Here is a 121,729-nt window from a genome sequence, read left to right as displayed (position 1 = left end):
ACAATGTACAAATGTATGCAATTGTGGTTTTATATTTGTTTTGTGTGATCCAAAAACGTAAAAGAAATAAGTTTGACACAAATAATTCTTCTTTTGTTTCACTTTATTTTTTAATAATAAGTTTGCTGTTTTTACGACGAAAATATTTAACAAGACCGTTTAATTGTGGACGTAAACATCGTACAATCCAACTAAAACGTGTTGGGATTGGTGATATTTTGTTGTAATTCGGATGAGTCGACTTTTCGTTATCTCGACTTTTTTACTAGGTCCCGAAAAAGTCGACATAACGAGGTTCGACTGTATATTGCAATATTCTTTTGCAAAAGGCTCCGACTGTAACAATGTATATTTGTTAATTTAGGTTTTCCCTTTCGAGCTAGATTAACTCTCAATGGGTGTGGACATTATTAGCATATGTCAATTCAGTTAAAGTTTTCCTCCTACGTATTATTAAAGAAGGATGCTTATACTGAATGATTCTACTTTAGAGAACAAATCAATACAGGTTCTCAAAATTAGTCAACGGTATCTTGAAATACAATGTTAAATATGCAGAACAGAGCTGGAGGATAAAATAACGTACTTAAGAACGTGTAATAACAATTGGTACATCTGTATTTATTCTACTATAGGGATGTTCATCTGTTTTTTTTTTTAAATAGGAGTGGCTCTCAATATGAAGAGGAAACAGAGCATTATTATCGCTACTAAATAGAGATGTAAAATAACCCCATGTTCCGGTACGCGATATTTTAATGAAATACCTACGCTTCAACAGGACGGTACCCGCTACGCAAAATCGGTACGCGCACAGGCAAAATAGTATTCAGTCAGTTGTTAAACATAATATGAGAAAAAAATACCGAGTAGTTCCGTTTGTCAATGAACAACTTTTCAATTCATGTATAACGTTATTAAAGGATAACCCAATTTGAAACATTAAGGAGATACGCTATAGTTAGGTCCCTTGAAAGGAATTTATCCTACATATGTATGACCTTTAAGTATATCATGTTTGTATATCAGCAAGGCATAGTAACTACAGCTGTAGTTCATATCGATTAACGCACCCCTATCAGGCTAATACCTTAACTGACGTTTACGAAATTTGAAAACATTAACAAAAGAGAGTTATTGTGTGACCTTTCATGTGTGCCACTATTTGCTTGAGATAAATCAATCGAAACACATCAATATCAAAACAAAAACGAAAGTAGGGTTTTTCCATTCAGAATACATGAAATGCATAAACTTTAAGGACACGTAGTTTAAAAATGGCTGGAGTGGAAGGTTTGAAACACTTATTTTGTTCTTTTTTCATATCATTGACCATGTTTTTATACTAATCCAACAACATACTTGTATTCAATAATATTTAGTTTTATTGTTGATACATTCGACTTTTATTCAAAAAAACTTTTAAATACGTTTTATTGTCGAATATGAGATATTTTTAGAACACATTGCGTTTTGATTAAAACATACTATTGTTGAATTTGATTATGTTCAAACTAACTATGTAATGTACGATTGAGAAACACAAACGAATTTCTTTTGTTTTATATAGATATGTTTAATGCATTCATTTTATGTTTGTGCCTGCAGTTGTTCTTGTATTTTGTATTTGAAAACGAAAGCAGTGTTTTCCATTCACCTTATCTGAAATGTATAGTGGAGACGTAGTTTAAACATGGCTGCAGTGGAAGGTTTGCACTATGTACATGATACTTTTACGTAAACTTAGTCGTTCTGAGCATAATTTAGCCATTGTGTTATTATCAACAGTAGATAATCGGGTTAAGGGCCGACCACAGTGTAAAAGTGGGTGGGAAAGGTCAACACATAAAGCGTTACAAAAAAAATGTTTTAGTTAGTTTTTAAGAACGATCTTTTTTAGGAGTAAAACATTTATTCTTGGTGACATGTTTTGTGGGAGTAGCATTCACATTTATTTCGGAAAAATCGACATTATTACTTTGATTTTATGTCAAAATGACCGAGACTACCTAATCAACAATACCCTGAGAGTTGTTGATGACATATTTTATCAAGGACGAAAGTTATTCAAAAAAAGGAAAGACAGTCGAAAAAAATCAGTTCCTGGATTCAAAACTGCAAATATCTTTTTTTTTTAAATAGCCTCAATACGTTGTTGATTGTGTAGTTCCGATGAATTTGACTCATAAACATCTTCATTTTGTATTAAGACATTTCCGGTAAAACGTAAATGCTTTTTGATTGGAAATCTTATAAAATCTTTTTTCGTAAAAAAAGTTCAACTCTTAATTTCAGCCTTACATGTTGCAACGGATATATGAATTACGCCTGCTAAATAATGAACCTCAAAACTAAATAAAAAATATTTTTTTAAACATTTTAAATTTTGGTCGGCCCTTAACTGTCAGATGCATAACAGGGCGTATTTAAGACCTCTTGATTAAAATATTCTTATTAATCCTTATCTGAAGCTTATAGTGTAGTGTATGTCTAAACACCTAAACCAAATATAATGACATATAAAGAGAATCATGAGTATAATCTATGTTAACAATAGCATACTGTATGATTATAATACAGTGGAAATAACAGAACGCAAATCAAGGCGTTACTGACACGTAAATGAAAGACAAACAGAGTGTCAATTAAAGTGTTTTATCATTTTTTTGCTGAAAAAGTCCTCTTATGGTATTTAAAATGATCTATAAAAAGTTCTTGATTTTCTTACATTATCGCACTACAAAACCATAAACTTAAATCATAACTTTTTGCCATATTTTGGTCATAAAGCCCTTTTCTTTAAAATACCTTATCCAATTAAGATGACATCGACGCCCGTAAATCTTAGATAAAATGCAAGCTTAATTGCATTAAGTTCAAGCCGAGTCACAATGCAGGCTTAATGGCATAAAGTTCAAGCCGGGTCACAATAAGGCTTAATAGCACAAAGTTCAAGTCGGGTCACAATGCAGGCTGTATGGCATAAAGTTCAAGCCGGGTCACAATGCAGGCTGTATGGCATAAAGTTCAAGCCGGGTCACAATGCAGGTTGTATGGCATAACGTTCAAGCCGGGTCACAATGCAGACTTAACAGCACAAAGTTCAAGCCGGGTCAAAATGCAGGCTGTATGGCATAAAGTTCAAGCCGGGTCACAATGCAGGCTTAGCGGCACAAAGTTCAAGCCGAGTCACAATGCAGGCTGTATGGCATGAAGTTCAAGCCGTGTCCCATTGCATTCTTGATTACATTAAATTGAAACAATGTCAAAATGCAGGTTTAATGGCATAACGTTCAAGCCGGGTCAAAATGCAAACTGTATGGCATAAAGTTCAATACAGGTCACAATGCAGGCTGTATGGCATAAAGTTCAAGACGGGTCACAATGCAGGCTTAATGGCACATAGTTCAAGCCCAGTCAAAATACAGGTTTAAAGGCATAAAGTTCAAGCCGGGTCACAATGCAGACTATATGGCATACAGTTCAAGCCGGGTCACAATGCAGGCTTAATGGCATAAAGTTCAAGACGGGTCACAATGTAGGCAGTATGGCATAAAGTTCAAGGCGTGTCACAATGCAGGCTTAATGGCATACAGTTCAAGCCGTGTCGCAATGCAGGCCTAATAACATTAAGTTCAATCCGAGTCAAAATGCAGGCTTAATGACATAAATTTGAAGTTGAGTCACAATGCAGGCAGTATGGCACAAAGTTCAAGTCGAGTCACAATGCAGGCTTAATGACACAACGCTCAAGCCGGGTCACAATGCAGGCTTAATGGCACAAAGTTCAAGCCGGGTCACAATGCAGGCTTAATGGCATAAAGTTCAAGCCGGGTCACAATGCAGGCTTAATGACACAAAGTTCAAGCCGGGTCACAATGCAGGCTGAATGGCATAAAGTTCAAGCCGGGTCACAATGCAGGCTTAATGGCACAAAGTTCAAGCCGGGTCACAATGCAGGCTGTATGGCATAAAGTTCAAGCCGGGTCACAATGCAGGCTGTATGGCATAAAGTTCAAGCCGGGTCACAATGCAGGCTGTATGGCATAAAGTTCAAGCCGGGTCACAATGCAGGCTGTATGGCATAAAGTTCAAGTCGGGTCACAATGCAGGCTGTATGGCATAAAGTTCAAGCCGGGTCACAATGCAGGCTGTATGGCATAAAGTTCAAGTCGGGTCACAATGCAGGCTGTATGGCATAAAGTTCAAGCCGGGTCACAATGCAGGCTGTATGGCATAAAGTTCAAGCCGGGTCACAATGCAGGCTTAATGGCACAAAGTTCAAGCCGGGTCACAATGCAGGCTGTATGGCATAAAGTTCAAGTCGGGTCACAATGCAGGCTTAATTGCGTAAAGCCCAAGCCGTGTCACAATGCAGGCTGAATGGCATAAAGTTTAAGCCGGGTCACAATGCAGGCTTAATTGCGTAAAGCCCAAGCCGTGTCACAATGCAGGCTGAATGGCATAAAGTTTAAGCCGGGTCACAATGCAGGTGCCTTTCGAGTTAAATCACAAGTACAACATAATCCCGGGTATAGAATATAAAATTATTACACAATACAAGAAAATATATCCTTTAATAAAAATCATCTCAAAGGGATTACAGCGTTATTCTTTCAAACATATACGTATAACAGTACGAATAACTACAATTTGGACATATAATAAACGTCGTATCAAGATGTGTGTCCCGCTAGGAAATATAATAAAACAAATATTTAATTTGACCGTTTTCATTTATACATTTTAATTTGAACCAAAACATCAAACTTGCTCAAAAACTGTTTACTGTGATAACTTGTTTTAAAAGGGATCGTGGGCAACGCCGGCATTACGACTCTTCCAGCAGCGACATCGGCCGCTGATGTTGAAGGTCACTTCGAATGTGTACCCATTGTTTTTAGTGAAATGTTAAATTCATCTTGTTTATTTTAGATGTTGATATTGAGCCAAGGGAAAAAGAATTTGAGAAGGTTAAGGAAAGAAACACAGACTTGTTGATACAAATTGCACAGTTATGTAACAGGTAACATGATAGTTTTACTTTTATCAGTAAACAGTTATTGCAAGTGCAAAGTAACCACTAACATACTAGTAGTAGGAATAGTAAAAGCTAGTAAGGCACGTGCATGTTGACAAGAAAGGCGACATTCTTCTTGTACATATACACGCTTTCCTCGGGATTTTGTAGCAGTCATTATCGTCAACCATTCACTAGACTACTTATACCTAGATGACGGAGATCGAATGGAGATGGAAATCGAATACGCGCTTAAACATTATTCTTTCATATTCTATTACCTTGATGACGTAGTACTCAAAAACAAGTATTGTTTTCCGACCTCTTTATTGGCTCGTTAACGGTGCCTTGTAAATGCAGTTTAATTAGCTGGTTTAACATTTGTTATTTGAAATAAAATACAACGAAGAATAGTTGCAAAAGCATGGTTTCAGTAAGTAAATGTATAACCACATAAGTTCAACTGTTTAGTTTAATCGTATTTTATTGTAAATAATATACACACGTGATAAACATAGTTTCGAGAAACAACATTACCATACAATTGGGTTGGGCCACAATTATGACAACATAAGAAACTTCATTTGAAGGTATTTATCTTAGGATATCCAAATAATATGTAACTGATAATTTGAATCCATTTTCTATTGACACAGTTATGAAAGTCATTGGCGGGGTCCGATTTGTTGTATTAGCGAATGTCATGAGGTTTCATTGGCGGGGTCCGATTTGTTGTATTAGCGAATGTCATGAGGTTTCATTGGCGGGGTCCGATTTGTTGTATTAGCGAATGTCATGAGGTTTCATTGGCGGGGTCCGATTTGTTGTGTTAGCGAATGTCATGAGGTTTTATTGGCGGGGTCCGATTTGTTGTATTAGCGAATGTCATGAGGTTTCATTGGCGGGGTCCGATTTGTTGTGTTAGCGAATGTCATGAGGTTTCATTGGCGGGGTCCGATTTGTTGTATTAGCGAATGTCATGAGGTTTCATTGGCGGGGTCCGATTTGTTGTATTAGCGAATGTCATGAGGTTTTATTGGCGGGGTCCGATTTGTTGTATTAGCGAATGTCATGAGGTTTCATTGGCGGGGTCCGATTTGTTGTGTTAGCGAATGTCATGAGGTTTCATTGGCGGGGTCCGATTTGTTGTGTTAGCGAATGTCATGAGGTTTCATTGGCGGGGTCCGATTTGTTGTGTTAGCGAATGTCATGAGGTTTCATTGGCGGGGTCCGATTTGTTGTGTTAGCGAATGTCATGAGGTTTCATTGGCGGGGTCCGATTTGTTGTATTAGCGAATGTCATGAGGTTTCATTGGCGGGGTCCGATTTGTTGTATTAGCGAATGTCATGAGGTTTCATTGGCGGGGTCCGATTTGTTGTGTTAGCGAATGTCATGAGGTTTCATTGGCGGGGTCCGATTTGTTGTATTAGCGAATGTCATGAGGTTTCATTGGCGGGGTCCGATTTGTTGTATTAGCGAATGTCATGAGGTTTCATTGGCGGGGTCCGATTTGTTGTATTAGCGAATGTCATGAGGTTTCATTGGCGGGGTCCGATTTGTTGTGTTAGCGAATGTCATGAGGTTTCATTGGCGGGGTCCGATTTGTTGTGTTAGCGAATGTCATGAGGTTTCATTGGCGGGGTCCGATTTGTTGTATTAGCGAATGTCATGAGGTTTCATTGGCGGGGTCCGATTTGTTGTGTTAGCGAATGTCATGAGGTTTCATTGGCGGGGTCCGATTTGTTGTATTAGCGAATGTCATGAGGTTTCATTGGCGGGGTCCGATTTGTTGTATTAGCGAATGTCATGAGGTTTCATTGGCGGGGTCCGATTTGTTGTATTAGCGAATGTCATGAGGTTTTAGGTTTTAGACAAAACTTGTCGGGAGAGTAGGTAAATTAACATTTTGATATTTTCAATTTGATGCACAAGAACCTTGTCAAATATGAACAATACAAAATAAATGTTAAAAACGTTACAAATGTTTATTATTTATATACAGGCCAGACCGCACCTATCCAGAAGTGGTGTTTCTTCTTGGGACACCAGGGGCTGGAAAAAGCGCAATGGTAAACACCATGGTTAAGGCCCTCTGTGGAAAGTATTATTCAAAGGCGTTGACAGGAAAAGGACAAGCTCAAACCAAGACGCTTACTCTCCAAAGGTATACTTTCTGCATTCGTAAAACTTCGTTTTAATGGGAAAATTGTATAATTATAGTAGCACAACCTTAATTTCAATATAAAACAGCTTACTCCTATTGTAAACAAAATATATTTTTCTGAAAATACATATATCAGCTAATAATGCAAGTTAACATTTAACTATATGATAACTGCTTGGCATGACCACTTTTACGACTGCCTATGTAAGGTATCATAGATACTTTTTTTCTCTCACCTCAGATAAGTAGATCCAATAATTTAACCATGCTAGAAATTCTTATCTTGCCCGCGGGCGAAGATAAAATGCCCGTATGGAACTCCTTTTCAATAGTCACCACATTTTAATTACCCTTTGCTGAAGACTGTCGTCTGTAGCATCATGGAAATCTTGTCTTGTGGCAATATTTAGAACGCTAATTAATTATTTCTCGCTTCAAATATCACCATAAAACAGTTTTCACGCACCATTCAAGAAAAACTGCTTCACTCTCCTTAGAACTATTTAAAGACCGAATTGACTATAAACATAACCTGATTTACTGCGCGGGTATCCATGACATCCACGAATTATCGCATATCCATACGCAATTATTTTCACTATGTACAAAAGAGTTCCAGCAAAAATACATTTTTACTTAATTTTGTGTAACTGAGGTGGGAGAAAAAGCATCTACCATAGCCGCTTGTGTAAGATAGGTTCATCCCGACCCTCGCGCAGGGTGTTTCGCGGAATGAACCTATCTTACACTCTCGGCCATGAAAGATACGTATATGCTAATAATCCAAACAAAACGTTGACAATACGATTTATGAAGAGAAATATGTTCACTATTGTTTGATTTGATGACGTTCTAAGGACTGCTCACTATATGTAAATCAAATTGAATGCCTCTGAAATATATTTTATTTTTGAGTATTTTGTTTTCGCCCTTCCCTCTTAATATATATTTATAAATGTAAATTAACCATTGATGTAGAGATATGCTTTCTATTTGAATATTCTTGTATTGTTGTTTTGAATCTTGATATTGCCTCGTAACCAAGTCTTTTTAGCTAATGTGGTTGTGTCTGTTGTTTAAAATATGTTATTGAAAGTTAGTTTTTGTCCTTGCAGCTTTGTTCAGTGCGGGATAAAAAAGTACGATATGGAGCCGCTCGAAAAAGATATACTTAAAAAAGGTCTGAGTAAACTGCCAACTATTATAGACGCAGCAGGGAAAGGAGATGAAGATTCGGGCCGTTTAAAGGAGATTCTTAGGGCATACTTTGGAGGTATCAATCATTTTTTCACACCGATGTATTTAAGTATTATTTGATTATAACTTATTCGTTGTTTATTGATATACGATTGGTCATGGCTTTGACATCACTGAAAGTACATTGGTGCATCGCGTCCGATTTTGAAACCTTCAGCTGTCAGCCTATAGACTATTATACTATAACATATGCATTAAATGCCGTATTTTGTAGGTCTTTTTATGTAGTTACTTCGCCGTACAACTGCTGTTGTCATTAAAGATGAATTTAGTAATGTTTCCATTGACTGTACATTGACCATGCCAATGTTTTTTTTGAACTGCTGAAAAACGTTTTTGACAATTCGACTTTTTATTTTGCCCATCGTTGACATATTATTTTATCAATGGATTAGTTAAGTTTATTCCAATTTGTTAGTCGTTTTGTCTCTCAATGAATCATATTACAAAATATATTCATGATTTGTGTTATACAGGCTCCAACTAAACAAATACATTTTATTCATTCTGTTTGTTTACACAGGCTATGTCTCGCCTGGAACCTCGATTCAGTTTTTAGACGATAAGCAAAGCGAACATGGTATTGGATCATTACAAGACCATTTAGAATGTTCCGACGAAAATAAAGTCACAAAGGTGATTTTTGTTGCCAGCTGCCAAGAATCCTTTCCGGGAAACTTGGTGGATTGCCTTCAATCAGTTTTGCGAGAGTATGATGATCGAAGTGGGAAGCCAAAATGTTAGTAAAACGCTTTATGTTATGTCGTGTTGATCAATATATAGTTGTACATCATTATTTATTTTTATTTTATTGCGTATAACAAACAAAAGTATGTGGACTAAAACATCCGTTTATTAAGATTTTCTTTAAAAGCATTTGTGATTTTATTTTATCTAGATCCAGTTGACGTCTTCGTTGTAATAACAAAGTACGATCTGGTTCATGACCAAAAGCTTTATGAGGCACAAACTACGGGAGAAAAGATTGTTACAGAAGAGGTCTTCAAAAAGTTTGAGGCAAAGGTTGCTAACCATTTCAGCATGGAAGGGTCAATGGAAAGCAACTGTTTTCGATGGGTCAGTTATGTTGATGGGCATGGCTCCGACAATCCTTATATTGACAACATTGCACTTAGGTTCATTGAAAAGATGATGCACCTCAGACGGGGTCATGATTATGGGAAACCAACCAAGAAAGCAGCAGCAAGCAAACTTAAATCAAAGAAAGAGTCTAGAGATATGGAAATAGATGGAAATTGGAACGGTGCGATCACATTTGGTGTTGTAGTGGTGATTCTGGCTATCATGATTTACTATTTGCTTACAAAGAGAGCATACTAGAGGATTGCCCTTTTGATTTCCTCGCCAAAAGATGCCAACCGACTATATTGTGGTCAGATTCCGGAAGCCAGATGTAACAAAAATACATTAAACTGACTTGCATGAAATGACAATAAATTGAAATTAGACAACGCATAAACGTTTGACCAAAACTCATAAAAGGTTCATTCATCCTTTATTTACATATGTATTGATCTGAGTTACCTGAATATTTTAAGGATAACACCAGGACAATATATGTGAATGGAATTTTGACAAAGATTCATGACAAAGTGCCATGTTGTTAATTAATCAATAAATACATATACTAATGACTATAAGTAAACATATATACTTTTTTACTATAAAAGTTTTGTTGGAATCTGGTGTCACACACTTAAGTCCCGTTTTACATCAATGCTGTAAGCTGTTTTGCCTTTTTATGTAGACAGGTTAACTTCACCAAAGCAATACGTTTTGTTATGTCACTTGTGCTGTCCATGTATTTGTAATTAGTTAAGTCCATGTAAACTTCATGTATGTACAATCCTTTGTATGAGGTCATGTTTTAAACTGGTTTCATATATTTAAGATACAATTTCATTTTTCGATATGTATATCTTCACCTCTCTAGACTAACTTTCTGTTTGTCCTCGAACCATTCATTACCTAAATAAACCCCAAAGTGTGAAGGTACAATTTGTTATAAAACATTCAGTTTAAAATATAACTGTCTGAGAAGTGTATCCTCGTTAGTTGTTTTATGTCACTACATAGTTTACTTTTAATTGTTTGTATTACATTACATCTAAGTGTTAATCCCATCGTGTTTTCTAATTTTGTTGTTCCATTATTGGGGAGCGGCTAGTGTATTGTACCTAATCCTCAAATTATTATGATGATGTTATTAATTTAAAATTTCTTTTAAATGATGATGTGTGTGTATTTATATATGCACCACCATTTACATATGATATAGTGTTAGGAATCTGTCATATTGTATGTTTTTGCAAATGAAAGAAACATTTGGGTTTGTCATATCGTTTGTTTTTGATATGATAATTATGTGTTAGGAAACTATATATAGCTACCTTATTGTGTTTTTTTTTAACCTGAAAAGAGCGTCTTTAACTCGCGCCTGCGCTTTACCAATACCAGTGCTGAGGGCGCCCTGTTGCCTCTTATCGTAAACAACGCCATATTGGTATATATTTTATTGTTAACATGCTGACGTCATTGCAAAGCACTTTATCTTAATATAATGTCCAATGAAATGTGAAACATTCCTATATCGTGTGATATTCTCGCATTTTCTTTGTTCAATTTTCCAAAAATAAAATGGCTAAAAAAATTATGTAGAATGCATGTTGATCCAGTTTTAGACCACTTATGAGGATAGTGATTTCAGTGACGGAAATAATATTGACATATATTTTATTATCTTTTTGACAACAAATATTACACAATTTTCTGTAAAACGTTTTGAACTTTACATAATTTAAATACATTTGTATGACAAATCTATCGCATGAAGTTTATGTATTTACAGTGTACATTTGAATAAAAAAAAACATATTGTGTATACAATTCACATCATTGTTTCTTTCGTTGAATCTATCTAAGAATATAAAGGCTGTCTAGGGATCAGATATCTAATAAGACCAAAGTTTTAGCACCAAAGAGGATCACTATAACAACAACAAACCAGTTCACCAGTAAATGGAAACAAAATTTAGTTTGGTGATGGATGAACATAAGCAAACACTCTGTTTTAATTATTAAATTATAATGGTTAACATCATATTAGATCATGTATTAACACTGGCAAGCAGCATCTTCATCATCTAATTTGATGTTGTTCCTAATGCGTTTGACATGACGGAAGAAGTGATGAAATTTCAAACTTATTTAGTTTCCGATGCACATATAATTCACACCTATTCTTACTTAACAATTTAAATAAGAAGGACAGATTATATGTCAAAACCATTGTCGAGACAACTTCGAAACACTTGATACTCATAAAGGGTAAACTAGTAACGTTGAAATTATCAAATACAAATATCAAACCCCGCAAAACTCACAAGCACAGTTTTGCAGCCCGGGCCGTGGCTATATGTGCCTACACAGTATTAACATGGCAACAAGCCGAACCATGTCTGCGGATCGGCAACGCCGATGCCCCAACACAGGTATATTTATCAATAACATGACTTTTAAGATCATCGTACGATAGGACAGTATGTACAGTTTACTTGCTGGACAGGATTTCATTCAAACCAGTGTGAAACCATATGTAACCGTTTTAACACATGGGTAGAACATATTATGATCTTGAAAGCAAAGTGCATGACACGAAGCGGAGCCGTGAGCTGACAGTAAAGGAAATAAAAGAGGTCAGCTGCATTTGCCTGAGCCTAAAGCAGTGTGTGTATACCACGTGATAAATTACATCATAAATGCTACGTCGGAAGGCAATATTTTGCTTCGAATGAAAACTTAAAACAAAAATGATTTCACTATTTCTTCACCATTTGCGAGGTAACATAGCGCAGTCTACGCCTCTTAAGGAGCCCCGCCTTCGGTCTTTTACCAGAGTTTGATTAAGAGTTGAGTTTCTTCAAACACATCGACAAACCTTTTCACAATACGGCCGTCTGACGGAGCACTGTCGAAACATTATTTTGGAAACAGGTTTGTCGAAGTGTTTGATTGAACTATTTACCTTATCAAACTTCGGTAATAAAACGAAGGCGGGGCTCTTTAAGCGGCATAAACTGCCCTTTGTTTTATTTAAAATGCTGTAATTAAAGCAAAGTTATCTTTGATTTAAGTCTTCATTTAAAGCAAAATATTGCCTTCCGACGTAGCATATATGACGTCATTTATCACGTGGTATACACACACTGTAAAGAGCGAAGGCCAATCCTGCTGACTGAGGGCAAATAACTCGGCAAATGTGAAATCAACTAAATAAGGAATACTTTGTTACTTAAATATTGCCTATAGTACGAAATGTTGCTTAAAATATTTTTTATACCTCACATTTTGATATTATTGAAACTTATATCAATTTGTAGTAATGACCTTAAGTTGTTTTATTAAAAATTATGATACAAATGTTGTTCAGTAAATACACACCTAAATTTATTGTATTATTTTGGTTAATCGTGATTTTTTTTCAAAAATAATGATAATTCATATATTTGTATTTAAAATTATTTGTTTTGTACAAATACACATGTTTAAGGTTCGGGAGAGGGACAAAGGCTTCTATTGAATCTATTTCCTTAATATCTAAATATTTATAAATTTGGTTTACATACATTGCCCGGGAATCGATTTCGGTCGGTACATAAAATGTATAATGTTAACATGTTTACCCAGGTAGAACATTGTCAAGATATTGTAGTGTTAAGTCAGCGTAGGATAAGAATTAATCATATGGCCCATTTAGAAAGAATGGTAGTGAAGCTGTTTTCATTCAAGTACTCGCATGATTGAATTTCAAATCATTTTGGTGAATGATTATTCAGCAAAACATGGTATTGTTAACAGCCGACCGTGGTAATTTTACCTGTGATCTTAAAAAGGCCAGCGCTGACTGATCCTGATAATTTGATATGCTTGCATAGCCCCAGTTGGTGATTTCATTACTTTCTAATATCATGCAATTTTGTTTTTGCTATTGTTCAAACTCAATTGAGTGTTTAGGGACCAAAGCCGTTAAATTCGAAAACAGAAACAGTCTAATTTTGATAGAGGCACAACGAGAGGGGTTTGTTAGAGATACAACCAATGATAAAGATAATTTGATGCAATGGATTATCATCCGAGATCAGTCGATATGTTCAAATTTTCAATACTTGAATTAATCATCTCAAAAAAAATCAAATATAATTATTTGTCCGGAATGGAAATAACAAACAGGAGTTGATTCTGTTTTATTTTAGCATTCATTAATCCAAAAGCAGTTAGAAAATATAAAGATGCGGTACTTTTGTTGTATTGATTACAAACAAACTGATGCTCATATTGATACAAGCAAGCTTTAGTACAAACGTATGCAATTAAAGTGACACGCATATTCAAAATCAATACAAACACATGTATAGCAAACATAATTTTTTAGTGATAAACCTTAAACTACTTACTAAATAATGCATTCATGGAAAATATTAATAAATTATAACAAAACTGTACCCTTGTATTTAATAGCTGAAAACACAAAAATATTAAATGATTGGTGAATGCTAAAAGATTTACTGTTATCTACTATAGTTTCATAAGGTAGAAATACCATATTTTTTGCACCTTTCTTTCAAATTAAACACGGTCTCCTTCATAAGAACCATTGTTTGTGATATTTATTCATCCTTTTTTGTATATCAAAACAATTGTATTAAATGTGGTAAATCTTCTTTGGGAATAAGAGTGCATCTTTAAGAATTGACGGTTACCTTTTGTCCCTTCTAACATCTATATATGTATTGGGGGTTTGTGTAAATCGCATTGGGAGATTGTCTGTTTTTAGCAGCAGCATCGTTAATCATATCTCCTTCACTTATCCTGAATGATATTGGGATGCGATGTTGAAAATATATCAATATTGGTATAGACATAAAATAAATTGAATTGAAAACCAATTCATACTTTTTGCATAATCCTACTGTATATTGAAACACATATTAGCATAGTAAAATATTTATTGAAACTTACTTCAGGTAAGCAGGACATTTGTATAACAAGTACATACTGATATCAAGAAACTTTTGACATTCATCTGGTCATAACTAAGTTTAGCTCTATCCTGGTTCTGTAAAACTAAAATCGTAAAATCGTACTACGAAGTAGACTTTGAAATATTGAATGTCTTACAGGTATTCCTAATAAGTTCAGTGTGGTCAATATATCAGTATACCTCATTACCTCAGCATACCGCATTTCCTCAGCATACTCCATTACCTCAGAATACCTCATTATCTCTGCATACCTCAAAACCTCAGCATTCCTCATTATCTCTACATACCTTATTACCTCAGCATACCTCATTATCTTAACATACCTCATTACCTCGACATACAGGTATTACCTCACAGCATAACATCAGCATACCTCATTACCTCAGCATAACCTCAGCCTACCTCATTACCTAAGCATACCTAATTACCTTAGCATATCTCATTACCTCGACATACCTCATTACCTCAGCATAACATCAGAATTACCTCAGCATACCTCATTACCTCAACATTCTACAAAATTCAACATAAAGAAACCTTTAAGCCAACTTGTCTTCACAGAAAGTAATACTTGAACCCGGTTGATATAAAGTTTGGAAAAAGGAAAGGAAATTTACATTACGTATATTGAGAAGCAATCCCATCCTATTTTATGCATATCATAGACGTCGACCTATTCCGAGGTCTAATTACACCCCAAGGAGTTTATTAAAATAAATTATGTTGATGCAAAATAGTAATGCAATACTTCTCAATAAATCAGCTATGCACTGTGATATATATATGACTTCCTTCAAGTTAAGACTATGTAAGTTAAAGTTTGTATATGCTATTAAGGTCCCATATAACAATGGTCCATTTTAGTTTATTGTTACCCGTAGCTCAACAATTCGATCATTTACTGCGTTCATATAATACGTAATATACGTTATAGCCACTGTATTGGTTTTGTGTTGTGAGAATATTAAAAGCCCCATGATCGTGTCCGAATTCTGACTCATTACAAGAAGTTCACTATAAGTCCATTTTTATGAAAACAAACAGTGAAGACAGTTTCGTTGTTGACATTTGATGTGTAAGATTGTTTAACGGTGGAGTATCCCAGTTTTTAATTGGTATGTGAAGTTTCAGCTCGGTCATTCAGATAAAGGATATAATCTGAATGAATAAACATCGAATCTTTGCTCAAGAATTTTCTTTTGCGCCTATTATTGTTTTGTAAGGAATACAATTTTATCAATATGTTACCAGTTCCCTCATTGACGGTAAGTTATGTTAATTTCAAAATCAGAACCGCTTAATTAACATATGCAGTATTTCATTAGTTTCAAGTTATTGTTTATGACACATTTTTGTTGTTTATTTTTCAGTTAGGTAACTTCAACTGAGGTTTAATGCAGTTCTTAGTGATGTTCATCTCTTAGTTTGCGGTGAAAATATCCCTTTTTTACTTTTAGTGTTGTTTTTTTCACAGAAAGAAATCGATAAGTGTGAAGAGAATACTTATCTTTTATTGTGTTCTTGTCATGATTGAAATATTCATTATAAATTTAGTCGGTATTTTATGTGTTTCAATAATATGTTTGGAAAACAAAATAATTTGTATTTCATTGGTGTAAGAGAAAGGTGTTGTGTTTTTTGTACAACTTAAATAAATATCCGAGTATTTTTTTTATTTTTGAAATATTGTTTTATATGATTGCTTGATATATTAAGCGTCGATGTTGCCAAACACTCGCCTGAGGGTGCCACATGCAGGTTGCTAAACAACTAAGTGGTGACTAATTTATGATGCGGTAAAGCCCCTCGCCGATTTAAGATCTCATATTTGAAGCATGTGAAAGTATTGGGGTTATGACCCGTTTTTAACAACAAGCATACAGATCAACGCTGGCATCCACTTTAAGTATTTAAATTAGAGATGACGGAACCGTGATCAGTTTATTTAATATATAATTGAAGACAGTGCTGTATCCATCGGTTAACCGGAAACGTGGTATATAAACGCCCGACGGTATAAAAATCGCGTTTTTTGGCAAATCGATCGTGATGTGAATTCAAAATACAGCGAAATGTTGATTCACCAATGATTGCCGATGTCATGTTATATGTATTCATGTATTCCATGACCGTCTCCGTGGCCTAGTGGTTAAGGCGTCCGGCTACGGAGCGGGAGGTTTGGGTTCTAACTCTGGCTGCGTCATACCGAAAGACGTTAAAAGTTGGTACAAGTAGCTCCCTATCCTGGCGCTCGGCATTTAAAGGTAGGTGTTGTACTCAGTACTGGTTTAACTCAGGAAAGTTGAACACCGTGTATCGGTGCTTTACACCGAGCACGTTAACGAACCAAGGGGTCTCTTTGAAAAAAGGGCTGGGGTATCGCATCCGGACTTCCTTGTAACCCAGCATGTGGACCATAATGGTGGAGCTCATCACGGTCTGTCGTAACCTGAATTGCTGGTCATCTGAGCGCCATGCTAAGCCACATTGTCGTGACGAGCCTTCTCTTATGTTGTACATGTGTTGAAGAATTTCAAATTTCAAACGATCTTTATTTTCTTACAATATTTTGGATTGGACACAATGTAGCCATCTAATGGTATTGACAATACTGATATATCCGGGAAAGTGACACTCGTTGGATCATAATTAATGATTTAGTATTATATGACTTACCTACATTTTCATAAGTTGATATTCAGGATGTGGTTGCTAAACTTTTTAAAACTGCATTTTTGAGCTATACGAAATAACAAACATCCGCAACTTCATTCTCGTTATTTACATTTTTACCCATATTAATCCTTCACCTCACTATAATATAATGCGAAGAAATGTTAATATAACTTATAACCATGGTTTCACATTCTAAGTCGGAAACCACTTGAATAATGTGCATTTTTGTAACATAAATGTATCGTCATAGTCTTTAAGATAACGCACTGTCACTTTGATTTGCGGCAATCCTTGTTTTCACCTGGTAATCACAAGATTTGCGTTTCTGCAGGGCTATGACGTCATTTTTACTATTGACTACTAATTGAGTAGCTGCTTTTAAACCGCGAAAAATGTCTTTAAAAAAGATAAATCCACCACAAACAATCTTGAACACAGCAAACAACGCAGTTTTACTATTCCAAAATTAATTTCTATAGAAACCCACCATATTTGACACAAAACATCCTTAAAAACCCGACGGCCACCCCATCTGTAATGCACACACGTGATCTGAATTCTTGAAGTAAGACAAAGCTTAATAAAGTATGGGTACATGACCCATAGTCTTAGTGCCAAAATAAAGCAATAAATGAAAGTTAGTTTCTGCTTAAAGCACTTCCACAGGGACTGATAACTGGTAAGAGTACAAACTTTTATTTTATATGCTTATGTACAAAATGATCAGAGAGGAAGGCACCTTTGCTCTCAAGTCATCTGGAACGTTCAATGACCTTGAAAACATACACAAAAAGGCAATTTCGTCTTGGATATAAATTATACTATCACTCATTACGAGTAATTTAAATGATGAAATTATAGAATTATAGCTGGCCTACTTAAAAAAAGGGCCGACACAGACCGAGCCACCTCCCTTTCCCTCAAGGCCACCAGAGCCGCGAAATTTAAATTATAAGGTGCTTTTTAACAAAAACTATCTGCTATAGTCGAAATAATTAATATGATAGTAATCGTTATATTCGTTAATATACCGAAGAAGTTCCACGTTCTCAGAAATTCTAGTTGCACCAAAGCCGTCTCTAAGTGCTAAGTAAATATTTGATAGAAACACCGCAATCGCAGACCGCTATAACTCATATAAGTGAAACTATTTATAAAGGGAACATTTCCGCCATTAAAGCGAATAAAGCAGATCCTTCATAAGCAAAATATACCAGTATCCCAACCGTTTTATTAATGTGGAAGGCGGCTGAACGTCTTACGACTCCCACACTAAAGAAAAGGAAACATATATACACATCCACAACACATGACTTTGCCGTGTTTTTCCGAGGTTTTTCGTTGATTTTGTTTAGAATTATCACGTATTTGTTTAACAAATAGCTACATAACAGTGCAAAACATGTAAAAACAGTTGTGAATTAACATTGAACAAACGCAGCCTACAGCCTAAACGTCCCATGTAGTGTTTTAACTTACTGCTTTGAACCTAAATAGTAATAAAAAAGTGCTGTTCTGGATACAGTACGATGCGCAACCTGTGCACCTGTAATTCAATTACATTGCCACTTTAAAAAAATGGCCAAATCTGTATATACCCCTCATGATTTGCTGTTTCGTTTGTGTTGGTACATGTATTGACAAATCATTCGCCAAACTATACGCACCATCACTTAAGTGTGCACCCATGAGGATGGTTCCAGCTTGGCCAGACCCCGCCAAGCCACACCAAGCATCCATATCCTCTGTGGGAACATCATTTTCAGAAGATAGAGGGGGTAACATCGGGACCGAGCAATTATATCTTTAAAATCAATAACATTACCCTCAATGCCGTTTCCATCTAGGTTTGTCAGCGGTATCTGTGGTGCCAGAGGTATCTGCGGTACCAGGGGTATCTGCCCTGACTGCCTTTGCCGCCGTGCACGTGGTTGCTCCTTTTCTCGCACATTTCCTTCATAGCTGACTCAGACGTATTAAATCGTGTATTTTTTTATTAATTTTTAATTTAATTAAATAACACAAGTAAAATTTCAAAGAGCATTTTCATTTCGGTCCGCACACCACGAGTTTTGCAATGAAAATGAGATTCACGATTCATTGACCGGTTTAGTTTTGGTCAAAATTGTACCTTAAACTACTGTAAAATATCGCGAACCAGTCCGTAATAACTTTATCGATAGCGACCGTATATTCCAATTGCTTAGTAACGTGAACAACAACCATTAAATTTAATTTCGCGAAAAAAAATAAAATTTATTTCTAATCAAAATAAATTAACATATTTTTATGAATTAAATAGATGCTTATACTTTTATTCATTTGATTGTGCGTATGAATGTGATGCTAACCATGGAAAACCGTATTGAGTCAATACGAATGGAAAAACCCACCTGTTACTATATCTGTCTACATCAGGCAAAACGGTATTACTAGAATGGAGTAAAGGTTAGTTATTTTTTAATATTTATCTGTCGTTATTTAATAAAATCTAAACATATTTGAAATTAAAACAATATTATTAGAACACCTGACCGGTAAAAAACGCATTAATTATTTTAAATGTCACAAATGATTAAAAACATGTCACTTTTCATTGTTTTATAGAATTTGCTTTTTTATTAAGAATCCTCCTTCAATGGTAAAAAATGAATGTTAATAGTAGGAAAAATGAGGTATATTCAACTCAGCACTTGCTTTATTAACAATGTTTTCTTCAAGTTAAACTTGACAAAACATGGAGAGAAAAATACATCATACCTTTTTTGTTATTAGTAAGAAAGAACTTGGAAGGTTTACCTTATCAATGATACTTTTACAGGATTAAAGTGACAATTGTGTGGTCTCTTATTTCGTAATAACGTATAACCTTGCAAAAATATCCTGTCATAAATTTTCAATATCTTCGGTAAGAGTCGTGTTGGTATTGTGAATGAAGAATATTTATGAACGTTAATAGGTTTCATCCCTTTAATGATTGAACATATCATTCGCGTTTGGGCAGACAAATAATGAGCTTAAATATCCTGCTTTATTTGTTAAGAGGACACATTAAACATATATACACATGAGGTTTAAAGCTGTACTCTCACAGATTGAACGTTTTGACAACTTTTTTATTTTCTGTCGAAGAACGAGCCATTTTTTTGTGAAAATCCATGGAAACCAGTTATATAAGACTACTGACCAAACTTTAGATTGCAGATATTTATATTTAAGTTCAAAAATTGATGTTTTATGCGTTTTTCTTCAACTTTGGTCACGGTTTAAGCCATAAAACATTACTTTTCGAACGGAAATATGAAAATCTACGATCTGATTTTCTGTCAGCAATCTTTTATCATTGGTTTGCTGATATTTTCGCAAAATTTTGCTCTTTCCAAGACATAAAATTAAAAAGTTGTAAAAATCTGTGAGAGTGCAGCTTTAAACCTTATAAAAAACCTTGGGAACTGATGTTGAATGTGTGCGTAGGGGATTTTACTAGCGTAGCCGTTTACAAAACTCGATAATACACCACAGTAACGTGATATTTTAACACAGATAAAGCCTATGTTTGAAAAAAAAACATGATGCGAAAATTTCCATATAGCTGGCTCTATTTATACTATTTTTGGGATTCCTGAAAGGATACAACAATGTACGATCCTTTGCCCATCGTCATTATGTGAAAACAAGGACGTGAAGATGTGTTGTGAATAGATAATGTCTCGAATACTATTGAAATATGTTCCTGAGGTGCGTACTCGTTATTTGTCTATAATTTTCAAATTATTATGTATCACTTAATGAAGTTAAAGGAAGGTTTCTGTTACGATTCAATTATTATATTCTAGAAGTTTGAACATTTTTTTAAATGGAAAAAACAAACTTTCCAAAATAAATGTACAGTAGCAAACAAAGGAATCAAAGATTTTGAAGCGTACTTTTATTGCTTTTTGGGGAACTTGAAAGGGACAGTACACCAGATTGCCACCAAAAAATGTTTTCTCTGTAACGAATCTCCGGACAATTATTTAACAGAATTTGTTTGATATCATAATAGTAAAAAAAAGTACCAAAATGTAAAAAAAAAATGTGTCGGAGACCAGGTTCGAACCCGGTTCGCCAAAAGTGCAGTCACGCGTCGTATCCACTGAGCTAAGACGGCTTACTCTATTCGTGGTGGTGTTAGTAGTTTATACTCCTGGTCCCGGCGTGAGCACATTGAAGGGTCCCAGAGTGAAATAACTCTATTCGGGTGTCATAATTAAGCTATATACCTAACTCGGTAATATCACGTGATAACACCGACTAGCCAATCACGCATAAGGAATGAATATTACTAGGTAGACATACCCAGTAATCTTTTTTTAATGGAAAAGTACGAAATAACTGCTAAACTTAGAAAAATTGTATTCAATGTGGTACTTAAGTTAATAAGGTTCAATGCATTGTACACATTAATACCAAGTTTATGACAGTTTTTGACAATTTTCTTTTTTTTCTTGCAAATTGATCATCTGGCTCCGATTTCTCGAAACTTCTTAAGCTTAACAGGCTTAAGTCGCTTATTTCAAGTAGCCATAATACATACTGAAAATGGATTTTGATAAACGAAAATTGGTTTATTCTGATAATCATACAGATTATTCCTACATAATTTCCTAAAATTCTTGAAGAATTAAATATAACACATTTTATAGAACAACACAAATAGTGAGATTAGCTTAATCCTGTTACTGTGAAATCATTAATGTTCGTGGGGCATTAATCTTCGTGATTTTCGTGGGTTGGGTGATCCACGAATTCAAGATCCCACGAAATATAAACCTTTTATTCACTTTTTCAATTGACTTGTTACGAACATACTCTAGTATATTATTTACAGAGGTCGCAGTATACAGTGTTAAAACCTGTCTCACTGTATAACTTACGATCATTATTCTGTTAATATATTATAACTGCCTTTAACAAATAATGAACCAAATCAATTTTATGCAGCAAATGACAGTTATAAGCACGTGTTTAAACGTGTGCTGTTAATGAAAATCTTCAAGTTTACAAGATGTGCGTGATGAGTGTCCATACTCGATTTTTTTTATTTAATAAAATAATTAATCGATTACTAGTACATTGAAGGTTACTAAGCACCGAAGGTGACAATATACGCACCTTTTCGGTGTTTTCACAGTTTGCAAACTTCTTAATTGACATTCAATGGCTTCCCTTATCTGTATTTATGATCAGAGTACATCTTCTTTTATTACCTTTATTCCCAATTAAATCGATAAGTGACATGGGTATATGCACTAATTGGCATGTCGTACCACATAAGCGAGTGTCATAAACCGAGTGACATAGAAGACGAAAATCACGGGCCAGCGCGTGGATATTATGCAGACGATCTAGGACGATCGCATCTTCGATTTTTTTTCAAAAATGAAAATCCACGAATTCAAGTACCCACGAAATTGTTTTGTTCGGCCATCCACGAAATTTCATGCCCACGAACATTAATTATTTCACAGTATATGGGACTTAAGAAGTTTCGAGAAATTGGGGCCATTTGCACAGTTGCTTTAAAGAAACAATAATGTTTGTAATACACATGTTGTTGTAGGTTAATTATTTATGAAGGTCGGCTACTGACTCAATTGTTAAGAAAGCAAAACATCAGCAATTATGAAAACAAATTATAACACATATTTCATAAGTTATAAGGCTTATTGCTATTCCGAATAATTAAGAGTTTTAAATCACATATAGAACGCTTTGTTCGTTAAGAAATTTGATTAAAGCAGATGATTGGGAACGTTCATTTTGAAAAAATATAATGGACAAATTCGTATAGATGAACTCAGAGCGCCTGGCAAAACTATTAAATAAATAAATACTGGGTTAATCGCCTCATAACGGTCACTTAAAACGATTTAGGAAACCACTTAGGTTGGATCGGACTAGAAATATGTGCCATTTCCGTTGCCTCTTAGAAGGAATCAACAGTTCGCAACTTTTCAAAAGGACTTTATATTGCGATATATTTTTTTAATATTAATTTGCCTCTGTCTGCATAATTTGCGCATACAGCATACAATATACATTTTTTTGTGTTGATGCAATATCTTTTCAAGTAGAGTTAAGCGATGGAATTTGGTTAAAAAATAATGGGTATTCAATCTGAATCGTCCAGATTTTGCCTGCTTGCATAAATCAATAATCTTAACTCCATATGAAATTGTGAAGGGCCTGTATTTTAAAATTGCTTATACGATGTCAGCCGACATATTTGTCATTTACCATTACTATTTTACTGAAGTTTAAATTTGAACATTTTCGGCTCCTAAATTGCACATTTTGTTAACAGCACACAATGACGTGAATGTTTCAAATATTAATAATGATTAATAGTTTAATAACTATTTTGTGGTTATCTACATTTTACGGAGTAACACAACACCTTGTTATTACATTCTAACATAAATCCTATAAATCTTCGGTAAGAGACGCAAGGGTATTGTAAATGAAAAGTGTTTATAAACATTATTAAGTTTCAGCTGGTTCTTTCATTGTGAATTGCATCAATACATCGTTCAACGCTTGGGCAGACAAATATTGAGCTTAAACATTCCGCTCTAGTGTTAAAGAAGTTAACATTCCGCTTTATTGTTAAGAGGTTAACCATTTCAAACTCTTCCGAATATTCATGTTATCCTGTACAAAATAAGATTTACGGAATGAAGAACGTAGAAAAGTGCAGGGTGCTTGGACAGAAACGGGTTATCGTGCTGATAAAATTATTAAACCTTTCGTTTATCAAAGTAGTTTTATGTTTCTACATTCTCATATGTTATGTTGATATAATGATACAAGTTTTTGTCACAAAGCTAATGAAAACAATCACAATAATTAATTGTCAGGACAAAGGGTGCAAGGTCGATCTCATGAGGGTTCGGAGGGGGGTCAAAATGGACAGTAGAGGACAATTAACAGCACAATTATAAAAAGTGTCCATATAATTCCTCTTTATTAAAGAGTCTTTAGCCAATCTGTTTGCTTTCTAATGAGTACTCGGACTTCTGCATGTGATGCGCAGTGCTCTGACAATAATAAATAACATTAATCGATCTTTTGTTGTAATGGGTGTAACACTAACCCCCTTAGAATTAAATTGATATACGGATATTTTATAATAATATGTTTGAAATATAATCTTCATTTGCCAATATTTAAAGGTAAGATACACACACTAATATGTGTTTGCACAATTTAAGTTGTACATTTATTAGGTTTTGTTTTTGAAACGTGGGAGATCATGTATTATAATATTATATTTAAGACTTCACTATGTTTTGTCTCATTATGTGAATTAATAAGTGGAACCAGCCCTGAAAACAGAAATAGGTTTATAAATACTGGCGATTTATCGTTACTTATTTACATAGATTTAAGTCAGACACACCCTGAGAGAGGACACCTTTAAAAGAAGCCCCATCGTAACCTAGGCTGCCTGCGTACCGGATAGGCATTTCAGGTAAAGATAGGCGTTCAGGCACCTGCCATCCCCTCACTAACACAGCCATTAAGATAAACGGATATGAACATTGGAATGAAATTTCAAATGTCTTTTTTCTTTCGTCTTTAAACACTCTTGATATATCCATGTATTTTTTAATTCTTGTACAGGCGCCATGGCAGACAATTTTTACAGACTTGTTACATTTTTGATTGACACAACAACGCCTATCCTGCAGGATTTGTTTGAGGACTGTGCTATAAAAGATACAACGACCAATCAAAATTTTACAACTTTACAGCAATATCTTTTCAACAAAGAGCAAGATGTAAGAACGCTTTTGAGCAAAGAGAAATGGAAGTACAAGCAGATTTATCCAAAGGGCAAACCTTCCTCTTCGTTAGATGTCACGGACAGTGCCAACTTGGACGTGTCGGTTTTATCTTCATTGCTTTTAGGATTATACGGAGGATTAAATCCACCCCTTTTAGCACCCACGACATCTATGGACATTAAACAGATAACGGCTATTAGAAATAGCAAGTTCTTGGCTCATGGATGTTCAACAACTATACAGTCAGTTGACTTTGAAACCTTGTGGAACCAGTTGAAGAAGGCGACAATCTCAATCGCTAGACTACGAAGTAACAACAGCTATACAACTGCAACCGAAGAAAAAATTAAAAAGACCCTTATTAGCAATATGCCTGGAATGTGGAATTCCTGTGCGAAATGGTTTACAAGTGTTGTTGAAGAGCAGGCAGATACTATACAATCGATGCGGACGTTTTTGGAAACAGGAACAGAAGTGCTTTCATCTCCATCAGGTATTTTAAGTTCATTTACACACTATTTAAATACAATTTATTGGTAATGTTCGTATAACCACACAATGCATGCCAAAATAAGTATTGCACATGTATATATGTGATGTCGATTTCCAAAACTTTTTTTCTTTTATTCTTTTTCAAGGTACAGAACAACAACGAGTGAGAATTGTAAACGAAAAACATAAGAAACTGCAATGTAAGTAAATAAATACATGGGCAGTCTGTTAATAGATTTCTAGGAATCCCCATCAATCAGAAAATAATATGTATCATTATAAATCACCGCGTAAAATCCGGTGGTTTATAGATATGATTCAGCAAAACAAAAATTGATAGTTTACAGTTGAAAATATCAAATTGAGTCCCGTTCTCAGTTCTAAGACACAATTTCGACGACGTCCATTTCTGAAATGTCGTTGCGTGCGCATACAGATTGGCGCTACGCAACTCGTGAAATACAATCGTTTGCTCCTTACTCGGTAACATATACTACGATCTCACACTGACACAAACAATTATTCCCTATGTACCCGTATAATTTCAAAACGTTTATCTACATACACGATTCAGCAGTTGTAATTTATCCATTTGCTTTTGAACGAGACTTTCATATGAGTCATACAATTTGTTGTTACAGCCAACTTCAAGACTTTACTTTACAACAACCGGCCCGTGCATTCGGATCAGTTGTCAACAATGACGGAACTGATAAGAAGTAAACTTATCAACAACATACCTGTTGTTATTACTGGTGTTGAACGCGCCCTGTATGAAGAAGTAGCGTTGACTGCTATAAGACAAATGCCAAACTTTAATGAAGAATTTTGTGTCACAATTAACGACCCACACGAATGGAGGGAACTTGAAGAACACTTTGTTAACGTTGTTGTCTTTAAGGATCCCTTTGGATTAGACACGCTTGATAAGTCTAATACAAAAGCAATGAATACAATATTTCAATCAATTGCAATCAGAAGCCAGAACGGTTTTAGTACTGTGATTTTGACAAAGAAATCTGTTCTCAAAGAAGCTTTACTGATTGTTTCGCAAGAAGGAAGTGAGATGTTCTCCGATGAAAACATATTTGAACCGGCTGGGACGGAGTGGTATCCAATAGATATGGAAGGTGACACTTTGATTTTATATAAAAATAAAAATACAAATATTTTATAACGTTTAAAGAAACTTTATATTTTCTGTTCAACCGGAGTTCTACTTCAACCAACTTTTAAATGCTTTGCATTGTTGCGTAAAAAAATGCACTTTTTCAAAAAATATTTTCTTCATTTTTGAACTACAAAAGAGATTTACGTCCCGCATCTCTTTATTTGTTAAATTGTCAATAAATTGTGATATCCCTGCGGTCATCATCTTCGGTGACACAGTCATTACATTCGTAAAAATCTTTTTTGTTTGTGATTGTCAAAGGTACTAATATCAAACATGTTTTTTTTGTTTACCTTTGCAATTCCCATATCTCTCCAAATAGCATATGTTGAATCATTCTTCCCGATTGACGGAATTGGAATCTGCATGCAATGGTCATATTTTATCAGTTTAGCATAATATTGATGATATATTTGAAATAAGTTCTGTTTTCTTTTAGCACCCATTCGAGGGACTCATAAACGAGTCCAACCTTTGGGCCAGACGCTGAAAAACATGCTTGGTAATAATTTTACTATACTATGATAAAAATGCTGATCATATAAGCGATGCTCCTATCAAATACCGACCTTGAAATCGGACGTGAAATGGCGATTTCTGTAATCTTTCAAGGCTACGAAATAATACTAATAAAATCCTGTTCGTTATTTTTAAATATCATTTTACTACACATAAAACTCTTTTAAATGATAACAAATAAGACGAAGTCATCAGCTAAATACATGCAAATGCGTGTATAATCTGTTACCTAGCAACTGCAAATCTGGGTTTCCTTTGACTAAAAACAAAATGACGACTTCCCTGGTGTTGCATAACACATGAGTGCAATGCGTTCTAATTAAAAATATAGCACAAACTTGTTTTTCGAATTATTTGAAAAGATCCAAAGTCTACAACTTTTAACACGAGACCTATTTAAGCTTCATGCTGTTTCATAATATTGTGGATGTTTTGTTAATTTTGAATCTTGTATTTAATATAAAATGTTTGAAATATACCACATCTTTTAAGCATTAGGGGTTTCAATTATTTACAAGCCTTACAATTCATGTAAATGATCCGACATTTGTCGTAAAGATTATTTTATTAATTTTCAAGATTATTTTAAATAGGAATTCTACTTATCTAGCTTACTATTAAACTCATGGAATTATTAATAATACGTGAAAAACTACAAAATGATTTAAACACATATTGCATAATTGTATTCATTATTTTGTCAAGATATAAGACCGTATTTTTCAATCCTCTTTTTCTTATATAAAACCTATTTTTCTGTTATAATTTTATGTTAACGAACGAACAGTACGTGCGAAACACAAAAATATTTTTTGTTGAATTATGGATATTAAATAACGTATCAATTCATTTTCGAAGTAGGACCAGTCTTGTCGGCAAAGGAGATATAATATGTTCTTATGTGTGGTATCTCTTAAAATATATATTAAAACAATATGAACATGCATGCTTTGCTACACATATGTAAAACATTAAACATCGTTAGAATAAATAATCAATTGGCAGTGGGCCCATGGCTCAGGATCTTAGAGTTAGAGTTCAAAACGGTATTTTATTCTTCTTTTAAAACAAGGCCTGACTGCTAAGGAACATGCATGGCTCAACTTGTGATTTGCAGTATAACTCACAATTTTTGAGACACCTGCTTCATCTGTAATTGGTCATTTAGATTTATTAGCACATCATTAAATACTTCACGTTTAAAATCTAACAAAATACACCGTTAAACACACTCTGTTTAATTTACAGTATTAAGAGACATTTTACATGAGATTTTATTTTCAGGCATTTCGTCTGTATACTTAAGGAGCAAAGAAAATAAGGACTTTAAACAGGACAACGATGTGTTGACAGGCCTTGAAACACATGGCAGTTTAGTTATAACAGGCGACGAACCGAAGGTCGTTTCTTCCTATGTTGCAAGTTTGGCAACAAGAGATGAAGGAAAGAATGCACTTGTACTGAAACGTACAGCTGACCTGCGATACGTCGAGGTAGGTGTCGTGAATGTACTGATAGTAGAGCACTTTGCCGGAAAACATGCCCTGAACAAGGTCAAAGCCAGACAGTGGCTTGAGGAACTAGATATGCTTAAGGCTCTTTCACAGCAGCGGAACACGTGCGTGATCCTCTCTTCAACAAATGCCGTTTTCAAAGAAGCAATGAAAACAAAGATTGGGAAAACCCTGACTCGCCATCCGCTGCTTGCAAACGTAGTGGACATTTCGAAGTCAATAATCCATCAAATTGTAAAAGAGGAGATTTCTTCAGACAATGGAGGTAAGCTACGCCCACTAAATAGGAATCTAATTATCTTGTACATGTTTATACTATTACAAACAAAGGGCTCATGATAATAACTATTCTTTAAGAGATAGATGCAAATCTTTTTCAATATCTGTAACAAAATCCTTTTAAAAATATAAAAAAATATCTTGTGGGAGGGGGAGCCATAGGATTTGGAACCATTTTTACATTTTTTGCGTTGTTTTTTTCCCAAGGGATAAAACATGATATGTCTTCAATACTCTCTGTTATGAACGTCAATAACGAACTATCATAACTTCGTTCAAAATTAAGCTTGAAAAATGGACATTCGATAACAGACGAACTATCAGTCGTCGAATTCGGAATCAAAACTGAATCATCAGAACATATGAATCAATATGTTAACGACGTATATAAGTTAATGGTAATAATAATATATAAAGTATAAGTTAATATGCTAATTGGTAGCCTGTCTCTTGATAGTCATCAGTAGCAGTACCGTTATTTTGAGTTGAATCTTTTATATATATTTTTGTTTATGAAACACTAGACTCGATTATCGCCAATTTTGTATTATAAGATAAAACACACTGATGTCTATATCGTTGTGACTAAAGTGTATTCGTCTATATCAAAGTATATCATTTAAATTACATGAGTCATTTTGACTTGCATAGTTTCATAGAGTTCTGATACACATGAACATCAAATTTGCTAGTTTATTTTTACCCACTACGTAATTGTTTACACTATTTTTTCAGAGGCTGATCCTCTCCCTCTCGAAGAATCTTCTGACAGCATGGCGATTGAAGAAAACCAACCGACTCCAAAGAAAAGGTAATTGTATAAAATCTTCAATCAAAAATATACACACATATGTATATGTGAAGTAACTACAGTTATTAAGCACCATAATCTCACCATTTTCAAGCAGTTGTTTCATAAGAATACTACTTCAAATAGCGTAAAATGTCAAAACATTGTAAGCGACATGTTATATATTTCAGTTTGCTCAATTTACAATTACAAGAAATAAAGGATTATTTGTTTTGTTTAAATGTCAGTGTTGGTAATTCAAATTCGAAGATCTGGACGAGTTTGAATATAACATAAATATTGCTACATTTGCGTGCAAGTGCTCGTATAGGAGTCCGCCTCTCACCCTATTGTTTGTTGATTTGAGCCTCTGCAATGGAACTTTTTTATGCCATCTCAAAATGGACACAAGTGCTGGCTTTACCCAACGGACTCGAGAAATGATTCTATGAACTATAGGCTTTACTTACAATCGGGCACATATATACTTACTACCCTTTTTAAGGCAATTTCGATTTTCTGATTATACTGACATCATATAAAACGTTGAAGCTTTCAATTTCTTTTACAGACATGGCATTAGAAAGTCCTTTAAAGAAAGTGCAATACGACAAGTAAACCCGAATAACATTGAAATCAATCCAACATCAGATACAGACAAAAGGCGGGGTTTAATAAAAAGAATGTGTCTCATTGAAAATGACCTGCTTCTGATCGATCCTGGCAACACAAACTTAAAAATCATTACTCATTCGCATGAGGCAGCAATTGTAAAAGAACTAGTTATCTTTGACGATGAACCTAGCTGGCTCGCGACATTGCCGCTTAAAGATGAATGTGATTCATATACTGTAGCTGTTGGATTTATCTCTTTTATAAAGTTATTTAAACTGACGAAATCGGAAGAATACAAGGTTGAGTACACTGGAGATATTAAAACCGATTCAAAGATATTGGATATGGTTGATTTCAATGGGCAGCTCGTTGTTGGTTTATCTAAAAACTTTTCTAGGACAGACGACTATTCAAAACTAGAGGTGATTGCTTTGTCAGGAGAGGTTGTTAAGAAATTTCCACCAAGTATTTCCGGTACGCCGGTCTTTGAGTATCCGAAATTTGTAACTAGGGACTCGCAGCATTCAAAATTGATTGTATTTGACGTCAGAAAGAGGCAAATGATTACGCTATCGTATGTAAACGGTGCTGTGTTGACGATTATACCGTATCAAGAACTTTTCAGTAAGATACATGACATTGGAAGACCTGTTTCGACAGAAAATGAGGTTTGGGTGTTTTGCCAAAGAAAAAAACAATCCAACTACAAAGTATTAGTGATAAACCAAAAAGGCGATGTTTTTTGTCAGATTTACGAACACATGTTACAACCTGATATCCAAATGGGTTGTATGTGTTTACATGAATCAAAGATATATGTATCTAATAATTATGTTATTACGGTCTTTGACGATAAGAACTAAATAGTCCTAACACCTTGATGCGGAATTCTAGGTTCTTCACTCTGTATATTTGTCAAATGTAAACAAAACATTGATTCAAATTCAGATTAACTAACGTTTGACGTGATAAAAGTTAAATGTCATGTATTGGATTGGAAGATGAATTTGTCTTTAAATCCCGAACCTGTCATTCCGCTCATTAGCCCTATATAGATACACTTTTATTTTCCTTGAGGAAACTAAAACACCCATACTGAACAGAACAGAACATTAATTCCACTTAAGCATAAAAGGTCATTGTCACAATGCAAGTGTTGGGAAAGGTATTAAAGTATTTCCCATCTACAAAACAGAATAGCCAGAAATGCGGAATCTCAGGTTTTAACTGTATTTACTTTGTAAACTAATGGTTGCAAATGTGAACACTGCGTGTATTCAAATGGAGACTAAGTTACGTTCCATGCGATTATATATATGATTTGTTTTCTGACGTAATTATTTCTTCACTCAATGATACTAGTTATGACGTAACGTCAGCAGAATGGAATACATTCATATCATACCCGAGTAGAATATATTTTTCTGTTGTTGTTTTCTTGTAATATGTATTGTGTGCGGATCTTTGATATGCAAAGCATAACTATATTTGTTCTATCTCAAACGTGCAATTCTGCTAATCGTTTCCTTAGGTGACTTAAAGCTGCACTCTCACAGACTGAACGTATTGGCAACTTATTTCTTATTTTTTGTCTTGGAACGAGCCAAGTTTTTGCGAAAGTCCATGAAAACCAGTTATATAAGACTCATGACAAAAGATCAGATCGCAGATTTTTTGTGAGCACTATTTAAGAGTTTGTAGCCTGATAATAATTACCTACATACCTCTAGAATAAAGTAAATAAATGTATAAGTGTGTTGTACAATGTATCATTTGTCATTTTTACACATTTTTAAAGATGAACTCTTGAACAAAAAACTTTCTAAAAATAAATAAAGATTAAGAGCTCCCTCCCAATTTTACAAAACATAAATGTGCCTTAAAAGTTAACGGTCAATTCAACCTAGTCATTGTTATAATTCTAGCGTAACCTGAATTTAGTACTCTTGTCAGATTTACCTGACCAACATGGAAACTTTATAAAACCTCAAATATCATTTTTTTATGTAATTTCATAAGATCCTTTTGGTGATGTTTTGTTCTTTAAGCACAACATATTCGGCCTCTTAAATAGTTCTACATCTGGAGTTTCATCGCACAAAACAATTCCACAAACATATTGTATAATGTATCAACTTTTGTCATTTGTTTGATATTGATGTATTTGCACATATGTTCACCAATGATCACAGTGTGTGTGTACCAGGTGATAAATTACGTCATAAAGCTACGTCGACAGGCAACGTTTTGCTTTGAATGATGACTTTAAGCAAAGATGTATTTTCCTTTTTCATTAAAATTGTAAATGAAACAAAAGGCAATCTATGCCCCACAAAGAGCCAAGACGTTTTAAAATCGAGTTTGGTAAGGTGATTAGTTTCCTCAAAAAACTAAAAAAAATGTTTCGACAGTGCTAGGTCAGGCGGCGGGTTTGTGAAAAGATCTATCGGAGTGTTTGAAGACTATAAATAGATTACTTACTCACTTAAGTAAAGGACCGACGGCTGGGCTATGTAAGCAACGTAGACTGCGCTTTGTTTTTTTATAAATAGTGAATGTATGGTGAAGTTATTTTTTTGTTTAAAGTTTTCACTTTAAGCAAACTATTGACTTCCAAGGTAGTATTTATGACGTAATTTAACACGTGGTATACACCCCCTGGACTTTATGTCTTTGAACTTCTCATTCCCTATCAATACGCCGTCTGTGGTAATACCCTATTGTTTTCAACTCTAGTTTGTCGACCTTATAATGTATGATGATCTGTGTTGTTGTGTCGTTTCAAATAAATAGCTCAAAAATTAGGCGTGTAATTCAGCACGAGTGATACTAACGGCAATATAATTGAACGTAACATTAGTATGTTCTATTACAAATCTATATATACACACATTGTCATATTCATGTAATTTTAAACAACCGATTCAAATGTGTTGTATCTCTACTTTCCCTATGTAATACATATATTGTAAATAAATGATGTTTAAATATGATTGATGTCGTTGTTTCCACGTTTTTGGAAGAGGTACTATGTGAACAAAACAAAACAGAACAGATATTATAGAAGAGTTGTACAATGTACATCGTCTACATATACATGCATTTGTATATGTCATGTCAACGTGTATGTACAAAGTGCAATAAGCGAACCGAGTCCATTCTACTCAAAATAGCTGATAGTCTGCCTCTAAATTCATTCCAAATATTTTACACTCAATATTGTCAACGTTATTAAAGATTGGAGAGAAAGCTTGGTTATCATATTTGTTTAACACGCAATTGTGTGTACCGCTATAACAGAGAGGACAATTGTTTTAGTGTAAGATCGTAATATATTTCACTGATCGAGCTAAAAATGACAAGTTCACGGGATATATTTCAACAAACTATTTCTTTGAATTTAATGCCTATCATTGGAGTTAACATTTATTTCATTAAACTTATAGCAAAACGCGTCATAATGGAATTGACGGGTTTCAATTTTTGTCCTAACCTTGAGCGCGCTGGTGTTTGATTTGGAATTTAGAGCGGGCTTAAACTTCAAAAGAGTGAAAAATATAAATTTGATATTTTCTTCTGTATAAAACAAAGAAGTCACAATTCGTTTCACTGATATAGAGGATATTTGTTGAATTCAGTGTATGGTCGTATTTTATTTCACGAGTTGTCTGCAAAGAAATGATCAAGTGTTATCATATCTACCGAGCCGGAGTGAAATGATCAAGTTATCATTCACCAATATTTTCCATTGATATGCATGTACATAAGTGTACAAAACTGTACACTTCAATATTTAAAAAGGCTTTGATCATTTCAAAGACTTTTGTCAGAGCGGTTGAATGATTAAGACAACATTGAAATAAGTAAGAGGTTGAAGTGCTCATTTTTGGCTGTGCGTGAATTTGCTTTAACTTAAACATTGATTTCGTAATCTCCACTATAAGTTACAAATAACAAGTGAAACTGCAAAATGCACATGTTTCATAAAAACATATTATATGAATATTTATAAATATGGCTGATATTCCTGAGTCGAATCCTAACTTAAGCCGAGACGTCGTTAAATAACAAATGTTTATGTTGGACTTATATTTGATTTATTCCTACATTTGTATAATATGTTAAAAATGATATGTGTTACATTTCATTTGATTGTTTTCTGGATGTTTGTTTTGCATATGGCAATATAAAACATTTATTTAAATTTTACTTTACTAGCCAGATTATAAACGTACTAACTTCAACAACTTGCCATTGTAATTTTTTTGGTATTTATTTGAATAAAAGTTTACAAAAAACCGTAAGTTTATAATGTATACTAAGTACTCTTGAGTACGTTTTGTTGTGTAGAAACCATTACTGGTGTTTATTTTGAGAGACCGTGAAATATACCCCTGGTGGGGACGGGGACCAAGGCCTCTTGGGTGGGAGGCGGACACCTATACTACCCGACCATTCTCACCCTGGTGGAGATCGAATAACAACTGTATCTTAACAACTCTCTGACTATTTACTTACATTTTTTAATCGTATCATGAAAAAATACATACATTGTCGTTTTTACTCAATATCTAATGTATTCAATTTAAGTGAAGTATTAAATTGTAAGAACTCTGAGACCTTAAGGAAAACAGCATTTTTTGTAAACGAATCTAATCATGTGTTCAGTAGTATTTCTTTATATCATTACTGTACCGATTATAGTGTATTTTAATTCAAATATATTTGGATTTGTTTTGTTTCAGAAATATAATAATTAAACTAGCCACATTTCCCTAACTAACTTATTATAATTGTTGTATAATGATTAATTCCAAACCTGTTTTGAAGCCGAAATTAATCCACCTCTATATACTTCTATCCACATGTAGTAATATTGAGTTTTCCCATTCTTTTACTTAAATGTAAACTGTGATATAATAAAAGAACATTGAGTTGAGTTGAGACTAAAAAGAACAAGGGGGAAACATTACAGCCACATCACATAACGTATGAGTCATGTCAATCTTGGTTCTTTTTTAACATTTATGTAAAAAGATTGCCTCTGAATGCAACAATATTGTGTTACAGTAGTGGACTGTTGACTGTACTGTGAAATATAGGGTAATGGCGCCTCCAGCTATAATATCTCCGCGGGGCAAATTATGAAATATTTTTCCAATAAGAAGTCAAGGTCTTTCATATATATATAGTGACCGAGGTATTTCAGATATTTAGTGACCGAGGTATTTCAGATAAAGTGACTGATGTATATCAGATAGATAGTGACCGAGGTCTTTCAGATAGATAGTGACCGTGGTATTTCAGATGTAATGTGACTGATGTATTTCAGAAAGATAGTGATCGAGGTCCTTAAGATAGATAGTGACCGAGGTCTTTAAGATAGATAGTGACCGTGTATTTCAGATGTAATGTGACTGATGTATTTCAGATAGATAGTGATCGAGGTATTTTAGATAGATAGTGAACAATGTCCTTCAGATCGATAGTGACCGAACTCCTTCAGATAACAAGTGACAGAGGTCCTACAGTCAGAAAGTAACCGAAATCCTTCAGATAGAAAGTGACCGAGATCCTTTAGATAAAAATTGACCTTACTCCTTCACATAGAAGGTGACCGATGTCCTTCTGATAGAAGGTGACCGTACTCCTTATGACTAAAAGTGACGGAGTTACTTCATATTAAATGTGACCGTATTCCTTCAGATAGAAAGTGATCGAGGTCCTTTAAATATTTAGCGACCGAACAACTTCAGATAAAAGGTGGTCGAGGTCCTTCAATTAGAAAGTATCCGAGGTCCTTTAGATATATAGTGACCGGGGTCCTTTATATAGTTATTGACAGAGGTCCTTCAGAAAGATAGTGACTTAGCTCCTTCAGATATAAAGTGATCGAGGTCCTTAAGATAGATAGAGATCGAGGTCCTTTATATACATTCTGACTGATGTCTTTCAGAAAGATAGTAGATAGTGATCGCTGTATTTTAGAATGAAAATAACCGACGTACCACAGATAGAAAGTGACCGAGGTAGACAGTGATAGTGATTTGTAAGTGTGTTTTTAATTAATATGTAGTTTAAAATATTTAAAGCTTCATGCTGAAGTATACATTAACACATTTCTCCAATGATTATATGAAGACTCTAAAACAAACCTACGTATCCTACCTCTTTGAAAATGATGTAGTCCCAACCAAACCATTCATTTGTTTAGCCTTATGCAAATATCGACTACCGATGTTTGTTAAAACGCAATTATTTACTTTTAAAGTTTAAAATATTTCAATTGATCATTGTAATTGCTTTATGAACAACGCATCTCTCCGTTTAATATATCGAGTCATTGCCAAAAAGAGTGAAATATACCAATTTAATAGTTTCACTCATTAGAAGAGTAAAATATCAATTTTATTGCATTGATATAGACAATTTGTTTTTTTTGTATTCAGTGTAAGATCGTAATTTATTCATAGAGTGGTCTAAGAAAACATATTTTCACAAGTGACGTTTTGTTTTAGTTCATGCAATTATCGTGTTTATTCAATATATTACGCAAAATTATTGCGGAAATAAAAAGTAATGTATCACGTAGAAATACAAGTGAATGAAACTGGAACGTTCGACATGTTTTAATATATTAACGAAGAATTTCAGCAGATTGAATCCGAAAAATGTAAAATCAACGGAAATCTATGTTCAGTGTTCAATAAGTCTTTTTTCTATAATTCACTTTCGCGCAGAATCTGGCTTCTACGGTTTTTTTCGGTGACGAATTCATGGCGCTCTGCAGCCGCAGGATGTTTTGCTGTTGAGATAGCGAATTTGTTTCATATTTATAAAAGTTGAATGTCACGTTTCCGTTAAATGTTTGATTTATGAAAGAATCTCAGAGGAAATGTCGAGAATGTGCCCCAAGGTGCTTTTGTGAAGGATGGAGCACAGATTCCGGAAGTTTTATTCGACGAAAATATGTCGGAAATTGCGATGGCCTGCTTGGTTTTCAATGTGCTATAATTGTCACGGTTTTTATTGCCGATGATCTAAATTGCTTCATTAGGCGGGACTCCTTTATCGTTCAGTTTTTTTGACAAGCCTTTTCCGAGTATGACAATATTTTTAAAAAGTAAACCGAATTGATGAACTGATGAAGGTAAACAGTTTAAAAAGGAAATTAGTCAAATTTAAATATGCGTGTGCAAACATGTAAGCGTTTAGAGTTTGTTGGAGAAAATGATTTACAACTCTATTACTAGCACACGCGGCAAAGTTAATACCGATACCGATATCTACCAAGCTGCCTAAATGTAACAATATGTTCCATGAAATAGTTCATACATAACATTGATAATTTATTCTTGTTTATATAATCAATCAAAACACATATTTGTTTTATTAAAAACAATGCATACTCTGATAAGGAAAATTCGATACGATTCGGCCTTTGTGTCTGTCGCTGCACTACAGCCGACAGCAAACTTGTTACATACATGTACTTTTTCAATTCAAAGGAAACAAATTTTACAAATATGGAAAAAAGTAGTCCCGAAGTGCAGTGAAATTTTATCATTTCACTCTAGCCAGAGTGAAATGATCAAGTTATCATTCACCAACATTTCTATTCTTTCATCGATATGCATTAAATAAAAATCTCTATTAAACACAGGTAACATATAATTAAATGAAACAAAGCGTGCTCATGTACAGTTTTCAAATTATCAGTTTTAACTACTTTGAGCCAATATTTAATAGTTGGTTAAAGTGATATTCTCCTAGTTCACCAAAGATGCATGAATTAAATGCGTATACGGCTTATCCCTGAACAATCTCTTTCATAAGCATAATTTTAAAAGAACAACACAAAAGCGTTTTTATTGTGCGGTTATTCTCCTGACATATACATAATAAGACATCCATAACCTTGAAGCTTTACTAATAGCGTGTTCGTTGTTATGGGCAAAGTTATATGTGTAGTTGAATATGTGAAATGAAATCATTGACAACGTCAGTGAGGTCGCCATTATTGGTCAAATGGTCTGTGACCAATAATCGACCACGCATAAGAAAGAACACTTTTAGAAGACTTTTAGTGTTAAAGTTAGACATTCATGTACTATTATATATGTATTTATTTATATATGTATGTATAAGTGTACAAGTAAATACATTCTATCTAAAGTGATAACCCACTTTGATATATCATCCATGTAAAATGAATCTTAACGCACAGCTATCTCTCACATTGTCAAACAGTTCATTATCAAGGACGAGCAAAATGGCTGAAACTAATTCAGGTACAATTTGGTTTGCAATTACAATTATATCAATGAATTATGTTTAAATAAAATAAACAAAATCGCATTGCAATGTTGTAAACACTTATACCTAACTGAAAACTTCAATATTCAAAAATAGCCTCGATCATTTCGACATTTGTATCTGATCCGGATCTTTAACGTTAAATGTATTAACTTTATTGACTTTGATCAGAGCAGCTGAATGATTGTGACTGCATTGAAATAAATTTGAGTTGAAGTGGTCATTTGTATAAAGGATATCTTCGGGTCTTGTTATAGTTTCTTCCTCTAGGTGACCCATTGATTTTCGTATTCAACTAATCATTTGGGAGTGTATGTCCGTAGCTTTTCATTTTCTTATTCAGTGTTTTGCTGTGAGAATGGAAACTTTACACTTACTGATGCCATGAAGGGGTCGTTCGATGACAATGGGTTCGTCCTTGTAAGGTAATAATGCATTGTTGTAATAACCCTGTATTATAAATGGTACATAGGATCTGCCATGAGTCGACATGTAATACACAATTGTATTTTTGTTAAAACGATATATTTGTAAGCGATCCTTTGGCGATCCTTTTGCATAATTCCTGGACGAGTTTGGCACCATTTTGTATAATATTATGACACATGCTTTTTCCTGATACAAAATGTGAAACAAAGGTTTATCTAATGAGGATTTCTAGTAATAATACAACATAAACATTAAACTTTTAACACAATTTGTTTTGTTTTTAAATTGTGACGTCACAATCGATAATATGACGGAAATTCGTGTTTATGGAGTCAATTCCTGTTTTGATAAAGAAATTGGAAAACGATTTTTTATTTAAAAGTACCCTTTTTTTCAAATGCATCATTCTGGAATAATGCGACACAAACTTACAAATGATCAAAAATCAATCTATACCACATTTCCTGTTTCAAGACCCAAGGTTTGAATATTTTGGGAACTTATGATCTTAACAAATAAAGGAGGGCGTTTTCCTTGCCAAAGAGGGTAGGTATAATAACAAAAAAGGACTCAAAAAAGGGTACGTTGAATGTATCCAAATTTTTGCTCAGAACCGTAACCTAATTATATATCATTTTGAATTTAAAGCTCTTTTTGCGTTGACCGCTCGTAAACTTACTGTACGTGAAATATAAAAACAAATCAGAGGATTTTGTTTAATTGCATCATACGATTTCTTCATTTGTATTTACATTACAGAAAACTCTTCTCAAACAAAGAAGTGAAGCACATCGAGAATGCATTGACAGATGGACCTTTCCAAGACTATACATACGGTGTAAGTACTAACATAACACTTATTAATCCTTACAATTGAACAGCCTAGTTGTCAACCAAATAATCAGTTGAAGTTAATTAGGATCATATTCGGTAAATAAATATTAGCATATTGTTGTTGTATCCATCTAATTAACTGATAAGTTTAGCAAAACTTGAGTTTGAGGAAATGTTACAGTCCCAAATCTCAGTTTACAGTAAGGCTAGTAGCGCACTTGGAATCAATAACTCTTGGTGTAGAGATTATGTTTAGACCAAACGGCATGTGTGCAACGACATATTTTATGAAGATATTGATAATTAGACTAAAAGGGTTTTACATAGTGGATATTAAACGAGTTTTCTCAAACTAATAACTGTTATCGATCTTCATTCAATCAACATGTTTTAGTAACCTACATCTAGAAAAGGCATCCATAGAAAGCACGAAATAAAAGTATGAAAAGCAGACATTTAAACATTTCGTTCAATACCAAGGTTGCTGATGGTGAAGGAGGTGAGGCTCATATGGTATTTTGGCAACATCCCGGCAGTGACGTCACTGGTATGGTGGGACGATGCGAAAAGGTTGCTGGAACTTGTGACAAGGTATAGATACTCTAAAATAAAGATACTTTGATGGTATAAAAATACATTTAAGGTATGACAAAAGATTTACAATATGAAAAGGAATGTTATGTGCTTGGTAAATTATATGATTTTACTGATCGAAACTGTGTCACGTGATAAACCACATACAGTGGTATACACCGGCAATAAGCGATTTTGTTGAAGGCAAATCCACGTGCGTTATATTACATGAAGTCAATTTTGTAGTATGCTATGATACAAATAAGCCACCGAAAATAAAACTTGCGTCGCTGACGTCATTTAAAAGTATAGTGTTTTTAGTTGAAACAAGTGAAATTGATGCTATTATAGGTGTATATATCATTGGATGGACCACAACCACGGTGTAAACTCCTCTTCATCAATCAATGACGGTATCTTACTTATGACCGTTTACGTATGTGGCGCAATACTTGGACAAACTTTGTATTATTACAACTGACGACAATTTATACCAAAACCCGCCAAATACGAACCAAAGTAGGTCAATAGGAGTTTAGTCGTTTTGAGTTAAACTCGGAAAATACGGCGTAATAGGAATGGAACATTTTTAGGATAGTTTATAATTAGAGCATATAACACATACACTTACAAACTAATGATATAAGTGCATAATATTACTGAATGGAGGACCATGACAACGGTGTATACACAACAAAAAATTAAATTTAATATTGGTTATGTAATTTACCTCAAACATGGATGATTAATCAGATTCTATGAATACAAAAAGGCATCCATAGCTCATTGCATAAATCGGACAGGCAACTCCATATCGAATTATTTAAATTTCGAATTCACAAATCATTTCCAGCTTTTGGAAGGCGAGGTTTACCACTACCATACAAAACTCATGAAAAAGCCAGCTAAGATTGGAGGCAAGCATATCTGGCATCAAGATTACGGGTAAATATACAGATGGTCGTACTACGTCTAGGTCCACACCTGCCAATACTTCATTTTCATGATTGATAAGTGTTCACACTCGCAATCGTAAAGCGTGTACAACAGCCTCCAAAGTTATCCATTACAAATTGCCTTTCAATTAATTGTATTTTGCTATAAATTCAATTTATAAACTTTCTTTGTGTTTAGGTAAATTTGAATCTAAATCACTTTTTTCAATACATTCAGATATTGGTATAACTAAGGCAACTTGTTTCCCAACATGATGACTGTGTTCATAGCTGTAGACAAATGCACGAAAGAAAACAGCTGCCTGCAGGTAAAGTACTCTTTGAAAAAAAACTGTTTGTATATATTCGATTTAGACAAATGTTCAATACAAATAATAAAAACTGCAATATTGACGTGTCGCTCATAACACAAGTTTCAGACATACATTACTCTTTCATGATGCTATGATGCAGTATATAATTTTTTTCGAAGGAGCAGATATTAAACATCGCAACAGCAATTCAGTAATAACAATATTTTAAAATAAAATAAATGTGTTTGTTTTGTTGAGACGCTGTCTGTCCTTCTTTGTCTGTTTGTCGGTTTGAAAGAAATAATGTACTTGTTTTATTATAACACATGAGCATAGGATCAAATATTTCACGTTTATAAGTTGACTACGGTGTCGTATATCACGTAATTCACATAAATAAAGTTTATTTTTATTATTGAGTCAATGTTCGGAACATTCGGCCAATTGTTTTGTTAAAAATATTTATATACAATGTAGTTAGGTATTCGACCATCTTAGTCGCTTGATACCAGGCCTTCCGATCAGCCAAAATGTTGAATTGTGATGTCTTGTGACAATATATAAATTTGTGAAATAAATTTGCGTTAAATAATTGCAGGTTACATTTTTGTTGACGTCAGGGATGAAATTAATAACCCTTATGTTTTAATGGCTAAAGGCTTTGTTTATACCAAATTGTTTACTAGAAATTATACTTCACACGAATAACAACGAAAATACCTTTCTACGTATCGTGTTTTAGGTGTTATCAGGATCACACAAGTGCGGCCGTATTGAGCACGTGAAAATTGCCGCGCAACAGGGAGCAGATATGGACAGGGTTGAGGAAATACGAAAACATTGTCCGCTGGAGTATATCGAAATGGAACCAGGTTTAATACTGCTAGAATCTAACAATACTAAGTAGCGGTATATGTCCCTTTTTAAAAACTTTTCACTTTTGATACACTCAAAGCTAGAACATGTTATTGTTTGGTAACAAAAACCACAACGAGCGATAATTGTAATAATCAGTATAACACTGTTTGATGGAATTGTCACTAGTCTTGTCGGGATTCCTGATACGTGAAATTGCATTTGTGTAACAGTGGAAGTATTGTACATTACATCCTAAAGCGCAGGCGACAATTAACATCATGACGGGTAACACTATATGTTAAATTGCACCGTCATATTGATACTAAACACCGTTAATTTTATGACCAAAATCACGTGACATTCAAAAAGTTAAAATGTTCCTGATTTGTTCAACACTGAAAACAAACGTATAACCAACTTAATTTTATTAAAACATTCATAAAAGTTTGTATTAAGTTTTGCCTTTTTTTCAAAAATAAAATTTTGCTAAATTAAGGCTATTAAAAAAGGGAGGTCACTGAGTAGGAGATTCGTTAATTGTGACTAAATAACTCTACCTATTCCGCTTATATGTTTTCATGAGAAACTTCCTTTTTTAATGAAAATATGCTTTACAATATATGTAAAAATGGACTTTTCTCTGCACAAACATAAACAATATGCAGCGCCAACACAAGTGACCAAAGGAGATTGGTATTTCTATGCGCTTTAAGGGTGTTGTTACAACAAAGTCAATCCTTTGTATTGTGTATTTTCATTTCAGGTGATGAAGTGTTCTTTCATTGCGAACTTTGCCAAAATAATTTTGGATAAGAAAATCGGCTTTCCTGAGCACTTAAATATGTGTGTTTTAAACTGACAAAGTCAAGCTTTAGAGTGTGTATTTATATTTCAGGAGACGCACTTTTCTTCCATTGCAACCTCCTTCACTGCAGTAGCGCCAACACAAGTGGAAAAAGGAGATGGGCTTTACGGTGTGCCTACAATAGAGCTGACAATGACCCGATATGGGATCACCATAATCCTCATTATACCAAACTTGAAAAGGTAGGGAAATTTCAGACAATGTAAGGTAGTTTGTAATATACGTATGGGAAAAGTTACGGTGAATTATAACAAATGTGACCAGCAAAAGACATGCGGTGACATGTGGTGATTACATGATGTTCATTGTAATCATGCAACAAGAAAAGAGAAATATCTGGTGCAGACTCTTACATTTTGTAATATCCTGACATTTTCTACGAACCATGGTTTTATTGAAGTCCCAGTTTCTGTATTATGCTTTCACTTATCTTATATTGGCCCACTCACTGATATACTGGCGTAATATACTTACACTTTTCATATTTAGCTGACTATAAACTCAAAACAAATAATGTTGAATTGCATTTCTTCTTTTTTCAATTTTACATGATCTATAAATAAACCGTCACTGATTCAATTGCGACCAAATTTAGAAGACAGATTAATACGACATACTTACCTGTTTAACTATAGACCGGAAACAGTTTTTCAAGTGATTTCATTAAATATCATGTGAATCCATGTTATGAAATAGTGATTTACATATTAGCTGTGAGCTATGTAGTTCATATTGACTGCACAGTAGTTATTGACCTTGTATTCCGCCTCGGTCACTATGTGTTTTTGGTTAAATATGACAGCATCTTTTTAGCTAAAAGTAAATAAGTGTTAATTATATGCTGTTTTGATAAGTTGGAAATATATCTTTTTAAAGTGCCAAATTCTTGCCAACCTGACATGACCGGCATGCAGTTTTACACTTAAACCTGCTCGTCGTACGGTCTCTTGTTTAAAATGACCATTTTATCATCCGGCCACTCTTAAAAATCCCCCTGTACGATTTAAAATTTAAATAACTTTACTTAAGGTGCCCAATTATTTCGTCCTTGAATTCACAAACTTCACACACATGACCGGCAATTAAAAGTAAAACCTGCTCGTACGGTCACTTGTTTAATTGACCATCTCTATCATCCGGCCACTTCAAATACCACCCATACAGTTTTCAATTTAAATTCCTATATTCAAGGTGTCAAATTCTTCCATCATGGAATAAATGCACATCACTGACATCACAGCAATTATACGGTAAAACCTGCTCGTACAGTACCTTGTTTTAAATAGACACCTGTTTTATCCGGTCACTCCAAATGCTCCCATAAGGTTTTAATAACAATTGTATATATAAAAGGTGCCAAGTTCTGCTGTCCGGGTTTCACAAACTTACCAGACATCACCTGCAAGCAATCTTACAATCAAACCTGCTCGCACAGTCACGTGTTTTAAATGGCTACCTGTATCATCCGGCCATTTTTTTAAATTTAAATTTATATCTTACAGGTTCCAAATTCTGCCGTCCTAGATTGCACGAACTTCACAGACATGACAGGAAAGAAGATTTATGGCGAAAATCTGGAAAACATTCCAGGAAGACGGAAAATTCCACGAGATGAGCAATAAATAGCGAATATTCGATGACGTTTGGTGTCAGATCGAACCATATTTCACCGCGTGATAGGAGAAAGCGATACGTTCTATTTTCTTAACGTCTTTTCAGAACTTTTCCATCCGGAACAGTGAACAGTTGCGAAAGTAAATTGATAAATCATCGAAAAGCATTAAAGAATGGCTTCTGACTTTAACTTCACTAACTTGTGGCTGAGCGTGAAAGTGATATTACCTAAACAATGATTTTTGTACTCTCCAATGTTCGTTACACATACCAGGTGAAACTACAATATACACATGTTTGAAGGCATATATAATAAAAATAGCATATTTCCTAACACTCAGCTTAAGCCGAGACGTCGTTCAATAGTGACCGTTTAAGATTATCTTCTATAAGATTTGTATGCTTACATTTGTATGATAATAATGTTTTTATTTTACAATCAATATTGGCAACGTTATCAAAGATATAAAAGAAAGCATAGTTACATTTTTAACATTTGACACGAAGTTTGTTAACCGCTATAACATGGAGGGTAAATGTTTGTTTTTGTGTAAGAGTTTGATATATTTCACCGAGTGATCATCAAAAGATATAATCACGAGCTATATTCAAACAGTTTGTATTATTTGCCTAATATTTGAGTGACAATTATTTAATTGCTCTCATTGAAAAAAAAAACGCGCCAATTTATATGCGAACAAAACGTCATTTCGTAATTGACGAAGAGGAAATTGTGTCCTAGCCCTGTGCGCGCTGCCTTTTGATTTGGAACAAAGAACGAGCTAAAACTTCATAAAGAGTGAAAAATATCAATTTGATATTATTTATGTTTGAAACAGTGAAATAACAATGTTTTTCACAGATATAGAGGATAGTTATTGAATTAAGTGTAAGATTGTGTAAGATTTCACGAGTGGTCAGAGAGTGGTCAAGAGTGCCGTAGCAATGAGTGAAAACATTATTTTCCGTTACAACGAGTGAAATTAAATACGAACTTACTTAGAATTCAACAAATGTTTTGTATTCCATGCATATATCGCGTAAATTCAATATAGTTCGCCGCTTGGGTAAATTGTTTAACGACAGTCCCTTTCCGAGGCCTCTTTACGAAAGGAAGTACCTGCGGCATAATCGCTGTATCAAGGTTAATCCTATTTGCGCGAACTGTACGTCCACTAAAATAAGTTCCGTACTATATGGAAACAGTTAACATTTACATAATGAGACATTCATTGCCTTTGAAGCTTTGCAAATAACGTGTTCTTTGTCAAGGGCAAAGTTCTAGGTGTAGTTGAATAAATCCCATTTGAAATGAAATCTTTGACGATGTCAATGTTCAGTTATTAATAATCAGCCACGCATAAGAAAACAACAACTTTAAGAAGACTTAAAGTGTTTAAATTAATTCTCCATGTACTATTTCATGTGTTTATTTCTATGTATAGATAAGTGTTCATACAGTGTATATAAAGTGATAACCCAATTAGATATATCATCGAGGTAAAACAAATCTTAACGCACGGCTATATCTTACATTGTCAATCAGTTCATTATCAAGGACGAGCAAAATGGCTGAAACTAATTCAGGTACAATTTAGTTTGCAATTTATGTTTAATTCAAGAAAACTGAATCGCATTGCATTATTGTTGAAATTTATTTCTAACTGTAAACTTCAATATTCAAAAAAGGCTCTATCATTTCGACACTTGCATCAGATCCGGATCCTTAACGTACCATGTATTAACTTTATTGACTTTTCAGAGCGGCTGAATGATTTAGAGTACGTTGAAATGAATTTGACTTTGAAGTGCTCATTGGTACAAATGTTATGTACGTGTTTTGTTCGAGTTACTTCCTCTAGGTTGATTTTCGTGTTCAACTAATCAGTTAGGTTTGTATTCTTATTATTTAATTTTGATTGCAGTTACCGCACGAGAACTTACTATTCGTGAAATTTAAGAAAAAAACAACAACTGAGATGACGTTCTTCTTTAGAAACAATTTTACGTTTGTTCTTTCATTTTCATGTACATTACAGAAAACTCTTTTCAAACGAAGAAGTAAAACACATAGAGAATGCGTTGACAGAGGGACCTTTTCAAGACTATACATACGGTGTAAGTACTTACTGAACACTATCGTATTAATTGTGCAATTGACCAGCCGCAAAATGTTAAATAAAAACATTTAACCTAAGGATAATACTTGCTACAAAATAATCAAAAAATTGAACATGGTTGAATAACTTAACATAATGTTTCGATGTTAGGTCATAGTTCCAAACCTGGGTTTTCAGAAACACGTTTGTTACACACATAATTAATTGCACTAATAATAGTATGGTAAATTTCAAAATCATGTTGTGGTTCAAACAAATTCAACCTCAAGCCAATACACTTTTTAATCGAATGAATGTTTTAATGAATAGCTTACAGTGAAATAAACGAGTTTTAAAATGATAAAATTAATTGATTGGCCACGATTATGATACTCTTTCTTATTATATGACTATCAAATTCCTTTTCCAACAGTGAAAATACAGCACGCCGTATTGTAAACTCCGTATCATTATACTGTCGTTTTCTGATTCCGTATCATGCGAGTACCGTGTGTAATCTCAGAACTACTTTTACGTTGCTAAAAATAGCGTGACCAAAAAAAACTGGTAAAACCTGTCAACTTTTAAAAGTATTAAAATATCTAACTTTACTCACGCCCCAGAAGCATGTAAATATTAAGGAACATGGTTCTCATGTTCTTCAAAGAACCATGGGGATAAGCACGAAGCAGAGAACACTTCCAATCTATCTAGACAGCTACTTCAGTGTACTGGTTGTTTACCATTTCGAAGTTCATAAATTGTTGCATTATCCATGTTTATTATCATAAATATGAGCCGCTCCCCAATACAAAGAAGAAGACAAATTCGCGTAATCGAGAGCAATAGCGATTGACTCATGAACTTCCCTCAATTCTGCATATTATGTTTGTCAGAAATATCACGAATATTCACTTTGTTAAAAATGGCCGCGTTAAGTGAAGGAAATGACGATTAGTGTATACTCGTAAAATACGTACCGTTTTTTTTTTTTTTTTGCTATTGTTCTTTTGTGCTGTGACATGTAATAATGTTCTCGTATAAGCAGTTTGTTAATTTTGCCAAAGCACAAACTATTTTGTTCTTATTTTGCTCATTAAATTGAATACTGTAACTTCTGACTTCGTTTCGCTGTATTAGTGTCCATTGACTTTATTACACAAAGCTACACAACACATTCGAATTCATACGCGCAGACGGCGGTAAATTTAAATCAAATTAAAACCGAAAAATAAAAAGTATAATTAAATAGACAGGTATATAATAAATTGGAATACTACGATAAACGATTTTCTGGTGACCTGCATCACGTCTCGTTCGGTGAGTAAACATGCTTAAACACCGAACGAGACGTGTTACAGGTTATCAGAAAAGCGTCGTATCATTATATCCCTTATAAATCGCAAAATACATGAAACCTTGAAATAATATGTACAGTACGTACATGTATAACAAACTTAATTTCGATTTCAACATGTTATTATTTTGTGCAATGTATTCGTAATGTAGTCGTAATCATGTTTGATAATATATAATTTGTACCTTTCAACTCGTTTTTTTTTTATAATTTGCATTGATCAATCGATATGCTGTCAGCATACGGTAATATACACTCGGTTCTGTTTTGTTTATGTTCTTTTTAACTCAAACAATTTACAAATATGTTTATTGATGACGTCTTGTTGTAATAGATACGTCGTTTATGACATAAAGAAATAAATGCATTTAGAAAAGACATCATTCGTACGCACGAACTGCGTTCAAAATATGGGAAGCAGTCAACAAAAACATTGCTTTTTATTATATACACAACCAAGGTTGCTGATGGTGAAGGAGGTGAGGCTCATATGATACTATGGCAACATCCCGGAAATGATGTCACTGGTATGGTGGGAAGATGCGAAAAAGTAGCTGGAACTTGTGACATGGTACGAATATGTTAAAATGTTTTTGTTTTCATTTCGTTTAGTCTTCTCTCATTATCTAATAACAAACCAATCCAAATTGTGTACATAAATAAAGACTTGTGTTGCCTTGATACGTCGTATGTTTTTTAAATCGGAGTTAGATTTCAGGCTACCAATGATAATTGTTCAAACATTGTATAACACTCACGAAAAACCTTATAATGGCTCGCAACAGAACACATTATGTCTATTTATGAACGAATTGAAGACTTAAACTAATTTTCACTTGCCTTTGTGTGTTGCAATGTGTAAACAATGTTTCAAAACAAACATGATGCGAAGGCATAGCCATGGTCACCGATAATTACATGCGGCTATTACGTCATTTTTACTTTTGTCAAATCCTATTTGTTCTTGTTATATATTTGTATTATTAATCTCTATCCTGGATGAATAAAAACAATCTATTAATACAGAAATTAATTCGAAGCTCATTGCGTAACTTGACTCCATATGAAATAATTTACAAATTATTTACAGCTTTTGGAAGGCGAGGTATACCACTACCACACAAAGCTCATGAAGAAGCCAGCTAAGATTGGAGGCAAGCATATCTGGCATCAAGATTACGGGTAAGTATAACAGAGTATTAATCACTTATTATGTATTTGACGCGAAACCGAGACAATCGTTTTACTTAAACTTGACAATTGACGACAATAACATCTAGGCACACAGTCATCAGAACCCTATGATCGTGATTGATAAGTGTTCATCCTAGCAAACGTAAAGCGTGTACCACACAATTTCTAAGTTCAATGAAACGCCTTTCCCGTTTTAGACGTAATTCGAGCTTATGGATAACTTTAATCAAATCGATTATTACTTGAAAATGTAATTGTTTCTTAATTTTGGGTACATGAAATATAATACACCTATACACGCTATATCACTAGATGAACCTGCAATATGTTTACTGCATGTATAACCACGAAAATTACTTGCGAATTCAAAAAAACATCTGATTGGCTGAAAGTCTATCAATCTTATTCACTATCGGAAAAATAATATACAGCAATAGGACTGCTTCATTTTACTAATCCAATACCGTTTATAATAGTCTTTGATTTAATCGACTTAATATACTCTCAGATAGCCGACCTTGTGCAACATATAATGCTTCTCCATGTTGTCTTAATACCATTCTGTTCATCGGGCCACAATTCGATCAATGTCAAAGTGTCTGTCTTTTGACATTGGCCAACCGTTAAATATAACGATAACACACCGTTGATCCGACGCCGGGCTGTTTTGATTTGTTATTTTCCTTGTCAATTACATACGTTTGTTTTCTCTTGTTATTCTTCCTCTGTATTTCTGTCTTGTCAGCAACATTTGTATCGACATCATTTGTTTTGCCATGTGTAATGAACCTGCAAATCAATGAATACGTATTGCTAAATTAGAGTTTTATGTGCACATATTGAGACATATTCATAGTACATGCTGATTACATAGACATGTACACTATATTTTGACCTCGCAGAGTTCTCTACAACTTTACCATCACTGGCCGTCGACATATTTTGCCAATGTATCCCCACCGAAAGCCACTTAGCCAACGCCAATACACAGCTAACCATCGAAACCCTCACGTTGGCTTAACTCAATGTCACTCGGCTAACGCAAACACACAACCACCCAACCGGCACGAAACGCCAATGGTGAACCAACCATATATCAGTCGGCTAACGCAAGCACACAACCAGCCAATCGGCACAAAAGGCCAATGGTGGCCCAGCAATATGTCACTTAGCAAAGGCCAACAAACAACCAATTAAGCAACGGAAAACTACGTTAGCTTACCTAATATCACACGGCCAAAGTGAACACACACAGCAAACATCTGTATAGAAACAACGTGAGCCAAAAGCCATCACGGTCTACCAACCGAAAAAAGACCTACGATAGTCTTAACCCACTTCACCAAGGCCAGCACACAGCCGGCCATAGAATTTAAAAACTACGTTGGCACACTGTCAGCATGTTACATTGGTTTAACAATACACATGTTCCGTTAGCCAATAGCTGTTAGCAGTGTTTAAATAATTATCAATGTGATATTTCGTTACATTTCATTGTCATTTACTATAATTTAATGTATAGACATAATGTGTGTGTAGTCAAATTCTTAGTCGAAATCACCTAACATCAATACATACAGATATTGGTATAACTACGGCAACTTGTTTCCCAACATGATGACTGTGTTCATAGCTGTAGACAAATGCACGAAAGAAAACAGCTGTCTGCAGGTATATTACTCTATTTTGTACTATACACTCCCCTTGTATAAAGCCTGTGTATTAAGATATGATTAGTAATACTAATAAAATTAACACATGTCTCGATCAAAACACTGTTTTCAGTGGTATATTCCGATTTAAACAATGCTATGTCATATAAATGATCACGAGTGAGCAGATAATAAAGATCGTAACTACAAGCAAGATAGATAATTTGGAACCACTTAACTTATGCAACTGCTTATTTCTTTCAAATTGTACTATTCACATATTTACGCTTGTAAGCTGTGATATTTTGACAAGATTTGTGACAATTAATTTGTTGTACTTGTTTTACCTATATCTATGAGCCCATCATCTCATTTCGTTTCAGGTGTTGCCAGGCTCACACAAGTGCGGCCGTATTGAGCACGTGAAAATTGCCGCGCAACAAGGGGCAGATATGGACAGGGTGGCGGAAATACGAAAACATTGCCCGCTGGAATATGTCGAAATGGAACCAGGTTTTATACTTCTAGATTTAAACAATACCGGGTTGTGGTATATGTCCCCACTTTAAACTTGAGTATCACTTCTGATATATTCAAACCCATAACGTGTAACTGTTTGGTAACAAAAACATTAAGAGAGATGTTTGTAAGAATTAATCTAACATTGTGTAATGGAAATGCAAATAAACAGGTAGGGTTTCTTGATACGTGAACGTTTCATTAATGTTTCTATCGAAGTATTGTACATATCATCCTAAACCGCGTGCGACAAACACCAACATGACGGTTAAAAATTTAGTTCAATTGCACCGTCATATTGAAACTAAACATCGTGTTTTGATGTTACTTATACTATATTTATATCATGTTTACGTTAGTCATTCATTTAATGGTCCTATAAAGGGTTTGGCATTTTTAATATTATGACGGAAATCACGTGACGTCATTCAAAAAGTTAGAATGCTTTTGATTTTCTTCATAACAAAAACAAATGTATAATGCATTTACTTTTCATCAAATTTTCTTAAAAGGTTATTTAAATGTTTGCAGATTTTTAAACTTAATTTAGGCTTTTGTTTTCAAAAAAAGGAGGTCACTGAGTAGTAGAATGGTCAATTTTGACGAAATTACGCTGCCTCTTCCGCTCATATATGTTTCATGAGACACTCTCTCCTTTAATTAATAATGGTTCACATCAATGAAAGAAAATTACTTTTCTCTGCACAAACAACTAGTATATATGCTAAAAATGAGTGGCTTTGTTTTTTTGTGTTTGTGATAATGGTGATTCGAGATTCGATGCATGCACTCTTGAATTGCAACCTGATTCGTTAATTAATGCAGCGCCAACACAAGTGACAAAAAGAGATGGGTTTCTATATGCGCTTTAAGTATGTCGTTTAAAATGACAAAGTCAAACCCTTTTATTGCGTATTCACATTTCAGGGGATAAAGTGTTTTTTTTTCACTGCGAATCTTCTTCATCATTGTAGTAGTGCCATCACAAGTGTGAATAAACGGGAATGGAATTTTTTGAGCATTTTAAATGTGTGTTTTATTTACAAAAAGTCAAGCTTTGGAGTGTATATTTGTATTTCAGGAGATGCACTTTTCTTCCATTGCAACCTCCTTCACTGCAGTAGCGCCAACACAAGTGGGAACAGGAGATGGGCTTTTCTGTGTGCGTACAATAGAGCTGACAATGACCCGATAAAGGATCATCATCATCCTCATTATACCAAGCTGGAAAAGGTAGGACACGTTTGAAGAATGTTACATCATTTGTTACATACTTATGGGAAAAAGCTACAGCGAATAATAACAAATTTGTTTAAAATCATCAATAGATGTTCAGTGATTTCATGTTGTTGTTTTTTATTTCAATCATTTAACAAATAAACCTAACTTCTGCATACTTTAAAAAAAAACTCTTAGTTTCTGTCATATCTGCTCTACGAGCAGTAATTTTATTGAAACCCCATTTACTTCATTCTACTCGTATGTTTACTTACCAACCAATTACTTTAAGTTGTATCAGAATAAAGTATAAGCGGCGTGCTACAATCCGTAAAGTCATATAAGTTTAAAATAAGGTAGATTTGAAATCTTTGTTCAATGATAATCTGGTGTTATATACTTACACCTTTCATTTAGATTTGTAGAAAACAGTTTTAATAGTACAACTGTATGAACCATGATCATTATCTAGTTGACGATGCAGTCAAAACTAATAATGTTCAATTGTAATGGTTATCGCTCATTATTACATGATATATAAATAAGCCGTCAATGATTGGATGATATCAATTTTGAAGATAGCATGAGACGACATATTCACCTATTTATTGATAGATCGGAAACAGTTTATCAAGATACGTCATACTATATCATTTGATATCGTGTTATAAAACAGTTATTTACTAATTAGTTGCGCAATATGAAGTTCATATTGATCGAAAAAAAAAAATGACCTCGTCGTCTCGGTCAATAATAATTGTTGGTTAATATGACATAAAATGTCCCAGCTAAAAAGTAAATACTTGTTAATTATATGTTGTTAAGATAAGATGGTAATTAATACATTAAAGGTTCTAAATCATGCCTTCATGGAATGCACACACTTTAGAGATATATCAGAAAACCAGTTTACCTGTAAGTAATGCCACCTGGTTTAAATAGTCACCTGTAGTATCCGGCCACTCCAAATCCCCCATACGGTTTTAAATTTAAATTTATTTATTCAAGGTACCAAACTCTGCCGTTTGAAATGCACAAACAGGAATTCAAAGCAGTTTTACAGTCTAGTTTTACAAAACGGCGACCGTTTTTACATAGCCATCAGTATCATCCGGCCACTCTATGTCCTTATGTACGATTTTAAATTTGAATAACTTTATTTCAGGTGCCAAATTCTGCAGTCCTCGAATGCACTAACTTAACAGATATGACAGGAAAACAGTTCTATGGTGAAAATCTGGAAAACATTCCAGGAAGACGAAAAATTCCACGAGATGAGCAATAAATAGGGAATATTCGATAACGTCCGGTGTAAGATCGAACAATATTTCACCGTGTGATCAAAGAAAGCGGTATTGTTCATTTAAGTTATTTTTCAGAAATTCAATGTGGACAAGTAGTGCAAAAACATGATGTACCACCGAAAAGCATAAACTTTACGCATAATGGCTTTTGACTTCGACTGGTAATCTTCATTACCTTGTGGCTGACCGTGAATGAGATATTACTTAAACATTGGTTTTGTACTCTCCAATGTTAGTTAGAAATAACAAATGCAAGTACAATATACCCAAGTTTTATATATCAAAATATTTTGTTTGAGTAACAATAAAAATAGCATGTATTGCCGAAACTAAAACATAACTTAAGCTGAGATAAACAATGAACATGTCAGTTGGACTTATATTTTATTGGTATGCCTACATTTTTATGATATGTTATAACTGTAATATGTTACATTTCATTTGATCTTTTTGCAGATGTATGTTTGGCATATGTATGTTTTTGTCATATAAAAAACATTTGTTTATTTAAATTTTATTTTACTAGTCAGATTATAAACGTACTTCAAAACACTTGACATAAAATAACTTGACATAGTAATGTTCCTTGTATTAATTTGAATACATGTTAAAAAGCTGACAAACAGCCAATAGTTTATAGTTTATACTAATTTCATTTAGCTCGATTGGGACGATAGTTGAAAGCTTATATAATGCTCTCGAGTCCGTTTCCTGGGCAGAAATCCTTACTGGTGCCCATTATGAGAGGCCGTGAAATGTACTCCTGCAAACAATGCTAAATAATTACCTCGGTAAGTAAAACCACCGGTAAATTCCGTGGTAATATTACCATGGCAGTAAATACGTTGTATAAAAGAAATTACCAAGGCGGGAAATTTACCAGGGTAAATTTTACCAAAATATCCCATAATGCAATAGAGTGACGTCATATTCCCGCACAGCTGTCAGATTGGAGGTATCTTTTTTATAAAAAATGAACGTCCACATTCCATTTTTATAAAAGAAATCTTAAAGGCAGGTTTATTAAAAAATCATTTAATCGGTCCAACAAGTTACATGGTAAATATTCAACAAAACAGTACAAAGTATTTATTAGCTGCTCCCGTGGCTGATCAGTTAGACACATGCAACACTTCAAGGGTTAGGTTTATTCTGATTCAGGGGTGATACTCTTTACTTCATACAAAACGGTCAACGAATACTGCAGGAAAATGTGAACATTATTGCAATGATATGCATGTCATAACGACACATTATATCTGAATGATTTAAAACCAGAAACTAACTGACAAGAAATTATACTTGCTTACACAAAATACAAAACATATCTTTGAATGAAATTTAATAGCATCTCCGTTTTTTTCACGCTAACACCTAAGAAATTTATAGTCAGTTTCAACTTGTCATAGAACAGATGCACAGAGTTTCACAGAATTGATTTGCATTCATTAAAGTGATTAATAATTCATATCTTAAAACTAATATGTACCCTTGTTTCAGTATTCCATGTATTTGTTAATAAAAGCTGGGGGTCCATTGTTGTATTTTAAACTGAATTAATGCTGAAATTAAGAATATATGTAAGCAAACACCACGGACTCTTTTAGTGTCAATACAGACACATATTATAAGTGTACTTGATCTTTTCTATATCTCCTATGTGAAATGTTTTTTCTTGAAGAATTCCATTTATTAAATGCTGCATCCAACCACTTTGCAAATTCATAAGATTATTAAACCACATGTGACATTAGTATAATATATCAGTTATGTTTATATTATTAATGACCAAATGATACTGAATCTTTTTCTTTGATCTTGTTTGTGGATGTCAAATTTAAGTGTTATAAGTACTTACTCATATAGTCACCATATTTCCATTTTACAGAAGCATAAAGTCAATATACAAGGAGTGTAACTTTTATTTTCTATTTTCATTAAACTATAAATGGTCTTAAATTCAAAATCAAAGTCAATTCTTATGTAAATACCAATAACCAGAATCAGCAATGTAAACAGCATATAATACACTAGCGGCTCAATGAAGTTCATTTTGTGTTGTTTTCTTGACAGCACATTTGTCATATAACCTTTGTCCTCCACTGGCAGCAATCTAAAGAAAAGTAAAATTATTTTGCAATCATTAAAATTAATTGTTGTCTGTGAAAATCATATTGATGATAAATGAATATTGTGCGCGGATATGGAAATACGGCTTTTTGTTTTTTTTTTGGGGGGGGGGGGGGTGACGGCGTTCCCTAGAGGCCAATGTTTGTATAAATTTGAAAGGTAAGTTAACAAGAGCGTCGGTAAGAGATGGTGGTTTTCACAATAAACAAACCAGTTATTAATATTTTGCTTTCACTCAAATTGTCGACAGTATACTGATAATTTACAGAAGAAAAAAAAAACAACAACATCTTATTATTAACTCACTGCTCTTGGTGTCTTTATTCATGTGCCTGTTGTATGTTCTAACATCACACTGGCTCTGCTGGCTTTCGCTGATGAAAAGCCTAAATGATTATTTATATTTATTATCACATTATGGAATGGTTGTGTACAATTGAACATAAACGGGTTAATCACAGAACTGTATATGTAACAGTATAATTTATATACATTTTAACAAACTCAAAAAATTATCAGGCACTCTACAGGATTTGGTTAGCAATAAACCCATTGTGTGCCTCTATATAAAAGAAAACCGTAGCAATAGACTATAGACTGAGGTATTTTTCATAGAAAATGGGGTCATAGCTGTCATTTATTGTTCAATGTTTACAGGCGGTTCAATTTGATTGTAAATATTTATGTGCAAAATATGTGCTACGTGGGATAAATTTCAACAAAGTAAAGTCGAGACCTGCAATCAAGTGTTGGTCTCGAAGCATTGCATTGAATTTTGAAAGATTTTGGAATTGTTTAAACGCGAAACAAGGTAAACACATTCTTAAACTTCAGATTTCTTGTGTCACTGTTGTACATATAGTTTGTTCTTTAGTATTTTTAATGCATTAATTTGTTCACACAGTTTATTGGCGATTTCTTACCTATGTATTCCTGTCTTCTATTGATATGGATGTAATGGAACAGTTTTCTATTCACGAAGTTTCAATTTGTCTTTAAAATCGAAAAACTGAGTTGTGAATCGAGCGTTTGTTTATGTCTGGTCGGCCATCTTGATTCTGGGTAACTGAGACGGTAAATCAATTTACCAACCTCTTGGAGGAGGGTTAATATTACCGTGGTAAATAGTTTGGTAAAATTTTGTTTTATACAATTGCTTACCGCAAATTTACCAGAAAAATTACCGCCCGTAAAATATTACCCTGGGTAAATCTGTTTATACAATTGGCTGCTGGTGGGGATGAACCCACAACATCGTGGGTAAGAGGCGGACACCTATACCACTAGACAACTCTCACCCTGGTGGGGGTCGAACCTACTACCTCGTTTGTGAGAGGTGGACAACTATACCACTAGACCACCCTCAACCTGGTGGGGGTCGAACCTTCTACGTCGTTGGTAAGAGGCGGACACCTATACCACTAGACAACTCACACCCTTGTGGGGGTCGAACAAACTACCTCGTTGGTGAGAGGTGGACAACTATACCACTTAACCACTCTCAACCTGGTGGGGGTCGAACCCACGACCTCTTTCATGGCGGACACCTATACCACTTGACCACTTTCCCCCTTATCAGACATAAAGGTATCTTATGTACAATTTGAATATTGGATGCCTTGCGACCCGTTATTGTTTTGATATCATAAATGTTTGTATGTGCACTTAAAGAAAATAGTGTACCTTAAATACTATAAGAAGCTTATTTGGCCTTGAAAGATTGCAAAATAGATAATTTTACGTCAAACATAGTTTGAAATAAAGGGCGAATATATAAAATGTCATCACTTTCTGTAATAGTTTTTTTTTATATTTATTTTACATATTACTAATTAACAAGTAATTACATTTAAATTTTGACTTACATAATATGGGGTAATCGGGCATTACAATAATAATAAGTCCCAATTGATCTTTTGATATAACAAGCTTATTCGTATAACTGCTACCCTAAGTAGGTTAGTTTTGTTGATATGCATTTATCAATTGGTTAAACCCAGCGCAGCTGAACAACCACTTGAAATTGATTCATTAAAGCAATTATCTGACATAGTGTTTGAAAGTATTAAAATTCATCACCATCCTCGTATATGAGCGATATCATAAACTCAGATTACTTTTACACTGATATATGTTATTTACAATTTGGGCGTAGTTGCACGAGAAAAATGCTTGGTCATCGATCAAGGAAATTTGCATCTAAACGAGTTGTTATGTTAAAGAAGTAAAAATCAATATTGCATTTGTCAACTTCTGAGATAATAAAGCGAGTATAGTTTTATATTTTATTTAACAAAAAGTGTGTTGTTTGAACATTTGCAGATCATGGATGCAATATAATTGTCTTAAGCAGTAATGGGACACCGACGTATACAGGCGACAACACATGAGCAGACTTGACTTGCATATATTGGGCGTTTATTCGTCAAATAAAATATTTGTTGCATTAGCGTTTCCTGGCGGCAACACATGAAGACATGACTTAAATATATTGGGCGTTTATTCGAGAAATGCAATTTTTGTTGCTTTGGCGTTTACTGGCGGCAACACATGAGCAGACTTGACTTGAATATATTGGGCGTTTTTTCGACAAATACAATATCTGTTGCATTGGCGTTTACGGACGGCAAAATATGAACAGACTTGACTAACATATGTTGGCTGTTTATTCGACAAATACAATATCTGTTGCATTGGCGTTTACGGGCGGCAACACATGAGCAGACTTGACTTACATATGTAAGTCGTTTATTCGACAAATACAATATGTGTTTCTTTGGCGTTTACGGGCGGCAAAATATGAACAGACTTGACTTACATGCATTGGCTGTTTATTCGACAAATACAATATCTGTTGCATTGGGATGGGTCCTCGAGACGGCAGAAATCAGAAACAATAGTTAATAAGAAATATATTGTAATTCATCCACTATTAAATGTTTTATTTTCTAACATTTAAAATTCTAAACCAATTTTACCATGGTAACCGTTTAATGTCTAAAAAGTAACACTATACGACGGAAACCTAAGAGCCGAAGGCAGTAGTCAACACTTAATGCTTCATTTCACAGATTGATTGTTTATTTATTTATTTGTCGTGGAAAGAGCCAAGTTTTGGGTAAATGTCTGGAAACCAGTGATAGAAGACTGCTGACGAAAGAGCAGTTAACAGTCGTTTGTTGGTTCGATAACCAAAATGATAACAATACTGATAACGCGAAAGTTTCAATCAATGAATTGGCTTTTCCAGATTCCGTGTTCGTGTATTTCCCAATATCAAGCTATGCCCTAATAAATATAGGGTTTCCAGGCACCGACACTTCACAATACCGAATACCGGATGTCTTATCTAGTGTCACCGAACACTCAAAATATGAATGTTTTTATATCGCAATATTTCGTAATAATCTATGCCCTTATTTCACCAAGACTTATCAATATTTGGAATAGTTCATACTACATTATAGGTACGTCTAATTAAGATACGGAATCGGTTATATATATACCAAGATAAGAACATATCTTATTGATTTCTGGAATAATCTTAGCGGCAGTGTCAAAACGTCTTATGAGGCTTTGTATCATTTTAAGCCGCAATACTAACCATGTTTTAGAAGCTCGGATATCTCAATATCAACAAGTACTATCAAGATCCAGAATAATTTATTTCTCCATATCACACAAGTAGTACAGTCTCGGAAAAATATGTCCCACTATCAACAACACCTTTTGAGCAGTCCGGAAGATGCCCCTAATATAATAGTTAACTTGCGCTTAATTGTGATCGTCTTCAGATAATTTCCATTTAAAATCCAAAAGCTCTTAAAAATGTAATGTTTACACAAGTTTAAACAAATCTAGTTAACTTCGTTTAATCTTGCTGTATTGAGGATATTTCAAGTTATTTAGAAATATATAAAAAAATTATGTCCTTATTAACATAACTGATTGTCCAGTATAGGAACATTTGAATTACGTTATCCTAGTTTGTTCAGTTTGTATTGTCCTCCCTTCTTTCGAGCATGCGCCTTCTGGCTCTTGTGGTAAAGGTGGTATTTTGGTTTCCTGTGCGGGTGTTTTACGGAAAAGTGCCGGTAGATGTTCTGCAGTCTGGTACAGGTGAAGGAGCAATAGTCGCATTGGTATCCATCGTTGCGAATTGTGGACCACACCGTCCCTATAAGACACAGAAACCACTTGTATAAAACATAAAAAGCTTTATGTGGGTTATATTATGGCTAGTTTACATAGAACAACAATTTATTTTGTCAACAGTAAGTATTTGCTAACTGTTTTCCTGTCAATACGTTTTTGGCTGTCATTGACCAAACTTAATATTTTTTATACACTTTGCTGCTAGGACAATTAAAGAAGTGTACAATCTTTACTGCGTTAACACATATTATAATATGAGTCCATCAGTATAATGTTTGGAGAAGCCTGAGTTTGAGTACTCATAAACTAGTTTGAACATCTCCACCCCCTCCCCCACTGAATCATGATTTACTGACCGTTCCTAGGCGGTGACCACAGCATTGATCAACCGCTATATTAATCATCGCAACTTGTCTGGATCATTTGGCGAAGTTTTCAGTTAATGCATTGGACAATGCAACCTTGCGCATTTGATTCAATATCATGGTTTTTTGACTCCGATAAGGTCGATATATTGTGATTTTGCAATTAGTGGCAACTGTTTCGACACAACGAGGTACTCATGGACTGTTTTGACTCCCCTCACCCTTCCCCCATTGAACTTCTGTTTCGCTGACCATTCCTAGGCAGTTACCCCAACATTTATCAAGGAAGACTATTCAATGCATTGTGCTCTGTCTGTGTTGTGAGTATATTGTTTGTACCTCGTTCATTGTCTCTGGGCCATATTCACGTGGCTCTAAGCAGGAGTTGTGTTAAAAATGTAGCTACTGAATGGGTCGCGCTAGTTTCTAGCATATTATTTAAAACTGCACTCTCACAAATTGACATTTCTTTACTTTTTTGTCTCAGAATCATCCAATTTGCGCATCAATGCTATCAACTGAATCATATAAGAAAACTCACAATGGAATATATCTCCATTGCTTGGAAAATTGCCGCCGATAAAAAACTTATCTTTCTAAATGCTTTTGTGACCCTTTAAGCTTTAAAAAATCATTCATAGAACGTAAATATGAAAACCTGATCTCTTATTCAGTGTCTGTTCAAGGCCCTATTTAAGAGGAGGTAATAAACTTTCGCTACTTGTTTTCCCTCTGTAATTTGTATAAAAACATGAACGATTTCAGAGCTGGCCCAACCATGTTAAACATTCTTTACTCATTTTGTTTCCGTTTGATTGACCAAAAAAAGAGTTAAGTATGGTATTCATATTCTATATTTTTAACAACCAGTCCTTGTAATATAATGTTCTCATCATAAAAATTATATTCAAAAGCTTCCTATTTTGATTTACAAAAAAAACACCAGCAGTTTCAAACAAATTTAGGGTTTCACATTGATATTAATATTTAATGACATTTCAAATCAAACTTTAAAAATGAAGAAGACTTACCTAAAGCTATAAGTATAACTAGTAGTTGTAATTTACGTTCCATCTTATGCTTTGAAATCCAGCCATTCACATGCAACAGATGCCGAAGAACTAACGTCCACTTTTAAACAAATATATAGTCAATAATGTGATGCATATAATAAATACCATGTCACTCAAATAAAATGTGACTGTACTTCAAATGAGCATAATTAATGTTTAATATATGACATTCACGTACTGTAAAGTCATTGTGTTTGAGCGAAAAGACGCACTAAGAGAAGTGTTCTATAATGAAATGTAATAATGACGTTAATATTACATAATTCATCATACTGCATCTTATTCACTCATTGGCAAATAACAGGTGGTATAACTAATAAGTTTATTATTTTCATTATGAGCCAGCAAGATCAAGTGTTGTAAGCATAGTTTACGTTCTTGCAAACTAATCATGATGTTAAAATATCATTTTTAATCAAGCTGCATCGTATTTATTGTTACCGTTTAGGAATACCTTCATGTGTTAATAAATAGTTTATTGGCGAAGAATCACGTGACTTCAAAGGGATTTGCTTGGCCGCGGATTGCATCATTAAAATCCACTCAAATCTTAAATATTTCACACGCGTAGAAACCGAAAAGGCAAAGTATTTTAATGCTAAAAAATATTTTTATAGCTCTTCTGTTAAAAAAGAAATTCAGAATTAACGTTAATCACTTGCTTGTTTACTTCGTTTGTGACCCGGGTTGAACCATGTAAGGACCCCTTTGAATTCACTTGATAACTCGCCCAGTAATTCATTGATGTCGCGTTTTCAATGATGTTAGTTTGTGATAGGTTTCAACGATGTACCATGTAGGATCACAAGGTCAAAATAAACCATCAAAGACTATATTTGTAAAATAATACTATAAAATATGTTTTATTACAAACAACCTTTTTTATAAACAACTTCATGCAGTGATTAAAGAAAAAGGAAACATCAAGATACAAACACAAAGAAATGTCTTATACCTTTATTACTAACTGTTGGGCACAAATAATGGGTATTTAATAACTTGCCCCAAAACCCGTAGTCTATGGGTTTTTTATAGCTTGGTTTCTTCTTTTGTCCTTTTCTGGACATAACACTCTGACTTATGCCAAAGACTATACGTACTTAGAAATTCTTATCTACAGATGATCCATGGGTTTTCTACCAAATGTTAAAAGTCAGCTTTAAATCCCTCTCTACACATTATTATTGAGTTTCAGCAAAAGTTAAAACACAGCTAGAAAATCCTTCTTTAAGCATAATCCGCAGATTTCCACTACAAGATATATAAACCTAGAAATCAGTCTCTTCATATGGCTCTCGAGCTCCTGCCACAAGAACATACACATTGAAGTCCTTCTTTACAAAAAAGTATGTTTTGCTTGAAACTTAATGAATGCATTGCCAACTGCTGATGGTAGGTTTGAACAGTATTATTTCCAATGTCCAGATATACGGAGTTTAAGGATACTCTATACCTCTCTCCGCCAATCATTCAGCCACATCTGCATACGTTTTACAAAACTCACCTCGCTCTCCATCTCTCTCTCTCTCTCTCTCTCTCTCTCTCTCTCTCTCTCTCTCTCTCTCTCTCTCTCTCTCTCTCTCTCTCATGACTGATAACAGATATTGGTTTAATTGCTGTTTTGATTTTTTTAATAGATTAACTTGCTGTAACATGGTCGCACAGTTTGGAGGTGTACATATCAAGCGGTATTACGCATTGGAAGTAGGAAAAAATAAAAGGAAATAGGGAGGAGGGAGGGGACGTTGACAGGTCAGGTCAGTTCTATAATCAGGTTTGCTCTAATTAATATGAATGTTTGAAGTGATGCACGTGGTCAAATATCGTGTTATTTGTCTGGCATGTGGGTTCTTTTGATCCAAACAGTAGTAGTTGAAAAGACAGCGACCTTAAAGCAGTTTTAATTATAGAATAAATGATATCTTTGGCATAATTAAGGCAAGTAAAGAAACAATGGTAGGCATCCTCAAGTTTTCCATATTACCAATCGGAGCAATTGACAATATTTTTGAAGAATAAATGTTCAGTCGGATTACTACAGTATATATAACCTTGCATGAGGGCCAGTTAAATGAGGAACTGATATTTTTTCTTGTTAAAGACCCAACTGGGGTATAAAAGGGAGGTAATGGCGGGTGGGTGTTTTGCACTTTTTTAAAGCATTTCAAATCAGGGAAGCATTTTTCAAAATTTAAACCTAAATCAAGTAATTACAACCAATAAAAAATTAGGCATGTGTTTGTTCAGTGTGCAAGTGTGTTCATCAATATATATACATACATTATAGATTTATGTTAAAAAATGGTCTTGATGATAAGAAATGCATATCTTCAATTTTAAAATTTGAATATTGTAGGAGGAGCTAACAAACTGGCTTGATCATGTGATACTCTGTGTGTAAGCAAGAGCACATGTTAGACAGGTCTATCTAGAATCAGGTTTTCAATATTGTAAATGGCATGAATATAAACTTACTGTGTTCAGTTGCATTTTTTCCCACAACAGGGACAATAAAATTCCAGTGAATATAACACAGTGATATCATTACGGTAATGCCAGCTGTATTTGGGTACTTTGATCAGACCAATTCAAGTACACATCTTGGCATTATTTCTCTTTGCAAACTGTTCTATTTTATTCATGTGTTTACTCTACACCGAGCCTTGCCTGTTCATATGTTGTCACACATAGTGAACTTAAACACTGTGTACATGTTCCATCTTAAACATCATTTTCATCAGTGTCTCATTTTCCTGAATATTATAATATTATTTTTTAAAATGCTCACTTTGATGTCGAAGGCAATGTATTCTCAGCTGATGTTCATATTCTAAACTATAATGTAACACATCCTGCTGTTTTGACTGTTCATTCACATCCATTTATTTGTAAATTTTAACAAAATCCCAATTGTTGTGATTGAATAATGCTTCAATGGTTAATTTTTGCTCCTCGTTTAATAAAATTGACAGATCAAACTGCTGATTTTCATCCATATTCAATGTGATGATATCCAAAAGAATGACTGTGAGAGCAATAAAATAGAGCCAAAATCATAACGCCAGAAATAAACTTTCCTATTGAAATATAATAGGGTAGGTCGCTTATACACATTTTATTGAAATATTAAAAGTTATTATGAAATATTGTGTCAATATAAATTAACCATTCTTTGAAAATGTTCAAGAACATAGATTGTAGATTTGAGTGTCACGTTTTAAAGCAATAAAAACACTTAATATTAAAATGCAATTTTACTTCAAAAGAAATACCACCCATTCAATATATGAACTGTTCCTATTAGCATGGGTCTGTTGGTCAGGGCTAAAGACTTCACATTTTGGAACATTTCTAGGCCAAAGTTGTTAACACTTGGTTATATAATTAGTCTGTTAATTGACCCCTATATATCAATTATCTTACAACAACTGAAAGCATTCCAACAAAGTAGCTACTCACTCAGAAATGGGTTATGTTTGTTTACATTCTTTGGCTATAAATACTTCACAGGTACTGACCCTAACTGATAAGCCACCCCTCTTCTATAGCTCATTTACATCCGATAGTCTGATCGGATGTTGGGTCTTTAAGGTCATACTTATAAGAGTCAAATATGAAAAGCGACGAATTGTTTCATGTAGTTCAAACCAAGTGGATATTATTGATAGAAGAAAGGAATTCGACAACATTTTTGTTTTATACTGCTGCTACTGCTACTGCGACTGCTGCTGCTGCTGCTGCTGATGTTGATGATGATGATGATGATGATGGTGGTGGTGGTGGTGGTGGTGGTGGTGGTGGTGGTGATAATGATGATGATGATGATGATGATGATGATGATGATGATGATGATACTGTGAAGGTTAACTTGATATCCAATATAATTTACTAGGCTGTATCGCTAACACAGGACGAAATAAGTGTATTAAGCAAGTGTAAATCAATGGAATTGATAGTAGAATAGTGTAAGTTTCGTTCATGAAGCGTTTGTTGGGCAGTTCTAATCCGATGGATGCATAATACCATTGATAACTATCTAATACAATCTCTCGTGGGAATAGTTTTATTTTTACTACATTCAGATCTGATTTGATGTAATGAAATATACTTTTTGCTAAATAATCATTTAAAACATAGATGCAAAACACACACAAAATGCAAGTACAATGGAATACTAATGTTGTTATTTTTGAAAGTAACATTGTTCCGGTTTTGTTGTATTCATATTAATTAGTGGTTTTAAACAGGATATGAGTAATAATAAAGGCTACTTGCTCTGTAGTTTAAATGTTTTCAATATAGATACAAAACATTATCGTGATGATGTATGGATAATTATTAATAATTTTATTATTTCCTTGACACTCTTGGTTTGACAGGCAACCATGTCGCCCTCTTTAATTAAACAGCCGCTGTTGTGAAAGCATTTCATAATTAAAGGGGCGTGCTCTGCTCGAGTGAGTTATTTCGTTTATATTCAGCAATAAAACACACAGATAGCAGGTTTAATAAAGAGGCCCACTTGCCTCTACTTAACTATATATCTTACTTCTTGCGTAGTATGTAACAATAACCATATACAATAACATTTGTATGCTTGTAACTTAAGGTTTCTCTGGCCGGATGTTGGATGTGTGTAACCTCCTGTCATAATTATCTATGGTCAGTTTTGTTTAATTTTTAAAGAGTACTGTTTTAAAGTATGAGGGGCATTCTATAATGATTATTTATGGGACATTCTCTGCTCTTGCTGATTTATACTCAATAAATAAATTTAAACATTCACAAAGACATTTCATTGCATTGTTTTCAGGAATATCTACAAATAAACCTGTTACAATCGCCGGTCGGATAGCCGCGAAAGAATGCATTGGATTAACATTCCCGAACACGTGATGCATGCTCCCACCAAATATTGATATATTTATGTTTCGTATTGCAATTGTTTTTAAATATGTGGCTAACTGGTCTTAAATCATTGCAGACAAATACTGGGAGTGTTGTTTTTGAAGGGAAATGGAATTCTCCTCCTTCTCCTCCTCTTCATCATCATCATCATCATCATCATCATCATCATCATCATCATCATCATCATCATCATCATCATCAGTATAAGCAGTAGCAGTTGCAGTAGTAGTAGCAGCAGCATCAGCAGCAGTCGTCGGCGTCGTCGTCGATATTTAAATTGTCTTGTTCACTAATAAGTTTCATGTTGCAATCCTTTTGTGAGTTTAGAAATCTTTTTTTTTAAGATTTTACATTTATTTTCAATCAACTTAAATCAAGTCAAGACATAAGATAAAAGTTTATTAAGCACATTATTAAAGAATTGGTGAAAGTCAGAACAAATATTCAACATAATTTATATCGTTAAATAATGTCCGTGATCTTATTTAAATATAGAGATTGACACTACAAAGTTTTACAGTACAGCTATCACCGAGACAACGAACTGCCTGAAAAAAGAGTGTAAAAAGTAATCGTATCGTCAGAATAACCGCTTAATTCTGTTTGATTTCCTGCTGGTAATGCTGCCTATACTACTATTGCGACTACTTATATTACTTCTTGGATGTTACTGCTACTACTGCAACTGTGATTGCTTCTACTACTGCTACTGTTGCTACAAGTATGTCGCAACTAATAATGCTACTGCATATGAATTAAAATGTAGTTAAGAATTTACATTTTTTATGCTATACGGAGGAAACATTTTACTTACACAAGCTAATCTCAAGCTCCAATAGATATTTGCTGAAACACTCGTGCAAAACTGTTTTTCACACACTTCCAATACTTCCCCTCCCTTCACTACATCTTAGTCCTCCTCCACATATCGCATCGGTGAATCTTCCACACATCTCCCCCTCCCATACAGAGAGGTCACTGCTGGTGAAATAGGTTAGTAGTAAGTCTCAAAAAAGAAGGAGTTAGTCATCGAGAAAAATGTTTTGTGATAACATTGTACCTGCTTTGTTTAAATTAAATATTAACATAATTTTAAGGTTATAACAAAGGTAATTATTTCAACTTACCTGCAAGGCAAACATTTAATGCAATTACAATGAAGTTCCTCATGTCGAATCGTACGTCAAACAATCATAACAGTTGTTTAGTTCTTATTTAAAACAAATGAATTGCACACGCTTCAAAAAGATCCCGGATATACAAAGGCAAACGGCCTTAATCTATAAATACTAGTGTTAGTCTACTAGCATAACGAATGAATATTTTGCGTAGCTTGATTTACGAACTTATGACTAAACAAAAAATCTAAACATCAGTTATCAGTGTTACATGCTTCCAATGTGAGGTCGTAAACCTTGTTAAACATCAGTTATCAGAGTACATGCTTCCAATATGAGGTCGTAAACGTTGTTTAACATCAGTTATCAGTGTACATGCTTCCAATATGAGGTCGTAAACGTTGTTAAACATCAGTTATCAGTGTACATGCTTCCAATATGAGGTCATAAATGTTGTTAATCATCAGTTATCAGTGTACATGCTTCCAATATGAGGTCGTAAACGTTGTTAAACAGCAGTTATCAGTGTACATGCTTCCAATGTGTGGTGGTAAATGTTGTTAAACATCAGTTATCAGTGTACATGCTTCCAATATGAGGCCATAAACGTTGTTTAACATAAGTTATCAGTGTACATGCTTCCAATATGAGGTGGTAAATGTTGTTAAACATCAGTTAGCAATGTACTTGCTTCCAATGTGTGGTGGTAAATGTTGTTAAACATCAGTTATCAATGTACATGCATCCAATGTGTGGTGGTAAATGTTGTTAAACATCAGTTATCAATGTACATGCTTCCAATGTGTGGTGGTAAATGTTGTTAAACAACAGTTATCAATGTACATGCTTCCAATGTGTGGTGGTAAATGTTGTTAAACATCAGTTATCAATGTACATGCTTCCAATATGTGGTGGTAAATGTTGTTAAACGTCAGTTATCAATGTACTTGCTTCCAATGTGAGGTCGTAAACGTAGTTAAACATCAGTTGTCAATGTAGTTGCTTCCAATGTGAGGTCGTAAACGTAGTTAAACATCAGTTATCAATGTACATGCTTCCAATGTGAGGTCGTATACGTTGTCTATCTCTCGTGTAGTGTTTGTTCGGTATTTCTCTTTATGTCTTCAACAAAGATCTGCTTTGCTTTCGTTTAGATATTTGATTGTTCTGTCGTTACAAACGTGAAAACTCTTCTGCGTTAATATAATTGTGTTTTGTTAACTTAATGATGATAATAATAATAATAATAATAATAATAATAATAATAATAATAATAATAATAATAATAATGATAATAATAATAATAATAATAATAATAATAATAATAATAATAATAATAATAATAATAATAATAATAATAATAATTATAATAATTAAAATAATAATAACTTTGAACAACGAAGATCACACATTTAGGTACATCCGTATCTTCTTTACAATGTGGTTTTCAAACATGACTAATTCAAAATTATTCAACATGAATTTGAAAATATTAAAACGAATCATATATAATCTACACACATGCACCATAACGAACAAACAGCTCTTATTTTGCGACTATATATCATTCGTGAAAACAAAAAATAGATTACTTAATGCTACGTTATAGTGATGTATTTGCCTGTCACAAGGCTGTGTCCATGCATCACTTTAAAAGTATTTACCTTTGTGCCATTTTGGATAGAATCCCGGACTATTTTAGAACACGATCACTTCTAACTTAGACAGCTAAAATTGTTGCACAGTACTTACCAATTTGAGTAATACCCAAGGTTGTCGAGGAACTGTAATTTTCGCCGTAGTGTTTATACTGAAAACCGCATTGTGCGTCTTGATACAACATTGAATTTTCAAAACATGAATGTTATTTCCAGTTTTTATTATCATATTATAATTACTTATCATATTCTTTGTTGAATACCAATTAAGTTATGTATTTTATAACTTGCTAGTACATGTAACTGAGATTGACCGTTCAGCACAATCAAGATTTGGAATCCTAGGGTTATGTAAAGTATGCGTGTTGTTATAATTTCAAACTCTAAAACGTTAAATGGCAGTAAATAGATATCACCATGACAACAGTTACTGTCCTTTGTTAATAATTGTATGTATTACCCAATGTGTATGCATAGTATTAGCTGTTTACTAGACTGAATTACTGCCTTCTGGGGTTAGGAATTCTAAGAACGACTGCCATTGGCTGACAAAATATTAGGGATTTTTCTATTGGTCCGAATTCCTTATTCCTAAATCCCTAGTCGACGGTTGGTTATATAAGCGACGCTTTTTCCGAATCTGGGCTTCATTTCAATTAATTTGATCTGATCTTTTGATCTTTTGATACTGATGCATTGTAAACTGCGCTGACATTCAGAAAAACACAGGTGCTAAAAGCTTAACTTTTTGATTACACTTGAAAAATTGGAGATATAAATTATTAAAACTTTTCCTTGTCTCACATTGGCCAGTTAGACATCATCCTGACAGAGACTCAAGAAAATATTGACCACGGCGTCTGACCAGCAAATGAAATATTGAACGAAAAGTTTGTTATTTGTCGTTATATCTGTCTTACAGTCGGTTATCTTTTGAAAATGTATTTTTAAGAAATTATCATACGCTCTCGCCTTTGTAAGTATGGCAAATATCATATATAAGTAATGTTGTGTCATTTGCAATGTTATATGTTTAAATAGAATTAAAATTACAATAATGCTACAGACGAGCTTATAGTAATATAACATAATAACGATTTGCACGAATATCAGGTGTAAAAATATATTAGATTTTTACTTACAATCATGTAATTCGTGTGTTATTTACTTCCATATTTTACAATAATGATAATTATGGAAAATGAATCTCAGCTCTTTAAAAAAACAATCAAGATTATCTTTTTAAGATTGTAAACAAACACGCTGGCAAAGACACAGATTTTCCTTTTCATGATAATAAAAGGGAATCGCAATTTACGGTACTATAATTACCAAAAGTAAATTAGTGTTGCTTGTTTAATTTGATTTAATACAACTACTTTCATCAACAATACATCATTATAAACATGATTAAAAGCAAATTACAAGGTAGTTAAAGGTATGTTTAAATAAACCACGCTTTACTTTCCATCAAGTGTACTCATATGCATTTATCATTTGGAACATTTATTTGCCTTTTGTAGTATTTGGTGTAAAGAAACATGGGCTATTTCAGTTGTCGTTTACAATTAAAGTTAGACAAAGGCTTGTTTACTAAGTTTAAATGTTTATCTAAGTTGCGTCATATAACAGCGTGTATATATTAGTTTATAAATGATGGCAACTACCAAGCTCCTATTTAAAAAGTCATCAAATACAATTATCAAACAGACACTTAACGAGAGACAAACGACATTTATGACTTCAATTCGCATTAATAGCATACTTTGTATACATAAATTACTAATGCGTAAGTTGTTATAAACAAGTATATACTGGTTGAACACAGATGTTCATTTAAGTGATGTTAAACCTGGTTGACGTATATAACGTATTTGGTAACCAATAGCATGACGTAATTAGATCCATGAACCGGTCGGCGATTTTGAATTGCTTGATGTATAAATACGAACATAGCCTTAACTATACTTATTTCATTAAATAATACGACATCATAAATATGAGGAGTTCTATTGTACTTGTCTTACTCATGTGCCTTGTAGGTGAGTCGAAAAGGATTTAAAAGTTATTGAAATAAGGATGATTGTTTAAAGTGTGTACTCATGCATTTTGCTCCAAGGTACATTTGACTCTTTCACATTTCCCATCTCTCACAACGAAACATGCATGAAATGTTATCATGAAATATTTAAATTTAATCTTAAATATACATACATCTTGACTTTTCCAATATATTTAGTGGTTTTAATCTTCTTTCTAATGATCGATTTCAAATAACGAAGTAAAACACTGTTTAACATTTACTTGAGATTTGTAATTCGTTTAGTTTATCTGCAACTTTTACCGGATTGGATTAGCGTAGTCCAGAATGTTCGCTTCTAATTTATAAGTACACAACAACGCTTTGGCTTTTGAATAGTAGCGTGAAGTGAAGCAGAAATATCGCATCTGCTGTTGAATTGGCATTTTTTTCCGATGTGTATTTATAGGTGTGATTGGCGGTCATAAGTATAAGGGTTCATTGTGAAGGGTGTCATTTAGGTATAGCTAATACTTGAGGACCGAGTACTCTATACAATTACAATTTTTTTCATTATGTTCTTTTCTTCTAAGAGCATCTCATTTGTTTCAGTTTCAAACAGTGGTCAACCTGCTGGCCAAGGTGAAATGTGTGGAGGATACGCCGGTACTATGTGTGGAGAAGGTCTAAGGTGTGATCATTCTAGAGGAACTGCTGGAAAGTGCGTGCGAAGTCCGTTTGCTGTGGTTTTTCATGGCCAGCAGTTCTAGAGGCGTGTGTGAGTAAGTTAAACCTTTCCACAACTTTGTTTAACTGTATTTTTTGTATTCTTGTATACATTTGCAAATTTTAAATCTTAAGGTAAACGTAATGTCTTGTATGTAAGTAGTTCAAGTTGACTTAGTATTGTAGTAGTACTATTCATTTGTTGTAGAATTAGCAGAAACAGAAGCTATATTTTCACTACTAGCATTAGTAGTAGTAGAAGTAGTAGCAGAAGCAGCAGCAGCAGAAGTAGTAGTAGTAATAGTAGTAGTAGTAGTAGTAGTAGTAGTAGTAGTAGTAGTAGTGGTAGTGGTAGTGGTAGTGGTAGTAGTAGTAGTAGTAGTAGTAGTAGTAGTAGTAGTAGTAGTAGTAGTAGTATAAGCAGTAGTAGTAGTAGTAGTAGTAGTAGTAGTAGTAGTAGTAGTAGTAGTAGTAGTAGTAGTAGTAGTAGTAGTAGTAGTAGTAGCAGTAGTAGTAGTAGTAGTAGTAGTAGTAGTAGTAGCAGTAGTATAAGCAGTAGTAGTAGTAGTAGTAGTAGTAGTAGTAGTAGTAGTAGTAGTAGTAGTAATAATAATATTTATCTCTATTAAAATATAACGGTTGCTTCTGCTGGTGCCGCTTTAGAAGTAATAGAAGTAGAAATAGTAGTAGTAGTAGTAGTAGCTCGAGTAGAAGCAACAGCAACGCAAGCGGCACCAGCGGAAGCAACCGTTGTATTTCAATAGAGGTAAATGGTGATGCTTGCAAAATTGACTCTCATCACGAAACACGATATTTTATTTATATTTCAGGTTGGATGACACCACTGTACAATGTTCAATTTTAAATATTTTGTTCTTATCAATTCGGAACCAAATTCTCTGTTCACGGATAAAAACAACAACAAATAACTGTATGAATAAACCCTGTTGAAGGTGTGTTCAACTACCCTAATGGTTATGAAGTTTTGATATGTGGTCATTTTCTTTTATGCTCATTTTTTGTTTGATTTATTTTCATTATTTTCATTAAATCAGTTTTTATCTTCGCATCCATATGTTTTTGTTTGTTATTGTTATTTGTTTTCTTTTGAAAAGGAAGCAAATATAACACTATTACGCCAAAGTAAGTTAATATCAGGCTGTCCGGTAAGTGTATTGGTTAGTACATTCGTACGAAAAGATCGCGACAATATTGCGGAAAATCGTGCCAATGAGAGTGATCACAGAAGTTAATATACCATTCTTTACAAACAATAATGAGTAAACTAAGCTTATTGGCATGTATTGATAACAAAAATCATGCAAGGTACTTGACACACACATAATTACCCTGTTCCAAAAATCAAGAGTCGCAGTAAGGTTGAAGCACGACAACGACGACGTAACATTGTTATACCATCAACGACGATGACATCGACATTGATTATGTTTGTACTTATGAGCACTGTACTAACATGTCACAAATCTTGGCCTACTTTAACTTTACTTGTACTCAAAATATTACCACGCTTTCATATCGGTTATATCTTGACAGAGGACCTTCACCAGGTTATCAATCTCAAGAGGGGCAACTTTCAAAGGAATCTGACCTACTATTCGTTTACAATTAAATAGCTTCATTAGGAATAAAGATAAAAATGCTTCCATGTTAACACATATAATACTGGTATCATTGAAAGGTAATGCCTACCTAATCTTTTATATTTATCACAATAGTTATTGCAATTTGGATATTACGCTTTATATCAATGAGACTCGGAAGTGATGTGACATGTATCGAAATATTTCAATCTTGGTCAAAACAATAATTGTTTGTACAATTACTGAAGGTATAATTTATATATATATTATGCTCCTACATATAAAACGATTTCGTATATACCAATCAATAAAAAGATCACCAGACATATTTGTTTACTCATTTCTGGACGGTAACACTTCATTTTATCGAATAAATCGATCGAATACATATGGTTATTGTAGCTCGCCAAACACTTCATCACAAGGCGTTTTTTAATCGACTAGCTGCAATGAAAGGGAGGCCTATAACATTGTTAACATGTGTCTGTCTTCTGCTGATCTGCATTGTACAGTGGATACAGAGAAACTATAAAGACTATGAAAAAACTATAAAATTCACCTTTGGCTTCTTTGAACCTATATTCATCTGCTTTAAATTACCAACGTCCATGTCAACAAAGCATGTAACATTTCCCAAATGACAAAATTATGACTTTAATCGTAATTTCAGTGCTAATATAGTTCTAGGTTCTATAAATGCATACTAAATAATTCATCTGTAAATTTACTAAAACAGATTAGTGTATCGAAGATAATATAAGGTCAGTTAAGCAAAGTGGATGGTTAAAATACAAATATATTATATTTAAAATATAGTGTTGGGTAACAATGTTCAATAGTTAGACACGTTTTTTTGTGATAAGCCGATATATGCTTGCATGTAGTCAATCTGTTTGGAGGAAATTCAGTATCTTGATACAAAAACGTTTCTTTATATAGAAACACTAACCACAAAGCGTGGTTTACATGATACTGTCGATTATTGTGAAACCAGATGAGACACATATTCCTGTTAAACCTGATTGTTAAAGTACACACTACTTTTTATCCATGATGAAATAACATCGTTTAAGTTTTAATTTGCAAAGCTATTAAAAAAACATTTGTGATGACTAAAAGAATGCATACATGTTGTGGCATATGGCTGGAACTTAGAAAGACAAAGGCCATGACTTATTCGATTAGTTTTGCTTTTATCCTCAAAACATACAATTAAAACAACTGTTCAAACGATTCTTAAAATAGAAACACTCACCACATAACGTCGTTTACATGATACTGTCGATTTTTGTGAGACCTGAAGTGACAGCTTATCTTGCTAACCTGTTTGTAACAATAAACATTATTTTTCATCCATGATGTAATGAAATTGTTTATTGTTGTAACAGAAATTATGACATTTTTAAATAGTTTTGCTTTTGTCCTAAAATAGAACAATGAAAACGGCAGAAACAAGCTTACTGTTAAACTACTAACTCCGTTAATAGGTACTTGATAATGGCGTGCACCCAGCACCAGAGACACACACGGTAAAAACCCTCAAACAGCCGAACGCGCATCATTATAGCTTGACCTATAAAATTATGGATAACACTTTTGCAACCGTTCTTGAAACACGAGTCGCTGCAACACTGAGGTTAAAACTAGTTTTTATGCGCATAATTTCATATTTATTCCAAAAGTTATATAGGATAACGAAATTGATTATAATCGCCTGACCGAAGCTAAACTCATCTTGTAAACAGATCCTGCTTATAACATTTCCGATGATTGCATCATTAATGCCGACAAGTTCTCTTCCTCGACATGTTCAATTAAAAAGATACAGGTAACATGATGCTCATTACAGTTTCCATATGTTATGGAATTACATTATTTTTTACCAGACACCTGACAATAATGACAATCGGTCGAAATCAGAACCGAACAAATCGAATGCTGCAGAGAGACCCAAGCGACAAGTGAAAATGATGGAGAGGGCTTACAATCCAACCAACGGACCAACAACTATCTTATGAATAGCAATAACGACAATGAGTCGCGATCGGAAGCAACCAATTCGAACAACCAACATGATGGTAATATGTTCGTCTCCATCTGTTAGATATGTTATAGCATTAAATTTAATTATGTTGCTGTTAAATATCGGTGTACACTTACGTGCTTGCGGCGACCGTCAGGAATACCAACTTATGAGCGAAACCTTGTCAAATGCTAATGTAACAAGAAATTGGACAAAACTTATAAAAAAAAATTTTTTTGTCCCTGATCTTTATCTTATTTTAATTTTGAGTTTCGACAACACTCTAAAAGGAAATGTTGTCATATATTCTTCGTGCATCCAAGCAATATTTGAGTGCGTATACGTATTAGATATGTAATGTAATGTGTTACATAATGAAAATCCAAACCTTGATTATACTCCAATATTTATAGATCTGTTTTATCATCAATATGTGACTGGCATTGTTATTTCAATATTATTATACCCGTATGATGTAAAACCGTAGTCTCTATTGAAATGTAGTTGTGTTTATGTATCATATAAATAAGCAGGTGCCTGTACGGGTTGAATATGTTTCTCCCAATCAGTATATGTTCGACTGTGATAATCATAAGTAACACCTTGGGCTGTATATCCAATATGCAGCATCATTGTTTGCCTAATACAGCCACCTTTGTTGTAATATATTTTTTACAGAATAAAATACATCCACACATATTTAATATCATGTACACACTATAATGGGACATAATTATTTTGGAGAGATGATGTTAATTTTAAATTACCAATTGATCTCTGAGATCCAACTGGATCCGAAAGGAGCGCAAACATTAAAACAAAATAAAAATCCCAAATAATATGTTTGTATTATTGTGTACTTTTGTATGTCTGACAAGTCCAAAAATTGGAAAGTTTATTTTTTATTTCATTATTTAAAGTGTATTTGGTTGAAGTATATATGATATGTCATGTAGTTATATAGTATGTTAAAAAGTGTGAGAATGTTCTACAATTAAAATATGTATCTAATAATAAGAACACTATCAGCAATAAGTGTTTTGATTAGTCTACTGTTGGTTGATGTTAAATCTGTTCGATGAATTGATAACAGTCAATAAAAGAAAATGGCATATATGCAGCAATCTAAAATTTTCATTTTTCATTTGAGTATCTTTTTTTTACAATGAACGAAAGTTATTTATTGAACCATATTTAAACACACACGCTATATATGCAGAATGGGGACATTGTTCATAATTACACATATTTTTAAATCAATTAAAACCTGTAGATTTAATTATCAGACAGAATCGTTGAAAACTATTTATTGTTATGTATGTTAAATATGCTTTGTTATTATTTATAGATAAACAATTGTTAGTAAATATGTTTGCTTTCTCTAACGCATGTACTGTTGCTGTTCGGAATTAACATTTCAAATTAGTGACTGAACCATTGTTACAAACGCGAAATTAATTTAACGGTGACATTACGGTGTTATATATCTTTGATACAAATGATAAAGTAAATCATAATTATTTTTATATGGTAAAATGTTAACATCAAATATTTTGTTAATTCGTATGAGCCAGTAGATTTGATTGTTTTTAGTTTTGTTATCAATACTTTAATGTTCGACATGGAATTGAGAGAACAAACGTCTTGACTGGACTTGATTTGATTACGAAGTATACAATTAAGACAAGAATGTTGAACTAGTTATATTTGGATTTTATACTGCTTGGCTTGTCCCTTTTAATTGTATTAAAGATAACAATCACTGTATATTAGATTCATAAAAGAGTGTCGTGTTAACAAAGCCGCGAATGATATCATTATTTTATTGGAAGCTGCACAATTTTCAATACAGTAGTAAAAGAAAATTCTTGAACGACAAAGAATATATTATCTACGATATTTACTCACGAAAGTGCCATAGATGCATTATAATAGCATTTAAGTTTAAATGACATTGTTTCAATTTCTGAATATTGGCTTTATGACTACAAGAACAACATATATGTGAAAGTAACGTAAGTAGAATTCAAAGTTGTAACACTGTGCTATGAGTATCTTTTGAAATAAAATATTGACAAAGCACGTCCAATATATTAGCACCTATTACAAGCAAAGCACGTCAACAATATACGCAAATATAAAAAAAAATATGCAAAGGAATACCTTTAAACATTTCTAATAAATATGTTATTGTATGTTACTTTAGATATTTTATTTTGAGAAAGAAATAAACCACCTACAAACGGAAATATATGCTAATATAACACCGCATAACTATTACTTACAGTCCCTTTACGTCTTGAAATATTGCAGAATGGGTAATTGCACGTCCGATCTCGGTTTTAAGGAAACAACACCAACGTTTGTCTGTTTGCTTAATTCGAAATAGCTGCATTACCTGAATATTGTTATAAGGTCAGATAATTGGTGCTTATTATTGATATACACTTGCATACTTGCTCGGGTAATATGTGTACTAATGTTGAACACTGAGATATAATCGATGTTATTGTTTAAGGTTTGCTTAACGACGCCACCGACGACACCAAGGCTGTGACAAAACCTAGACATTTTTGCTTCAAAAGATGTAAGAGGTAAAATAAAGCCTTGTAGCCCAGAAAATGTTGATACCTTCGAGAGGGTTTTGGATGCTTCACCGATTTATAATATGTTTACCAGAGCAAATAAAATTGGGATAAAGCAATACTTCGTGTTTCATTATTTGATTTGAAAAAAAAAACACAAGAAATTTAATATTTATTTAAATTCATTTTTATGTAAAATTTGTTAGTTCAATTATCTGTTGAAATGATATCAATTTAAATCGTTTGTCGGGCATTCAAAATTCGTCGCTGGCTTTTCAATCAGGCATTGGGTAACATGTGAAAAGCGATGAATCTTGATATGATTTAGTCAAGTTACAACATCCGTCGAGTTATAGTCGAAATTATTTGTAGAACATACCATCGAATACATCCCAAAATACAAGCAATAGGAATGCTTCACAATACCCGATTGTCGCATTTGTGTAGATGAACTTTCTAACAGAAGCTACGTTATACTAACAAAACATGGTTTCGAATTCAAATAACGATTATTCAGCTACGAATAGTTATTCTTTTTATATGTAATGACTGTGTAGAGCATGGACGTACCTGGGCACCTGGTGAATGTTACACCTATTAGTGGAGGCCTAGGCCGACCTCGTGTAAACATATAAAAAACTGAATAGAACGTCTTTTACTTGGGTTTTAAGGACCGAATTACATTAAAAGGCCCTGAATTGTCCGCTATGGTGTCCTATCATCGTTCTCAATCTATTGGGAAAACTCATGACAGAAATCTATGCGTATTTAACCTTTTTATTGGTTTTGTGCTGGTGAAACATTTAATGAAATAGTTCAGTTCTGTCCACAATGCATACACACATTGCGCACTATCGCAGAAATATTTCATCGCTTACGAGTAAATGTCCAATGCTCTTTCTCTGCATCCAGACACGAAGAAGTTGTAGGCCTCGATATAGTGGTAGGCTTTCTTCTGTTTGTATGTATAAGGACCGACAGCATAATCACATTATACGGCAACGGAAGCATATCGAAGCTCAAATGTTTTTTTTATTTTTTTTATTTTTTTATATTATGAGGGTCCTTAAAGAATATTTGCCCTTTGTCGTAGTATATTTGACGCATAGTACGCTATTATGTTTGGCAAAGTGTCCTATATTTGTACAGTCATTCACATTATCTGATTATGTTGTCATCCTGTCGATACTTGTCAAAGTAAAGGCGATATGACATAGTATGGTTCGTATTCAGTTCACGTATCGCTTCACTCTGGTATCTGAACTGATAAATGTGAAATATCATCTGAATTCATTTGTGTGATTAATTGTCAGTGCAAGAAAATGGAAGGTTACAGTGAGTTTTTTTTGTAATTGCTATTTAAGTACATCATGTTTATACGTAAATCATCACCATCACCATCATAATTATAATTATCATCATCATCATCATCATCATCATCATCATCATCATCATCATCATCATCATCATCATCATCATCATCATCATCATCATCATCATCATCATCACCACCACCACCACCACCACCATCATCACCACCAACACCACCACCACCACCATCACCACCACCACCATCATCATCATCATCATCATCATCATCATCATTATCATCATCACCATCACCATCACCATCATCATCATCATCATCATCATCATCATCATCATCATCATCATCATCATCATCATCATCATCATCATCATCATCATCATCATCATCATCATCATCATCATCATCATCATCATCATCATCATCATCATCATCATCATCATCATCATCATCATCATCATCACCACCACCACCACCACCACCACCACCACCACCATCATCATCATCATCATCATCATCATCATCATCATCATCATCATCATCATCATCATCATCATCATCATCATCATCATCATCATCATCATCATCATCATCATTATCATCATCATCAACAACATCAACAACGAAGCATTTTCAAGATTTCTAGTAATACTTAAAGGTTGATCCATACATTAAATAACATTAGCTATATTTAATGATGAAGAGTATGAACAATTTGCAGTTTCTGTGCAGATGCTTGATGACTACAAGAAAAACGGATATGTGAAAGTAACGTAAGTTGATCTTAAAGCTGTTTATTCAATGATTACCGTGTAAACTTAATACATTGAATAAGTTCAAAACAATAACGAATTTGATTTATTTGTTTGAATTAAACCGCTGGTCAACACGGGCAAATACAAACACATATACAAACACATAATTTGGTTAATGGGTTCTCCCCTGTTGGAAGATATGCCTTATTTTTAAAAGAAGGTGCAGTTTTCCATTAAAAATGCACTCTTACTTCCAAACAAGATTTACTATTATGATTACAAATGCTTTAATATACGAAAAAGGCTAAATAAATGTCGAAAACAATGGTTCTTATGAGGGATACGCGTTTAATTTGAAATGAAGGTGCAGAAAACACGGTATTTCAACCTTATGAGAAGATAGTAGATAACAGTTATCTTTAGCACAATCATTTAATTGTTTTGCGTGTTCAGCTTTCAAATTCACGGTCGTGTAATCAGTCATAAATAGTTTCCATAAATGCATTATTGTAGTGAACGGTTGATCACTGCCAATTTATGTTTGTTATACATGTGTATACAGTCGAACCCCGTTGGCTCGAATTCGCTTGGCTCGAATTCCAATTTGGCTCGAACTAGATGTAAAGGACCGTTTTCATTATACTGAAGGTAAACGATCCCACCTGGCTCGAATTTTTCTAGGCTCAAAGTATTTTCGCTGGTCCCTGGCAGTTCCAGCCAACGAGATTCGACTGTATATTGATTTCGAATAAGAGTGTCATTATAAGTGCCTAAGACGGTCTTCACTTAATGTATAAATGTAAATGTTCCAGTCAGATGTTCAATAAAGAAGAAATAACGCATATAGAAAAGGCGATTATAGATGGAAACATCGCATCCCATGGATATGGAGTAAGAGATTGCATAAATATGATCATTATTATATCAGTAAAAATACCTAATAAACAGTCTCAACAACAGCGCCAAGGAATGAGTCCTAACACTCGTTGGGTTTTGGTCAGACAAACAAGGAGTTAAACTCATAGCTATTAAAGCAGTGTTAGGCGTGTTATGTTTAGAACGATAAGGAAGACAATTTAGGCTTTGATTTTTGAGATCCAATGTGCTGTTCTGAACGAGCCAACTGTATTTGTATTTATAAGATTGTATACAGATTTCCGACCAAAAGTCTTGGAAACCATGAAAATAATTGTGAATACTATTTGTGTACAGACTATAACATGCCCGATATCAGAAAACAAAACAAATATGAACCATGCTATTAAACAAAATGAAATAATGTACTTAAACCTTCAAATTGTTAATATTTATATCTCTTCCGACTGCAAATAGCTGGATGACAGTAATTGACGTTTTAAGATATTTATATTTGTCATGGTGATTTTTACTGAAGACAGTAGGGGCTCTTTAGACATGAAACATATATAATATGCGTTTAACTTTGCTTTTTATTCAATTTTGGATAAATAGTATACAAAAAGCAAAAGGGATGGACACAAGTCCTAACAACATTAGTAACGTCTTTCCCATAAATGTCAAAGGAAAACGCTTAAATGCCAAGGTCATAAACAGCCTTACTGAGATAAAATACTGTCGCTTTCGTTTCCGATCTATAACTTTTCAACGACATGGTGTAGACTCTTCAAAATTGGTAGGCACATTGGTCATGGTCAGTGTATACTCGTTGTTGACTTAAGGGTCAAGAGGTCAAATTTCATGGTGATTTTTATTGGAGACATTATAGGCGCTCCAAACATGAAACATATATAACTATAGCGTTTGTTTTGTTTTTATTTCAGTTTTGGATGATATTTGATAACATAATGTGTTATTTACTTGTCAGGCAAAGGACGGTGAAGGCGGTGCAATGAATATGGTTTTATGGTGGCATCCCGGAAATGACGTCACAGGAATGGTTGCAAGGAGCAGCAGGATCGTAACTGCTTGTGAAAAGGTATTATACTATCATACATGCGATGTATTGTAATAACATAGTATGAATCCCCATTTACATTATTTGCCAATCGCATTATCTTTAAGAGATAGTATTGATTTCTACAATGGACGATCAATCAAAATGTTTTATTCGATTATTTCTGGAGTTCTTTTAATAGAAGGTTAAATATGATTTGACCACAACACATGTGGATGCTCCCCCCCCCCCCCCAAAAAAAAACTTGCATCAATCAATCAATCATCTATATATCAAACAAATATGTTTTAGATTTTGGGCGAGGAAGTATACCATTACCATACCAAACTTATGATGAAGCAGCCAAAAACGGGAGGCAAATTCATTTGGCACCAAGATTACGGGTAAACGAAAAATACGTACATTGTTTATTAATGAATTAGTTATGCGGTTAGCGCACACGATTCTGGACACAACATGCGCCCCTGGATGCACATAAGTTTTGTTTGTGGTCACCAAGTCGGATAAGTTCGGTTTTCACTGGATACTCCGGCCTCCAAATTCAACAGCGTTTTAAATTGAATTAAACTAAGCGATATACAAAAGTAAATGGGTATTGCGTGCAATTAATCTGTATCGTAGAACGTGCTTGACGTTTGGCCGGTAGCTGCATTTAAGGTGTATTCTTGCATTAGGTATCTGATTTCAGGAGTCACTACTTTGAATGTACCCATGATTTTTGACACGCATAACAACATGTGGGCCGCAGTTATATTGCGGTAACATGTACCCATTACCTTAAACTCGCATTACAACCTGTTGACCGCAGTTCTATTGCGGTAACATGTACCTATTACCTTAAACTCGCATTACAACATGTGGACCGCAGTTCTATAGCAATAACAAGTACCCATTACATAAAACACGCATAACAACATGTGGGCCGCAGTTATATTGCGGTAACATGTACCCATTACCTTAAACTCGCATAACAACCTGTGGACCGCAGTTCTTAAGCGATAACAAGTACCCATTACCTTAAACTCGCATTACAACCTGTGAACCGCAGTTTTATAGCAATAACAAGTACCCGTTAACTTAAACACACATAAAAACATGTGGACCGCAGTTCTATTGCGGTTACATGTACCCATTACCTAAAACACGAATTACAACATGTGGGCCGCAGTTCTATTGCAGTAAGAAGTGCCAATTACCTTAAACACGTATAACATTATCTGGGCCGCTGTTCCATAGTGATAACAAGTACCCATTACCTTAAGTACGCATTTTTATGGAGATAACAAGTTCCCATGACATTAATAACACCTAACAATATGTTCGCCGCTGTTCTATTGAAGTAACAAGTAACCATGACATTAATATCGCCTTACAACATGTTGACCGCTGTTCTATTGAAGTAAAAAGTAACCATGTCATCACTATCGCCTTAAAACATGTGTGCCGCAGTTCTATTGAAGTAACATGTAACCATGCCATTAATAACACCTTACAACATGTGGGCCGTAGTTTTTCTGGAGTAGCAAGTAACCATGACACCACTATGTTAAATTCCGTAATAATAACTTAGAAACAATACACTGCTCCCCACTGACCACGTGAATCTTGACCATTGTTCTAATACTTTTATCCAGATATTGGTATAACTTCGGATTCCTGTTCCCAAACATGATGACAGTTTTCATAGCTGTCGATCCGTGCAAGAAAGAAAACGGATGTCTGCAGGTACAACAGTTGTATATGAACGTTGTTTTGGTTTTGCATGACCGGTTAGTAGACGCATGTAATTATAATCACCGGTATATAGCAGAAGACGAAGAAACATGTTTTGATGTTAAAATGTGTTTTCCTTTCTCCCCCCCCCTCTCTATCTCTCTCTCTCTCTCTCTCTCTCTCTCTCTCTCTCTCTCTCTCTCTCTTTCTCTCTCTCTCTCTCTCGCTCTCTCTCTCTCTCTCTCTCTCTCTCTCCGTCTGTCAGTCTGTCTGTCTGTCTGTCTGTCTGTCTGTCTCTCTGTATCTCTCTCACACACACAAACACGCACGCACGCACGCACGCACGCACGCACGCACGCACGCACACACACACACACACACATGCGCGCAATTACGCACGCACGCACGCACGCACGCACACACACACACACACACACACCCACACACACACACATACCCACACCCACACACACGCACACAAACCAATGAAAACGATAATGACCATTCTGCTGTCACACTAAAGCGGTAGTTCTAGTCTATATCAAACATTGTTTTCAATTAATTCCTTAGTTTACATTCTTATTTTAATTTTATAATTACAAGAAACGATTTTAAAATACATCGCAGGTATTGAAGGGTTCCCATTTGTGCGGAAGAATCAACCATAAGAAGCAAGGATACCAAGTTGGGGCTGATTTAGATAGGATTGTGGTCATTGAAAAGTGCTGCCCTAAGGAATACGTGGAAATGGATCCAGGTTGCGTGACCTCTTTGATTTTGAGTTTTAACAGATCGAGGACATGCCGTACGACATCTTAACCAACTATGTAAAAGGCAGATGATTATCAAGCTTTCACCGATCGCGTGAATACTGTTCGAAATATGCACCAACAATATACAATGCAGAGGGTTTTCAAGCTTTCACCGAACGCGTCTACACTGTTCCACATTTGCAACAACTACATAAAAATCAGACGAGTTTTAAGCTTTCCCTGAACGCGTACATACTGTTACACATTTGCACCAACTACGTATAAAGCAGACAAGTTTCAGGCTTTCCCTAAACGCGTACATACTGTTCAACATTTGCACCAACTATGTAAAAAGTGGGCAAAGATAAAGCTTTTACCGAACACTTGTAGAACGCGTGTATATCGTAAAACACGTGTATACTGTAGAACGCGTGTATACTATAGAACGCGCGTATACTATATAGCGTGTGAAAACTGTATAACGCGTGTATACTGTAGAATGTGTGTATACGGTAGAACGCGTGTATACTGTATGATGCGTATATACTGTAGAACGGGTATATACTGTAGAACCCGTATATTCTGTAGAACGCATACATACTGTAGAACGCGTATATACTGTATAACGTGTGTATAATGTATAACGCATATACACTGTAGAACGCATATACACTGTAGAACGCGTGTATACTGTAGAACGCATATATACTGTAGAACGCATATATACTGTAGAACGCGTGTATACTGTAGGACGCGTATAAACTTTGAAACGCATGCAATCTGTAAAACGCGTGTATACTGTAGAACGCGTATATAATGTAGAACACGTGTATACTCTAGAACGCATGCAAACTGTAGATCGCGTGGATATTGTAGAACGCGTATATACTATATAACGCGTGTATACTGTAGAAAGCATGTAAACTGTAGAACGCGTGGATATTGCAGAACGCTTATATATTATATAACGCGTGTATACTGTAGAACGTTTGTATACTGTAGAATGTGCGTATACGGTAAAACACGTGCATACTGTAGAATGCATATAAACTGTAGACGCATGTATACTGTAGAACGCGTATATACTGTAAAACGCGTGTATATTGTAGAACGCCTGTATATTGTAGAACGCATATATACTGTAGAACGCGTTGATACTGTAGAGCGCGTGTAAAATGTAGAACCCATATATACCGTAGAACGCGTGTAAATGCTATAGAACGCTTGTTTACTGTAGAACGCGTGTATACTGTAGAAGGCGTAAATACTGTAGAACGCGAGTATTCTGTAAAACGCGTGTATACTGTAGAACGCATGTATACTGTAGAACTCGTATATACTGTAGAACGTATGTATACTGTAGAACGCATATATACTGTAGAAGGCGTGTATACTGTAGAAAGCATGTAAACTGTAGAACGCGTGGACATTGTAGAACGCGTATATACTTTATAACGCATGTATACTGTAGAACGCGTTGATACTGTAGAACGCGTGTATACAGTAGAATCCATATATACCGTAGAACGCGTGTAAATACTGAAGAACGCGTGTATACTATATAACGCGTTTATACTGTAGAATGCGTGTATACTGAAGAACGCGTGCATACTGTAGAACGCATATATACTGTTCAACGCGTGAATACTGTAGAACGCGTGTATACTGAAGAACGCGTGTATTCTGTAGAACGCGTATATACTGTAGAACGCGTATATACTGTAGAACGCGTGTATACTGTAGAACGCGTATATACTGTAGAACTCGTGTAAACTGTAGAACGCGTATATTATGTTCCACAGTAAAGCGGGTTTATACTGTACGCCCTGTGTACCAAGAATGTGAGAAGCAAATAGTTCTGAAACCTTAACGAACGTTTAATATTTGTACAATGACACGTTTGCTACATTTTCTGTTATTAATTTCCCCATAATACTAACCTAAAAACTATTTCATAGCTTTTCTATATTGTAACTTAGGTAAATTAGAAACCTCTTATATTCCTTTATCCAAAGAAATAAAACAATAACACATAGTACACTTTTATGACTTCGGCGTACTAAGCAATAATTTCTTCACGCGGATTGATCTGTTCTCGATGACTAGTACAGAAGTAAAGAAAGTTACACCTCATTCAATTTATTCTACACCGTTTGTGACGGAAATTATATCAAATAATAATTAGTAAATCACGTTGTTACAGTGTTAAGCGAGAATGTGGTCGCGTGTTCCGACAGTAGCCTTCGTATCCAGAGGATTTCCATTTTTCTGTTCTTGGTGTGCACAAACGAAACTCACACATGTCTAAGTTCAGACGTTAGGCTAGCTAATACAGGCCTTTATATTGCTAAAACTGTTCACGTTATATAGTCATTAAATAATATATATGTTTCGTTATATTGTCATAACATAATACATATGTTTACAGGCTACGAGCCATATGGGTCAAAAGTAGTTTTCTTCTTTCTGCTTTCCTTAATTCATAAATGAACCTCTAAATTCATATGTGCATTTTTTCTAATTCAGAGGGACACTTTTATGTTAAGATGAGCCCCTTTAATGGTATAACATACAAGAGACGTGCAATTCTAAATACACACGTACACATCTATTTATTTCATATTTAGTTATATGAAATAAATAGATGTGTACGTGTGTATTTAGAATTGCACGTCTCTTGTACCTTTTTATTTAAAGGAATCGCTCAAGTTTTGTTAAAATGCATTTATTTTTGTATGACGCAATCATGTGTTACAAATAATTAGAATTGTTAACACTAACAAATCAAAAGTTGGAAAAAATATTGATATTTGCTTAAAAATCGTACATGAAGACAACAATTTTCATTAGCGTTAATAACTGCTTTGTCGTTGCGTGATTAGTTGAATGACATTAATACATGATGTTTATTGATACAAGTCAAAACATCCATCGCTTTCGTTACGTTCTGTTGCCGCTATGGTTTAGGCGTCTTGTTTGTAATTATTTCTTGACTCTATTGGCGTGGCCTTGTACACAACTAAACCGAATATATTCTAAATAGTATACTTTTAAACTGTATTTTTGCTGCAGTTTCGAAATCATATAGGACAATAATGATACAATAATGTTTTAAGATGCACTACCTGGAGAACTATTGTTGGTCCAAACACATGAGCGAGTACCTTTAAGAATTTGATGCCTATATATAGAAATACCCCTTTATATTCATAAATTCAGCTCTATTTCGTATCTATTGTCGCTTTGATTGACTTTTGACGCACTCGGTACACCATATGTTTACAGGAGACGTGCTATTCTTTGACTGCAACTTACTTCACTGTAGCAGTGAAAACCTTAGTGATAAACGGCGATGGGCGTTCCTGTGTGCGTACAGCAGTGTGACCGATGCACCACTGACCAATCATAAACCGTCATTGTACACCCCATTGGATACGGTATAAACAATGAATCAAATATCTGCACTGGCTAGTGATATATTTATAAATGTTAATTGAAACTATATACTGTTTTGTTTTAAGATAATATTTACAACCTGGAAGAATGCAAAATCAGTCAGCGTTAATGTTTAGATAGAAGGGTGTGTATCAGAAACTTTAAATACAGAAACCAAAATTGTGCGAATAGGGAATTTGTGTTCGTTATGAGTTTTAAAGTAAACAACCATTACAAGGCAATCGATATCAATGATAAAACATGCAAGCAAAATGCCCTACGACAAATTTGCGATTAGCTCAAGCCTTTTCCCCATAGCTCGGCATTGTTACAATATATAAGAATACAAGGAAGAGGTCCGGTATGTTATCCTTTCCGTAGCGTTTGTTATACACATTTGTACCATGTTATGTTTCAATATCATTGTTGGTATATGCGATACATAAGACACATACAGGCCCATTTTATGTTTAGGTTCCTGATTCAGCGATTCTGGACTGCAAGCAGTTTCAACCGAACGATGAGGAGAAGCTATTTTACAATCCAGAAACAGATGTGTTAGACGATCTGCCATTCAAACAGAACACAGAAGAGGGGAAAGAATGACAATCTACTTCGATTGAATCTTGCTTGGTTCTATTACTTTTAGCAGTCCACAATCTGTCAATTTAGCATATGTCCCTGTATATTCATCACAGCAATTCGATAATTGTATGCTAGAAGAGATGTAGCAATAATACTTGGAAAATAAATGAAAACGTTATTTTTCAGCTTGGTATGTTTAGAATAATTCATTGCAAAAATAACACATCAGGCCATTTTTAATTAACCGTTTTGCAAATAGCAGATTTAATTGTTATAAAATTCGAAAAAAAGCTACATAAATTATTGACATAAATTGTTGTTGTTTTCTTATGTTTAAATGCATTTCTTAGTCTGGGTCTTAAGGATGCCCAAGATGGATTGGAATTTTCCAGACGACCTCACATCTACTCATCGATAATACTTCAATTAGGTAGCAAAAAGATACAACCTTAATTAAAACTATTAACACCATTTCCTATTCTGACCAAGTGTCATCATTTGAAAAACTTAGTATAGAAATGTTTGCTTAATGTGAAAAAATGGTATTAAAAACAGTTTAAAGAATTATTGCATAACCAATGTTTTCGGAAAGGATTTACAGGTTGCTTGGTATAATTTCGCGTTAGGCTTGGGGATACTGTTTAAACGTTAATAAATTCACGTTATTAATAACAAAGATTATAACATCATTTCCTTAATCATATGTAAAACTACATGCGTTTAGGCTTGCTTTTTAAAAAGAGAATACTCCGTCAGATGATATCAAATACCTCGTCAGATTGTTGTTAATGTACTAAATTCTTCAAACTAATCACATTTAAGAACCTACTCGTAGTTTAAATAATTATTTTACCAGATCAATGTGTTAATTCATAAGATCATGCATTCTTCAGCCCAACTAACGTCCTATCAGAGTTGGATGATACATGTTGATACATGTAAGCTCGTCCAATTTAAAAAGGGATCGTCCAATCGATCCCAATTCACAGACAGGTTTTCTGCATAATGCATTCCCTTTTTAAGCATATTTTACTAAAAAATAGAACCAACACAACAACAAAAAAAGTTAATTTCTTTTATTTTATAGCATTATTCCATCCAAAAGAGTCAAATATAAGAAAATGTTCAGTCGACCGAACAAATGAAAAAAATAACAAGACAGAATTTAAACTATTCAAAACTATCAATTCACAAAATGTTCAGTAATGATAACAAATTGAAAATAGTCAAATTAAAATCGAAACTTGAAATTGATACAAAATGTTCGGTCGTCCGAACAATTGGATGTGGTCAAAAAGTTTTTAAATTGAGAGTAAAATTTTTGATGTATTTAACAATTTGAAAATAGTCAAACTTAAATCGAAACTTGAAACCGATACAAAATGTTCGGTCGACCGAACAAAGTTTAGTGGTCAAAATGTAGAACATATGAAAAACAGTATTCTTATTTTTTGAATGTTTGATTGTCCAACCAAATTTCAAATCATGAAATTATAAAGTATACAATATTCAAAAGAGAAAATGTTCGGACGTCCGAACAATTTCATGTGCTAAAATGCTTTACCATAAAAGCTAATAACATGACAAATAATGTCCAAAGAGAAAATGTTCGGTCGTCCGAACAATTGGATGTGCTAAAATGCTTTATCATAAAAGCTCAAGAACAAATAATGTCCAAGAGAAAATGTTTGGTCATCCGAACATTTGGATGTGGTCAAAATGCTTGAAAATTGCAAATAAGGATTTCGATGTAATTAACAATTTGAAAATGGTCAAACTAAAATCAAAACTTGAAATTGATACAAAATGTTCGGTCGTCCGAACAAAGTTAAGTGGTCAAATGTAAAACCATTGAAAAACAGTATTCTAATTTTCAAAATGTTTGATTGACATACCAAATTTCAAAGCGTAAACATTATAAAGTTAACAAGTTTTATAAGGGCTATTCCAGTTAAACATATGTCCCACCCCAGGACGGCAAAATAAAGAAATTCTGTAGGGGGTAGGTCTTTTTCTTAATTTGCTACTGTAGGGGGTGGTGATAAGTCCAATTTCGCTTCTATAGGGGGGCGTCATTTTCTTTTTTGCTTCTGACCGTATCTGCTCATTTATATTCACTGCCCGATGGTGAAATACCGGGTTTTTTTTATCCATATAACATATTTTACCGAACGTCGTGTACATAATTGGTTTGGATACAAATTTTCGCGATATTACGAGTCGGTTCCGCGGTACCGGAAATCAGAAGAAGTTGCGTCCCTTGACAACAAGATGGCGGAGGCGCCAGAATTTGTAAAGTCGTGGTCGAAGACCAACCTACAAAATTGGCTAGAAACCAATAGTTGCGCCGCATGTGTGGATACGTTTCGTGGTAAGTATACCAAATTGCAGTGTTCGACACTAACGGGGTCCCGGGATCCCGAGGACACCAGTTTTTCAGGAGGGACACCTGAACTTCGAAGTCCGGTATTCCGTCGGGACACTTTAAATTTCTGACTGATAAACGCTAAATATCAATAAATAAGTAGCATTTAATTAATTTATTACCTAAATTCGGGCTCCCTAAATTTCTTGACAGCACATGTCAAAACAATATTATTAATTATCATTATCGGACTCATCAAAGCGAAAGTATAGCTGACTATTTGACTCTAGTTACGTCATGAATCTATAAATAAACAGGTCATTTCACAGGCGCATGCAGGTTAACGCTTCCGTTTTGTTGTTTACATTTTAAACAAGGTCAGAGCTGACAGAGATTTATTATCGGTAAAATACTTATGTGGAATTGTTTTGCTTATGTGTCAGAACCGCCCAAAAAGATGCCAACTCTGATGATACCTTTTATATAATATGATGCGACCTTTGAGTATTTACAATAACATTTACGACACAAAAGAACTGCATCCTACATTCAGCATTCTTTGTTAATTGGCATTCAACTTATCAATATTCTTTGTTAATTTTAAAGACATATATTTTATGCCTTGATAAAAAATAATAGAAATACAATTTGCAGGGTTTTATTCATTAATTCAATAAATTTATAAAATTTTATGACTTTTTGGCGCGAAAATTAACATGTATACACAATTTTTGGTCGTCTGCTCTTCCAGTATGCACTACGACTGTTGGGCAGTCTGATTGATTTATCAACAGCTCTACTAAATATTGATTGGAGTTTTCACAAGCCAGATGTAATATTCCTACAGTTTCTTAATGAAAAGCACCGACATTTGACAAGACCCTGAACCATGATGTATTTTATGCGTATTTTCCAAAAATCTAAAAATAGTAACAACATCAAGTTTTTGTTTACATTGTATCCATCTCTGTTTTTGACTGAAAACAAAAGGGACTTAGACATTCTCCCGCTTTTGAACCCAATCTACCAACTTAGAGACCAAAATATACCTCACTGCCATTCAGTGCTACTAACCTGTCATTACATGCTGCTGAAAACATGTATAATAGTTATGGTGGTTTATACTTGCATTACAAATTGAAAAGTAAAAGGATGTTGAATTTAATATTAAAACAGGCTCAACAATGAAAAAATGTAAAAAGTGGAAGGGACTCCTAATTTCAGGAAGGGACACCTGATTTCAAATGTTGGTGTCCCTTCGGGATCCCTTGGAAAAATGGTTAGTGTCGACCCCTGAAATTGACAACAGTTGTCTAGAATTTTATTAGAAATCATAATTTGTACGTATTGCGTAAATGTTATAAATCCGAATGTTTCGTCCCCTTAACATTTCGACCACAAGTTATTTTAAGGTTTTATATAATAACATGGGTGAAAGTTTCAGCCTCATGTGGCTTAATATGCACTTATAGCAACATATGAAGAAACAAGAGAACCGTGGTGTGTAGGTTATAGTCCATATAATGGAAAATAACCAAATTTATTAATGGAAAATAACAAAATTTATTACAAGCGAAGCCCAGTAATAAGTTTTGTTATTTTCCATTACATGAGCTGTAACCGACTTATAGTTCACCCTAGTTTCTAAGCCAATCATCGAACAAGGCCGTATACAGCGTGCCCATTGGCTGCTCGAAGTTCATTTGGCGCGCGCCATGTCTGTTGACCTAGTTATAATAATTAACTTATTGGATGCAGATGTGATCTTATATGAAACCTATTCGAGCAAAGATTTGAAAATCTCTGGGTGATGATTGGCTTAGAAACTAGGGTGAGCTATAAGGTCCTATATAGCTCACCTGATCAAAGAGTTACAAAAGAGTAATTGCAAATAATCTTTGCATATAGACGTATAAAAAAATAAACTTCTCAAGGGGGTCCGAATTTGCTCAAAAAATATTCTAAAGGGGGTTCTTTTCTCATCAAATAAACTTCAGAAGGGGGATGGTCCATTTTGAAAGTGCCTTCCTGGGGTGGGACATATGTTTTACTGGAATAGCCCTAAGAGAAAATGTTCGGTCGTCCGAACAATTGGATGTGGCAAAATGCTTAACAATAAAAGCTAAAAACTAGACAAAAATGTCCAAAGAAAAAATGTTCGGTCGTCCGAACAATTGGATGTGGTAAAATGCCTAACAATAAAAGCTTAAAACTTGACAAATAATGTCTAAAGAGAAAGTTTATCAACACCATTTCTAATCAGTAGAAACCATGAAAATCATATCAAAACAAAAATTGTCAAAGAGAAAATGTTTGGTAGTGATTTGATAAAAACTGTTCGACAACTTAACAACTTAAATTAAAAATAAATGTCATTACAGAAAATGTTTGGTTTGTAATTTTTTTTAAATAGTTTATATCTTATCAATTGAAAAAAATAATAATGTACAAAAGATATAAGAATAAAAAAAAATTCATAACGGTGCATAAACAAGAGCTGTCTCAGAGACAGCGCGCTCGACTATTCCGCCGCTTTTCGGTGTATCGATTGAAAAGTTTTGGCGAAACATGCAGGGATCACTTTTAGATTGAATATCAATGCAATGCATGATGTGCTGAGATATTTACATAAATTTAATGGAAAATATTTGAGGTGGTATGCAAACTTTAACGTAAATTCCAAGTCGAAAAAGGGGAATAATTTTGTCAAAATGCTTGATAGAGTTACCTCCTCCTGTGAACAGGTTGGGGTATGATGGTGAACAAGTGTGCAAAGTTTCCAAGCCAGATGTCAATGGACTTTGAAAATATTTGAGGTGGTATGCAAACCTTAACGTAAATTCCAAGTCGAAAAAGGGGCATAATTTTGTCAAAATGCTTGATAGAGTTTCCTCCTCCTGTGTACAGGTTGGGGGCATGATGGTGAACAAGTGTGCAAAGTTTCAAAGCCAGATGTCAATTGACTTTGAAAATATTTGAGGTGGTACGCAAACTTTAACGTAAATTCTAAGTTAAAAAAGGGGCATTATTTTGTCAAAATGCTTGATAGAGTTATCTCCTCCAGTGTACAGGTTGGGGGCATGATGGTGAACAAGTGTGCAAAGTTTCAAAGCCATATGTCAATATTTGAGGTGGTACACAAACTCTTACAAAAACTTTAACATAAGTGGTTACGCCGACACCGACACCGACACTCGGGTGACTAGGATAGCTCTCCTTATTCTTTGAATAGTCGAGCTTAAAAGCAATTCAATTTGAGTTAATTACAGACAAAAACAGTTAACATAGAGTATTTAAAGATTCACATGAAAGACAAAGTTGATGTGAAAGACATTGAGCATATTATGTGACAGTTTGTGATGCATATTATATATTTTATATAATGACAATCCATTTATGTATGACATTTGTCCTGTAAAGATTAAAAAAAAAACATTGCTTTGTAAGAATATTGAATAAGGGTTCTTAAGGGTTCTGAAACTCTAAAAAAAAGGTTATATGTTGTAGGTGAGGCAAACTTGCAAATAAATACAGGTACAAACTTTTCTTTAATTCTTAAAGCAGCACTCTCACAGATTGAACATCATTAAGCTTAAGTTTCTTATGTTTGAAACACTTTGGTTGAAATCAGTTCTAGCTATATAAAATATATATTAAACAACTCAAGACATTAAAGCTGCTCTCTCACAATTTGGCTCTTTTGACTTCTTTCATTTCTTGTCTTGGACTGAGCAAATTTTTGCTTAAATATCTGCAAAGCAGTAATCAAAGATTGTTGATAAAAGATCAAAGCAGATTTTTATACTTCAATTCAAAAATAATGTTTATGGCTATAAGTGTTTCTAACTGTTTTAGAAAAATGCCTAAAACATTAATTTCTGGAATAAGATATTAAAACCTGCAATCTGAGTCTTATATCAATCGTTTCTATGCATTTTTCGCATAAATTGGCTCATCCTAAGACAATGTTTTTTGTCAAATGTTCAATCTGTTAGAAGGCAGCCTTAAAGAAGAACCTATACACTTATGTTTTATGTCATCAAGGTTTCATACTACATTATTCAACAATAAAAAAAAAATTGATAAAATCAATGAATCCAATTTAATATCATACATAAAATCTTTGACATTATTGATGTCATAGCTATATAAACAACACCATGATTAAATTAAGCATTATTATAAAAATCGTTATTTAAATACATCAATTAATTCTTATCAGAACTAAGTAATGATAAAAATTAGTTAAATGAAAATTAATGAATCAAAAATAATAATAACTCAACAACTCCAGGGTTATGTGAAATAGTGTTTCATCAGATGTGCAAATGTCTTGAAATTATCTAAACAAAAATATTTTTTATCAGAAGTTGGTGTAATGATAAAAAATTACTTCTATGTCAATAAACAAAAATGATTCATAGACTCATGCATTAATCATCAAAACAGCTCTAGCACAGTAATGACATCTCATAATCAAAAAAATAAATTTCATTTACAGATAATTAAGTCTAGTAGATGTAGCCAGATGTCTTATAACCTTCTTAGATGGATTGGTGATACCGAGGAAACCTTTTTGTCACAGTCCCAATCAACATCCAGTGTAAGATCTGAAATAAATAAATGTTCAGTACTTCAATATGGAGACCTTAAGTTATTCAATACCAACCACTTTTCCCCAAACACAATCACATTAGAGGTCTCCATAAACTCTTTTCCTATAAAGCAAGTTTGGACAGTATAATTATATGTCAAACCTAACTTAAATAACCGTTATCATTGGTGAGTTTGACGACCGAGCAAGGCTGCAAGTCAGTCTTATAACAAGTTTTCCTTTGCGAAAGCCTGATTATATATACAAAAAAGTCCCTGCATAATGTGAAAATTGCCGAAATTTGTATCATGTAAAATAGTGTTGTGAAACCTCATTGTGTGATGGTCCTGAATAAGTGTTTCAAGTATCAAGCGTATTGAATGAATGGCATTGGAGTTCAAAGTGAAAGTGCAAACCAGCCCTTAAACCTCAACCCGACAACAAGAATAGAAAGGCCTCCTTAGTCTTCAAATAGTCAAGTTAAAAATCAACATATTGATAAGAAAACTTTGCAGTTTGATGTATCTTTACATAGTCTCTTACCTTTCCCAATCACTTTGGCTGATAGCCATGTTGACTTTCCCTTTTCCGTCCACTTGGCTTGAACAGCTTCACCCACTTGGAAATCATGTTCCTCCCTTTTTTGCTTCTTTACTGTTACATACAGAAGTAAAGAAATTCTAATCAATATAGCCATGTATATGTATAACTCAGGGCTTCCATTAAGAATATGACACTGGAAGTATGAACTTCCTTTCTATCAATTTTGGATGTTTTTCACTGAAATTTGAAAGTTGAAGTCTCCGAAAACAGTATTTTTTCCATTTTCTTCAACCAGTACTATATGTTAAAAATCAAATAATATGCAATTATAACCTGCCAAATTCACAGCCTTAATATTATAATACTCCAATTTACTGAAACACTGATTGAAATTGTGACCATAAAAGTAATATTGACACCGGTTTTGATATTTTGAACTTCCAACCTTTCAACTTTGGAAGTTTTCTTCAAAATTATGTTTTTGTACTTCCTAGGAATAAACTTTGAAAGTTTTAACCCATTTCTAGGGAGTAATAAACTTCCAAATTTCCTTTAACAGATATATAATAACTTTGTAAATCTAGAACAATAAATTTGCATAACGACTTAATATCTGCCTGCCATAAACATGACCACCTATTAAATTCATCAAGGCCTTATATTACCTGTTGGTTGACAATTAACATGCATAAGAATACTAGCGACAAAAACATGAAAGCTGGAAATATTAATATAAAGTAAGTTTTACCATTTTCCATCTCCTTCTTCAAATTTTCATGTTTGACCAGCAGAGCCTCATATTTCTGTCTGTAATCTATAGCAGGTTGAATGTCTGGCTGATGATGGTCAATATCATCAAACAGATCAGCATCACCATCAAATTCTACGCGATTTTCTTCATCCAGAGGAGTGGGAGGCTGACTTGGGGTTTTCTGAAAGTTTTAGATGAATACAAATGTCTTTCAGTTCTTGAGTCTTTTGCAAAACAAACATCATTGACATATTTTTTATCCTACATTTCAATTGAAGCTTTTTTGTGCAAATTTTGGTGTGAAAGTTTCGAAATTAATAAGATAATGATATTCATTTACATAAATGATAAAAGAAACTTCTATCAAATTTTATTAAGTAGGAAATAAACCTCAGTAAATTATGCACAAAAATGTTCATATGTAATTACATGGCAATGGTAAGTATTAAGCTTATAATGCATACCAATTTAGGTTGACCTGATCTTAACTCATTCTCTGCAATGAACTCTTTCCTGAAATGTAAAATATTAAACATATTAAAAGTGACCACCATTTACTATTTTAAAGAGGTGACCAAAAATATATGTTTGAAAAAGGCTAAAACTATGAAACTTTTTAAAGCTGTGGTTGTGTCCCTTTATACTACATGCATTATTTCTATGGTCACATTTGTACAAAGGAACATTGGGTTATATCAAAAATCTATTGCCTTAATTGTGTATTGTGATGACAAATAAATATCTACATGTATTTAAAAGTTTTACTGTCAAGAAGGATACATGCCAAACTTATCTTAATTTGATACAAGAAAAACTTACACTTTCACATTAAATGCTTTTGGACCACTCTCTTCTAAAACTGACAAGCATTTTGGTATGCATGCCTGGCTGAGTTTCATCATTTGTTTAAAGAATCGCTCATTGACATCTATCAGTTGAGTGGACCTCAACACTTTTGCCCATATCTCATCTGGCAGCTGTGCCATAAGAAGGTGGTGGGCCCACCTCTGCTGGAGCTTCCTACGGTCCTGTAACAAATAGTGTTTAGAAAATAAGTCCAAAAAGACACAGACAATACATGAATCATTAAAAAATATATGTTGTATTTAAATCATATTGACACAAGTCATCAGTTAAATTTCATTATTAAACCCAATTATAGAACTTAAATGATAATGCCAAATAATTTGAACCCTTAATAAAAAAAAACCCATCTCTGCCGCCTAGTGGTTTGGGTTTCTGCTTCCAAAGCAGGAAAAGGTTTCAGTATGTACAGTTGCTGACTTGGTATAATACTAAATATTGGCTACAGATTGCCTCTCTGCCAGGCGCCCCGCACATATGAGTCAGGAGGACAGATATTTATGAATTCAGGTATCTAGTTATTGAATGGGGTGGCATGGATAATTTTCCATTGCAATAAAATGTCAATGGTTCATTATTGAACCTCCTCAGTTGTTATAAACTGATAACTTGAACAAGCATTGAACATAAATAAACAAAACAAAGTCCCAGTGAATGAAAGACTAGGTTTCCTACATTACAATGTTTTAAATCACAATGAAAAATAAGGCTAATTACATCAGAACAGTCGTATAGTACTAACATCTACATATCACATATCTTCACCTAACATAATCAGCATTTTAATGGTAACACATCATTATACCTTTGCTTTAAACACCAATATCAGTGAGTCCTTCCAGGTCTTCACCTGGGCTGCTGACATTGTCTCCTCAGGACGCAAATGCCTCATCATGCGCACCTTGTCCAGGAAGGAGACAGCTTTTTTCCTCTCATGTAATACAACATTATGTTGGTAGCCCAATGAGAGGGCAGCCTCCCTGGTCAGTTCTCTAAAGACATTAACCTTGACAGAATCTTTTTTCCAGCGGCCCTCATGGTACAGCGTCTGAAACAATCATAAGCAAAAATATAAAAACACAATCAAATTTCAAATAAAAATGAATCAATAATGCTAGGAGTTTAATCAAACAAGATCAATTGATCAACTCATAAAACTTTTATTATACATAAAAAGGCAAGCCTTCGAAACAGTTTTACTATTTTAATGATGATCAAGGATCATTTTAATTATACATCATATAAGACTGGGATTACGCGGTATATTTGACATATTTTACTATGGGAAGTCTTGTGACCCCCATGGCATATGATTTGAACTCAATAAATGTTTATGAGTCCTAGGGATGCATAGACCAGTTTAAAATGGAAGCCCTTGGCTGGATAATGAATTACATCATTTGGGTCAGGAAAATTGCTACTGCAGTATCATATCACAAGCTATGAAGCATAAAGGTTTATTCATCATCAACTTGCTTTAAGAACTCAATATCTGCTTCTTTTTATTGAGTTGATGCACGAGGGTGACGACATATAACTGCAACTTTGGCCAGCTTATAAAGATAAGTCAAAATTAATCTTGACTGCGAACTACCCTAAAACACTTGAAATAACCTACCAAACTAAGTTTTAGCCATCAATTCTACAAACCTGTCAAACAGACTATCACTGTCAAATAACCAGGAGTGGTCATTGAGAGAACTGACTTAAGATTTAGTGAAAAAAACATTACCATGTGGCATTTGGTAAGTTATAAAAAATGCCCCCCCCCCCCAACAATCTTTTCTATTTTCTACATCCAAATGAAATTATTTTGTTTCTTTTAAGAACCCACAGAGCATTATTTGCGAGAACCTTAAAATATCTTAAGATAGGCATCGTAAATTGTTTAGATTGTTACTTATTCAACATACCTGTAGGGCTTGTCTGGTGTGGTTCCCACCCAGGCATTCAACCTTGCCTGCACCAAGCTGGTGCAGAGTGGCAGGATCAACATCTCTATCCAAAACCATGCCCTGAAGCACCACCAGCTGGCCAATTTTTGTCTCTGCAAAACTGTCCGCAAGGAATCCAACATGGTGGGGATCCACATGTCTTATTGCTCTGCAGTTATCAGGTGCCACGAGGTTTTCAATATGTACATCGTATACACCTGTTTACAATAAAATATCCAATAAAAGGTGGAAACATTGCAGTATAGGCACTTTTTCACTTTGATAATGTAAGTTATACAAGAAAGGCAAATGTCTAAAAAAACGCTCATAATATTTTTAAATTTGGTTAACAGTACTAGCATGATAAGTGAATTGAGTAGACCTGTAATTATAATTATAATTAGGGCAAATTAAAGAGTCATTTCTCCTGAAGAGACATGGCTGATTGATCCTGTAATCTCTAAATATGTCACAGCAAAGTATATTTATAAAACATGATCACTGAAGGTAACATTCCCTTTGTAAACTACCACGTTGTGGGACAATTATTGAAAATGTTTCATTTTTCATCGAAACAGGAAAATAGACGCCATTTTGGTATTGTATATAAATATTAGGGAACCAATATGGGAAAATATGGGGTCACTGTGTGACCAGCTCTGGATCAATGCCAATATGACAATTATGTTGGAGGTGTGATATTGTTCCATTCATATTCTGACCAAATTAGGGGACGATTGGTAAATGGCTTCTACAGATATTGTTTAGACAAAACCAATCAAAGGTTATTTCTATAGGTTTTAGTTTATAGGTTTTAACAATAAAGTGATTCAACTAAAATTATCCATGATAGTATGTTCATACACATTCAAATCCAAATTGGTGATAATTTGACAAAGGATTTTCACATTATTAAACGAAAAAAAACAAAGGTTAACTAGAGATTGCTTTTTTGAAAAAGCGCATGTCTCCCCCATTGTGTGGTCGTAGGTGAGAAATAATCAATGATGGATCCCAAAATCAATAGGGGCCATCAACTAGTCATGACTAACTGGCATACCAAGTATGAAGTTCCTGGGTGTAAACATTCTTGAGTTATTGAGCAGAAACCGGTTCTTCACCTCAAGGTCAGTGACCTTGACCTTTGACCAACTGATTGCAAAATCAACTAGACATCATGACCAACCTCACTTCAAAGTTTGGTGAACCTAGATCAAAGCATTCTCCTGATATTGCACGGAAATATTTTTTTACATTAGAGGTCACAGCGACGTTGACCTTTGACCTTGTGACCCCCCAAAATATAGGAGTTTTCTAAACCTCATGATCAACCTCCCTACCAAGTTTGGTGAACCTAGGTCAAACCATTCTCAAGATATTGAGCGGAAATGTTTTTTACATTGGGGGTCGCCGCGACCTTGACCTTTGACCTAGTGACCCCAAAAACAATAGGGATCTTCTACACCTCATGACCAACCTCCCTACCAAGTTTGGTGAACCTAGGTCAAACCATTCTCAAGATTTTGAGCAGAAATGTTTTTTATATTGGGGGTCGCCGCGACCTTAACCTTTGACCTAGTGACCCCAAAAACAATAGGGATCCTCTACACCTCACGACCAACCTCCCTACCAAGTTTGGTGAACCTAGGTCAAACCATTCTCAAGATATTGAGCGGAAATGTTTTTTACATTGGGGGTCGCCGCGACCTTGACCTTTGACCTAGTGACCCCAAAAACAATAGGGATCCTCTACACCTCACGACCAACCTCCCTACCAAGTTTGGTGAACCTAGGTCAAACCATTCTCAAGATATTGAGCGGAAATGTTTTTTACATTGGGGGTCGCCGCGACCTTGACCTTTGACCTAGTGACCCCAAAAACAATAGGGATCCTCTACACCTCACGACCAACCTCCCTACCAAGTTTGGTGAACCTAGGTCAAACCATTCTCAAGATATTGAGCGGAAATGTTTTTTACATTGGGGGTCGCCGCGACCTTGACCTTTGACCTAGTGACCCCAAAAACAATAGGGATCCTCTACACCTCACGACCAACCTCCCTACCAAGTTTGGTGAACCTAGGTCAAACCATTCTCAAGATATTGAGCGGAAATGTTTTTTACATTGGGGGTCGCCGCGACCTTGACCTTTGACCTAGTGACCCCAAAAACAATAGGGATCCTCTACACCTCACGACCAACCTCCCTACCAAGTTTGGTGAACCTAGGTCAAACCATTGTCAAGATATTGAGCGGAAATGTTTTTTACATTGGGGGTCGCCGCGACCTTGACCTTTGACCTAGTGACCCCAAAAACAATAGGGATCTTCTACACCTCATGACCAACCTCCCTACCAAGTTTGGTGATCCTAGGTCATGCGGTTTTCCAGTTATCGATCGGAAACGAAGTGTGACGTACGGACGGACTGACGGACTGACGGACTGACGGACTACCGGACTACCGGACTGACGGACAGGGCAAAAACAATATGTCTCCCCCAGAGAGGGGGAGACATAATTCTATAATTTAAAGGTGAAGAGCTACTCTTCAGTCTTGACAAACTAAAGCATTTTGAGGTGTTATTGAACTTGTCCAAAGTGTAGGGTCCATACATATCTGACAACGTCTTCTTAAGTCATTGATCAAACATTTTTAACAACACTGATTTTAGAATGATTTATTGTATTTAAGACAGATTATAAACTTGAGAATAAAAACTATATGGCTGTTTATGGAATTTCTCTATGAAAATATGTCCAGTCAAATACCAACCAAATTTGGTGATGACTGGACAAATCCTTCCTAAGTTATTGATAAAATTACTGGACATCTTGACAACAATAAGCCACGATACGAATCTTTGATATGTCCCATTATATGAATGGAGTCAACAAAGAGGCAACACAATGCAATAATTCTATTGGGGTAAGAAAAACAAATGAAAAAAGTCTTAATGTATTTACCAAGATGCTTGTCCTCTAAAAACTGGTCTAGGTGCAGATTCATCTCATGGGCTGAAGTTCTTGTTCTTGGCTCAGTTGGCTCAGTGCTTGAGTCCGAAACATCACGCTCACCATCACTTTCAACCCAGTTGCTTTTAGGCACTTTAGAAACAACAAGTATAATATTGTTTATCTGAATTAGCCAATATTCACTAAAGTATTGTTTTGGATTTTATGACTAAATACTCAAACAGCATATAGTAAAAGTGTAAACATACTCTTATAAGGAACTATATCCAACAATTACAATTATGTTGTTTCCATTCCTTTTCAAAATGCAAATGAAAATATTCTACAATTTGGAAAAGAAAAAACAGCAAATTTCATGTTTTTTACGTATAATTTAATCTGTCTTAAAAGTATAATAATGCTTCAAAATAGTTAATCTTTGTATCATGCATATCTATTTTTTTCTAAAATTTCATCACAAGATATAAATGGTACATTAATTTAGTCAAAGTCTTATGGGTAAGGTATATTATTGAAATGTATTGGGTCTGGCAAAAATCTGTTATCAATAAATAAAGAATTATTATGTCTTCAACATACCATATTTAGACCAGGCTTTGACAAATTTGCTTCTGGACTTGCATTCACCAACTTGGTCTTGCTTTGGAAGGCATTTCTTCCAGTCAAATTCACGGATATTCAGTGAACAGATCACATCATTTTCAAGAAGGACCTGTAAGATATATGTTATAAAAAAGTGACAAAGCCTATTCTTTTCTGGACCCTGAGTTATGTTTTTATGCACCATACTTCACATATGAGATATATCTGTATATGATGAAAAAGGTCAAATGCTTTTTCCATACCTACAATTAGTGTTCACGTAAATAATATCACCTGATTTGATGTAAAATCAACAAGAATTTGTAAGCATCAACCTTTCTAGAGCACCTCTATTCATGTCATTCACAGTGTATAGATTCATGTTTAACTTTGGGTTCCAAGAGAGACATTCAATATGGGGTCAAAGTGTCAGAACTTATAAAATATCTTCCCACAGTAAAGAACCAGCTATCCCATCTGTTACAGTGCACCATGTCTTAACTCTATATTGAGCAGATGAGTATGTTGGCATAAAAAATGAAATTCCCAGAAATTATATGTGACCAAATCTGTATCTTCGATACACGCAGTCGATTGCTAGGTTGGTTTAATTTTGTTGGCTTTTTTGAAGGGGTTAGGCAACATAAGACATATATGCAAATTTTTTAGATATGGATCCATTGCATGTTTATCAGACACAAGATTCTTTCAAATAAGTGTCTACGTCCTGATGATAGGTAAAAGTTTATGTTTTAAACTTATGATGACCTAGTTTTTGCTCAAAATGTCACATTCAAACTTGATTAAGAATTAATCAATACAAGAGCAGTCTGTCACCTTAGTGCAATAACTCAATATCTGCTTCTATTTCTATATGCAGTTATTGAGTTATTGCACTAAGTCGATTAGTCTTAACACAGAGCGCTTGATTACATCACTTTGTCTTATTATGTGACTTGTTGAATTCATATTTGTAAATGTGTTTGATATAATTTGACTATGTACAGTGCTGGTATATGTCTAATGTTCTGTTCTGTCTTAGAAAGGAAAACAATAATGATAGAACACAGCAGTGCTCAAGCAAGGATTTGAAAAGTGCAGGGTGGAGTTTTGAAAAGGGCAAGCTACAGTACACTCATTGAGTTAGACCCACTTTCCGTTTCCCTCCACGGATTTTATCGACTGCCTGTGTTCCTTGGAGTTTGAATTTAAGGCTCTCGGAGGGTGATCAGTCGACCGAAGAATAACGAAGGCGGCATTCTTCGGAGGGGTTAACTCTGCGAAACTCTGTGGACACTTGATAAGAATCTACCCTAAAGTTATTTCTAAGTAAAATTTTCAACCGATTACAACGGCTCCAGTATATTGCTATTATTCATTTTCCTCAGCCCGTTTTGCATAAAGTTAGCTTACCACAAGAATGCAGTCGTATTTAACTAGTTGCACATGCATCTTATAAACGTGTTTTGCTGACTGAATACATTGATAAACACATTTCACCGGAGAAAGGCAAGTTTACACATTTTCGGAAAATGAGGAGGTCAAAGAAGCGTTCAAAGTTCACAGCAAATGGTTTTAAAGGCCTTCTTGTCTCGTTTTCTGTGGAAAATTCCAATAAACGTCATAGCTATTCTTAACCACCATGATAAATAGTATATTCTACATTGAATTGATCACGTGCTTGACGTCAGAGGTCATGGTTCAGAATCATATAAAATGTTGGCTGCTTAATGATGCAATACAATTAGTGGCAATACTTTAATGATTCAATTTTATTATTCAAGACAATATTCAATTGGCGTTTACTGACACAAATACAAATTAAATGCTGGTACATGTAAGAATCTTTTACGATTAACAATGTGCATTTATATAGCATAAAAATAATTCACTTCTAAACTAGAATGATTTCTTGCTTATCTGATTAGACTCGGAGTTCCGCCGCGGGATCATTAAATCGGATGACTTTATCCCACGGAGTGAGCGAGGAAAGTGGGTCTCACTCGTGTGTACTGTACCGTAAATGACTGGGTATAAGACGATAGGGGGTATTAGACGCAGGGAAAAAAATCTGTGAAAAATCCGAGAAAAAAACTTTTAATCTATGTTTTTGGTTAAAAGACGCATAGAAAAAATGTCAAAATCGTACGGCATTTTCAGCCACCATGTTTGTTGACAGTGACAAAAAATATTTTTTTCGTGAAAATGGCGATGGTTATCTTTAAAACCATACAACCATACTGTCGAGAATGAAAAGTTATGTTATGCAAAAAATATTTTGACAGTGCCCAACTTTGCTTTTTTATATGTAAGTTTGATTATTGTTTAATTCAATTTATTATTCAAAATAATATTGAATACCGTAATTCACAAGAGTTCGGACACCATAAATTAATTATTTTTTTCGCTCTCCGAATACATAGAAAATTATCATTTTTACATTTTATTTACATGTTTGTTTAACCTGCCTTTTTCTTCATGTTTGCTTTTTACCACTTATTAATTTATCCGTAGTAATCACTGGTCATAAACTTATTTATTACGCCTATAAGTGTAAATCCTTCATGAAGTTAATTAAAAACACCATTTTATACATGCACTGAACTGAATAAACACATACTATCGGCTTCAGATCAAAGAGTCACACTGTGTGACGTCACATAACTTACAGTTATACCCACGAGGATCTCGTGGAGAGCATGGACATTGCTATGCAGGATTAATGTATAACTGTACGATTATAGCTTCATATAGTCTATAAGTGTGGTACAAGTTTAAAAGCTTATTGGCAGATCGTTTTACAAACATGCCATGTTGATGTTTTCTTAATCCCTTGATTGCCCTTGTTGTTTGTTTAATCCTCAAATAAATATATCACACTTCCTTTTCAACAGGCAATAAATCGTTTAGGATGGGTAGTAACTAATTAAATTGTCTCAGTGGTGTAGACGGTTAGGTAATCTAGCCAGGCATTGTAAAGATAAAAATCAATAATCTTCGTCTGTGAAACTTGGTAACTATGAAAGTTATGATTGATGTCCTTTGGGTGCCCGAAAATTAGGTACGCAAAATAAATTATTTTGGGAAATAATTATGGGTGTCCAAATATTTAGAGTGTCCGAACTCTTAGGTGAATTACGGTAACTTTAATCGAAAAATATTTTTGTTGAAATTATAAACGTCTTACGATATACCGTATCCCGATCTTCAACTGCCGTTTTAACCCGTATATACTCGATCAATATGACGCGAGTAACATCCCTTTCTACATAAATCTAAACAAACTCTCGGCTTGAAATTGACCTCAGAAAAAAAGTTCTAAAAATTGTTACTGGGTATTATACGCAGGCATCAAAATCTGAGAGAAAAAAGTGCGTCTAATACTCAGTCATTTACGGTATATCATGTAGGGGCGATTGGGGGTGGTTGTGGGAGGGGTCAACCCTGGCACAAGGTTGTTTTTGATTTGTTTTTCTTTGGGGGGGGGGATGGAGTCTCACCCAAGAATTTGTTTTGTTTGTATACTCAATTTAAATCATTTTCCATGATTTTCATACTTGAACAAAATGGGTTTGTTTTGTTTTTTCAAAATTTAGAAGGGTGTGTTTTAATATCAAAAATAAAATTTGTCTTTTTCTCTGTGGTATAGTATGATTGTACTTGAGTCTTCTTTAATGCAATGTCACATAGTTCTCCTAAACATCATGTAAAATGAAGAAAAAAACAAAGACAGTTAGACCCGTCTAAAGACGGTTAAAACCGTCTCCGTGGCCTAGTGGATAAGCGTCCGCCTACGGAGCGGGAGGTCGTGGGTTCGATCCCTGGCCGCGTCATACCAAAAGACGTTAAAAGTTGGTACAAGTAGCTCCCTTGCCTGGCGCTTGGCATTTAAAGGGTAGTGCTTGGAAAAGTGGTGTACTCAGTACTGGTTTAACCCAGGAAAGTTGTACCCCGTGTATCGGTGCTTTACACCGAGCACGTAAAAGAACCAAGGGGTCTCTTCGAAAAAGAGCTAGGGTCTCGCACCCGGACTTCCTTGTATCCCACCACTGTCTCTTCAGCGTGCTGTCCCTTCAGCAAAAACAAAGGACCCCGTTGGAAATAAGTGCTTGCACTTTCACGGGTTATCCTTGATCGCAAGGTCTAAAGAAATACACACAGACATTTGAAGAAACCAATTAATTAATACACAAATAAACAAATGTGTAGGGGACGATTTTAATTTGGTACGTTCAGGATTAGGTATGAATGTTACATTCAGCCTGGCTGTTGTTTAATTGTCTTTGGTAAAATAATGTTTGATATGCTGATGTTTTAGAATAAAACGACAATAAAATCACTGCCCTTGCTTAAAAAATCACTTACAAAACATAGAACATTGATAATATAACTCTGTTCTGACAAAATGGCTGTTTCAGCGAATTTTGGCAAGATAATGGACATAATAGGTAAACACTACATCAAGCATCAACATATTTTTGTAGGTTCCAAAGCAATTTTCACCATGAATATTTTACAAATAAACTTTCAAAATATTTAATGAAAAGTCATGTATTTGATTGTGTAAGCGCCACTTTTCCTGTGTTTACAAATCAGCAGTGACTGTCTGATTAAAATGGCGAGTCTCGTCTGTACAATACAATTTAAATATCTAATGGTGCTTGTCAAAAATTTTCACCATCCCCTTACATTTTCTATCACATTTTACAAACTTTCATTATTGAATGAACGAGTTCTCAATGTATATTCTGACTCGCTGGCATTCAATAACTCGGCCTCCTGCCGATGTTCCCAATTTGGCTCTTCCTAATTATCAGATTAAAAGATGACTTTGGACAAGGCACATGGGAAGATGAAAGGGCAGTACGGCATATTATAAGCAGTCGGCAATATGGCAGCTTGGTGGCACCTAGCGGGAACAAAATAGTGGTGACATGGTTTTTTACATAAAAAGGCACAGGTTATGCAATTTCCAGTGGATATAGTAGAGACCAAACTTGCCTGGTATAAATTAGTTTAGTAGTATTGTGTGTGTGCTTTCATTATCTTCTTTTTATCCAGTAATTGTTTCTTCTAGTTATTTTAGACATATTATTTTCAAAAAAACATAGTGTTGAGCAAAGGTGGCCAGCACATGGTTAAGATGGTGTATATTAGTGAAATATGACACCAAAAATACAAATTTGGAGTCATATTTCAGAAAAATACACCATCTTAACCTAGTCTAAAATATTAGACGTGTTATACGGGATTCTTCCAATCCCTAACGTCTAAACGGGAATGTGCAAAAAACGGGGGTGTTTTAAAAATATTGAAATTGTTTTAAGTGAAGTATTTTATGGTTGAAATTGATCATAAAGAGTTATATTCATATTTTACCATGTAAGTGAAATGCTATTTTGCACTAAACAAGCATTTAATGCATTAAAACAAGTTGTTTATCTTTCCAATAAAACGAAAGTTGACTGACACAGAAAACAATTATGCAAAGGGGAACAACTCGATACAATCGTAATATCTCGGCCTCCTCCGACAAAGCTTCGAGATAGACCTCGTTATACAATCGTAACAACTCGGCCATGGCCGAAATGTTCCGAGCAATTTAAAACTGTGCCCTGAAGCCTTGCAGGTGCCCTTCATGTATATATCGTTGTGTTTTGACAGAATAAAATGAAGAAAAGCCGTCAAACTCATAATTATAAGTTGGATATTTATTTTTTGTGTACGGAACTAATATAATATAACATTATCTGGTAATATTTCTTGTTTTTATGATATTTTATAGACGCTATATGCTTTAACCCGGAATCCTGATCGGAACAACTACCCACATATCAAAAATCTTAAAAAAATCTGTCAATGTACAATTATTTGGACTACATCTTAACCATGTGGTGGCCACCTTTGGTGTTGAGAATTAAGGATCGCCAGTCATGCAGTCAATAATTGTCATCTTAAGCAAGGATCTCACAATAATTATTAACCCAAGTTGAGCAAGTATACTATAATTATTTACCCATTTTGTACAAGTACACGCATGGAGGTGTCGAGTTCACAAAGGAACTGAACACCCCGGCGTAGGTCCCGTCCACCTAGTAACACCCATTTGTATAATGTTGAAGGCATCTTCCACTGATGTTGAAAATCTCTTTATTGTATTTATTTCGTTTATTTTTATGCTTTCGACAGAAACTTAAAAGAAATAAATAGTTTACTGACAGCAAGCTAGCAGCCAATAACAGCAGCCAATAAGTACAACAGCCAATAAGGGACTTAGCAGCCAATAAGTACTTTTACCACGAAACACGAAATGTGAAAGGAATCTACTATTTTCCAGCAGCCAATAAGAACACCTGCCACACAACAACAATGTTTCAAAGAAAATATCATTAACGCAAATGGTTTATATAAATAAAACACGATGAAACATAATCAAAAAGAACCAGTACGAACAAAAGTAAACCATAAAATTAATATGTACTACAGTACTCAGTAGAGGCTACCCGCGGCTAAATAGTATCCGGGATAACCAGCTAATATGTTGATAACACATGGGGGAATAATTTAAATTGGATTTATTTTTGGCCCCAGATAACATAAACATTTAAAATATTACATCAGCTTTTTAAAATATTATTACTGGCACAGTTTACCCCCATTCCCCCAATAAATACTGTACTTTATAATATTTGGTATTTGGTTTTTAATCCGAAACACCCGCTATATTAAGTAAAAATATGTATAATATGAATAGCGTTCTCGTAAAATTTGGTATCAAATTATTTAACCAACATTCTTCAATCGTTTTACTATGAGTTGCATTCTGGTTGTTTAGTCAGTATTTATATAAGAGCAATGCGATTGTTTACCCTCGCAATCAAGTAAAATCCTGTCCGCGAGCACGGTTTAATCTACTTCTTCTATTCTATTTGTACCACAAATACCTAAACATCTCGGTTTTGCCGAATTACAGCGATTTGCCGCGTGCATTTATACGGAATTAAGTCGTACGCAGAAACAGCAGTAACAGCAGATGATTGCGGTGACGACGCGCACCACCGCGTTGGCTGCGGTGGAATATATCGTTGCGATATTCCGCGATGACGCATTCTCTCCCGCGGTGGCAACGCTTTTTTTGAAAGAAAAAATCCCGCTTTGTTGATAGTGTAATTATCTAAGATTCATGCTGACCATATAAAGACTCCAGAAGACAGGGTAAGCATACGACGCAGACCCTTTAAAAAGACTATTCCCTGTAATTATTTAATAAGCGTAGTACTGGGGTTAGGAAGACCATATGTATCCTCCAAGACGGGGTCAGTGCATGGCAAAGAAATTAAGGAAATTGTGTTGTTAGTACGACAGCAAGATGCCGCACCTAAATCCTTGGGACCCCTTGTTACGACCAGAAGGAGGCAATTTGACGCTCTAAGACAGGATACTGGCAATGGCTATGAACTGGCACCTACAAATGACTTCCATCTTAGGGTCAGCTTGAATAAATTGACCCCAACCTCTTGGGCCCTTTTGATTGAGTTAAGCAAACACATTAAACTACTTTGGGTTGCTAATACGACCAAAAGGAGGCGATGTGACGCCATAAGACAGGTAACTGGCATAAAATGGACATCTGGGCTATCACCTAGCAGTGCCGCATGACTTCCATCTTAGATTCAGCCTAAACACAATTAACTTAAACGTAAGGGAAACTCATATTTGGTTAAAACAAGCACATTGACCTACTTTGGGTTGCTAATACGACCAGAAGGAGGCGATGTGACTCCCCAAGACTGGGTACAGACATGAAGGGGACATAGAGGGCTATCACCTAGCACCGCCCAATAACTTCCATCTTGGGGTGAGCTTGACCAAAATCGACCCCCAACGTCCAGGGCCCCCTATTTGGGTAAAACAAGCACACTGATCTACTTTGGGTTGCTGGAACGACCAGAAGGAGGCGATGTGACGCCCTAAGACCGGGTACTGGCATGTAGGAGACATCCAGAACTATCATCTAGCACCGCTCAATAACTTCCATCTTGGGGTGAGTTTGACCAAAATCGACCCAAACGTCCAGGGCCTCCTATTTGGGTAAAACAAGCACACTGACCTACTTTGGGTTGCTGGAACGAACAGAAGGAGGCGATGTGACGCCCCAAGACCGGGTACTAACATGAAGAGAACATCGAGGATTATCACCTAGCACCGCTCAATAACTTCCATCTTGGGGTGAGTTTGACCAAAATCGACCCCCAACGTCCAGGACCCCCTATTTGTGTAAAACAAGCACACTGAACTACTTTGGGTTGCTGGAACGACCAGAAGGAGGCGATGTGACGCCCTAAGACCGGGTACTGACATAAAGGGGACATCTAGGGCTATCACCTAGCACCGCTCAATAACTTCCATCTTGGGGTGAGCTTGACCAAAATCGACCCCCAACGTCCAGGACCCCCTATTTTGGTAAAACAAACACACTGACCTACTTTGGGTTGCTGGAACGACCAGAAGGAGGCGATGTGACGTCCTAAGACCGGGTACTGGCATGTAGGGGACATCCAGGACTATCACCTAGCACCGCTCAATAACTTCCATCTTGGGGTGAGCTTGACCCAAATCGATCCCCAACGTCCAGGACCCCCTATTTGGGTAAAACAAGCACACTGACCTACTTTGGGTTGCTGGAACGAACAGAAGGAGGCGATGTGACGCCTTAAGACCGGGTACTGACATGAAGGGGACATCTAGGTCTATCACCTAGCACCGCTCAATAACTTCCATCTTGGGGTGAGTTTGACCAAAATCGACCCCCAACGTCCATGACCCCCTATTTGGGTAAAACAAGCACATTGACCTACTTTGGGTTGCTGGAACGAACAGAAGGAGGCGATGTGACGCCCCAAGACCGGTTACTGACATGAAGGGAACATCCAGGACTATCACCTAGCAACGCTCAATAACTTCCATCTTGGGGTGAATTTGACCAAAATCGACCCCCAACGTCCAGGACCCCCTAATGGGGTAAAACAAGCACACTGACCTACTTTGGGTTGCTGGAACGAACAGAAGGAGGCGATGTGACGCCCCAAGACCGGTTACTGACATGAAGGGAACATCCAGGACTATCACCTAGCAACGCTCAATAACTTCCATCTTGGGGTGAATTTGACCAAAATCGACCCCCAACGTCCAGGACCCCCTAATGGGGTAAAACAAGCACACTGACCTACTTTGGGTTGCTGGAACGACCAGAAGGAGGCGATGTGACGCCCTAAGACCGGGTACTGGCATGTAGGGGACATCCAGGACTATCACCTAGCACCGCCCAATAACTTCCATCTTGGGGTGAGCTTGGCAAAAATCGACCCCAACGTCCAGGGCCCCCTATTTTGGTAAAACAAGCACACTGACCTACTTTGGGTTGCTGGAACGACCAGAAGGAGGCGATGTGATGCCCCAAGACCGGGCCCTGGCATGTAGGGGACATCCAGGGCTATCACCTAGCACCGCTCAATAACTTCCATCTTGGGGTGAGTTTGACCAAAATCGACCCCCAACGTCCAGGACCCCCTATTTGGGTAAAACAAGCACACTGACCTACTTTGGGTTGCTGGAACGACCAGAATGAGGCGATGTGACGCCCCAAGACCGTGTACTGACATGAAGGGAACATCCAGGACTATCACCTAGCACCGCTCAATAACTTCCATCTTGGCGTGAGCTTGACCAAAATCGCCCCCAACGTCCAGGACCCCCTAATTAGGTAAAACAAGCACACTGACCTACTTTGGGTTGCTAGAACGACCAGAAGGAGGCGATGTGACGCCCTAAGACCGGGTACTAGCATGTAGGGGACATCCAGGACTATCACCTAGCACCACCCAATGACTTCCATCTTGGGGTGAGTTTGGCAAAAATCGACCCCAACGTCCAGGACCCCCTATTTTGGGTAAATCAAGCATACTGACCTACTTTGGGTTGCTGGAACGACCAGAAGGAGGCGATATGATGCCCCCAGACCGGGTACTGACATGAAGGGGACATCTAGGGCTATCACCTAGCACCGCTCAATAACTTCCATCTTGGGGTGAGCTTGACCAAAATCGACCCCCAACGTCCAGGACCCCCTATTTGGGTAAAACAAGCACACTGACCTACTTTGGGTTGCTGGAACGACCAGAAGGAGGCGATGAGACGCCCTAAGACCGGGTACTGACATGAAGAGAACATCCAGGACTATCACCTAGCACCGCTCAATAACTTCCATCTTGGGGTTAGTTTGACCAAAATCGACCCCCCAACGTCCAGGATCCCCTATTTGGGTAAAAAAAGCACACTGAACTACTGTAGGTTGCTGGAACGACCAGAAGGAGACGATGTGATGCCCCAAGATCGGGTACTGACATGAAGGGGACATCCAGGGCTATTACCTAGCACCGCTCAATAACTTCCATCTTGGGGTGAGCTTGACCAAAATCGATCCCCAACGTCCAGGACCCCCTATTTGGGTAAAACAAGCACACTGACCTACTTTGGGTTGCTGGAACGACCAGAAGGAGGCGATGTGACGCCCCAAGACCGGGTACTGGCATGTAGGGGACATCCAGGGCTATCACCTAGCACCGCCCAATAACTTCCATCTTGGGGTGAGCTTGACCAAAATCGACCCCCAACGTCCAGGACCCCCTATTTGGGTAAAACAAGCACACTGACCTACTTTGGGTTGCTGGAACGACCAGAAGAAGGCGATGTGACGCCCCAAGACCGTGTACTGACATGAAGGGAACATCCAGGACTATCACCTAGCACCGCTCAATAACTTCCATCTTGGTGTGAGCTTGACAAAATCGACCCCAACGTCCAGGACCCCCTATTTGGGTCAATCAAGCATACTGACCTACTTTGGGTTGCTGGAACGACCAGAAGGAGGCGATATGATGCCCCAAGACCGGGTACTGGCATGTAGGGGACATCCAGGGCTATCACCTAGCACCGCTCAATAACTTCCATCTTGGTTTGAGCTTGGCAAAAATCGACCCCCAACGTCCAGGACCCCCTATTTGGGTAAAACAAGCACACTGAACTACTGTAGGTTGCTCGAACGACCAGAAGGAGACGATGTGATGCCCCAAGACCGGGTATTGACATGAAGGGGATATCCAGGGCTATCACCTAGCACCGCCCAATAACTTCCATCTTGGGGTGAGCTTGACCAAAATCGACCCCCAACGTCCAGGACCCCCTATTTGGGTAAAACAAGCACACTGACCTACTTTGGGTTGCTGAAACGACCAGAAGGAGGCGATGTGGCGCCCCAAGATCGGGTACTGACATGAAGAGAACATCTAGGACTATCACCTAGCACCGCTCAATAACTTCCATCTTGGGGTGAGTTTGACCAAAATCGACCCACAACGTCCAGGACCCCCTATTTGGGTAAAACAAGCACACTGAACTACTTTGGGTTGCTGGAACGACCAGAAGGAGGCGATGTGACGCCCCCAGACCGGGTACTGACATGAAGGGGACATCTAGGGCTATCACCTAGCACCGCTCAATAACTTCCATCTTGGGGTGAGCTTGACCAAAATCGACCCCCAACGTCCAGGACCCCCTATTTGGGTAAATCAAGCACACTGACCTACTTTGGGTTGCTGGAACGACCAGAAGGAGGCGATGTGACGCCCTAAGACCGGGTACTGACATGAAGAGAACATCCAGGACTATCACCTAGCACCGCTCAATAACTTCCATCTTGGGGTGAGTTTGACCAAAATCGACCCCCCCAACGTCCAGGATCCCCTATTTGGGTAAAACAAGCACACTGAACTACTGTAGGTTGCTGGAACGACCAGAAGGAGACGATGTGATGCCCCAAGACCGGGTACTGACATGAAGGGGACATCCAGGGCTATCACCTAGCACCGCTCAATAACTTACATCTTGTGGTGAGCTTGACCAAATTGACCTCAACGTCTTGGCAACCTCTATTTACGTATAAAAAGCAAATTAACTTACTTTGGTTGTATGTTACGGCTAAAAGGAGGCAATGTGATGCCCAAATACCGGGTACTGACATGGAAGGGACACCCAGGGTTTTCACCTAAAAACGCATAATAACATCCATATTCAGGTCAGCTTGACCAAAATTGATCAAAAACGGCGTTGGATCCCGTAATTGGGTAACACAAGCTCATTGGACTACTTTGGGTTAGCAGTATGACCAGAATGAGGTGATGTGACGCCTTTAGAACAGGTACTGACATGTAGGGGACGACAGTATTTAGCACCGCCCATTAACTTTAATCTTGGGTCAGGTTTGCAAAACTCCACCAAAAACGTCTGGGGCCGATTATTTGGATAAAACATGTACATTGACATACGTTTGGCTTCTGGTACGACCAGAAGGAGGCGACATGACGCCCTTAGATCCAGTACTGGCATACAGAGGACATCTATGGCTATCGCTTACACCGCCAAATAACTTCCATCCTGGGATCAGCTTCACAAAAATTAACTCCAACGTCTTACGAACCCTTATTTGAGTTAAGCAAGCACTTCAGATTGCTGTTACGACCAGAATGACGCAGGTGACGCTCTAAGACAAGGTGCTTGAATGTAGGGGACATCGATGATTATCACCTAGCAATGCCCAATAACTTAAATCTTTGATCAGCTTGACCAAAATTGATCCAAAACGTCAGGGGCCCGTTATTTGGGTAATACATGCATATTGACTTACTATCGGTTTCATGTACGACTAGTAGGAGGCGATGTGACGCCCTAAAACCGGGAAAAGGTTTGTAGAGGATATCTATAGCTATCACCTTACACCCAAATAACTTCCATTCTGGGGTCAGCTTGACCAAAATCGACCATAAACGTTTGGGGATCCGCTTTTGGGTAAACAACCACATTTAACTACTTTGGGTAACTGTTACGACCAGAAGGAGGCGATGTGACCCCCCTCCCCCCAAGACCGGGTATTGGCATGTAGGGGGCATTCAGGGATATCACTCGGTACCGCCGAATAACTTCCAACTTATGGTCAGCTTGATTTTGACCCTCAACGTCTGGGGACCCACTATTTGGGTAAACCAAGCACATTGACTTACTTTTAATGGCTGTTACAATTAGAAGGTAGTTATGGGACGCACTAAGACTGGGAACCGGCATATATCAATATAACTTTTGGAAAGCTATTTTTAAAGACACTTTAATAAAGTAAAATAGATATACCTGTTTTATATTTTGATGGTATTATCCACGCATATTAACTTTGCCAATGATTATTAATAAACATTTGTTATTTTGTTTAAATGCAGAAAAGCCTTGCATGTCAACCAAACCTCCTGACCATATTTCATCAATAAAAATAACTCGTCTGATTCGAAATGTTCATTTAATTGGTTTGTGTAAATCATTTGCTAAGGTATCAGCTTACTTGGACTCTAACAAATCTACCTTGTTATAGTCATTTTTCCGGGGGGGGGGGGGGTGTTACCGTTTTGTCACAGACCTACATTATACTTTGCATTAATAACTGGTGTGACAATTAAATTATATGCAATCTTTGCTTATTTTATTTCCCTCAAAATTGGCCCACAGTTCTTATTTCACGGTAAGTTTAATTTTTAAGAAAGCAATGAAAAAATCGCTTTATGGATGTCTTTTCTCTACCTTTTTTCATTAAAAAACGGCAACGGATTATTTTTAGAAAAGACATACTAAGGATTTAATAATTGTGTAAGCTTTTGTTTCTCTTTTATGCAATATGATGCCATTATACATTCTTTTTTTATAAACGTCTTGATGTTTATCCGCCGTGATTGCCACCAACTTTAATAATTCGTCAATAATTGCAATAATCACATGCAAACTATTATTTCCTGCAGCATTCAAATCTATAGTTAATTCTATAAAGTCAAATAATTTATCCCGATTATTGTACAAATTCTTTCTGCATCCACCTTAAGAATATTAGATTCAAGATTGAAGATTCAACTTATTTATTAAGTAACTTGAACACAAATGCTCCTCAATACATGATAAATATAATACATTCAATTAAACATATATAAAACGATAACATGATTGGTTTGAAATCTCAGACATGAGAAAAGAACTTATAATCAATCTTTTAACATGAAACTTTAACATTAGATACTTTTACATTTCACTAACATTTCACTTACACAGTGAGGATGGCCTAACAACTAATTAGTAAATATTTATATAATAATTTTCATGATGAAAGCTAGATTTTTAAAGGTATATTATGGTATGCAAAAAAGCCAAAATGTAAACCTTCAATAAAGATCAACAAACAATATTTACAATGTTATGACGATGTTCAAATGCTTTAGAAATAAATTTGCACAAATTAAGCTGTTCGGAATAATTCGTACCTTGCATAAGATCAATAAATTTGATCATGCTAGGCCTAACGATATATTTTCTTCTCAAATACATTCTATATAAATTATCATATACATCACACACACAAACAAAATGAAACTCATCTTCAATGTCACCATTATTACATATGGTGCAATAACGTTCATGATGATCAATGTTATTTCCATTACGCCCAGTTTCAATACGTAACTGGTGAGACGAGGGTCTCAGTTTAGTAAGAGGAATTCGAGACTTTGAAGAAAATGTATCCAGATACAAGCGTTCGAAAGAAGTTTTAAAATGTTTGTAAGTACACAAGACTGGGCTGTTATGTATATAATTATACCAAGATTGTTTAAATTGATCAATAAGGCGTTCTTTTAAAACTAAATAGAACCTGTTCACATCGACACAGCTAGGGTTTATCCACACATTTGAAAAACCAGTTGTGTTAAGCAACAGTTTTAAATTACTAGCCCAATTAGTTTTCCCTTTCGCACAATCTGATAAAAGATTATTATACAATGTACTTACGATAATATTATCGCTATTTAGTGTTTTACACCAAAATTTTATAATTCGTGTATGTCTTGTTTATACAATGGATATCCTCCTAGTTCACCATAAATTGACACTGTCGATGTGGACTGTTTAACATGTTAATAATAACAATAATTTACAAAACTACAGATGAACCCTTTCGATTTCCTTATTTTTTTCCAAATCCCCAAATTTCGCAAACGTAATTAAGAACTGATGAGACAAATGCATCATACAGTTGACATACTGTACTTGGTTTTAAAGGCTTATTTTTAACATTTGAAAGAAGGACATTAAGAGCCTTTAAACCTTAACCAGCAAGTGTCGATTGATTCAATATAAAACTTCCAGTATAACTAAATACCGTTCCAAAATAATTTGAAATCATCAACAACTTCCAAGTTACAGTCATTGTAAGTCCATTTTTCAATAATTTTAATAGGACCTCGTTTTCTAAACACAACTATTTTACTTTTATCTGGATTTACTTCTAATCCCCAACATTTACAATATGAATTCAACAAATTTAAGCTTTTTTTGCAAATCTTCTGGAGATTGTCCAATTATAACCATATCATCTGCAAATAACATAATATGAAAGATATTTCTTCTAAAGTAATACCTGAATCAATACTATCAAATGAATACAACTCTAGATCTTCTAAAAATAAAGAAAACAATATCGGAGACATGACTTCACCTTGCTTTAAGCCTACAGAACATTTAAAGAAATCAGAAAATGAGCTACACTTAGTAACACGTGCTCTTACCTTGGAGTACATATCGCGCATATTTTTCAACGTTTTTTCCACGAACACCTACATTATATAACTTAACCCAAAGACCATTTCTATAAATACTATCAAAGGCTTTCGTAAACTCTATAAATTCACAGGCTAAGCGTTTATTTTCATTCAAACATTTACTTATAGCAGCATTCAGCACAAAAATGCATCAACTGTTGGGCGACCTTTTCTAAAACCGAATTGGGCATCACTTATAATATTATTATTTTTAGCCCAATCTGTAATACGTTTATTAAGTATTCCTGATTTGTTTTTAGAGAAACAACTGACAAGCATAATACCTCTATAATTATTTACATCAAGGGGATCATTTTTCTTAAACAAAGGAACTATAAAACCTTCCGTGCATTGGTCGGGAAAACCCCCGGTATGAAGAATACCGTTAAAAATGTCTACCAAATAAGACGATAAAACGTCAATAGTTGCAATGAAGTATTCATTAAACAATTTGTCACCGGCGAAAGCTTTATTTTTCTTTAATACTTTTGTCATATTTTCAATTTCCTGCACAGTGGTTGGAGTATCAAGCTCTTCAAAAATACAATCATTATTATCAAAATCATGATTATTACAGAACTTCTCTGCATTTACATTTGATGCAAGTTGGCATATCATCGTTCAAAGTTGAAAAGAAGCAAAAGAATTCATCAGTGCTGTAATCATTATTAGATTTCATTTTACTGAAATGCCTAAAAAATATTTTGGTTAACAGTGCCTTAGCTTTTCAATTGCCTTTATCTTATTAATTTTACAACGTCTTTTCTTCTTTTTAACAAGGCATTTATAAAGCTTTTCATTTTCACAAAATGATTGCCTATTTATTTCATTTTTACAACTATTATATTTATTCAGTGCATTGATATACAGACGTTAAGCATTAAATCATTCAAACCAGTCAGCCTTTTTACATACGCCTTGATCAACAATAGGCTTATCGGATACAATGGCTCTGCTACAGAATAATGACATGTGTAAATGTTTTTATACAATCATTAACTGCAATACGACTATCAAATGTAACATCATTTACAATAGAGTTGAAAACGGGCAATTTTGCAATACTATTGCATCGAAAAAAGTCACAAAGTGCATCATTCCATCGAATACTAGATTTGACATATTCGTGAGAATTATATATTGACCAATAGGTATACATGCTAAAATAAATCGGGGCATGATCTGACCACTCGTTAAATACACCAATGGTAAAATTATGTGCCAAATTAAAATCATGGTCACTTAACAGTAAATAGTCGATAACACCTGTTGAACATACGTATGTGAAATCCCCATTATGAAAATCATTACTTAATCTACCATTAGCAATGCGAATTGAACATGATTTACATAAGTTTAATAATTTAATACCATGACCGTTACAAATTTGGTCTTGTGAACGGCGAACAATGGGCCAATCCGGACAATACTCGTCATCATCAATACTGTGCACAAAACGATCACAATCAATGCAATCCCTTTTGTCCCCGTTTCCGACCCTCGCATTCCAATCACCTATTAACATAGTTTTACCAAGCATTTGATAATAACTAATATCATTTTGAACAATATCAAATAAATCTTTATTAATAAAATTATATGCAGGGAAACTCTCGACCCAAATATACACACCGGCAAGATATAAATCAGCAAGTTTAAAATACGTTTTGTCCAATTTTAACCAAACAATGGTATCAAAATGTTTTTTGACAATATTTACACCTTTTGAAATATTATTGCGGATATAAACTACAACCCCGCCACTATTTCTCTTCGCTGGACGATTTTGAAATATTCTAAATAAATTGAAACATTTAAAGCCACTTAATTCAAAATTAGAATTTTTATTTCCCCAAGGTTCAAAAAGAAAAATAATGTCATATTTGCAAATTAGATTAAGTTTTACTTACTTTTAGTGGTTACATTCCAAAGAGCTGTGTTTAATCTTTTAAACATATGTTAGGCTTATTTCGAATAATCATTGTTTGGAATAAATTTGTTTGTTAATAGATCAATCATATCAGAATAAACTTTTACATTTAATACAACAT

General features: G+C 34.9%; 6 protein-coding genes and 2 long non-coding RNA genes across 19 annotated transcripts; 6 read left to right on the top strand and 2 right to left on the bottom strand.

The window, feature by feature from the left end:
• Positions 1 to 1,146: 1,146 nt before the first annotated feature.
• LOC128223844 (uncharacterized) lies at positions 1,147 to 11,353 on the top strand. 2 transcript variants are annotated; one of them, XM_052933275.1, is made up of 6 exons: positions 1,147 to 1,293; positions 4,936 to 5,026; positions 7,024 to 7,185; positions 8,301 to 8,458; positions 8,966 to 9,181; positions 9,341 to 11,353. In XM_052933275.1, exons 1-6 carry the CDS (start codon positions 1,278 to 1,280, stop codon positions 9,781 to 9,783), a joined length of 1,086 nt encoding a protein of 361 aa, XP_052789235.1. In that variant the 5' UTR covers positions 1,147 to 1,277; the 3' UTR covers positions 9,784 to 11,353. The 2 variants fall into 2 exon arrangements, with proteins under 2 accessions (XP_052789235.1, XP_052789237.1); XM_052933277.1 differs by lacking the exon at positions 1,147 to 1,293 and adding an exon at positions 1,679 to 1,709.
• Positions 11,354 to 19,563: 8,210 nt separating this feature from the next.
• LOC128224017 (uncharacterized) lies at positions 19,564 to 39,120 on the top strand. 10 transcript variants are annotated; one of them, XM_052933605.1, is made up of 9 exons: positions 19,564 to 19,628; positions 24,605 to 24,693; positions 24,846 to 25,502; positions 25,648 to 25,701; positions 26,143 to 26,631; positions 27,112 to 27,174; positions 28,476 to 28,970; positions 29,720 to 29,795; positions 30,346 to 33,382. In XM_052933605.1, exons 3-9 carry the CDS (start codon positions 24,851 to 24,853, stop codon positions 31,250 to 31,252), a joined length of 2,736 nt encoding a protein of 911 aa, XP_052789565.1. In that variant the 5' UTR covers positions 19,564 to 19,628; positions 24,605 to 24,693; positions 24,846 to 24,850; the 3' UTR covers positions 31,253 to 33,382. The 10 variants fall into 10 exon arrangements, with proteins under 10 accessions (XP_052789565.1, XP_052789570.1, XP_052789567.1 ...); XM_052933610.1 differs by having other exon boundaries at positions 19,598 to 19,628; positions 24,977 to 25,502; XM_052933607.1 differs by having other exon boundaries at positions 19,608 to 19,628; positions 24,612 to 24,693.
• A 2,272-nt stretch (positions 39,121 to 41,392) lies between these two features.
• LOC128224019 (probable phytanoyl-CoA dioxygenase) lies at positions 41,393 to 46,514 on the top strand. Its single transcript, XM_052933614.1, has 5 exons — positions 41,393 to 41,486; positions 41,715 to 41,805; positions 42,533 to 42,662; positions 43,544 to 43,695; positions 45,016 to 46,514. The coding sequence occupies exons 2-5, from the start codon at positions 41,749 to 41,751 to the stop codon at positions 45,133 to 45,135; spliced, it is 459 nt and encodes a 152-aa protein (XP_052789574.1). The 5' UTR covers positions 41,393 to 41,486; positions 41,715 to 41,748; the 3' UTR covers positions 45,136 to 46,514.
• Positions 46,515 to 46,660: 146 nt separating this feature from the next.
• LOC128224437 (probable phytanoyl-CoA dioxygenase) lies at positions 46,661 to 54,976 on the top strand. Its single transcript, XM_052934279.1, has 8 exons — positions 46,661 to 47,019; positions 47,167 to 47,245; positions 49,044 to 49,154; positions 49,674 to 49,765; positions 51,358 to 51,448; positions 51,813 to 51,942; positions 53,030 to 53,181; positions 54,332 to 54,976. Exons 3-8 carry the CDS (start codon positions 49,074 to 49,076, stop codon positions 54,449 to 54,451), a joined length of 666 nt encoding a protein of 221 aa, XP_052790239.1. The 5' UTR covers positions 46,661 to 47,019; positions 47,167 to 47,245; positions 49,044 to 49,073; the 3' UTR covers positions 54,452 to 54,976.
• A 5,270-nt stretch (positions 54,977 to 60,246) lies between these two features.
• On the bottom strand, positions 60,247 to 62,398 carry LOC128224866 (uncharacterized). The gene is made up of 2 exons (XR_008259564.1): positions 62,152 to 62,398; positions 60,247 to 60,777 (listed from the first exon to the last, which is right to left on the bottom strand). It is a non-coding gene; the product is annotated as an uncharacterized LOC128224866 (long non-coding RNA).
• A 9,426-nt stretch (positions 62,399 to 71,824) lies between these two features.
• Positions 71,825 to 73,991, top strand: LOC128222737 (uncharacterized). Of its 2 annotated transcripts, none has more exons than XR_008259212.1 (3): positions 71,825 to 71,919; positions 72,510 to 72,679; positions 73,454 to 73,989. It is a non-coding gene; the product is annotated as an uncharacterized LOC128222737 (long non-coding RNA). The 2 variants fall into 2 exon arrangements; XR_008259213.1 differs by having other exon boundaries at positions 71,879 to 71,996; positions 73,454 to 73,991.
• A 6,148-nt stretch (positions 73,992 to 80,139) lies between these two features.
• Positions 80,140 to 85,379, top strand: LOC128223261 (ectoine dioxygenase-like). The gene is made up of 7 exons (XM_052932552.1): positions 80,140 to 80,167; positions 80,881 to 80,932; positions 81,727 to 81,805; positions 82,758 to 82,868; positions 83,139 to 83,230; positions 84,482 to 84,572; positions 85,188 to 85,379. The coding sequence occupies exons 1-7, from the start codon at positions 80,155 to 80,157 to the stop codon at positions 85,377 to 85,379; spliced, it is 630 nt and encodes a 209-aa protein (XP_052788512.1). The 5' UTR covers positions 80,140 to 80,154.
• A 7,918-nt stretch (positions 85,380 to 93,297) lies between these two features.
• On the bottom strand, positions 93,298 to 110,163 carry LOC128222713 (uncharacterized). The gene is made up of 10 exons (XM_052931806.1): positions 109,955 to 110,163; positions 103,936 to 104,068; positions 103,348 to 103,488; positions 100,363 to 100,601; positions 99,255 to 99,497; positions 98,405 to 98,613; positions 98,050 to 98,098; positions 97,583 to 97,766; positions 96,835 to 96,945; positions 93,298 to 96,307 (listed from the first exon to the last, which is right to left on the bottom strand). Exons 3-10 carry the CDS (start codon positions 103,388 to 103,390, stop codon positions 96,231 to 96,233), a joined length of 1,155 nt encoding a protein of 384 aa, XP_052787766.1. The 5' UTR covers positions 103,391 to 103,488; positions 103,936 to 104,068; positions 109,955 to 110,163; the 3' UTR covers positions 93,298 to 96,230.
• Positions 110,164 to 121,729: the final 11,566 nt, after the last annotated feature.

This window comes from Mya arenaria, chromosome 17, assembly GCF_026914265.1.
Source record: "Mya arenaria isolate MELC-2E11 chromosome 17, ASM2691426v1".
Taxonomy (NCBI): Eukaryota; Metazoa; Mollusca; class Bivalvia; order Myida; family Myidae; genus Mya; species Mya arenaria.
This window is presented reverse-complemented; position numbering and strand designations above follow the sequence as displayed.

Coding starts and splice junctions, on each gene's coding strand:
- LOC128223844 (XM_052933275.1), top strand. Junction 5,027..7,023: donor ATTGCACAGTTATGTAACAG/GTAACATGATAG, acceptor ATTTATATACAG/GCCAGACCGCACCTATCCAG. Junction 7,186..8,300: donor AAGACGCTTACTCTCCAAAG/GTATACTTTCTG, acceptor TTGTCCTTGCAG/CTTTGTTCAGTGCGGGATAA.
- LOC128224017 (XM_052933605.1), top strand. CDS start 24,851: ATGGCAGACAATTTTTACAGACTTGTTACATTTTTGATTGACACAACA. Junction 25,503..25,647: donor AGTGCTTTCATCTCCATCAG/GTATTTTAAGTT, acceptor TTCTTTTTCAAG/GTACAGAACAACAACGAGTG. Junction 29,796..30,345: donor CAACCGACTCCAAAGAAAAG/GTAATTGTATAA, acceptor TTTCTTTTACAG/ACATGGCATTAGAAAGTCCT.
- LOC128224019 (XM_052933614.1), top strand. CDS start 41,749: ATGATGACTGTGTTCATAGCTGTAGACAAATGCACGAAAGAAAACAGC. Junction 42,663..43,543: donor GTATATCGAAATGGAACCAG/GTTTAATACTGC, acceptor TTTATATTTCAG/GAGACGCACTTTTCTTCCAT. Junction 43,696..45,015: donor ATTATACCAAACTTGAAAAG/GTAGGGAAATTT, acceptor TATATCTTACAG/GTTCCAAATTCTGCCGTCCT.
- LOC128224437 (XM_052934279.1), top strand. CDS start 49,074: ATGATACTATGGCAACATCCCGGAAATGATGTCACTGGTATGGTGGGA. Junction 49,766..51,357: donor ATCTGGCATCAAGATTACGG/GTAAGTATAACA, acceptor CAATACATACAG/ATATTGGTATAACTACGGCA. Junction 53,182..54,331: donor ATTATACCAAGCTGGAAAAG/GTAGGACACGTT, acceptor ACTTTATTTCAG/GTGCCAAATTCTGCAGTCCT.
- LOC128223261 (XM_052932552.1), top strand. Junction 80,933..81,726: donor AACGGATATGTGAAAGTAAC/GTAAGTTGATCT, acceptor TAAATGTTCCAG/TCAGATGTTCAATAAAGAAG. Junction 82,869..83,138: donor TCGTAACTGCTTGTGAAAAG/GTATTATACTAT, acceptor AATATGTTTTAG/ATTTTGGGCGAGGAAGTATA.
- LOC128222713 (XM_052931806.1), bottom strand. CDS start 103,390: ATGAATCTGCACCTAGACCAGTTTTTAGAGGACAAGCATCTTG. Junction 97,767..98,049: donor GATCAGGTCAACCTAAATTG/GTATGCATTATA, acceptor TAAAACTTTCAG/AAAACCCCAAGTCAGCCTCC. Junction 96,308..96,834: donor AGCCAAAGTGATTGGGAAAG/GTAAGAGACTAT, acceptor TATTTATTTCAG/ATCTTACACTGGATGTTGAT.